This window comes from Fistularia commersonii, chromosome 19, assembly GCF_037954325.1.
Source record: "Fistularia commersonii isolate RoL2024-O1a breed Wild chromosome 19, RoL_Fcom_v1.0, whole genome shotgun sequence".
NCBI lineage: Eukaryota > Metazoa > Chordata > Actinopteri > Syngnathiformes > Fistulariidae > Fistularia > Fistularia commersonii.
The window spans coordinates 5,275,267-5,419,445 of NC_141302.1; the positions used below are offsets into that span (position 1 = coordinate 5,275,267).

At 40.8% G+C, this 144,179-nt stretch overlaps 7 protein-coding genes across 10 annotated transcripts in view; 3 read left to right on the top strand and 4 right to left on the bottom strand.

Moving 5' to 3' along the window:
• Window positions 1–2,937: 2,937 nt before the first annotated feature.
• tbc1d19 (TBC1 domain family, member 19) lies at window positions 2,938–25,262 on the bottom strand. 2 transcript variants are annotated; one of them, XM_086165976.1, is made up of 22 exons: window positions 25,046–25,262; window positions 24,834–24,906; window positions 24,673–24,718; window positions 22,371–22,446; window positions 21,638–21,712; window positions 21,279–21,342; window positions 19,730–19,776; window positions 19,018–19,128; window positions 18,769–18,841; window positions 18,035–18,073; window positions 15,727–15,839; window positions 13,602–13,676; window positions 12,648–12,710; window positions 10,346–10,430; window positions 10,143–10,187; window positions 9,430–9,462; window positions 9,224–9,333; window positions 9,034–9,125; window positions 6,627–6,742; window positions 6,294–6,364; window positions 5,205–5,310; window positions 2,938–3,379 (listed from the first exon to the last, which is right to left on the bottom strand). In XM_086165976.1, exons 1-21 carry the CDS (start codon window positions 25,223–25,225, stop codon window positions 5,236–5,238), a joined length of 1,662 nt encoding a protein of 553 aa, XP_086022102.1. In that variant the 5' UTR covers window positions 25,226–25,262; the 3' UTR covers window positions 2,938–3,379; window positions 5,205–5,235. The 2 variants fall into 2 exon arrangements, with proteins under 2 accessions (XP_086022102.1, XP_086022101.1); XM_086165975.1 differs by lacking the exon at window positions 2,938–3,379 and having other exon boundaries at window positions 3,722–5,310; window positions 25,046–25,257.
• Window positions 25,263–27,599: 2,337 nt separating this feature from the next.
• cckar (cholecystokinin A receptor) lies at window positions 27,600–34,446 on the top strand. Its single transcript, XM_086166444.1, has 5 exons — window positions 27,600–27,735; window positions 28,043–28,294; window positions 32,056–32,317; window positions 32,421–32,548; window positions 33,092–34,446. Exons 1-5 carry the CDS (start codon window positions 27,609–27,611, stop codon window positions 33,670–33,672), a joined length of 1,350 nt encoding a protein of 449 aa, XP_086022570.1. The 5' UTR covers window positions 27,600–27,608; the 3' UTR covers window positions 33,673–34,446.
• Window positions 34,447–38,871: 4,425 nt separating this feature from the next.
• Window positions 38,872–84,006, bottom strand: rbpjb (recombination signal binding protein for immunoglobulin kappa J region b). 2 transcript variants are annotated; one of them, XM_086165189.1, is made up of 11 exons: window positions 83,833–84,006; window positions 56,473–56,511; window positions 50,975–51,070; window positions 48,586–48,751; window positions 47,986–48,160; window positions 46,464–46,601; window positions 46,133–46,245; window positions 45,574–45,714; window positions 45,110–45,265; window positions 44,258–44,361; window positions 38,872–43,879 (listed from the first exon to the last, which is right to left on the bottom strand). In XM_086165189.1, the coding sequence occupies exons 1-11, from the start codon at window positions 83,850–83,852 to the stop codon at window positions 43,555–43,557; spliced, it is 1,473 nt and encodes a 490-aa protein (XP_086021315.1). In that variant the 5' UTR covers window positions 83,853–84,006; the 3' UTR covers window positions 38,872–43,554. The 2 variants fall into 2 exon arrangements, with proteins under 2 accessions (XP_086021315.1, XP_086021316.1); XM_086165190.1 differs by lacking the exon at window positions 50,975–51,070.
• A 38,803-nt stretch (window positions 84,007–122,809) lies between these two features.
• On the bottom strand, window positions 122,810–125,527 carry smim20 (small integral membrane protein 20). The gene is made up of 3 exons (XM_086166265.1): window positions 125,352–125,527; window positions 124,533–124,589; window positions 122,810–123,033 (listed from the first exon to the last, which is right to left on the bottom strand). Exons 1-3 carry the CDS (start codon window positions 125,458–125,460, stop codon window positions 122,990–122,992), a joined length of 210 nt encoding a protein of 69 aa, XP_086022391.1. The 5' UTR covers window positions 125,461–125,527; the 3' UTR covers window positions 122,810–122,989.
• An 80-nt stretch (window positions 125,528–125,607) lies between these two features.
• man2b2 (mannosidase, alpha, class 2B, member 2) lies at window positions 125,608–132,842 on the top strand. The gene is made up of 19 exons (XM_086165839.1): window positions 125,608–125,805; window positions 126,158–126,304; window positions 126,734–126,839; window positions 126,921–127,093; window positions 127,326–127,441; window positions 127,646–127,823; window positions 127,942–128,140; window positions 128,224–128,414; window positions 128,587–128,758; window positions 129,017–129,153; window positions 129,783–130,063; window positions 130,358–130,549; window positions 130,633–130,876; window positions 131,272–131,382; window positions 131,460–131,652; window positions 131,749–131,895; window positions 132,002–132,114; window positions 132,231–132,348; window positions 132,545–132,842. Exons 1-19 carry the CDS (start codon window positions 125,671–125,673, stop codon window positions 132,646–132,648), a joined length of 3,057 nt encoding a protein of 1,018 aa, XP_086021965.1. The 5' UTR covers window positions 125,608–125,670; the 3' UTR covers window positions 132,649–132,842.
• A 1,305-nt stretch (window positions 132,843–134,147) lies between these two features.
• LOC147223493 (uncharacterized) lies at window positions 134,148–143,620 on the top strand. 2 transcript variants are annotated; one of them, XM_086165594.1, is made up of 8 exons: window positions 134,148–134,376; window positions 135,749–135,820; window positions 135,941–136,012; window positions 137,442–137,641; window positions 140,024–140,087; window positions 140,205–140,370; window positions 140,614–140,811; window positions 141,476–143,620. In XM_086165594.1, the coding sequence occupies exons 1-8, from the start codon at window positions 134,368–134,370 to the stop codon at window positions 141,571–141,573; spliced, it is 879 nt and encodes a 292-aa protein (XP_086021720.1). In that variant the 5' UTR covers window positions 134,148–134,367; the 3' UTR covers window positions 141,574–143,620. The 2 variants fall into 2 exon arrangements, with proteins under 2 accessions (XP_086021720.1, XP_086021719.1); XM_086165593.1 differs by having other exon boundaries at window positions 134,238–134,382.
• LOC147223494 (low density lipoprotein receptor adapter protein 1) overlaps window positions 142,380–144,179 on the bottom strand; it is a 4,952-nt gene continuing 3,152 nt past the window's right edge. Inside the window, exon 3 of the mRNA XM_086165595.1 lies at window positions 142,380–144,118. Coding sequence (XP_086021721.1) covers window positions 144,033–144,118 — 86 coding nt within the window. The 3' untranslated portion in view covers window positions 142,380–144,032. The remainder of the gene's footprint in view (window positions 144,119–144,179) is intronic.

Below are 144,179 nucleotides of genomic sequence, written 5' to 3' on the forward strand. Positions count from 1 at the left end.
CCCCATTGTATCACATATGTTGCAAAAAAAAAGATTTAACGATCCCGCAGCAATCAAGACAGGAAGAGACGCACGCAAGCCAAGCAGGAACCCCCCACGCCGTCCAAAATATATAAAAAAAAAAATGAATAAAAAGATTTTTTTGTCTACCGTAGATTTCCGAGGGCATTAAATGAAGTGCGGAGGGGGGTTTAAAATCCTCACGTAGGCCGGCGAGTTGGTGGAAGACAGTCCCTGTACTTCCACGTACGGAACACAAACACCGGGGACAGCCTCAGCATATTGAAGTCGCCGTGTCTCCAAGGTCCGCCTCCTCATGCCAGAGTAGCAAATCCCATTGCATCGAGAAAAAGAGGAAAAAAAAGATAGAAAAAAAACACACACGCGTTCGCTGCTTCTTCTTCCTCTTCTTCTCCCTCCCCCGGTTTCCTTCTGAATGCGTCGCCGACCTACATCGGCCAAGCGCCTACTTTTTTCCGGATGAAGTTTTTGCCCGGGTTCGAGTGTCGGCCGCCGGGGGCCCCTGTCCTCCCGTCATATCTGCTGGTTACCGGCTGATGCGGAGGAGGAGGCGGGGGGGGTGAGGGAGGGAAGAGCCGCGCTGCGCGGGGCGGAAGTCGGTATGCAAAGTGAGTTGGCATCGAGAGAAGCGATGGGGGGGCGGGGGGGATAGTCATTTCCACCCCATCCCCCCCTTCTTATTTGCGGGGGCCACCTTTCCGGCAGACACGAGCAAAGGGGCGGGAGGGGAGTTTGTTTTTTTAGGGGGTGGGGTAGTTGCTAGCGCATCAATTCCATGCTAACGTCTCCCCGGTTTCAGCCTTGGGTTTCCAGAAGCACGCCACGCTGCCCCGGTGGGAGTTCGCCTTTGAGCCGACGGTGTCTGCCAGGATGGGGGAAGCCCGGAATTCTCCCCCCTCACCCCATTTTTCAAGTCTAGTCGGAGGCGGACGGTAAAACCCGCAATATTATCCTCCGCTTCGCCACGCCGGTCTGTCCAAGTTTTCCTCCCGGTGCTGCACTGTCATTGGCTGGAGTCTCCCAACATGGCAAACGCCAATTGGCTGCTTCAGACAGCAGTTTTGTCTATTTCGAAGGTGCTCTCAGCGCGCGAAGTGTTGTCTGTAGCCGCCAGCGCATTGCTGCCACAGCAGGGGAAATCAGTAAAAAGATCACTATCAATTCTAAGTATTTGCTGTTTATTCTTTTTTTTTTTTTCACAGAAATGATATAACTACTTATCTTTACGCTAATATAAAATTCATTGTCAGTTTTATATTGATTCTTCAAGAATTCTCTCAATGTTTTTGATGAAATGAACTGTAATGATCCCATGCTTGGGAAAATGTTTCAGGTTATAAGAAAAACATGGTCTACTTATCCAAGCCAACAACATGCAATTTTTGTTCATAAAACTGATAATTTCTTGCTATAAGGTGGCCAGTCACAGCAAAAAGCCTCACATTTGAATGTGAAGTTGGCTCTGCCCATTTTTACAGACACAAAATTTTAACAGATGTTTCCTGGTTTGACAGCAATGTTAAAACTTGATATTAGGATGATAATCTAGATAATGCTACAATGTAATTTACTTGTAACTTTTAACAAAAAAACTTTTTTCCTGTTTTAATGTGTAATTTTTTTTTATTTTTTTTTGTAGAGCTGCAAAATAGTTTTAACATGTAAATTATGGTGTTAAACCCCTTGTTAATTATATTGAAACATCTGTTACTTTTCAGGGACAACCTATTGAACTAACTCTTCAAACTTTCCTCATACTTTGCTTTTTGTCCAAAGCATTCTGCTCCACAGGTCAGTTATGGCAGATAATGTTTGTAAGAGCCTCAACTCTACTGTGGCCATTTTGATTTATATCCTGTTGTTCATTTAAGTGTATCTCACACTGCACTACGGTGTTTATGATTGATGATACATTGTCAGACAATTCTGATTACTGAATCTTTTAAGCCCCACAGCAATCAGTAATGTGTTTCTCTTTCTTCCTACAGTTGAATATTTGAGCTTCATCATTTAGAATGAAATATGAGCAGTTTTACACCACAACATTGTTTTCCCATTCATTGATCAACCTCAGCATTTCTCCTTGCTCATTGAAAGTTTCATTATGTTGCTCCATTCATTTATAACTCTGAAGTCTGTACTACTGTTTCCAGCTTCTCAGTTCTCTAAATACAACAGGTCGAGATGACATATTTTCATATTACATAAATACCAATGCTGGCCATGATTGTAGTATAAGAAACATTAATACTAGTATGATTTGTAAGGTCACAAGTGTTTCGAAAAAAGTGCAACATTTAGCAACTCACAATTATGTGATGCCAATAGAGGAGGCTGTGAAGTCGGGGGGGCGGGGGGTATGATGTCACACAGGAGGAGGCCCAATGATATGGAATTCAGGAAGAGGGTTAAACTGGAAGTTGTGATGTCAAAAGCAGAAATTGCATGGTTTTACCTAAAACTGAAAATTATATATATATATACACACACAATTGTGTTTGTGTGTGCATTCTTGTTATTTTTTGCTTTTTTACTTTTGCCCCTTTGTCACTTTTTCTGTGTTTTGTGTACCGGTAAATGTTATGTCTGTACAGTGTCCTGAAATGTTGAGTAAGGCACTTTAAATAAAATGTATTACTATTATGAAGTTCTTGAGACAGGTTTGGAGGTCGCAAATTGTGTGTGAGCTCATTGGGTCAGAAAGCCAAGAGACACATTAATGCCCCTAGTGGTGGAGTGGTAAAAGTTACCCCAATGGATACAGCCACTCTGAAACTGAATACATAATTCTACATATCTACGAATTATCAGTCAGTTTATGTGGAAACACCCTTGTCATTATCAAGTGATCACATGGAAGCAAAACTATAATTTCATGTATGAAATCCCTCAAAATGGAATCAAATTGACCCTTCGAAGGTTTTTTAACTTCATTTTATTCCACTTCTTATTAATTGTAACTCCCACTGAAATCGCTCACAATTTCCTTTTTTTTTCTAAACTGCAGATGTTTTAGTTTTCAGTTAGACTGATTTGAAATGTCTATAAAAAGCAAATGGGAAAAATAAGAATCCATCAATAAGGCAATTTACTGTGCAATTTAAGATGTTTGAAAGCCAAACTTCATGATGTTGTGTCGGTAATCCTACATCGTGGGCAGAGAACTACATCCAACAACTTCTGCTGCTGCTTCCCAAACATTGTGTCAGCTCACAGCACTCGGGAGTGTTGATGGACAGGAGGAATATCGTCAACACATCGCCCATCAGAAGGGACCGCTCTCTAAGCAAACTACACAACAAATAAGAGATCTCCCAGAAAAAGGAACACAGGTTTGGGGGCAAGAGGAGGTGCGTGGCTGATTAAAGCGTCAGCCGTGGGAGTCCGAGCAAACAGGTGGCAGATGGAGCAGGAACCAAGAGAGCAGAGGGAGAGAAGAAAGAGAAGAACAGCATAATTCGATATGAGCCCACAGAAGGGGGGGGGGGTTTAGAGGAAGGCAGCCAACGACGAAGGAGGAAAAGAGCAGATGCTAGATGTGGAAGAAAGAGTAGACAGTGACATCCCTCTGTGGTGGTAACTGTCACTTACTCTGTCCTCCCTAGAAATTCCTATGGTGAGCTTCCAGGCTACTAATGCCCTGTCCAAATATTTACTCTTGTTACACAAACCAAAAGAAATATTCAATAAAGAAAGAGGAAAGATTATGTCGATCTTTACTGAGTCAAGACTGGCAGCAAACAGTTGCAATGTATTAGCCTTTCAAGGCTGTACACAATAACATGGATGATGTGATTGAGTTAAACTTTATTTCTTATAAGCAACTGTTCAGTTTGGTTGAAAAATAAATTAAACGTGTTGGATGAATCATACTTTCAAGAGTCATGTTGACACTGAAATAATGAAACTGGCTTGATAACATTTAAATAAAAGGTCATTCACATTTTTTGGTTATTTAAGCAATAGATTAATACATTCACAATGAAAAAAAATGACAACAAACATGATAAATTAGCTTAAATATCCTTGATTACTGAGGTACTTGCTCAGTGCAGTTATTTGCATTTTCTTCTCAAACAATACATTTGGATTTGGAAACTGGTCTCTAATCATTGGAGTTACAGTTTATCTCATTTCTAGGACACCCACTTCCTCATTCATCAACAACAGCATCATCCAATTGTGTTGTAACAACGCGTGGTAGAATAAACTGCAAGGGCTAATTATTGCTTCATTAGCCAAGCATGAAGCCATTATTGGTGTTCTCGTCCCACTATAACAAAACAATTGCTGTGTCGTGCCGCTCGTCTCCAAATGAGCTTCTCAGGCAATATATTAGCCTATCACATTTCCTGCAGAGTATATGGCTTAAGGAGGCTATATTGGTATACAGTATATTTGATAATACAAGGGCATTCGCTATTCATGGCACATTAATGCTAAAGATGGAGTCAGCCTTTTGGTTTAGTCAACAGAGAATTCAGCGATGCATCTGAATGTTTTCCTTCATTATCTCTAGACATAGCAGGCAGACGTTTCTTCATGGAGGATAAGTGGTAGACTGTGATATAAATAAAGCTGAATATTAAGATTTACATAAGGATGAATTGCAGTATCTACTTAAGTAAGGACACATGTCAATGAAGCAAAGGAGAGCTAATATCCTTTAGGATGACTGGTTAAATTCCGTTTCTTGGAATATTTGTAATGAGACTGGAATTCAGACAACAACTTTTCAGTTTTCACTAATTTGATAAACTAGCATTAAAAAAGAAAGTGCTTACTTATTTTCTGATTCCTTCTGTTCTTTTTATGGAAGAATTAAGTTAAAGAACTGTCAAATCATTTTATGCAGATTATTTGATCTTTTGTTGCCCGACACAGGTAATCGCTGTGTAGATTTTTAAGGTGACCTTTAAGGTAAAAGTGCCAATTTTCTTATGGCCCTTTGCTGTATTCCTTAAGCTAAAGAAATAATTCATTGAAGAAAAAGGCTATCTTGATGTAGACCATAGAGGAGATAGTAGTTTTTAAATTGAAACATCTACCACATTATATTTAGATGATTTTTAATTTAAATTTATATTATTGTCAAGCCCAAAGCAGTGCCGTTGGTTTGGTTTAAGAATGAAAAATTGCCATTTTGGTTATGCTACTTTATCCTCCAAGTTGTATGTACGTACCACAACACATACACAGTAGTGTGTGCACTACTCAGATGGCGGTGGCAAACAGGAAGATCTGGATGAGCGGCATGACTCTTAGGGTTGAGAGGTCAGCGAGGACAGCCTGTAACATGGTAGTCAAACAATACGCTAATCAGAAAATTGTTTTGTCGTCAAATTTCCTCTTCAGCAAAGCTATATTACACATCCCCGATCCCACAAAAGTACACCCTCCTGCATCAAAATTATGGATTTAAAAAAAGACCCATATAGACAGACATATACATAATGATGATGCATGATCCCTGAGAAGTGACGATCCATGCTCAAGAGTATACCATTCCCCAGTCTCTCCTTTTGGGATTGGCAGAGAATAAATTTAGGGACCCTATCATGTTTAGAGAAAGGTTCTAATATTTCAACACTGGGCCTGGGGTTCTAAATATAAGATAAGGGCCAGTATGTTATGATATCTTCTCTCTTGTGGGCAGGTGGTAAATGAGCAAGCAAATAGTGCCGACTAGCATCTTTGAGCAGCAGCACCTTATGTGCCACATTGTAGTTTAACCCTGTTGGCCCTAAAGGAAGAGGAGATGGGGGGAGGGGAGCAAATGACACAGGTCAACGCATAACTGACTATTGGTTTCATTTATGTGACGAAGGGTGCGCTATGCACTAAAGCCATGTTCAAGAATTACACTACTGGTGCATGTGATAATGCAACATGAGTGACAGTGCAGAAACTGAGACAGGATGCGGTCTTTGTCAGATTTGCACGGGTGAAATCAAAGCCATCTACCTGCACAAAAATATACAGCCATTATTGAATTACAAGACATTCCTCTTTTTTCGAAGAGGTAGTGTCGGGGTGTGGAGGCTGACGTGACCTGAAGTGCAGGTTGTTGGGAGGCTGTGCTAAAAGGGTAAGGGACCTTAAGTGTCAAGGCAGACGTTTTTTTCTCAAACATGTGCCTACAGAAGAGGGGGGGGTTACTGGTACTGGCTCGTCATCAACAGCTATTTCCAGCCAGCCAGGAGTACGTGGGAGACAGGAGAGGACTAGAATCAGGGTTTCATATACACAGCTTCGGTGCGACACAAACATACCTCAGCTGAGGCCAGTGACGTCACTTCCATCAGGTTCTCCGCTCGGAAAGCGAATACAGCAGCGGCTAGGACTGAATGACACGTGTTTATGTTGGAGTACATTCCATGAGGCGAGGATGTACGGAAAGAGGACAAAGTTCAAATATAAAATTACATATACAGACAAACAGGTATAAACTAAATGATGACGCATTAAAAAGTCATAGTGTGAAAAGTAAAGAAGAAGCACCATTAATGGAGGGATTTCAATTATTGAGGATGGAAAGTGGAACGAGATGAGAGAGGCAAATCAAATTAAAAATGAATGCCAGAAAACTGTGAAAGTGACCATACCTGCAACTATCTCTAGCGAGTCGTATCCCAAGATTCGGTCCCACAGAAGGAGCAGCTGGTCGGTGGAAAGATAGCCGGAAAAGCCCCGCACCATCCACTTAAACGCTATACGCAGCCTGACAATAAAACCATATCTGTTTAAACCATCTATACATTTATTGATTCAAGATTTTCTGCTAACTAAATGTAATCTTTACACTTGACCACATCTAACACAAACATTGTTTACGTTTTTATAGTTGCCCAATAACTGTATATCTTTCATAAGCAAGTAAATACTGTTGAAACCACAGAAGTCTGTTACATGAATTAACATGCCTGGTGTTTTCATTTGAAAAGTGTGACGCTATTAAAGTAACACCAGATGGCAGTATGTAACAAGCAAATGATGAAAATCGTGTGCACGTCTAAGTCCATGCATATGAAGGTGTCTGTGTTTGTTTTTGTATTTGGGTGTGTGTATTGCAAGGTAATATTTAACATATGACATACAATTAAGCTTGTTCTTTATTACCCAAAACAGAATGAGACAACGCCCCGAAACAGGAGTGTCATTATTCATGGCCTGTAATTGTTATTTGGGAATTTATAACAATTGACATAGAATTTCTTGACAAGACACACCAAAATAAAATGCACAGATATTTTCTATCCAATATGAATAGTCTAGATTGATGGACGATTAAGGACAGCTGTACTGACTTTTCGGCAAAAGACTGAAAAATAAAACAGTCATTATGGCATTTTCTAAATTTTTCCTTCTACTTCTAAGGACAAAAGCATTTCATTCATATGCATATGCCTCCGTTTTACCGGGTTAGATACATCTTCCTCTCAGACTATGATCATGTCCTGCTAATTTCAAATGCCTGGATTGCTTCTTTTGCCAATCGGTCTGTTGTTTCCATTTCATGCTACAATGTGCTGGAGCCAATGCAAAGGTAACCTTTTTAATCAAGATTGCTTAATAACTCTTGCTAACAACTGCTTAACAATCCAAAACTTCAACAAATTTAAGACAGTCTGATGTTCCTCTGTTAAATGCCACTCAATTGTGACAGAAAGCAAATCCAGCCCCCATGAATTCTCTTAGACTACAAGTAAATATCCATGTCTTTGCACTCGTACTCGCGCTTGCTATAGTGGCTATTACTCAATACATATGCAGTTTAGGGGTTGAGTTTAAGACTGAATAAAAGAGTCTACAAATACATTTTCTCAAACCAAAACAGGTTTTGGGTTTGTGTCTGTGAAGTTTGTTCATTATCCAAGTCATGCTTGTCATTGTAAAATCTTGTTGTAGCGCCTGGACTTCTTTAGTTTAGTTTTTGTTATTTTGTTTTTGGTATATAAGTGCTAAGAATGGGAATAGGCATTGATTTATGTTGACTGGGTTCTTTCTGCTTAACAGGTACTTACAATATGTTCCCAAAACTTGCAACGATCTGTTTGAACTGAAGCCTTCAGGTGAGAGGAGAAGAAAACTGATGAACTCCAGTTGCTGTGGCAAGTTTTGACGACGGGTTTCGGACACATTGCTAAAATCGTTCACCATTTTGTCTGCCAGAGTGCCACGTTCTGGCACCATGGTTTCAGGCATTTTGTCTCTTCCTCTCATTACATTTTCAGTTAAATCACAGGATCAGTGCACCTTAATTAGAATGCCTGCCATTAACTCAGCCTTTTACTTAGCTGTTAGAGTGTCTCTTTTCCATCAAATAACAGTGAGCATCTCCATTCTCTCCTGTCTCCTCCTATCCTCTTAACTAATACCTCTAGTTCACCTACTGAGTCATACTTCCTTCAAAATCAATCTGCGGCTTTTTGCTCCTCTCTTGTTACCTTCCTTATGACTGGCTAGGTTGGTTAACACTAAATTGTGTGTTGAAAACAAAAGGGTTGTTTTGTACCATTGCATCAATTGTTCCTGTCTTGCTATTGTTTATTTGGATTTACCTTAATTCAGCCCATGCAATCATCACTCAATTTAAAAGCCGATGGCATCTGTCATGGTTTTCCAGAAATATGTCCGAATTTGCACCACGAGAGCTCATTTCCCATCTGTATCCCAAGTAGAAAATAATTCTGAAAAACCTGTCTCATAACAGATAATGATCGCTTCCAATACTTCCTTCCTGGTAAATCTGCACAGACTAATGTCATTGTGTTTGATACCAAGGTTCCCCGATGTTCTTTATACAATCCTGCAAGTTCCAACTTCTCACACTGATTTTCAAGCAACTTTAGTTTCTAGTTACCACATTCCATCTTCCCCAAACTCATCTTAAGAAAAGGAATCTTGTCGTGCTGTATGCATGGCAACTACTGATTTATAGAGCAAGAAATGGTACTGTTAAAAATGACGAATGAAGTGACAGAGGCAAGGTGAAGATCGGGGGCTACTCACGGCTGTGCCCCAATCTGCCGGAGGTGGTAGAAGAGCTGAGGTAGATGGGCCTGAAGCAGTCGCTCAAACTGCAGGCACAAGGACACTATGCCCTGTAGAGACGCAAGTGTGCGCATTTTTTATTACGTGTAGTAGGGTACAGAGGCAAAATCAGGACATATGGCTGTCAGTGGCATGGAACTTTTTTTACCGATGAAGCCGAGGAGATGGAGTGCAGTCTGAAGAAGTACCGAATGTACATCTCCCTGAACACACTGTACAGCTTGGATGGCTCATTGTACAAGAAACACAACGGCGCCACTGCAGAACAAACACATTCACAAGTTCACACACTTGGTGATAGTCTCACAAGCGTCTTACATGTAGCATGACTACCCAGTTTTAAAATATACTCACCATACATTGAAAATCCATGGAAAGGAATCACACCTGTTGATTATGAGAATTTAAAGTTAGAGCACTTAATAAATATAGGTAAATGATAAGTGTAAGGTTGTGAATAAACATCACAGGGTTTTCAGCTACAGTACTCCTTCAAGAGCAAGTCTGTGTTGTTCTTTAAGAAAGAGTCATTAATAATTAATACTAACTGCCTAAAAATAACTAAAAAATAAAAATATCCTCAAGGTGCATAATTTAGAAACAGTCTGTCAAGTTCTGTAGATCCCTGTTTGCACAGAATTTTTTTTTTTTTTACCACTCTATTCTATTTTAAATTCTGGGTGGTCCTCATTTTATTATCTTTTATTTCTGCTTTAACTCAGTTCATCATTTGTAATGTACTATATCTTTTTTTTTTTAATTTTACTTTTAAACACAGTAATTTTACACATGCTTAAATGCACCCTCTGTTTGCTGTGCTCTATTCCTGATTTCTTTTTAATCCTACATATTAGCAAATCAATGAGTCTATCAATTTTGCTCCCAAAGTCCATTTTCAGCTTTTTAAACCTAAATTGCATGGTCTTAGACTATTAAAAAAGACTGATTTACTGATTTGCATTAAATATCCACTTCAGGAGATAACGGTTTTATCATTCATCCACTCATATGTCTCATCAACATCAGCGCAAAGAAAATGAGGTGTGAAAGTCAAGATGCAGGTTCACCGTTGGGAGGGTAAAGAACAGCACATCCTTCATCATCCACTTTGCCTGTTAAGACAAGACACAGAGAAGATGATCAAGGGAATGTAAGGCTTCCCAAGTACCACTGCTCCTTACATGCACAGCCATATTGTGCAAGCTCATCTGAGTGAAGTGGCTCTCCTGCAAGCTCCTGTGTGTCCTTGATGAAGGACTCTTCGTCTCACCCTGGATGTAGGACTTGGGAGGTGTGGCGCTGTTGTATCTGAAGTGCTCCAACACAGCAGTGTCTCGTGAGAAACACAACAGCACCTGGAAAAAAAATACCAGTCTGGCTTAAAACAGGCCCCACAAACTGTTATTTGGATAAATATTAATAATGAAATATCGATGACAGTGCAATGGTGATATGTTGTCAATAAGGTAAAATTTAAAGTTACAGACAGAAATAGGGCTTGACCAATCAATCGGATGGCCAATATTATCCACTGTTATGGCATCATAAATTAAATAAAACCTTTATTCTTAATCACCGATTGATGTAGTTTGTTATTAGGAAGTAGGAAGTTATTAAATATCTCCATGTCTTATCCTCTGGGACATCTAGCTCATTTACTACTTACAAACAAAATCTAGCTTATCAGGTAACTGCTAACATACATGGTTGGCTGAAGGAAAGTTAAAATGTTGACATTTTAATGTAGTTTCAAATCAAAGTTCATGCAAAATCCTTGGGGGTTTCATTTTATTGCAGCATAAAACTGCGTATATCATCAATCATATAAACAATCTGTGATATTTTTTCCCCCATTGGTATTAACTTTAAAAACCCCATACTGGTCCCTGAAATATAAGAACCTGCAGTGACGTAAACAACCTTATCCTTAGGGATTGCGGTGGTTAATGAACTTTTATGTGAAGCCAAAGACGACCTTGAGTGATCTTTGGCTTCCCCCGGGGTAGAGTTCTATTAACGCAAGACACCTGCAGCCACCAGTTCAGGATGTACTAAAGCAGGCGGTAACAGCCTGTAGTCTCAGCCGAGTTCACAAAATGGCTCAATAAGTGGAAGCTCTTTCCATTACAATCCAATTTCTTGCTTTTTTTGGAACCACTCTGATTTCCAGAGGGCACTTAGGATGAATTGCGTCAGTTGAAACCATCTTTTCTCCTAGTAAACTCTACTCTCAAACTAAGTAGGTTTTGTTTAAAAATGGTATGCCGTATAGCGTCAGGCAGTTACTAAGAAATCTGTCGGTAATGTTTGTAAATCCTTACTAAAGACAATGCACGTATGATATCTCACTTGATATCCAGGCACAACCGGATTAAAAACTGACTTTCTCTTCTCTGTTCTTGCATTATATTTAAGAACTTCAAATCATTTCCTCCGGTTGACATCCTCAGCTCCAGATCCCACCCCTGTTAATCCCTGGTCTTTTTTCATTCTTTACTAAGCTCTCCATCAGTCAATACTTACAATGATAACATTGCCTTGTTCAAGTTACACCTATGTAGTCATTGGTTAAGACCCAATGAGCAGCACATGTTATAGAGATACATGTTGAATAAACCGCTTGCGGTACACCCTGTATATAGAAGTGTTTATCAATTGGGCACAGTAGATAAACGGAGTTGTGACAAACAGAGCTGCTAATAATAACAAGTCGTCCAGAGAGACACAGCCTCATCTGGGTTGAATAACTACAGATAAAGGGGGGTACTATCACGCTGCTACATGTCCTTCTCTGACCCTGGATAATCAAATTATTTACGAGAGCAGAATAAGAATTTTACAAGCTCTTATCTAGTGGTATGAAAATAACAAATTGTAAAGTTTTTTTTAAGAGTTTTTCAGGCCAGTTTGAAGCACAGCTTGACCCCTTTTTTACTCTGCTAAATGAGAGACCACACAAACTTATGCAAGGGTGTCCTCACCAGGCTTTGGAAAAATATCAAAGTACAAATAACAGTTAAAGTTGTGATATCATTGTGGGGTATCATTGTGCTTTTTTTCATTTTACATTAAGATGCATGATAAATAACTGAATTATACTGTATAACTGTCTGGGGAAAAACTTGTTTCTTATTTACAGTTGTTTTTTTTGGTGAAGAAATTCACCGATCACATCTAAAAACAGGAAAATAAAAATTTGATATCATTGAGGATCTACCTTATTTATCTTAAAAAACATGGTTGCTTCCAATGTCGCATAGATAAAAAAACACTACTGAAAAACGTGTTTCTTATTTTCAGTTGGGCTTGTTTTGGTAAAGAAATCACAATCATATCTAAAAAAATGAGAATTTTTTTTTTTGAAATGATTGAGAACCAGCCTTATTTATCCTAAAAAATATGGTTACTTCCAATTTAGTACGGATAAAAAACACTGCCCTTTTTAGGATCATCTAAAATGAATCAAAATGAGTGAATGTCTTTCGAAGTTCAGGTTGACAGACTTTGTGTATTTATGGCTAGATGAAGTCATCAGAAATAGACCTGCCGAACTGAGAGAAAACAGATCGCACCTGATAGAGGAAATCTTCGAACACAAAGTAGTAGTCATCATTACTGGCGGTGAGCTTCACATCCTGTTGGGAGGGCATTTGAAATTAAATTTGATTTCATAATGAAGAAAAATGCATTTTAGGTGTAAATTGTGCAAGAAATGCTATTTAACATTTAGAGAGTGTTCATCAAGAAAGAAAATATATTTAAGACCAACAGGAAATAATGTGATATCAATGGCTTATGCAACAGACACGAAATGTTTTGGATGAAGTGGAAAGCTTACACAAACAAGCACTGTATAAAAGAGATGCAATAATTATTGATGTACATTGAATTAAGTTCAACTGAGATATCAAAAGTTGTTTCTGTTTTGTTACTGAAACTTTGATAATAACTATTCATTCCACTTCCAAAAATGAAGCATTATCTAGTAAAAAAAAAAAAAAAACTTTTTACTTTCTTAAAAAGGAATGCAAATGTTGTCAAATGTTACAAGTTTGTTTATCCCACGTTTGTCTTGTTAAAAGTGTTGTAAAAATCACGGGTGAAATGGGCCCAGCAAATTATTAACACTAAAAACCAGACAAGCACCATTACAAGACCATACAAGGCCATTGACAAATATCCCAAAAGCAGCAGGACGAAATCTGAAATCCTTTTTAAAGATTAGCAAGAAATTTCAAAACAGTAGCAAAATAATGAGCATGTTACATATCAGGAAACTAGATTTTTATTTTTTCTTTCAGCTTTAATTGGTGTACCAGTTGTCCTTTCGTGAAACACTTGGAATTCCATTTTAATATGGGTGGAATTTCACCACATTGTACTGTTCTAGAGACATATTGGTTTTATGTGTTATGAGTCTTCTGTATCATTTCTTTTAAAACCAAGACACAGACTTTGAAATTCAACGATATCCATTTTTTCCTGCCAATATCGCTCATCTCCTTTATAGAACAAGATCTGCATACCTTATAGATGAGGTTGTCCACCAGCAAGTCATGTTGTATGACTCCAGCTCTTAGTTGCTCGTAATGCATCACATCCTGACGTGGGAAATATGAAATGTGGTTTAATACGTCTGCAAAAATTTTGATTAAGAACATATCCAGAACCCAGGATACGCATGGTGCTGGTCTGAAACAAAACATGCATTTACAAACTTCAAACTTGCAGACTCCTACATTGCAGGTTGCTTTTTAATACTGATCCAGGTGTAAATCCCTTGCATCTTTTATTATTTAAAAACCTATCACCTCCTTTATAAGCAACCTTAAATCAACATGGTTTATTCTCCTTTACACTGCTGACAGGAGAATTAAAAGCAAAGCCAGAGAAAAGGTATGATGTTTCCTGTGACATGGTTCAACTCAAACGTGTCTCCGGTTTGAGACAGAACTCGAGAAGATGCAGCGCAGTAATAAAAATGTCTTTTGTGACAGTTGTGAAGCTCCCTGGCAATGATCAGTGCTACGGAAGTGAGGAGAACAGAATGACACATTTTGACAAGTGAGGTCACGCACTTTAATGGAAATATGAACAGTATCACTGGAAAAACATGAGGTTTTCAAAGGTCTGCTATAACGATTACTGTTGATCATTTATGTGGCAATGATGGCTCCTGCAGCAGTGCTGCACAAGAGATGTGCAAACTCATTGCAGTTGTTAAAAATGAATAGGATTTTGCAAAGAATACACATGTGGGATGAATCAGTATATATAATTTATGTCTTATGTATTTAGGTGTCTTTGATAAGTAAGTAAACCTGTCAGATGGTTCGGAACATGAACTATGTTTAAGTTTAAATTGTAGGAATACTAGAGAGATGCTAATATGATGACAATGGGAGCTGAGACAAGGATGTGACATGCTGTCATGACACAGAAGACCGAATAGAAACAAAAAGCAATGAAAGACAGATAAATCAGAAGAAATACATCCAGAAATAGGCGATGGATTATTAATATAAATGAAGACAGAAACAAGGTAGAGGAAGACTAGAAATAGAAAACACGAAAGATGAAGTGAGTATGTAAAAGTTGAATAAATACTTGTACTAATGTTAGAAAATAATGATGATATGAAGCAAAAATAAACAATAAAACAGAGGTGGTGGGTGAATAAAAACAAAATGAAATAAAAGGTGACCAGTCCAAAACTGATCCAGTCGGAAAACAAAATAATATGTTTAAATAACTATATAAATTAATTAATAAGCAGACAAAAAATGTAAAGAAGCTAAAAAAAATAAATAATAACAAATAAATAAAATCTGTTGAACATAGGACCAAAGTTATTTGTTCAATTTATTATGTCAAGTATTAACTTTCTCCGATGTCCCTCAGAAAGGCATGAATGGACAAAGACAGTCATCAACAGTCTATTTAAGAGATTAGCTGGGCAACAGATGGAGGAACTCAAAGCCTCTGACAAGATACCCTTAAAACTATTTTGCACTTCTCAAAGTGATGCAGTTATACATCCTGTCAGCTTTGTTTAATGCGTTTGCCCTCATACGGTCCAGGGCCATTCTTACACTCACCAGACCTAAGTCGCGTCCCCCCTAACTCCCTTAGAAATCAATCTTCCCATCACATGCATTGTTTTATCGACTTGGCCTCAGTAGTAGAGTCTGGCTTCCAGTGTTTACATAGCACTTTGCCACAAAGGCACCCAGCCTCTCTGTTTGGGTGAACTGTGCTAAATCGCCGCCATTTGATTATCTTAACGTTATGTACTTGCAGGATAAGCCACTGTGAGTTCAAGTAAACATCCCGGGAACTAATCAACAGATTATCCAGAAATGCAGGATCAGTGGTGCTTGCATTTCAGTTATATTGGTTTTTATGGCAATGTCTAAATGCCAGCTCACATAAAAAAAAAAAAGAGTTATAGAGGAGTTTCCCCAATTAAATTGATGTCCAAAAAAGGTTCTTATCATATATTCTAAAAGCAGCTGCAGAATAAAAAAAACACTTGACTTAGCTCGTGGGTAATGGTAGTTTGGGAAGCACCGCAGCTGTGTGTTCTCGACTATTTTCTAACAAACACTGACAGCTGACGTACATCAACTCAGCCAAGAGAGCATTTACTACCTGTGGCTGGTTAGTAGAGTTCAGGATGAGGCTCCAAAGGTCAGCCCGGAGGCCGGTGGGGCAGCCCTGCCTGCTGTATTGCTGCGCCGCCGCACTGTCCTGCTCCTGAACCACTACATGAGAAGGATCGAATAAAACAAACACTTAGAGAGGTTTCAAAAAAAATCCACTGGGACAGTGAATTCGTTTACCCTTGTTCCTATTGTTTATGCTAATGTTAGCTATTGACTAATCAGCGAGGTCTGGTGATCCAGCCTCAGCTGAGGACAAACTGTATTATAAGCAAAAGACTAGAACACTGAATAACTAAAAGATATCTAACAGACAATGCATCCCAAATATCTACATCTAAATTTGTGGCACGGATTTTCCATCGATTGTGAGCAGGTCATTTTTAGAGAGAATTTCTTTCAGTGGTTTCAAAATGAAAAGGATTACAATTACTATGTTTTTTTTAACTAAATCTTTGCAAGAAAATTGCAGAAAATGTCAAAGAAAACAGTGAGCAATTCTTGGAAAATCACCAAGAAAGTCAAAGTGAATCTCAATCAAAACACATGCTCAAAATGTATAATTTGAAATGAATATATCAAAGGTTGGATGCTGTGTGAAAGCCATTCACAAGTATTTAAATAAATGTGGAAAGAAGCAAGTGAGATACAGACATTTTTTTACAAACAGCTGAATTATTCACAGATGCAAGAGATCCCAATGACTGAGTTGGGAAATGAATACATGGATGCTTATTATTACAGCACCGTGACCAGCAGGGAGTTCAAATATCATGGTCACTCTGCTTGATCTCAACACAGACAACTTCTCATTTCAGACAGACATACTTTTCACTGCAGGCTTGAATACTTCTAAAATGCGGATATCAATCAAAGAAAGCAGAGTAAATTAATAAATAGTCTTCAAGAGAGTAACAGATGACCATCAGTGTAATTCAAAGCCCCCAAAATAAGTGTCTGGAAATCCCTCTTCATATTGTTATGTAGAAAAATAATAATCATAACACATCCCCCCGCACTGATCATCACAGCACAACTTTCTGAAAAGCACCAAATAACCCTCTGCAAACAATCTCTCCCTAACAGCTACACTCTATCCTAAATCTCAGTTGTGACAGGACTCACAAACACACTGCTCTTAAATAAAGATCAGGCTCACCCGTAACATAAACCAACACAATCCTTGCATCTTAAGTATCCTTAATTTTAATATTTGGCTTGGAACACACAGCCAGTCATGGATGACATAGTGGGCTGAGGGTTTTCTTCTGTGTATATTAAAAAAAGCCTGTGTTTTTGTGACTCTTGTCAATTGATGGCTGATTAGTGTCCATAATAACAATGATATTTACACCGGCTACATTGTAAATATCACTGGGAATATTGAGTTAGGAGTTAAGTGGCTGATTACATCTGTTTACAGCACCTAAGAGGGGAAAGAGAGGATTAAATAATGTCAGGAGATGACATCAAGTACTCAGCATATGTGTTGTGTGTTGAAATAATAGTCAATTTGATATTTCTAAGTCAATTACTTCATTTGTGACCTCTACATACACATTGTGCAGCATTAGGAAATGTTTACTTCTTACATCACTATCTTGGGAAGCAGATCCCAAAGTAAGACTGGAAAGACATATCAAAAAGGTCATAGTATGATAATAAGAACTCAAATTATATTGAAATCAGAAAAATAGCCTATTTAATACTTAATTTCTGAAAAACAGATCAAAATGACCCCACAAGTACATTGAGCCACCAACCTCTCTATTATTATTAAGTGAAAAAAAATCGGCGACATTTACAAAAAGAAAAAATTATTGTAACTGTTTAGAAATGACAGAAATGCCAAAGGATCTCTAAAAAGAAACAAGAAAACATCGAATGTGTCTCTGACATTAGTCTCTAATTTGGCAAACCTTTTGTCTCAGTATTTATGTACACATTTCCATATTTAGATTCCTTTAAGACTGACTTGAACCAAAAGAAAATTAAGATTTTTAGGAGTTATCTCCATTCATGTACTTGTGGAAAAAAATGCACCAAAAAAAGAGCATTAATTTCAAGTTAATCAATAAAACAAATCAGAGAAGACTTTTTCTATTCATGATTGTTGATGATGTTGATTCATGATGTTGTTTATACTAAAATGTGAACATTTCAGGTCAATAGGACATTATTAGGTTTTATTCTACATTCAAATAAATGGTTTTGCAAAGAAGCTGTGTAGATGAGAAGGAAAGCCAGTTTAACATAAACACATGTAATCAATGAGCCATGCATTCCTTTAGTCTTACCTTTCTGCCCAGTTTGAATGTACTCGCTTTCAAACAAGTCTGCAGAACGATAAGAAAGAACAGAGTAGATGTTTCAAAAACTGTCTGGCAGTGGCTGACTTATATAAACTAATATTATCAGTCTGATTTACAAACACCAGGCTGGACAATACGATCCAATTCAGAGGCAAAACACAGGACTGTCACACTATCAACATGTGGACTTGCCAGATACTGTTTGACACATCCCAGATTGCCATGTAGCGGAGAGGCATTGCTACCATCTTGATTTACACACCTTTAGAATGCAGGTCAATCACTCTATTTGAGAACATTTCAAAAGCAAGAACATTTGTGTGACGAATACTTTATTTTCTGAACAGTCTAGTGCTGGCCTGTCTTATGCTGTTGTACTATTTTGTTCCTCGGGAGGCGACGGTGAGTCACTGTATAGTGAAGATCGTCCGCATGAAAAATGTTGACTTTGAGTGGCAGTCAACACACGACTTAATTTTGTCAAAAGAGTTGACAAATTCACCCCATAGTGGTCATTGCACAAAACATATACTGACAAAAAATAAATACATTGTAGTGCGCAAATTCATGACAAAATCATTCATGTATTAAGGGGTTACTTTGGTTATTTGTTCTTGATTTGCTTCGATCAGAGATCATTTTTTACAAAACAAATGTATGCCGCCATGAAGCCACAATATAAGATTTTTTTTTTAGGCTAAGAGCAGTCATGTCAATACCTGGGTGGATGTGGGCGTGGTCATCAATGCCTAACTGGCCAGTTGTGAGATTCAGCTCTGAGTAGGCCAGCCTCTAAGAGTTTGGGGAAGGCAAGCACAGGGGTCATAAATCAATTGTGTAATTTCTACTACAACGGAATATAAGCGTCTGCTATGTGCATTAAGCCCAAAACCTATGAAGAAGTTTGATGAAAAAAACAGGTGAAGATGTCCCATCCCTTCCCAGCATATGCACTCAACGGCACCTACCAGCTGTGGGATGTCCCTGACATTTAGTGGAACTTGAATGAGACCCCAGTGGCTCCTGGCACCGATATCCTCACTGCTGTCATAATTGGGGTTCCGCAAGCTGATTAACACCTGAGTCAATAACCAATGCATGCAGTTAAAAGAACTTCATTGCAACTTGAAATACAATAAGTTAGCTTTTCCTTCCACAGCCCAAACCATACAGTAATGTTAGGGTTCATGTAGATGCAAGAGTAAAAGATTGAGATAAATAAAAACAATAAACAATAAATATCTGGTATTGGAACCACACTAAAGGTTGCCGTTGAGATCATTTCCGCTCAGCTGTTCTACATCAAAATGCAAAAGTGGGCTTAAGCCAATGATACATATTAATAACACTGAAGTTAAAACACAGTTAGGGTCCCATTTTGCAAAAAGTACGCATGTACACATGGCAGTACACATGAGTTGGGGTTAAGCAGCAACACATCTTAAATAAAACTGTTGTCTGTTTTCAATACAGAATGGTTCTAATCAGCATCCTGAGACTGATATCACAACATACATTCACCTCAGAAATAATGCCTGAACTATGACTGTGTCAGCATCTGGATGGGCAGTTGAACAAACTCTTGTGATTCTTTTGCAGATAAAATATCCATCTCAAACCTTTCGGATTCACTAAAATATACACAATGAAAGGCCAACAACTGAAGTGAAGTGTGCTTACCTCCAGGAAGTCTTTAGGGGCATAAACAGGCCTGAAGCGACTTAAGTCTGCAAAGATGCAAACAATTTAACGTTTATTTAATGGTATCACTTACGAATAAGCTTGCCAGATGACTAATGGAGACATACGACACAGTGTTTACATTTGCAGCTTCAAAAACAGGGTGAATAACTGTGATGCTCAGCTCATCCACTTCAACCTCAGTGTCCTCCTAAATACATTTGTGACACTCGACTTCAATTCGTGCAGACAGAACTGGCAGCTTCCACCAAAGTCCCAGGGACGGAACAGTAAAGCCGCGGCGCATTCAGCCAGCTTCGAGTGGGACTTTCAACAACTGACTACGTAGCAGGGCAGTAAATTCAAGTGCGGTGTCATTCCCGGAACGAGGGCAAGTTAAGGTTTGGAGGGGGGGGGGGGGCTCGTTATCGCAGTTCCATCCAAGTAGTCTGGACAGCTTCTATATTTACAGTCCAATGTGTTTATAGCCAGAGGAAGGCACACAGTCCTAAATGTTATTATACACCACTGTGCTGTGATAGCATTGGTAAGACACAGGGGTACTGGATGCTTCCTACATGTGCTAGCTTGAGGTACAAGTAAGTTTACCGAAAGGACCGACCGCAGTTTTCACAACACAAAGAAAATGCGTCTGAAGCCTAATGAATACCACATTTGGCCAGATTCGACTCCCCTTCCTCTCTCTCTTCGCCGAACTGATCGAAGCAGATGGCGTACCCCTGGAGTGTACAGGGAGTTTTTCCTTATCACAGTTGCCAAACGCTCACTCAAGGGGAAATGTTGAATCTCACGCGTCTAACCCCACACTCCCAGGTGGTTTTCAAACTATTTCACATATGCTAAAAAACTCCTTAAGCTCTGTAAATGGAATTTACTGTGTAAAATGTATTGGATGTGTTGCCCATGTGAGGAAAACAATTATCAAACACCTCACTTAAGCAGCTTGGTGACTAATTAGCATTGTTGTACTAATAGCTCAAGGTGCTAATTTGTCCAATTACTTAGAACTTAAATTCTCAGCCAAAGGCTGCAATTTAGTTCTGCAAAGCATTAACAAGCCACTTATCTCCTTAAGACAAGCAAGCAGAGAGTAACTTTTGAAGACTGTGATATGACTACCTTCACAGAAGAGCCCAACAATGTTTCTAACAAGTCTGAGCAATATGGGAAAAAAATCATATCATTGTATACAGGACTGGTTATTTTATACATAACATGCTATCTGCATAGACATAAGTAAATCACCTGTTAGATTTATAAGTGCAAACTGTGTAAACTCAACATTATGAGGTGTTTAATACTTAAATGCAAATGCTTGTGAAAGTTTTAGTGTTTTTTGACCAAGTTGGACCAAGTAAATTATTCACTTTGGAAAAATACAACAAACAAACGTAGACGGGATTCAGTATATAAAGGTATATTGGTCAGCTCGACTTCATTAGAAAACATTCCCTGGAGAAGCAAACATCGGCGGTGGATCTAAATCAGATGTGTGAAGTGTCTTAGCCACCGGGGAATGTCTGCAGACCTGGTTCATCTGTTCCCATCTCATTCCATTTATTTGTGAGCTCCTTCTGCTGCTCTGCAGGCCTCTGAGGACAGACAAGACTTCAATAAACAAATGCTGTGCAGTCACAACAGAGCCAGTCTACAAACAGCGGCGCTGAAATGTGCCTCTGCGGTTATTAATTGATAAAACTAGTAAATCAGTTTTGAATAAAAAGCTTAGTCACTTTTTACAGCCACTTAAACATCTGATTCAATTACTGCTGATCCCTATTTTACAGTGCCACTGTTTGTAACTTTTTTTAGTAATTTGATCCATTTAGTACATTTGTTTTTACTCCAACAGCAATTAGCAGGGTTTTCTGTAACAGAATTTTTTACCATGCAAGCCAGAGGGACTCCCAGCTCTGTGCTCATGCTGTTCAAGCTTTTGAAGACACGTTTCTCCCAGCTGGCCTATGAGAGACAACACACAAACCTTTTCATTAAGGCTTTGTTACTTTGGTTTAAATGCATTTGATGCCTATTCTTTCATGGTGCACCTTGTCAGCATCAGAATTTATTTCAACCTAAATGGACAGAACAACAAGACATTGGAACTGGAACATTAGTCATCGCACAGCTAACACCAGACATGAAAATATACATTACGACTAACAGACCGATTTCTACTAATTGAATCAGGCTGATCAATATTGGTTATAATGTTATTTCCATCTCTGACCATGAAAACTAATTTGCACCTTGGTGCACATGTAAGTTATATTCATTATTTTTGGTGTTATTCTTCAAGTCATGAATTACATTTAGTCACTTTTTTACAAAGACACAGGTGGTGGAAATGTCCTTACAGTAAACTGAAATGAAAGAGCCTGTACTTGTTTTGTACTTTTACACAGGCAAAGAATTCAAATTAGTTCTTCTACTTTCAGCTCATTGTTTACACAGGTATGCGTACTCACACTTAAGTCCTGCTTTTGTCTACTAGTGCCAGCCCTGCAGATAATGTGATGATTAAAATGGGGGCTCAGTATTCAGCAAGCAGTGGAGAGAAATCAAAAGGTAGTAAAAAAAGAGCAAGCAAGGGTGATGAGATAAGAGTAGACAGACTGACCTGTGCATTGCGCATGTAGGCCAGTGGCTCTTTGAGATGCTCCGGAGGAGCTGCAGGATGACTGGGGGGCGGCTGTCTAGAATAGGCATAACACAACAGCAGATGCAGGAAGCATTTCAGTACAACAGGGGAGGGAGTGACAGCATGGAAACATCAGAATATGCTGTTATTGTACAATAAAATAAAAAATACAGCGGTACTCCAAGAGAGACAATTACAAGACTTAAAGCTCATTAGAACAGGGACTTTGAGAGGCTGACGCACACAAACGGCATACTAAAGCTTTTTTCCTTACACAGAGGATGTCAGGCAGATTAGTGTCCTGCCTCTGGAGCTCGGATGAGTCAGACAGCATCTCCACCAGAGGCAGCAATTCTCTTTTGTCTTTTTCTGCTAAACATGGCTGGGGGGATAGACGACTCTTGGTTTCAGTGAGTTAAAACATCATTCAACCTAATATGAATGAATGAATGAATGAATGATTTGCACTCATCCTTGCACCTGCACTTTGTAAGTTGCACATCAAGCTGTACTCAAATGTCTTTTTGCACTGCCACTGTTCTATTGCACTGTCCATATTCATATCTATAATCATATTCATAATCTTTACACTCTTCCTATCACAATAAATCTAAATGCATTGCGGACAGCAAAGTAGGAATTTCACTGTACAGGGAAACACATTTCTGCACTTTAAATGAGAAAATAAGCGTTTTGAATTTTGCATTTTGAATTTTGCATCTTGAATAAACAAACAACAAACTATCAAATGACAAAGGCCACACATAACTGTCATTATAAAGAATGAGGCATTAGTCACAATTTTAAATCATTCTTTTAAAGAAAAGCATAGCGTTTCCCATTTTTCAATGATTCAGTTTGGACCGCAGGGGCGCAGGGAGGGTTTGTTCAACCAATGTTAATGTCATCTACATCCCTCATAAGCTAATGCTAAGGGGGCATGTGATGTCATCAGCGCCACAGCTGCTAATCTTCAGATTCAGCCCCCTTATGCATTTATGGTTATCCCGGGGTATTTCAACCAAACTTCACTAGACAAATCACTGCAAACTTTCACAGCCAGACATAATAAAACACTGGGTGTCCTGTATGCAAATACCAGAAATGCATACAATGCAACTGCCCTCCCACCCTCAGGAAATCAGATCACAGGGTGGTCCTGCTTACTCCAAAGTATGTTCACTTTTTCAGGATTCAGTTTGTCTAAACAAGGCCAATGATGAGGTGGACTCAGGAGGCTGCTAAGGCACTTCAGGGGTGCTTTGAGACAACAGACTAGGAAGCGCTGTGTGAGTCACATGGGGAGGACATTAATAGCCTATCTAACTGCATCATAGAATAAATCAGATTCTGTGAACATTCCATCATGCGAAGCCAGAGTGTGCACTGCCTCCCCAATAATAAGCCAGGGAAGACCAGTGACCTGACAGCACTGCTCAACAAAAAGAAGTGGGTTTTCAGGACTGGTGACAGAGGAGCTAAGAAGAGTATTTCAAGTATTTCCATTCTATTCCATCCCCTTCAAAAGGAAAAATGCAACAAAATAAATAATAATCAGTGTCTGAAGGAACTGAAGCGACTACAACAATACCTTGTACAAGTATGATCTGCCATGGGCAAAAACTGAAGTAAAATAAATTTTAGTGAAGATCTGTCAGAAGAAAATGTTATTTGGACTGTGATGGAAAAAATTATATGCAAAACTATTGACATTGAAAAAAAATAAAATAATAAGTGACAGCATGCCACAGTGAGACATATTGAAATTATACTGATAAATTGCTCAACAGAAATATACCTAATACAGAAAGGAGAGGGTAAAAAAAAAAGATTGTGTGCAAACATGATGAAGGCATGTCAGTTGTTAAGAGACCGAACTACAAAAGGCACCATGTAAAAAGCGGTCTGTGAACGGGGTTAAACACTTTTGAAGGTCATTTCTACAGAGTTTTCTGTATACTAACATAAAAGCATTAATGTTTGAAAACAAACAAAATATAAACCAGTGGTATCAGCAATGAACCAGATTGCTATTGTTAAGGTTTATATTACAAACAACAGACACCTCCTTCATAAATATAATGAGGGTCTTTTGATAGCTAAAGTAATTAAAGTCACTTGTTTAGTTAGATAATGTACACAACCTCATTGGTCTTAATATTCAAAGATCACTAACAAAAAATATTTGAATATTCTAACAAAGAACAACATTCATCTCAGGATTTACACCTTTCATGTTTGTGTGTAATACCAAAAACAAAACAAAAAATAAATTACTTACACATGCAATTCCCTGTACACTGCATTCTGAAGCTTTCTTTCCCAGCCTGTGAAAGATTTAAAGAAATAGTTACCGGAAACTATAAACCTTTCTATATAAAAGAATATATTGGCAGTAAATCTGAAGATGTTTTGCTAATGATGTCACATTACTGCGTCTACCTGATGTTTTGAGAAAAGTGCGCACATCCTCTCTGAGAGATTCCAGTTTAATGTCAGGTTGGTGTAAACACTCCTAAATGAAATAAAAAGAGAGAAAACAGTTCGGACAATGAGTTTAGGTGGAGATACTACAGGTGCAATTTGACAAATTCAACCGTGGGTGACACAACCTGCGGCGCCTAGCATCGTTAGCCGCATGCTAACTGACTCACTTTAGCTTGCCTCTCTATCTGGGAATGTAAATGGCTTCCTTTCAGACGCTGAACAATCTGAGCGATTGTTAGAGACAACCCGCCGGCCTCCTCCATCCTGAGTGTCTGAAGTCCTTCACAGTTTTTTTCCCTTTTTTGGGGCGAAACGGAACCGTTCGGCGTATCCTCCGACGGCAGCATCCAGCGATGAGGTAGCGGTCCTCCCCCTCCTCCCCCCCGCAGAGGTTACTTAGCAACAGAGCGCAGTCCGAGCGTGCGCTTGGGAAACATGGACTCCAACATTTGGTTCCGTCCTTCACATTTTTATTTCATATTTTGTAAAAGAAAAAAAATGATAAAACTGCATGAAACATAAAATTCTGGTTTCTATTTCATCACTATTACTTCAAGGATTGTATAAATTATCTTGTCTTGTAGGTAATTTCATAGAATATAAAATGTGTATCATCAATCATAGCATGGACTATACTTGTATTTTCTCTCTCTTAACTAAGTGCATTGGGAATAATATTAACTGTTATATCATAACTTTATTCCTTGCATAATGCAACTTTCCACAGTTGTTTTTCAGAAGAGGTCAAGTCAACTATGATTTAAGTTTGACCGCATGTGGACGTGGACGCAGTATTAATACCCCTCCAACTCAAGTATCTTAATACATTTCCCAGTTTCACATTGCTTTTATTCACGTGGCTCCAGAAAAATGTTTGAGATTTATTGAAAGATGTGGGTGCTGAGTTCAGCATAGTAAGATGGATTACTGTTGTCGCTCACCATGAATCAGATTGCAATCGGCGGGGCTTTCCTACATGATGGGGGTTTATTCTGGTCCATCATCCTGCATCCACAGGTTTGATAAGAAACATGTCAGTTTTGACATGATGGTTTATGCTTATAATTACTATTAAGTACTTCAGAATATTTTCCCAATATATAGGATAATTGCCTGTGAAGGCAAGAGATTTTGTTTTGTTCTCTTGCTGAATTTTTTGTGTGAGTGCATATGCTTTTTTTTGTCTTTTAATATCATAAGGCTATCCAGAAAATACACTATTTTAATATAAGGCATTTTAAAAAGAATTCTGAAAATGTGATCATGGTTTGTTTTTTAGTTGTGTTTTTTTTTTTATTATTACGTGATTTTAATGAAAAAAGTGTGCATGTGGCCGATTTATTCAGCAAATTCTCGCAGTCATTTAAGCGTTATATTAAGTGGTTTACAAACTCCGGTATTTCAAGTTTGACCTTCTCCGACCTGAGGCTTCAGCAGAGCAGTTTGTGTTTCCTTTTGCTCCGACATGAAATAAATCTATTTTGTCACAATAAACATCTAATCCCCGTACATTTGAAGTCTCCGCAATAAATCTCATATGACAGCAGATCTGTACATATCACCATCTTCGACTAGTTTTATTCCAGAGGCTTCCCACGTTATGAGGCAGAGTCGAGAATTTTGGAGTCACTTGTTTTACAGACCTGGGACAATTTTAGCATAGTTTCACCCAAAACACAACCTGTTCTCCTTTCTCCCCTCTAGCAGGAGGTACGGATCAGTGTATGCCAGCACTACCAGACAGGGAACAGCTTTCTCCCCCACAAGCCATCACATTGGTAAATACACATATCCGCCTCTCAGGCCATGTGATGAACTTAATAACATCCTCACCAGATCACCTCTTTTTTTATCTTTTTTTTATCAAATAACCCCATTTTAGCACTCTCACAGACCATACTCAAGTGCATTACTGTCACTTTTTCACCTAAGCATCGCCCTCTGCAATTTTTATTGTTTACAACGTTATCATCCAGCCATCGCGTGATTACAAGGTCAAATTCCTTGGATATGTGAACATACTTGGTCAGTAAAGCCCATTCTGATTCTGATTCGGATTCGGATTCGGAGTCGGAGTCGGATTCGGATTCAGATTCTGATTCGGAGTCGGAGTCGGATTCGGATTCGGATTCGGATTCGGATTCGGATTTGGAGTCGGAGTTGGAGTTGGAGTTGGAGTCGGATTCTGATTCTGATTCGGATTCGGATTCGGATTCGGGTTTAGATTCAAATTCTCACGACTCCATGAGGTCCTTGTTATTTCTACTGTGAAAAAACAAGCCCTGTCACCATCTGAGAGAAAACCTATGTGTATTACGCAACAAAAAGAGGCCAACGGATCATCTGACATTTCAAATTAAGTTGGATTCTTCCACGTTTTCCTTCAGCGGCTACAGAGGACGCGTGCGTCACACCAATGCGCAGCCAACGCGTTGCCACGTTTCATCTGAGCAGCGGTGATGATTGACGACGGGATGTTCCTTAAAAAAAAAAAAAAAGGGGGAGATGCTGACTTGCAGAGACACTGAAGGCGGGCTGAAGCTCCAGCAGGGGAGCCGTCCACATGTTGTCAGTCTCCTCAAGTGCAGAGGACAAGCAGCGCACGCCGGAGCGCTTTCTTTCCAGCCCTTCCAAATAAGAGCATGACGAATATTGTCCGTGGGGTTGCAGACACTTGAGGCCGCGGGGGGTGGGGGTGGAGGGGGTGGGTTTGGTGAGATGAGAGAAGCAATGGAGACGTTCACCATCCACGACGTGCTCATAAACTCCACGGATCTCAATAAGATTCTGTGCAGTTTTGGCATCAAGAACCTCTCGGAGTGCGAGGACGACCAGGAGCCCACGCCGGAACCCAAAGGTACCGTGCACTTCATTCTCGATGGAAAGACGCGCACTCGCGGTTGTAAATATTTAAAAAAAAAAAAAAGAAGAAGAAGCACTTCTTTAAAAAAAAAAAAAAAACATTATAATTTAATTTGGAGTTGATATTCAAAGAGCGGTGCGTCAATGCGCATTACGCGCGGCTCAATGTCCTACGCGGGTAAATGCGTCTCATGTGCACACGGTGTGTGCAAATATTACACAGTTAGGAATAATCCAGGGTTAAAGTGGATAAAAAAAACCGACACCTGATCGTGTGCACGGCGATGGCATTCTCCTCCCAGACCTCAACGAGACGGTGCGGATCGTCCTGTACAGCCTGATCTTCCTTCTGAGCGTCCTGGGAAACAGCCTGATCATCGCCGTGCTGGTCAGGAACCGCCGCATGAGGACCGTCACCAACCTTTTCCTGCTGTCCCTGGCCGCCAGCGACCTGATGGTCAGCCTGGTCTGCATCCCCTTCACCCTCATCCCCAACCTCATGAGGGACTTCATTTTCGGCACAGGCATCTGCAAGCTGGTCATGTACTTCATGGGTGAGTGAAGGGGATGAAATATACACTTGTGGTATTCATTCGCTCATCCGTTCCTGCGTTGAGGTTCAGGGTGGGATCGGGATGCTGGAGGTGGGATTCACCACGGATCCATCACAGGGTCACATATATAGGGACGTGCGACCGCTCACACAACATGCAGAGACACAAAACAATTCACTTATTCATTCACTCATTATATTGTCGCGAGTCACGAATGTTGAGGTTGATGTCGATGCTTGTTTTCTGTGTGATTTGCTGGGAATTTTGTGGGTGTGATTTTTTTTTTTTACCTGGAATTGAGCGGGAACAGTTAGTTGTATTGCAGGCTTGTGTGGCGTGGCTGTGGCTAACACTAATTAAACAGACATTTTACCGTCAACCTGGTGTTTTCCCCAGATTAAGACACTACAATATAGACATAGAACAATTCACATGACATTTAGAGTCATAAAACCATTCACTCTCTCATTCACTTGTCATATGGGGGCGTACGTCGTCTCGTTCACACGACATTTAGAGACGTACAACCATTTATTCTCTCATTCACATGAATATTAGATACCTATAACCATTCACTCACTCATCCACTTGTTATAATGAGATATATAACCGCTCGCGCTCTCATTCATACGATTCAATGAACCTCCTGTATGGTTTAGGACTTTGTGAAGAAACCCAGAGGAAATCCACGCGGACACTGAGAGAACATGCAAACCCCCACATCCCCCGAAATAAGAATCTTCTTTTTGCCAGTTTTGATAAATTGATAAATCAAATGGAAGAGATTGGTCTTTCGGATGATATCGGAACAAGCAGAAACGACTGAAAATTTTTCCCAAACTAAGAATAATGATGATCATGATAATCAAAAGAAGACGGACAACTTCACACTGCAGCTTCGTCCAAATGTAAAGAAGGGAACGTGACATTTTTTAGGCCCACGGCAAGTGGGGCTGATAATTAGAATCACATATTTGGCAAAAAAAAATGAAGTGAATAGCATCAGTGCGAGCGGCGAATAGATTTACAATGTGTCTCCAGGGATGAATTATTTAGTGTGGGTGGGGTGGGCGGGGGTGGGGGGTAATGGAATGATATAAATATTATTTCCATGCACGGTTGAATCCACAAAACCAAGTCAGAGGGTTCATCTGAGGATCAAATATTACAGGCGTGTCCTTGCTGTGATTTTGTAACCCCTCTGGTTATTTCCCATTCTTTACCAAATTATATTTCTGGCCAATAAATGTCCAAATTACGAAGGATCAAGACATAAAATATACTCGTCACCTTGCCTGTAGCATCCAGTTTGTTTTAATCCAAGCCGCTTTGTGAAAATTACATTTTGTATCATCGGAGAAAAAAAATGACTACTTCATATATTTTTTTTCGCAAATGTCAGCGCAGATTAATCCACTAGCGACAAAACTTCATATGTGATGTATCTACGGATTAGAATCCATAAACTGTTTGTGCTTTTTTTTTTTTTTTTTAAATAACTGATGGATATAACTCTTCAGTCGGACTCCGCTGGGACCTTTGCCGTGAACTGCGATTTATAATAGATGCCACATTTTTCGCTAATATTTCAATATGATCTGATTACAGGTCCTCAGGGGAAATGTGATTTTCGTTTTTTTTTTTTTTTCCCAGCATCCTGTTGTTCCTTTTAGCGGTTCAGTGAAATCAAGCGCTGTCAGCCAGGAATATTAGCTCATTTGTCCCTGTTTATCTGTTTACTTGTTGCGCCTCTCCGATCAAAAACAGCGATAATTTGAAGGGATGCGAGTCGGACAGCCGCGTCCCTCCAAGACCGGGTGTATTGATTTCATATTAAGGTTGTGTGTTTTTTCTTCTTTTTCTTTAAATGAACTCTTAATTCAAGTCCTCTGTTAAACTTAGGTGAAAATGTCTCATTAATTTGGTTCTGTCAGATAAGCAGGGGTGTGTTCTTCCCTTTTTCTCTTTAGACTTTTCAGCATAAAGTTGTAATTCTTGTAAAGTGCTCTAAAAAAAACTCCAGTTTCAGTGATATTTCTTTGGTATCGGTGATTTTAAGAAACATTGCGGTTTGATCTCCCTAGTGGTGAATGAGGAGAAGTGCATTCCTGGTGTTTTGAAACTGGTCTGTAAAACTTGGTCGCTTATTGGCTAACGTACCATTACAGTCACTTGGAAATGGACACACAAACTTTTTTTTTTTTAATGATGCACCATCATTCAGTCATTCAGAAAGAATCAAAAATCAGAAAATTATTTTTGTTGCTACTGGAGAGTGAGTAAAGGACAAGTCGCCCAACGTGGGGCTCGATTAAGAGTCTCATGCTCTACCGACTGAGCTAGCCAGGCAATATTTCATATTCAACCGTCACATAGACCGATTCAAAAGTGTGAGCAACTCAGGACTTCCGAATGTTTTGGGATTGTGGGAGGAAACCAAAGAACCCGGAGGAAACCCTTGCAGACGTGGCGAAAACATGTGAAAACCCAATCAGAAAATCGCTACCGCGTCGGAATCCAACCAGGTACCCGCTTGCTGTGAGGTGGAAGCATTAAAAAAACTGCACCCGTGCACTAAAATATGGACAGTTTTTATGCAAAAATATTCACCGTTCACAAAGGTTACCCTAAACACAAAGGATTGTTGGTCAAACGTCATACGTGCACGGATGTGGAATGAAGCGTTCACGTCGACGCCAAACAATCCATCACAAACGCAGGAGCAAAAAGATAATTATAGTATTTTGAATCCTGTCCCGTTCTATCGCAACACTATGTGTGCGTGTTTGTTGATGAAGCAATAGAAGATATGAAGGCTTCAATGAGTATTTAATTCAGCTGTCAAAATAAAGTATGAAGTACGTATAAAGTATAAAGTATGTTTTTATTATAGAAAGAATGAAATGTTGAGGTGTTTTTTTATTCTATTTTTATTCAACCTTTATTTATCCAGGAAAAAAGTCCCGTTGAGATTAAAAACCTCTTTTACAAGGGAGTCCTGGCCAAGAGGCAGCAATAAGTTACAGACAGAACAATATTACAAACAGTTAAAAGAAGCAATTACATTTTGACAAGTTGACCTCTAGTGTTCTCAGTTTGGTTTTAAAAGCATTTAGTGAGATAAAATTAGGATGTAGCTCCCGCAGATTGACCTGGCATTTTCTGACTCCTCACGTCTTTTGGGTTCCTCAGAGCGCAGCTGCAACTCAGAAGTCGCTCTGTTCGCAACACACACACACACACCTCCTCTATCTAAAGAACCCTCAGTTCCTACTTGTTTGTTTTTGTTTATCATCTATAGCAGGGGTGGGCAATTATTTTGCCTGGCGGGCCACATTTCTTATTTAATTTTTTAAATAACAAGGCATCGTGTAAATTGAACAAAATGAAAACGTAAATATTTACATTTTTTGGCATTTTATTTCCACTTTAAAATCATTCATGATCGTATAAATGTACCGACATTACTTTGTATGGAATCATCCATACAAAATTAAACAAAAGGAAAAAAAGAAGGAGTTTCTAAATTGAGTATCGATTGAAAATATTCAAAGAAAATAGTTTGGCTGGCCGGATAAAAAAAAGCGAAACGGGCCGGATGTGGCCGTAAAATGCCCAGGTCCGATCTAAAGAGTTGTTATCACAATTTCTGATGTTTTATCTGTATTTCTCCATCCTGTGCTGTTCTATACAGAATATTGTTTTGGTTGAGGACACGTCGCTCTGCTGATTTTCGCTCCGATTTTCCCGATTTCATCCAGGTGTCTCGGTGAGCGTCTCCACGTTCAACCTGGTTGCCATCTCTCTGGAGCGCTACAGCGCCATCTGTAAACCGCTGACGTCCCGGACGTGGCAGACCAAATCGCACGCCGTCAAGGTCATCACCGCCACCTGGGTGGTCTCTTTCATCCTGATGCTACCGTACCCCATTTCTAGCACCCTGAAGGCCTTCACCCGCATCAATAACAGCACAGGTCACATGTGCCGCCTGGTTTGGCCCAACAACACCATCCAGCAGTCCTGGTGAGTCGGACGGGGGGATCCGTGGGCGCGAGACGGCCGGGATTTAATCCGTTGATCGTAAAATCACTCGAGAGCTTCCACCCGCTGCCTTTGTCTCGGGCAGGTACGTGTCTCTGTTGCTGCTGTTGTTCTTAATCCCCGGGATTGTGATGATGACGGCCTACGGGCTCATCTCCCTGGAGCTCTACAGGGGGATCCGGTTTGAGCTCTCCAACAGGAAATCCAGCAGAGGTAAGAAAGGTTAGGAAAGGATGAGTTAGATTCAGTGGAATGAAGTTTGGGCTCGGCGACGCGCGCGTCTGAGTCTGCGCGAGTCGGGCGTCGCGACCTTAAATGGCAGGATTTTCAACCGAAAAATGGTTTTCGAAGGAGCGCCAGGAGGAAGGGCTCAGGATTTGGCGCTCAGCGAAAAAATAAAGAGGCCGACGACGAGGTGTCGTTGAATTTTTCATGGCTTCCTTGACTGAGAAATGTATTTTACATAGACGGGATGTCTCGTTAATATCACTTGACAGGGCTGCTTTTACTTTGCCGCGCTCCAATCCAAGTCACGGCCAAACCACTGACGTGCACGTCACTGAAAACTTAAAATAACACTAAACACTGACACGGTCGGTGTTCGCTGAGAAGTTAAGGAAATTCAACCCTCCCCCTTTGCTCATGGACTTCGGTCAAATGGGAGACAAATTTTGGAAAGTTCCAACTGTTTTAGGAGACAAATTGTTGTCATTTTGGTTATAAAATTGAAATCTTTTTTTTTTTGCGCCTTAAAAGACAGACAGTCCAGCGGCGGCAGCATCAAACCCGGCGACAGCGACGGCTGCTACCTGCAGCCGTCCAAGAGGAAGAGCGTCACCAAACCGGCGGTGGGCCGTGTTTGCAGCAGCAGCCCCACCGCCAACCTGGTGGCCAAGAAGCGCGTGATCCGCATGCTCCTCGTCATCGTCTTCCTCTTCTTCCTCTGCTGGACGCCGGTCTTCGTGGTCAACGCGTGGCAGGCGTTCGACCAGCGCTCCGCCTACCGCCTGACCGGCGCCCCCATCTCCTTCATCCACCTGCTGTCTTACACCTCAGCCTGCGTCAACCCCATCATTTATTGCTTCATGAACAAGCGCTTCCGCCAGGGCATGCTGGCCACCTTCTCCTGCTGCAGCTGCCTGGCGCCGAGCGCCCCGCAGAGCGCCGGCTCGGGGAGGTCGGCCGGGAGCGGGACGACCAAAGGGGAGGAAGAGGAGAGGGCGAAGGCGGGGGCCAAGCAAAGCGCCGACCTTAACGGCCACACCCCGCCCAGCGGCGCCAGCACGCGCTTCACCTACACCAGCATCCAAGCATCCGCCTGGAATGAAGTGACTTAACGCCGAGCGTGTGTGTTCGTGTGTGTGTGTGTGTGGGCAGGGAAGGGAAGTGTGTGAATGTCCTCGCAGTGCTTACAGTACAACTTCATTAACCGGCTGTGTTGCTTTAACATGAAGTGTGTCACGACATGGAAAGGACGGGAATGAGAGTGCTCTTGTCGCGTGTCAACAAATGTTTGACTTCGCTGTTCTTCAGTCTTTCGTCGAGTTTTACCGATGGAGTATATAAATACACGGAGTACATGTATATACATATGCTTTCTAAATACTTTTTGATCGCTTTGACAGAAGTACCTTGTAGAGGAACCTAATACCGTCGCGGTCCGGTCAAGATAAAAAAAAATTACAATTACGGTAAATTTTTAAGTGTGATGTGAGCTGAAACTATACATTGTATTTCCTTTTTTTTTTTTTAGTGTTTATTTGACAAAACCGTGACATTTGAACAACAAAAAAAAATCTTTTATCGACAACATATTAGAACACAAGCAGTATTCTAGGCGCTTTTTATACGAAATACTGGTTGAAGTGACTTAGTGTTGGGGGGGGTTTTGTTGAAACTCACGAGTTTATTATCTGTCTTAAGGCATTATTATGTGCCTGCAGTGGAGAATCACAGCGTTCCCCGGGGGTCGATGAAATTCACCCCCCTGCTCAGCTTGTATCCTTAGCAACAATCTGCACATCCCAGCAACCGCGCTCATCTTGCACCTCAAAGGCTGATTTTGGACGATGTAAAAAAAAAAAAAAAAAAAAAAAAAAAAAAAAGTACTCATCTGAGTGAGAGTGGAAAAAAAAAGTATAACAATCACACGTGTTATCAAACAATTTGCATTTGAATTTTTACAATTCAATCACTCGAGTTTTTGATCCCATCACTTGATCTCGGAAAAACCCTTAGCATTAAATGATCCAGATTATCCACAACAACAAAAAAAACACACACTTTTGGATTTTAATCCCTGCGTTTTTCAATATCAACGAGGACATTCACTCTGTAATACATTAAGTTTACACATTGAAAAGCAGACGTTTTTTTCTGCTACTCCCATCATATCATTCTCAATCCGACCCGACTCTTGTTTGACTTGTGTAATTACTATTTTATAGATGTGCGGTCAGATTGGACCTGTTAGTTGTCCTGCTAACAGCAGGCAAGACTTCCGTGTAAAAAGGAACCCGCTGACTTTTTGAAGGGAAAGCCAACGGTTTTCCGTGATCCCGATGAGACAAGACGGTAAATACCCTTCTCCTCGCTGTTTGCAGTAGGAGCTACGCTAGTTAGCTTAGCACGATGAATAATAACCTATAGGAGCCTAAATCCATGTAAAGTCCTAAACTGCACATGTAAAAAGTCCAAAAAGGGTGAAAGTATTATTTTTTTGGTTGGAATGTGTATTTAAAGACTTTTGACGATGACACCAATCCTACTGGCAACTGTTATTCATGCTAAGCTTACTAGCTGCTTGTCGCACATCGGTGTCGCAAATAATCCAATTAAAAGAAAAGATGCCTGTTAGCATGGAGTAAACAGGCTGTTAGCTTAGTTCGATCCCCAACCTTTTTGCGCCACAGACGGGTTTAATGTGAGACAATATTTTCATGGACTGAAAATTTCGTGGCAGATAAATACATATTAAGATTAATATATAAAGATTCCTGTTTTTTTCTTTCAAAATACTCCAAAGGGATGCTCGGTCTCCAAGTGACAAAGCAGTTCTGGAGGCTTCATTGACTCATTGGAGAGCCGGTTGCCACATTTTATGTAGTGCAGACTTGGTGCGCGGGAATAAATCCATATTTTAAGCAGGTCTCCTGGTATTGTCTGTTGGCCTTTTGCAAAGAAACTTTCCAAAGACATCTGTTTTTTACTCATTTTGTTAGCTTGTCGGTTTAATATTAGCATTAGAGACAAGCACCTTGACTTGCATCAACAGTGAGTCACGTAGCGTCATGTAAGAGAATTTGGTCTTTTTTTTTTCAAAATAAAACATCGTTCAGACTCGGATATTAAATTAAACTGAAATAATGGAAGTTATTTATTCTTTCTGTGCGGTACCAAACGATCCACGGTCCCTGGGTTCGGGGACCGCCGCTTTAAAAAGACAAAAAACAGTCACTAAGTTTTAAATCACGCCTCCAGTGACCTTTAACCTTGGTCATTGGAGGCGACCCATAATCCCACTTGTTTGTTAAGCCACTGAAATTCATAAAGACAAACTGACTGTTTGTATATCACCGTTCTGTAATGCTAAGCTAACTGTCCCAGCACCGGCGCTGCACTTACAGTACCAAACACAAGTAAATGAGTAGATTTTCAAAATATTGGAACTGGTGCATAAACACAAACCGCAGATGAATACATATCTCAACCGACTCCGCATACGGATATCGTTTTTCACACCAGAGGCTCGCCTGACGTTAGATAAACATTTTTTTCCCCGCACGCAAAATCACGAAAGCATGTTTTTCCTTTTCATCAACTCGATGACAAAGGCCGTGAAATATAATAATAATCTGCAAAACCAATTTGAGGGGTTTTTGGTCGTCTCCGGCAGCGACGTTAGACGTCTGAGCGGATTCAAAACAATCCCCCGCCGCGTACAAATAGTCCTCCATCCTTGACCCGGAGTGTGTTTGCGAGTTCACCTGGGTGGGGTGGTACTGCGTGTACCACAAATACTGGCGAGGTCTAATCGCCCCCGGTGAGACTCCACACACCTGCATCTTCAAAAGGTGGATGCCCGCTACCGCAGGCCCGATTCCCACGGACCCACTGTTTAATGTAGCCGCGTGCATGTCGTCATCTCCTCACCGCTAACACGCTGCGATGTCACTCATATAACCCTGGTAACGTCTATATAAATCTATACTTTTAGGTTTTACGCTTTTATGCAGGGTGTTCCCGTGGCGGGTGGGTCCACAAACAGACTGGGACGCAGAAACAAGGTCTTCAGAAATCAGAAAAAGCTAATTTAATTTAAAATAAACTAATTTATTGTAAAGCCTATTGTTTTGTTTGTCTATCTATCTATCTTTTGGTATAACTTTTTTTTTTTCCCAGAGCAAATTCCTTTGATTTGTTTGCATCATTGCTTAATTGTGATGCATGCAGAAAAAAAAAAAGTTGCTAATTGATCAATATTTAGGGAAAAAAAAGGGCCATAAATAACAAGAAAAGACATTAATTCGTTACATTTTTTTGCTGAAACTGCAAGAAATGACCCGAAGCTCAGTGGCGCATCGGCAAAACAATTTGTCATGAGTCACATAAAAAACAATATGAAAATGAAATCACCTGCATTTGAAGAGAAGTGAAGAATGTATTTAAAAAAAACAACTTTTTACTTCTTTTTTTTTCTTAAATGATTAGGCCGAGGACCGTGGTGTTGTGGAGGGAGTTCTTGGGTTCATTTCGGGGGGAATCAGGGCTTGAAAAGAGAGAACCCCCGCTTTTAGCAGAAAAACCTTCCCCGTTACTGCAGAAGTGTTGAGCTCCAGGAGCAATGAACGCAAGAAGGAAACATATCTAATCCGTCCGCCGGTGTACATATGGAAACGCTTTCGGGAAAAGTCCTACCGCTTTTGTCCAAACCCACAATCCGTCGGAGAGCAAGAAACGTCTGGTTGACCATATTAAGACCTCGAGAACAAGGACCAGGGGGGCAAAGAGTGGCAACGGGGAGCTTTTAACCTCTTAAACCTCTTAACTTTTCTTTTTCTGTTATTTTCTTCATCATTCTATCTGTCACTTCTGTAAGGACGGATATTAATGACACCGTACAGCACATATGTATACACAAAATACAGATTTAACAGAAACAATACAAGTGGCAAAGTTGTAAAAAGTATAAAAAAAAGTTATGACCATTTGATTGTGAACATTCATGTTCTATGACCCACCAAAATGACAAAAATAAAAATAAGGTAATACTTAAAAAAGTTTCTATCTAATAATGATGATGATACAACTACAACTACTATTAATATACTATTAATAATTATAAAAAAATAATAATAATGATAAATAATTCTAAAAAATAGTGGCAGAACATAAGTGCATACATTTAGGGCTGCAATATTATCCAAAATGATCATAAATGATATGCACAATATTCGAGACATCTGCATTTTTGATTTAATGCAGGAAATTAATAATATAATTAAATGCATGAAGCAGGAAAATATGAGAAGCCATTGTTATAGTAAATATGTCTAATAAAGTGTGTGTCGAAATGGTTGGGGGTGTTTTTTCGGTGGAGGAATTCTCCAAAAAGATCCAGGCAGGTCTTTTGGCGATGACCCCGAGGCGGCGGTGCGTTTCAGATGCCGGCGGGAGGTCTATTCTGTGGCTCATGAATGGTCTGGGTGATACTTATTGTAATAAAACAGAAAAAAAAAAGAGGTGACACTCGACTCTCCACCCGGCTCGAGCGCTTTCTGACAAGATCTGTGTTCTTAAAAACCTTTTGTGCTCATTAGCTCCCTTCCTGAGAGTTTATTCTGCTCCTCTTCCGAGGCCCGGGAGGGGGGTTTGGGGTGGGGGGGCGAGCCAGTGCCTTTATCTCGAGTCCCCGCTCGGTGTAAACACCGACTTAGAGGCTTAGTTAAGGCTCTGTCGCACCTGGTTAAGAATAACTGGTTCCTAAAAGAGGTTAAAGGTAAAACAGAACAAGGCTTTACGTAAATGGGATGTGCGTGCATATAAAACTCCACGGCAAGGAAGTCACGCCAGCCTTTCAACTCTGGAGATACGGAAAAAAAGTAACGTCTTGTTGCTCTGAAGGTCAATTCGTTTTTAGCATGTTTCGGAGCAATTTCTGCAAGAAATTTCCCCAATGTTACTTTAGAATTCTGAATTTTAGCAATTCCTGATGGGTTTTCTTAGCAAGTAGGCCATGTAAAAAATCCATTTGGCGACCAAATCTGCAGCATGTCTTACTAATCAAACAATTCTTTATGGACGTGATACATGTGACGATGTAGAGACTTGTGAATCGCAATATTATAAAAGGCCACAGTTGAATTTCATTGAATTTCCTGCCCAGCGTTGACTTGACTATTCTTCTCTGCTGGCCACTTTGACCTCCTCCTGGCCTCCAGTGGCTCTCACCGACCGGGAGGTCGTCCCAAGTCTTTGCAGAAAGCCAGCTTGGCCCGCGGCTGGAAATCCTACCGCCATTAAAAATCATACACAAATTGAGATTTTACATCACTTTTTTTATTTCTCATTTTTATGCCAATATTGCAAGTTTTTTTTTTTCTTGGTTTTTTTTTTTCTTCTTTTAATGACATACAGATTTTGAGCATGATCTGGAGCTGCAATATGTACAAAAAACAAACTATCGTATGCTATCAAAAAACTGTCCCCTTGTTTTGACGTTATTGCTAAATGTTACAAACGGCACAGGTTTCTACCATCAGCAACCCTTTGAGCACTGAGTATACTACCACAATGACCTCTGCTTACCATTACTAGAATAATACACAGATACAGTGAGAGTGAAGGATAGTGGAAGTGATGTGGGGAAAAAAAAAGAGGAGAAAATGACCAACAAAAAAAAAAAAAAGTGATCCAACTGTAGCAAAGCTAGGCATAACAGACTGTGTTAAATTACAAAAAAAAAAGGAAATGGGGGAGAGAGAGCGAGAGTGAGAAATGTAAATATATAAACACGAACTGTAAAGAGTGAGGATGTGTGGGAGAGAAAGAGAGAGAAAGGAAAAAAAAGAGAAAGGTTAGCGCTCTGTAGTGCAAACAGCCAAATAGTCTTAAGGAGAAGTAAGGCTGAGTGCGACAGAGAAGGGCTCCACACTCCTTTTTTGTTTGTTTAAAGCTGCCTCTCACTCTGCCCTGTTTTGTTTAGCAGTGCATGAAAACTACATTATCAAAGACATTTGGCATATTAGAGGATACATACATTGTTCAGAGCTCATTATAATTAAAAACGAAACAAAAAAAAAAAAACAACCCACAAGAACAGCTGCTTTTGGAAGAGTAAAAACAATATATCCAGACACAAAATGGATAAAGAAACCAGGTATTTTGTTAAAAAAAAAAAGAAAAAAAAGAAAAAAAAATGAAAAAAACATTTGCAAATGTTTTCGAGATCTTTCTCAATCGGGTTAATACAGCATGCGCTCATGAAGGCATGTAACATTCTGATCCTCCAACTCTCCTCAAACATCTGCAGGGCTTGGAAAAACGATGACGAACTGTAAACCGGTGCGGATTGTCAAGGCGACACATTTTTTTGTTTTTTGAGAAAGCATGCATCACCCCCCTTAACAGTTTTGAGCGAACGCATCGTACTTGCACGGGCGCAAGCAATGCGGGGGGAGAGAGGGGGGCGAAGACGCGGCTTGACATGTAAACAAACCCAAAAATATCCATGCTGTAGGGAGGGGGGGGGGGGGCCGTTGTGATGCTAACGCAGAGGCTATTAAGGATTAAGAGCGAAAAGTAGAAAACACACAAGTTAAAACTTAGAGCCCGACTGATGTGTCGCTCGGCCGAGAGCATCGAAACCGCATCGGCGTCAACACGTCCGTTTCAACTATTCCCGTTGGCTGATATAAAATGTAAAGTGATCAATCGTTTACACATAAAACAACTGATCGGTTTGTTTTATCCACATTTTCCATCTGGAAAGCAGGGCTATTGATATTTGGTTGTATTTAGGCTGTGACGTCAATGTCGGGCCCTCTGGTGCCGACCTTTTGACGAAGAACAGTATTCACAGCTGACATCGACATTGTGTGTTGTGACATTTAAGTGAAACTCAAATCTGAATGCCTTTTGGTATCGGTTGGTTCAAAGTTTGACGCTACATAAGAAATCCAGCTTGGATTTCACTCCCAAGTAAAACAAACATCTGTCGGACGTCTTCCTGTAATAAAAATGACCCTTCTCTTTTAGAAAAGACGTCCAGTGCAGTTGCTTGTTATTGTTTTTTTTTTATAACTGTAATGTGTCGAAGTATCTGTTGATAAATCAATTTTTTTTTTTTTGTTTTTATTTTTACTCTTAAGTATGGATATTGGCTCAAAAAAAAGGATCCAGAATCAGCCGGGCTCGATTTCTAATCTGCAGTTAAGAATCTGTGACCTCCTTCCTGCAGAGTAAAGGGTTCAGGTCGACCTGCAGTTTGTCACATCGGTGTGAAGAAGCACAATTTTGTTTTTTCGTAGCTACACTTTCCACTGCAGCACCAACTTTGCGACAATTTTAGACAGGAAGTGGCCTCTTTTAAAAAAATACACTCCCAGGCCAACCCAGGCAGCACAGGCAATAATGCACTTTTTTTTTTTTTTTTTTTTAGACATAAGACAAGGGAAAGATTTTGTACCAATAATTTAAAAAATATCAATATTACAATATAAAACATTTAATATTAGTGACAAACAGGTGGGAAAGGGTGGCAAAATTGGGGCATAACTTATTTTTTTTTTCCTTTTTACAATAACGGGGTCCAAGCGAATCCTTTTTTGTTCCTATTTCAAGGGTTTGCGAGAAGAATGTGAATACTTCATTAAGCAGACATTCAAGTTACAGTACTGTTGCTCTTTTTTTTTTCCCGGTGTGTTTACAGTTGCACTGTAATACTAAGATTGCAGGTATTGCCTTTGAATGTTTTTCCGATCAGACATTTGGATCCTGGCGAAGGAGAAGAACCGAGAGCAGTTGGACGCACTTTACAATGGAGTGAGTCTAACTCATAATTCCATTACAGAACCTACATATGGAAAGTTAGCCGCGCGCACACACACACACTTTGACAAACCTGTGCATGCTCGCAGGCATGCACAAGCACACACACACACACACACTGACTGGCTGGTGAACTAGTGCTCAGGCGGACAGAAGCAATAAGAAATGACCTGTACAATATTGCTGTTATGTTCGAGAATGCACATCTTCAATAACATTTAGAAGGCCTTTATGCTCCGACAGGAGCCGCGGTCGCCGTGAACAGAGACGAGTGCAACTACTCAGACAGTGAGTTTACAATGAACAAGCACGCACGCACACACACGCATACACATACTTGATGCCGCAAAGAGAGTGGGGAAGGGAAAAAAAAAAGAAAAGGATTTTTTCGAAGAAGAAGGCTGAAAAAGAGCGTTCAGTGCCCGTGAAACATTGTACCAGATGAGGAACGGTGCTGAGCACCACATGGTAAAAAGAGAAGGGTTATTAAACTTGTGCACCGACATGAAGGCCGAGTTCCTCCAGAAGGCTGCTTCGAATGAGAAGATGGCCCTGGAGCCGCAGTCTTCCCGGAGCTCGAGAAAGACGAGAGCTCCGGTGATGCGAAGCGAGGCGATAGCTTCCTCTAAAAGGTGAATGAAGAGCAGATAAGAAAAAAGTGATTTTTTTTTTTTTTTTTTTTTGTAACTTATCAGTAAGGCCACATCAAATTGAAAAGTGTCCATCTTTTTTTTTTTTTTTTTTTTCTTTTTTCTTTTTTGAAAACCACTGTGGTGTTTAAATGCCACGCAGAACACACTGGAAGACACCTTGCTCGGTGCAGCTTAGAGCATAAAGTTTCACTACGTTGTTTGATACGTTAACAGTGACTAATAGAGCAACAGGATATTAGATATGTGACTGGTTTGACTGTATACACAGTATTATAATACAGTACTAAGGCTATCCTTTGAAGTCAATGACAACACTTATTACATTACTTAGAAAATGACAAACCGACTTAGTTTCGTAACCATGTAAGTGTCGTTTTGATGGATTCAGCAGTTGTTGCAATGGCTCCAGGTGAGATGTACTGATGTGTTTACGTTCCAGAGGAGACATAGCGCACATAGAGTATTGCAGGCAAGGCAGAGGCGTTGCTTAAAGCTTTTCTTTTTAAAGACTTCATAAAAACCAATAAAAAATAGGCCCTCTGAGGTTATTCCCCAATTAAAAAAAAAAACTAACAAAACTTATGTAAAAAAAATTAAAAAAAAAAAAAACAAACAGACTTCTGATTTTTTCCCCCAACAGAAGACGGAAGGAAGAGTAGCCAAAAAAAAGGAAGAAAGAAAAAAAAAAAAACGCATTTGTAGTAAGGTCACAATAACATACAGATTGGGATTTTGGACCTCAAAGGGGAAAACAAAGCCCGAGCTCAGAGGAAGAATAGAAACTATTTGGTAACAAAAGTGTACTATATGTTTAATACAAAAAAGGTATGAAGAAAAATGTACCTTTACTAAAGCTTATACAAGATCCTTGGTCCATAAAAACTATGTTATCGTCAGGTTTTTTTTTTTTTTGTGTGTCCCTCTGCATCCTTGCGCTCCCTCCAACAACAATACATCCAGCCCCCTTCACAAATTAATGCAAAATAAGGAATAATTATAAAAAGAGATGCTGGGAGGGAGTGGAGAAAGGATGGGGAGGAGGAGGAGGAGGAGGAGGAAGAGCAGGGCAGCGCAAAAATATAATTTCCTTTCGAGACTTTTTTTCTTTTTTTGAGTTTTTTTTGCACACGGCGGATGTATTGTTGTTGTGGTTTCCATTCTCACAGCTGTAGAAAGGTGCTGGTGCTCTGAGCATGCAGGAACTTTACTCATTCCAAACACCAGAACTGGACAGGCAGGTCCCTAAAGTAACCGCAGGAGAGGGTGTGCGTGTCAAGGAGCACTTTTTGCTTCTTCCCGCCCGCCGTCTGACAGCTTTGTGATGTCACTCCTCCTTCAGATTCCCCCTGCGTTTGTTCCTTTTGTCCCACCGAATTTTTCCATTTCAGCTTCTTTGTATCCGACTTTAATACGCAGCACTTTAGAGTGAGTCAGTTTTATTATTTCCCATAGTCTTTATATACCATCTGGTATATTTGCTCTCAAGGCATTTTGTGTTTCGGTGCCCCCCCATGTGTGTTAGGAGACCACAGCTGCGGCGGTGGAGGATGAGGACGTGACTCCTGGGTTAGAGGTGCTGTTGGGGCCGTAGACGCTGGCGGCCGCCTCCTGGCTGTTGCTGCTCAGCAGGCTGGAGTTGCTGGCCCGCAGGATGGCCCCCGCGGCGCTGCAGTGTGGCCGTGGCCCCGGCTCCGGCGTGTAAGTGAAGGTCAGTGTGGTGGAGTAAATGATGCCGTCGTTCCTCACCAACGTGACGGGCACCTGGACCGGCTGCCGCACCCAGCGCCAGCCCTCGCGGAAGGCGGAGATGTCGGGCACCACGCACAGCATGCTCTCCGCACACCTGCGTTGTTTGGGGAAAGAAGGAATGCAGAGATGTGAGGACTCCGGGGGTGTCGGAAAAAGATCGCGATGTCGGGCGGGTGTGTCTCCGGGCACGTTTTCGGTATGTAAATATCAGGACACTCACTGGACTCTGGGAAAACACACATCGGACATAAAACAAAGTCGTTAGAAGAGTAAATTTCACATACAAGTGTCTACGGTATCAGGGGTTTAAATTTCAACTTGATTTAACTGAGGTGATATCATACGCTAATGAGGAAGAACACACAGATATAAGCTGCAAAATCCCAGGGAGCAAAATAACACGACGGTAAAAACGCAGCACAAACCGGTTTAAGTACCCAATATGACACCACTGGTCAGAAAAATGCCACACCTGTACATGGTTTCGGCCTCCACGTCTCCGAACCAGACCCGCAGATTTGGAGTGAAGTTCTGCCCTGTGAGCTCCAGCATGGCGACATCTCCACCACCATTTAGCTGTGCACGGGCAAAACCTCGGGATTAGCAGAATACCGAGTACTTCATACGCACCTCAGCATTCAGGGGCCAGAGCTTGAAGACACAGACTATCCATGAAGTGGTAGAAAATCAAACACCGTTAAACTGTATTTATCTGTGAAATAATTGAAAAGTTGGCTGTTCCGAAACTCTTTCATGTGTATTAGTTAATGTTTTACTTATTTTTCCCCCTTTCTTTCAGAATGATCATGTTAATGATGAGATGACATGAGATGAGAACAACTTTATTTATCCCGAAGGATATTGTTGTGCCAGAGTTTCAAGCAAAAACATAACAGCAATAGATAATAGTAGGAAGGAGGGAGAATAAGAAATACAATAAAATATAAATTGTCATGGTTAAGGCTATCAAGTGTTTTAAGGTCTTAAGTACAAAGATTTGAAGATTCCCTGTGGCTGAAGGAAGAGGAATTAAATGTAAGACAATTAAATGTAAATGTAATGTAAGACCTTAAAAGACCATGTAAGACCTTAAAACACTTGATAGCCTTAACTTTAACCTTAACTTTGACACTTTATATTTTAAAGTATTTCCTACTACTATTTCCTTCCTACTATTATCTATCATTGTTATGTTTTGCTTGAAACTCTGGCACAACAATTTCCTTCGGGATAAATAAAGTTCTTCTTATCTTCTTATCTTATCTTAATTTGAAAAAAAAGTCAAAAGGAAAATTAGCCAATCAACAGATTCTGTAGATCTTACCTGTAAGCTCTCTACCACAGGCACGGGGGTGACAGGTGAGTGGACGGGGCCCATGCCCTCATAGAAAGTGTACTCGGCCTTGTCTGTGCTGATGATTGTCCAGGAGGCGCCATCGTTGATCATTTCTTTGTTTGGTTCCTTTGGGCATGGAGTGGCCTGGCAGAGGGACGAGAGAGAGATCCCAGGGTCATGAATACCGAGATAACCCCCGACTGTATCGCCCCGGTCGGGTTCATTCCCCTCTGGGCGGCGGGTAAATGTCCATGAAGGCATCAGTGCCGCAAGACTGAGCTCAAATTCACTCTCGGCGTAGCCCGTTCTGAGATAAAGAGATCACTGTCTATTCGAGAAGATTAACAGAATCCTCTCTGATCGTCTGTAAAGCTTAGACCGAGCTCGGGGGGGGGGGATTGAAAACAAAGAAAAACACAAAGGATGCTGGGGTGTTAGGTGGAGACACTGACTTGAAACTGGATGATCCTTTCTTGTGAAAGGCACAGGTACATGCGCTCTGTGTCCTTCAGGTAGAAGGCACACTTATGCAGCTGGGAAACGGGATCGTCTGCATCCAGCAGCGCCGTCTGCTTATCCACCTTACGGATGATCTGAGGGATTGGGAGAGGAACAGGTTAGCCCGCTGTAAAGGGCTTAAGGGGCAGATGGAAATATAGGGGTAAAATACTGAAAATTATGTTGGTCAGTAAAAACATTTTTCGCTGAACAACAACAACAATGGCGGGTGAAAAAATTCTAAAAAAAAATGTACGTTTGCTCAAATGATTTCATATTAGTATCGCAAGCAGTTTCTGACAGTTTTTATTAAATTAAAAATAAGTCAGTTAATATACGGATCTATTTCCCTTTTCCTGGAAGGAAAACGTTATCGGTAACCTCAGTTTGATGTATGCTGATAATGTCTATTATTTAATTGTGTTAGTCAGGGATGTCATTAGATTAGAATGTCTTAACTGTCAGGTCTTCTTTCAAAAGCATTTTAATATGTTTGTTTTTTTTTCTCCTTACCAGTCTGGGCAGTGCCATGCCAGTGACAGAGCAGACCAGTTTGACTGTCTGGCCATAGTGGATGTAACCATCTCTCACAGTGAACTCCTCTCCTTCTGACTCCTCATCGTCCACTGAAAGCAAACGGGAGAAAAACCCTCAGCGGCACCAAGCTTCAACACTTCGCTCGAACCCACTTTTGGTCAATTCGTTATTTTCTCAGTCTAAAATGATTCATTTACAGCAACACAGAGATGCGTGTGCTGCGTAAGAGAAACTTTTCAAGGGGCGTTTCTGCTTTTGTAGCACGACACATGATGTTTAAGGATGAAGAATAACTGGGCAGACTTACACAGGTGGATAAAAAAGGCGCCCCACTGCTGGGAGCTAGCGTGAAAGTTGCCCCCCTCCACATGTAGATAGCGTGTGCTGACTGTTTGGGACCGGAGCCTGTTGAACAGTGCCACCTTGGTTCCTGATGCAATGCATACTGTGGAGTGGGCAAACAAACACAAGCGTTACACAATGACTCACAAGTGACCTGCAGCTCACACCTCAGCTGTGTTTATCGCGGTGATAAGAGTGGAGAAAATAGACAAGAGGCAAATATTAGTGACAGAATGCTGTGCAGATTACAAGTGCTCCGAATGGGACAGCAGTACTTTGCCGAGCAGACGCTGTGCTGCCCCCCACTGGCTGAATATAACGACAGCAACAATTCATGATTGACACCCTTCAATGCACATTGCAAGGAGTTTCGTGAAAAAACACTATTCCAAGTTGAAACTGAGACTCAAGCGTTTACTTGCTATGATTATTTATACAAGAATTGTGATTTGAAAGAAATAAAGAAAGTTAAGTGTAATGGCAATTTCATGTATTTTTTCTTGTCGTGTTAAGTTCTTCATTGTTGACTTGTTTTGTTTTTTTTGGTTTTTTTTTGTGAAAGACATGGAAAAAAAAGCATTGAAATGGTTAAAAGTGGAAAAAACAAATTAATCTGCTGGTTTGTCGGTTTGTGAGACAGCGGCGAGAATGTTGTTTGGTCAAAGACGACATCCTTCAAATGTTCACCACGTTCCATGAGGAGTCAAGTGAATGCTTGTTGTCATCTGCGGCTATTTGCGCTTTTCTTTAGATTGGTACTTAGACACTTACATTTTTAAGACACTATTGCCAGCTCTGAAGACTGGGGTAAATAATGTGCATTTTTTACAAGTACTAAACCATTAGAAATGAGTCAATGCTAATAGCTAAAAAAATCAATAGCTACAATGGCTAAAAATGCATAGCCTCAAAGTTAAAATGTTATAAGAGTTATTCTTTCCTGGTGATTTTTTCCCCCCATCTCTTTCCCTATATTCTTATTCTTTGGATAGAATATGGTGGATTTCTTGTCCTTTATATCAACATTATGCTGCCTCTTTGAACAGGCTTCCCTAAAAGAAGAGATTAGTTCTCCAGAGGTTGTCATTATTGAATAAAGGCCGAGCCAACATTCTTACAGTAACCTTAGCTTCACCTGAACATAACCACACTTTCAATCACAATTATGCGTTCAAACCAAACTTTCCAGTCTGGTGAGCCAAGAAAAGCACATCCACTGTGATTTCCTCTGGATCTAATCTTTGATGCAGTAAAGAAAAGTGTTTAAGGGAGCAAACCAGCACTGTCATATATTTCCATCTTAAGGTTGCACGGATATATACTGACTTGCTACTGATTTCAAAACGAATAAAGTAACGGAAAAAGCAAAGGAAGGTCAAGTTCACTTAGTGTTCGGACAGAATTTGAATCCTGTTCTATGCAGACGTTGAAACGCGAGCATCAGACGCACATTCGCAGCAAACAGAAGGACCCGCTCACACACTTACAGTCAGCGTTTTTGAGGGACTGTTTCTTTTTTGAGGGCTTAGAGATGACTTTGATCCTCTTGCTGAGGAAGACGCCAATGTCAGCGCTGTTGCCGTAGAACATCTTGACGGATAACATGAAGTGCTTTCTCTTGTCGGAGTCCGATATGTACAAGGTTTTGGCTGTGCAATAATTCTGATGACAGGAAATAAAAGAGGTGGGAGAAAAGCAGAAAGTATGTTAAAAAAAATTGTTACCAGTCGGCCCTCAAGACCGCAAATCTCACAGATTTAGCTTCTGAAAGCTGAAATCATATTTGAAGGATATTCAAATCACCTATGAAATATCTCTCTGAACTTTCAACACAAGAAGAGATTAAAATTTACTTAAAGGCAAGTTAAATGCAAGATTAACAATCCACTAAACAAGATTTAACAAATGAAGTAGATGATAAATTTTATTATCAGTTATAAACAAAAAACAATTCATTTCAAATTATTCCATTTAACAAGATTAAACTAAGAAATTTATGTTGCCAATTAAGGCATTATTTTTAGATTATTAAATTCCCTTGCTTTTACGTAGTGAAAGGTCCATGCGTGTTGTTGTTGGTTTTATACCTTTCCCTCTAAATTAAGCTGTTGCATTTCTTGGTCGCTGTTGCCAATGCCGATGAAGGCACAAGGCTGCGACTCCTGCTCGGAGCAGCCGTCTCGCTCCATCTGCTCCTTCTTTTTCTTCCAGCCACTGCCCATCAGGTACACACAGGGAGGAGGGCAGAAGAACCTGGAAACATGAAGAAAAAAAAAAAAACTCCCTCAATCTGCAGGTCCAAAGTCCAGAGTCACCTCAAAGTCTTAATGACTTCATCATATTAAAAAGTTTTTCAGCAGATGGTTAAGTGAGGATCCACGGAGACCGTTTGAACCTTGAATGAACCCACAAAACACCAAATGTCTGTCATTCAATGTGTGAAAATGCATTTTATAGCCCGTTACTGTTCATGTTTTCAAAGCCACTGCCTGATTAAAATGGGAAAGAAATATTAAGAATAGTCAGTAGCTTTTAGAACAGCTTTAGAAGCATATGTCTGCACACATTGCCGAAAATTATTTTCAAAGATTTTTGATTTTCGCCAGAAGAGGGCAGGACTGTACTAAGTATAAAAAAAGACTGACTAACTTTCATCAAGCATTCTGTTAAGTACTGAAATAAACCCAATATTTCGGCTTTCGAGCTTAATAGTGCATGATATCATGATCGACTCAGAATGAAACTGATCTGATCAAGCCCCTTTCAAAATGAGGAAAATCTCCTTTGTTCAACACTTTGGGATTCAGTACTTCTGGTTATGCCATCTAATACAAAAGAAATAGAGAACAAAAATTCAAAGTTCAAATCAACAGTGGAACAAAAACCTGATAACGTCAAGTATAGCCTGTCATTTTAGAAGGCAACTCATTTCACAACAGCCACCAGCGTCTATGGGTGTTTGTCTACTTTCACCTCCTATAAAAAGCTCAGACAGAAAGAGGAAGACGGCACATTTAAATTCTCCAGGCACCCACTTCCAGGGCTCCCCCTGTTCAAATTCAGACAAAAGTCATCAGAAGTGCCAGACAGCCACAGTCGCTGCACACCAACAGGTTTAGCAGGCCAAAAGGAGCTTGCAACACTGATATGCACCAAGAAGCAGAAAAGCAACTGTGTAAATGTAAAATGCAGAGTGATTGACGCGGCTGGAATAACTGAGACTCTGTGCTGTTGTCTCAGTCAGTTACTTGTCTAGGATATGGTTATGCAGTCAACTTGGGGTTTACACTCTTTGGTCACAATATTTTTCCAGACACTACCAATGACAAACCAGCTGGTTCAAGATAAAGTCATAGATCCTTTCTTGCTGCTAAACCTGCTATTAATATGTTCAAAAAAGCAAATCTAAAATTGCTAATAAATGTCCTTCAATATCTTGATCATTTTTTTAATTCTGATTTCAAGCGTATTAGGAGTGGCGTGCCAGTTACTTGTTGAAAAGAACCTTTATTTATAATGGCAAAAAAGGTTGCTATGAACTTAATATCAAAAAAGGCTTCACATAAATGTGTCAGAATCAACAGCGAGTAAGATCAGCAGCTACTACAACAAAGTAAACACATTTCAACCTTTCTTATTAAAATTTTACTCCACTTTCCAAGTGTTTTTTTAAACAAGGGCTGGATGATAACTGTGTTGCACTTCAGTGACACGAACAGGCAGTGGACGGTGTGTTCGAAAACAGTCAAAAACTGATGAAGAAAGGGAAGTAACAGCTATAAAAGAGTGAAAGGCCAATAGTTGATTGCAGAGTAACAGGAAGGTAGATATAGTTTGACAGAGTTGTGTGTAACACCAGGAGAGAGAATGTGGTCTGTGACAGCCGGCAATTACCCTGCACACACTTCGCAACCACAGAGAATCTGGTACATAAATCATTAAAAAAAAATCACAAGGCAAGAGGGAAATGCTTCTGCTGATGCTGTGAGGCATTTTGCTTGTGCCTTTAAAACACTCCAGTCCTTGAACTGACGCCTGAAATCTTTGGTTTCACCAGGATATTCCCCCCTGGCATGGCACTGAGGGGCAGCATGACTCAGGTGGTATGGAGCCGTCATCTCAGGGCTAAAAGTTTCAAGTCTGTGTTTTAAGCACCACTCTGAACCCCCTAACTGCTCCCCCAGGCAACGCTCCAGTGGCTGCCAACTGCTCATGGTTCATCCATGATGGAGGAAAAAAAAAACTATTTTTTTTTAAATATTTTAAAATTACAATAATAATAAATAGACTTGAAAAAAACATTGGGGCATTCTACATATCAAATTAATATTTCCCCTTTATCACCCTGTAATGCTCTGTGAACTGCTAAAAAAAACCAACTTGATTTCTTTTTTTAAATATTAAATGAACAAAAAGGTGAGGAAACCCAAACACAGCAGAACCATTGAAAAGTTGACCTGTACACATTCCACTCACCTTTTCTCATTGCCGTAAGATTTCTGTGCAACTTTTGCATGCAGGATCATGACAGTTTGGTCGCCTCGCTCTTTCAGGTAATTCCTCATCGCTTCTCTGTGGCAGAAACAGTACGAGAGGAGGCGAGACAGAGAGAGCAGGCAAATGGGAGAAGAGGGGGGGAGAAAGTGGTTCATTAACAGGCTAGATTTTGTTATCTAGTTGGTGAGGTTATGGGATACAGGCTGTGATGAAGCAGAAGGCACCTCTGGGGTTTGGTGGGGGTCGCTTGGGCGGGTTTTAGAATTTATTGCTGTTGTGAAGACAGTCAGGAAAAAAAAAAAACGTGCACAAATGTGTGAAGTATGGAATGAGAACATACAGAGCACATATGTGCATGTTATCATTCGCAATAACCGACTGAACACCCAAGAACCTGCACAGCCGGTTCTCCAAAAGCAACGTTCTCTCCCTCAGCTGGGTCCATTTCAGTGAGCTGGGGGGTGCGAAGGGAAAGTACAACCTCTACCTCCTGGGGGAAGTGAGGTTAAGAGAGAGATGGGGCGCCAGAGCTGAAAAAACAAAATCGAAAGGCCCTGAGGTCAATGGCAAAGATTCCTAATATCATGTCAGATGTTGCAAAGTCTGTGCTCGAATTACATCTGTCAAGCACCTCAAACGCTCCTCACAAGCTGGTCTTAAAAAAAACTTTCATTATTTGCAGGACCAGTGCTCCTTTTATTTTTATTGAATGAAAAAGGACAAAGTCAAAGATCAAAATCATGTATCATGTGTTTACACACCTTGACCCACTGCATACAACTACACAGATGTCAGTGACACCTAACACGTTCACTTGGCTTCCCGTTCTGCCTCGCAACTGCCTGTGCAGTACTCTCGGGTTAGTCGGCGCCCTTGTCATGAAAAGCAAGAGGCCCCTTGCAGCGTTTATGTATGTGTGTTGTTTGTGTGTGTGTGTGTGTGTGTGTGTGTGAGGTCTAGATGAGGGGGTAACGAGGTTGCTGCTGAGGAGGATTTTGGATTATCTATGTTCTACTGGACTAGGAAATGATGTTTTTTTTTGTCTCCTGTCAATGAGACAACTATTTTGTGAAAGCTGATGTTTGAATATTGCAGCGAAACTAAATTGTTCTCTCCTGTTTATTCAACAAAACTAACTGCCAGCAAAAATGGTTGAAAATGACAGCGGAACAATCCTTGAATTCCAAACATTTGATGCAATATGATACAACTGACAAAGCACAGAAAATCATGAGCCGGAAGAATACACAACTCAGCAGTGGTTTGGTTCATACCTACAAAGCTAAAAAAAAAAAATTAACATTTTTAGTTGTGGATGTTTCAACATACAACTTTCTTCTCAAAATGTGACAGGCACCTCCACCCATTTCAACATTTGAAATAAATGTTGCCAATTATTGTCAGTGAGTTGTTTCATTCCGACTAATCGTGGAATCGATCTGTTCTGCTTATTAGTGCAATTCAGTATCTATTTGCTTTTTGATTAAAAACGTGGGTGTTTAGAAACAATTGCTAACTATGCAGAATAACAGGATTACTTGTACTAGACAACAGTGGAGATGGGACATATGATGTCATTTTGTGTGTACCAGCCAACTGTTTTGAAGTCATTAAGCATATTTCTGCAAAGCAATATGGGAAATTATTTAGTAGCTACTATGGGGACAGGAGTGAACAGGAGATGTTTCGCGGCAGGCGATGTATCTGTCTGTTTGCCTGCAGAAGAGTATCATAAAAAACAAAACAAACAAAAAATACCTTCCAGCTTAGTACATATCCCAGTCTGAATTCTTAAAAAACAACTTTAATGGCTCTTTATTAGAATGACTGTAATGGGCAAGAAATAACAAAATATTAATATATCCTTGTAAGAAACTCAAATATTTCTGTCGACCACAAAAATCCAGTATGCCAGACTATACCCCAAATATTATCCTGGCCACTGCTACCACAAAAGTCTTTAAATTGGATCAGCCACATTTCATAGTCATCAAGTAATCAAATAAGCTATCACATAGCTATTTTATGACACAAGGATCTCAAACTGTTATTGGGAGGTTGTGAGAGAAAGCCATGACTGGTGGTCGGCAAGAGCTACAGGCCTCTCCAAACAGTTCCAGACCACTGTTGCTGGATTGGGGGACAAGACCATTCCAGTGAAGACAGGGTGGCTTCGCTTAAGAGCGAGCTATTATATAGCAGTTCTTTTTTTTTACTGAAATTTGCAGTGCAATCTTCAGAATTGATAGCCACATCACAGTTCCCTAAAATAACTTTTTAATAGATAAAATGCCCCACATATGGCAACAATCTGATGAAACAGAATATCCTGTCATCAGATGATGGACACAGTGGTGGGTCCATCTTTACAAAACTATGCTGCTCTGCCAAGCATTGTTCAAAGCCGCAGAATTGTTTATCAGATTTTAGAGGAAAACCCAAGATTTACAATAGATACCAAATATGTCAGTCTGAACTTTTGATACACATTGATAAAAAAGATGCATGTTTTCATTTGATCTGACAGCGCAGTGTAAATGTATTTCATTCAGAGGAAGAATCATAAAACCACAGCTATGTGATCTGTAACCAAATATGGACTATAGAGGAGCCATCAAAAAGGTCATGACATCAGATACTGGTGAGTTTTTGGAAAGCAGAAGCAAGCTTACATAGGTATGAAAATACATGATAATAGCAGGGACTTTAGATACAAAAGTGGTTAACAGAGACATCATCGTTTTAACCTCAATCATGTGCCAGATACTGAAACACAAGCAAACATGCACTTATGCAGAAACATTAGGACTTCCTGAGAGCTGAAAAGGCGAAAGAAGAAGTGAGAAAAATTGTGACCATTGCACACCCAACTCCCTAGGTCATGACGATTCAGCAGACAAACAAAAAGGACAAAGAAAGAAATGTTTATGATAGTACACAGAACAATGCACATAGTAATGTTCTGCACAGGGATTCCCTCTGCCGATTTAGATGGGTTTCCGCATGTGTTTGTCCCTCCGAATAATCACAAGAGTTGAACTGAATAATATAAATGGAGATAATGTGCAACCCAGAGTCTATAGGTCTATTGTTGAGTGTGGTAGTAAAACACCTATCTAGTTAAAAAATATCTCTCTCATATAGACAAATGGGAAAAAAAACAGAAAGAGAGATTTCTTGAACTAGATGGTTTGGGAAAAAAAACAAAGTACAATTTTGATGTTTCTTTAAAGACAGGAAGTGGGATCCGGCATGTGATTAACAGATGAAACGTAAACACACAAAACCACATGTATAGGTGACACTAACAGCAGTTGAGTTTCACATCACAGAATTTGCAGAGTAAAAAAAATCTGCATTTCAATTTGGTGAGTTCAAAGAATTGTTTGGAGTTTTAAAGGAGGATTTAAATTACATTTTTTAAATCTGCTCTAGTGGCTTACTAGTGGTCTAAACGCATGTGTATGCATGTATACAAGTCTATGGGTGGGTGAATGCATGCATACTTGCGTGTTTTCTTGTTGGCTGGCGGGAGCAGCCCGTTTTCCTGTTTGTTTGGGGACGTGTGTTTGAGTGCGCGTGCATGTCACGGCGTGTGGCGCTCTGCAGGGAAAATGAGGGGTTGCATATTGGTTGGAACAGCCAAACATGGTTTTGGAAAGGGGGGCCCCTGAAACTTTTGATGTGTCCCCCTATTCATTTATGTGCTGCCAGTCCACTGTTGCCTCCGTTTGTCTGAAGTACTTGAAAACCACAAATACGACAGAAAAGACACTTTACCCAGTGGCTCAAAGTGTGGGACTCAAGTATTTACCACAACGTGTCATTCTGATCTGACCTTTGGGTTTATCGTTATGAATCTGCCTCACTTTCATTGTGTCTTCACTCACACCCACTTGATCCATCTCCACAGATAGAGACCCATGATTTTCCACCAAGCAGCATCACAGGGAACTAAAATCGCACACTGTCCTCCAGGGGCTTTCAGGGCAACCAGAGCTCCAGGTCCTGTAGGGGCGCCTTGTCAGGAGGGCTACTCGACTGGAAATGCAAAGGATGACAAATCCAGTGGAAATGAATGCGCAAGCACATACGCACATGTTAAGTTCAAGTGCACATGCACGTACACACACGCAATAACCCATGAAAAAACAGGCTATGCTGCCTCCTGTGTTTGGGAAGCTGCCCTTTCAAGAGCTTTTTCTTCTGCACAGAGCATGGGTCAGCTCTGTAGAAACCATTGCAGACAGAAAAAATGAATTCAACATATTTACCTCCACTCAAAATCCTCCAACCAAACTCCTCTGCTGTAGCTGTAGCCTAGTGTGAACCAGCTGCTCAACACTTAAACACAGATCACCAGGAGCCAGCCACAGTATTTATCCATGTTCCACATTAACACAAATGTAGGACTAGATAACTTGGAAAAAAAACACAAGAGAGCTTGAATAATGACAACCTTGCAGTGCTGTGCTAGTACATTGATCACAGTTCACTTTTCAAAGGAAAGAGACTTCACTTCCAGTACAACGTAAATAAGTAACATCACGCAAACTGTAGTGTCGTTTCAGAGTACAGCAGTTGGGTTTGGGGAAAATATAAGCTTTCTGTGTGGGTTGCTCATGGGGGCAATTATCTATTCTTTAGTGTGCTGTAACCACTTATCATTGAGATCCCAAGTCTAAAAAAAATGGACAGCAACACTGGGGAACCACTAGTAGGCCCAGTGGATTAACAAGCAAATGTGGCTCGGACAAAAGACTCCAGCTGAACTGGGACACTCAGATCTCAGATTCCTGTTGGCCAGCCACATCAGAATGTGAGAGAAACCCTAAACACTTGGACACACTTGGGAACAAATCTGATGATGATGCTATTAATCTTGCTAAAAAAACAAAGCAAACAAAAAAATATCTCCAGGGTAGAGGAAAGTCTACAGCTGCTAGGTTTACTGGTATATTCATGTGACATGTTGCTCAAATACTCACGATTAATTTTTGTAAACAAGAAATGTACGAACATATTGTTACACAATGTTGTCATATTGACAAAAGCTCAGTGGGCAGCCAGAATCAATGACCAAATAAATTAACCATGTTGTCAGTTTTTGTCTCATTTTTAGCAGTTTTGCCCAAATCATTCTTAGGTGTACATGGCTATTTGTCATTATTTATCATGGCTATGTGCTTGCAAACGAAAGATCAGTGGAAATTTTGATAGACATTTTTGAACTAGTGGACAGTTCTAGTTCCAGTCTACAATCAACCATAATCAGTGAGAATTCGTGTTAAATAACAGTATCTAATGCCCATCTGTCATGATTAAAGACCAGTAACTAGAGCTTCATAGGACCAAAGAAATCCTGAAAATGGGCTCTTTTGCAGAAAAAGATATAGACACAGTTGGTTAATGTACCTCTAAATCAGTGAACAAAAGTCTTGCTAAAAGAAAATAGTCATATGTCTGTCACTGCTCACCTGGTTAGGCGCTGTGGCTGAGGGCGTTCCCCGAACTTCCTGCAGAGACACAAGTATGACAAGGAATACATAAGTGGCCTTGTTATCAACCACAAAACAAGTAAACATTGTGTTACACAACCCAACACCCATGCAAACGCACATGCTTGACACTAAGTCCTTAATGGTGTATAGTAGGATAGGACTCATCCTGGGCCAAGAGACAGGAGATATATTTTTATGTATTCAACTACCCTCAACATTTATTTACACCAATCTGACCTTCAGGGAAATTGTCTATTAAAAGTAAAAGCACCTCTGGCAAAGAAAACCTAATCATTATGGTTAGGAGTATAAGTTGATTCTTTTTTTTTTTTTTTCCCTTTTTTGGGGGGTGGGGGGACTGCATAGTGGCCGCATTTCTAAACAGCAACATGAAACTCAAGTTGAAGGCACAAATGTCTTGAGATTACACTGATTTAACAGAGCACTTAAGAGATTAAGTGCACGGACTTATCTTGGTTATATAGGTTTTTACAACCTAAAGCTTCTAATAAGCTGCAGGCCCTATTCAAAGTGTAACAAAGACATAGTACGGTAACAGTTTCCTGGCAGAATACGTGTTATTGGTTTAAGTGTACTGGTAAACAAAATTTAAGTAGGTATCCTGATTTCAAGTTATGGCTTGGATTGTTTGTTTAAATAAACCAAATTATTTCTTCCCCTCTAAGTTAAAAAACTGTGCTTGACTGAAAAATACATGACAAAGTCTTTTGTGAATAAAGAATATCTGTTAATAAAACTGTGTTATTTTCATAACAGTTAAATCAATTTGAGATCAAGTAAGTGAATACATTTGCTTGGATGAATTAATAAAACGTATCACGGTAAAACGAGAAACTTCGCATTACCACTTCTTTTAGTTTAATGCCACATTAAAATGACCGAGGGGGTGCAAGGCAATCTCTCTGTTCAGAAATTATGGCAATTTTCACTTCATTTGTCAAAATCAATATTTTCATGGGAGCAGCGTAAGCCCAACTGGGTTTACGTAGAGGTCAACCTGCAGGAAGCCATACTAAATCATCAATGCAAACTATTCACATTTAGAGTTTGCATGCATCAAGGAAACCACTGTCAATACCACATGTGAAGAAATGTTAAGTCATTGCAGCTGAGCAAGACAATTTTCTGATTAACTTTTTTTTTGGGTGTGTGACATGTTAAAAGAAGCAGTAACCACTTAGAATGGTTAACTTATAGATACCTCATTTTTATAATCAACAAATAGAAATGCACCACTAATCTAGATTCTCACGAAAAAATTCTTCGAGAAAGTCTGAAAACCAGAGTCAGCAGCAGTATTTGCATTGCTTGGGAAAGAAAGTATTTTGTTTTTTTTGGTCACTGCTTATCCCGAATTATTTGAGCCAAAATGAGATTTTTTTCCTCCTTCCCTTCGTTCTGAGTTTTTAAACAGATATTTTTTGTTCCATTATGCAACACTTAGGTGCTGACAAATGTCTCCCATACATCTGAGCTACTGGCAGGAACACAAGAGAGTTCTCTTTCACCTGGGGGTGTTAACAGATGCATTTCTCCTGAAATATTTAGTACATCAAGCCCTTTGTTTAGTTAACTAAAACATCACTTAGGGAGGCCAGTCATCTGCATTGGTCAATAACCCATTTTCCAACAATTGCAAATGAAAACCGAAATGATCAAATACTATAAATTCAAAGGAATCCCTAAAAACATGCCTAAATATGATCATAAATGTTCATATCTAATGGTCATATACAGTTTGTTATACTGATAAATAACGGAAAACCCCTCTGAATCTACTCAACGATGCAGATATGCATGAAAAACATAATGGGTTTTTCATTGCCAATGCTCCATCTCGCCACTGACTTAAGAAAATAATCATGTAAAGTGTTATGCAACTCTTCTGACAGATAAACCATTCTTACAAATAACATAGCCTTTTCGAAGGAGATTTCAGCGCCTAGTTACACTAAATTATGGTGATGTGCTAATGCTCAAAGACAGTAGTGCTTGATCATTTTCAAACTCACTTCTAATTCATTACAATGAGGGGGAATTTTCCCCAGGTTTTTGGGAATTTTTTTTTAGTCCTGGCTACTCGCATTACCAAAAGGCTGAACTAAACTCCATCGTTGAGTTTGAGAGTTTTGCTGTTCTGTGGGATGAGCAGGTACGTACTGATTGGAGCTTGGGACATGCGATACAAGTAAACCCGGACTCTTACAGTGGAAAACTTTATATGCTGATCACCAACTGTCAGAAGCATCTTCCTAGAGACGTGCTCCATGCTAATTTTATGGATTCGTTCGAACTTCATTTTGAATTAAAAGTTGAACTATTGCTTTAGATATGAAAAAAACATAAAAATGATCTTTTCTATTGTCCTGTATAAAAATGCATATTGAACTATGACCCTAAATCAGCAGCACTTACTGAATGCTTAATACGCCCTTTCTCAGTAGTCACTTTGATATGTTATTGCAGGGTAAATACAGGCTAAATAATCCTCCAACCTACATGATGGCCCTGTCACATTTAGGTGGGACTGAGGCCATGCATAGTGAACACTGACTCACACAAGGGCTGAGTGACAGGCAAACAGAGAACCAGTGTCAGACCTTTGTTACCCACTATCAAATGCCAAAAAGGCTGCAGTGGTACTGCTTTGTGAAACGTCATCTACAGTTTTCACAACCTTTAAAAGGTTCTTTGACGAACTAATGTGTCGGTTATCAGCTGACAAAAGGTGTAGGTAGGTTTACAAACACAAGAGTGCAGGAGTCTGAGTTTCTGTTTGTGTTGACTGTAAGTGTGTCATGTTGCTGTTAAGTGTGTCAATACTGCAGTAGAAGCTATAAAGAAAACAGCATGCAAATGCAGATGGAACACCGAAACAAGACGAGAAAGTTAAGAGGGTAGGAAAACACAAGAGAAAATGAATGCATGACACAGGAGTTAGGGGGTAGTGGAGGTGGAATAATTATTAAGGAGGGCAATCAATAAGGTTCCCACAGTGAAACACTGATGCTTCAAATTGCTAATGGATTCCAGAGGCTCCCCTCCATCACTCCTCCTCCTTCCCCAAGCCCTCAACCCCTCCACTGTACATGGGTGATAGAAAGAAGGATATTGCAGGAAATGAGTTGGGTGAGATTTAAGGACAAGAATTTGACGGTGTGTTGTGGAGAGAGAATGTGCACAACAAAAAAGATAAAGCACAATGCCGTAATAGTTGAATAAGAGGAGAACACAAGGAGTAAATGTTGTGCAGTGGAACAAATACCTACTCTGATTTTGCCAATATGTTTGTGTGATAATAGAATCCATTAAACAGTAATTTGTACTGTTAATGTTTACCACCCTCAAGCATTTGTGAAAAAAGTACAAATGTGACATTTTATTGTGAAAAATTCAATCTGAAAGAGGGGTGACGGTGGTCAAATGTAATAATGTAATTAGAGGTTAGGTTTTCATTTTCTGTGAAAACACTGTCCTTGACACTAACCAGACTCACATTTTTCCAGCTATAGGCTTGTTCCTCTGAAATTGCCAACTTGTTGCCAAATTCATGAAAGCCGGTGGACAACTATTACTCAAAACATTACATAAATGATGGAATAAAAAAATAAAGTGATTGGGTACACGTAGACATGAAGGGTAAACTGAACTCAATTCAAGGCCTCTCTTTAAATGACCTTCTTTAGGATCTGTGGGAATTAGAAAACACATTGTAAAAGCTGTAAAGAGTCCCCGTAGAAACAATAAATATTTTCTAAAACATACTGTCCTGGACCAATTGGACTAGAAAAAATTGAGGGGTTCGAGTGGGACTTGCTCGGTAATCAGAAAAGGGTGAAAAACAGGATCTAGGTGCACCCATGTTTGAAATCTAATTTCAAATGATAATTGACTCGCTCATTTAGTCTGTGTCCTAAGGTCACACTACATGCACTTTTTCATGTTACTCAGTGTGTGTTACTATAGTAATCCAATACTGCAGGTATTGCAGTATTATCTGACGAGGATAGCTCCATTAGAAAAGCAGCCCCCTCCCCAAAATAAAAAAACATAAGCAAAACATAATAAGCCACAGAGAGGGCAGGAACGATTTTTTGTCATTCCTAAATAAGTACAACATTTCAGTGTTTGTAACTTGAGATTTCAAATCCAACAAATCCCACAATACAAATCTATACGACTTGCAACTTAAGTCCAGGACACATTTGCATTAAGGCTTTAGTTTTTTTTCAAGTTTAACCTAAGATTTAAATGTTATGTAATTGCAAGTAGGTCAAACAATACAATAGATGTTGAAAAAAATAGAATGGTGTGAGATTTATGATGTTAAGTATAAAAGAGAAAAAACAAGATTCATATTTTTGCAAGAGTCTTACTGTCCTTTTCTAACTCCCATTAAGCTGCAGCAAATAAGTGAGACCCTGCTGAATGATGGACACAAAAACCGATATATGTTTCTGCATGTAGAGCAGATATTCTCTCTCACGTGGACGGTTTTCTGCTTGTGGAGAACGTGCTCTGCGCTCATGTCACATATAAGCATGATGCTAGGGGCCTAATCACAAACCACTCTGTTGTTGTGTTTGAGGGAGGAGGAGATCCAGGCTGAGTAAATCAATATGCTGCACGCACGAACAGCTCTGTGCTGAAGTAAGATGTTAAGATGTCAGTAGAAGAGTTCCCATCAGTGTCTGATTTAAAAGTAGTTTTGCTATTGAGAGCGCTGAAGCACCAAAAACTAATCACACTGCTCTGTTCCTCATCTTCCATTTCCATCACCAGTTCGTGTTTGTGAGACATTTAGTTCATTTTAAGAAATTACTCTATAAATGTTACCAGCCAGCTGTGGTTTTATACTTCACTGCTGAGTACAATAATGCAGGTAAAAAAAAGATAAAATGAAAGGGAAAAAAAAACAAGCTACACACTCATTCACGCACACACACATAAAATAAAAGAAATAACCCTTCCCTACTATGTAAACCAAGAATGTATTACAGGTTTCCTGCTTCCACGCAATGCATCTTTAAGTACTCAGCCCCATATCCATAAAATGGTGACACAATCCGAGTGCTTATTTGCTGCGAAATAAATCTAATGTTAAGGACAAGTGATTAAATTCATCCGTGAAAACTTAACAAGACCAAGACTGGAATAAAAAGGCTGCTTTGTATTAACATATGTGGTATTCATACTGTTTGGGAAACATTAAAGATATTTCCATTCCTGTGCAATGTTACAAAACAAGATTGTTATTATCTCTTTTACAGTGATGGATTGCACTCGGCAACCAAATAGTTCTCCATGCTTTCTGGAACAAAAATATTATCCGGAGATTTGTTTGGAAAAACAAAATGGAGACTTGTAGGTATTAAAAGGTTAAGCCTGTCACCAAGGTGATTTACTTGAAACACACAAATGCAGGGGTCCAAAATCTAGTCAGACATATCACCTTTCTCTCTCTCTCTCTCTCACACACACACACAGACACACACACACACACACACACACACACACACAAACACACACACACACACACACATATATAAACTGACAACGAAATAGATTTTCTGTTTAAGTCCCAAATTACTTTTTCTAACATTCTGGCTGCTTTGAACACTTCTCGCGGTGTCCAAAAATGCACTGACCAATTTCTCTGGGTCTGAACACAAGCTCAGCCAGAAGGAGACAAATCGTATTTTCAAAAGAAAACTTTATCAAATCCCAACACTTCAACCAGTGGTAGAAATTGGACTGCTACATCAGGATGCTCTTTGTGGACTACAGCTCCGCATTCAACACAGTCAGACCCGACAAAATAGCCAACAAAATGTCCACCCTTGGCCTGCATCCCACCCTCTGTGACTGGCTTCTGGACGTCCTGACTGGCAGACCCCAAAACAGTCAGGACAGGACCTCAGCCAGCGTCATCATGAACACAGGCACTCCTCAGGGATGTGTCCTCAGCCCCATCCTCTGCACCCTGTTCGCCGACGACTGTGTCGCCTCCCATGAGGACAACGTCATCCTGAAGTTCGCAGATGACAACTCAGTAATAGGACGCATCACCGGCGAAGACTAAAAGGCCTACAGGATGAAGGTGGCCAGTCTGATGAAGTGACGTGAGGGCAACAACCTCACCCTCAACACGGACGAGACCAATGAGACCAATGAGATGATTGTGGACATGAGGAAAGAGAGGAGACCTCATCAGCCTCCAAGGTGTTGAGGTTGAGCGGGTGAGCTGTTTCAAATACCTGGGTGTCCGCAAAAGCGAGGACCTCACCTGGTCCCTCAACACCACGCAGATGATGTTGTGTTGAGGGCTAAACAGTGGCTGTACTTCCTGAGGAGGCTGGGGGGTTTGGCGTGTCGCCTAAGATCCTCAGCAACTCCTACAGCTGCAATGAGAGCATCCTGACCAGCTGCATCACTGTGTGGTACCGCAGCACCACTCCTCTGGACCGCAGACGCCTGCAGCGAGTGGTAAAGACAGCAGAGAGGATAACCAGAACCCCACTGCCTTCTCTGCAGAGCATCTACGACCGCAGAGCTGCCTCCATCGCCAAGGACTACGCCCACCCCCAATATGGACCGTTCACACTCCTACCCTCCGGCCAGAGGTACAGGGGTGTGAAATGTAGAACGACACGATTAAAGAACTCATTGTACCAGACTTCAATCAGACTCAAACAGCTGACACTCGTTCTTCTTGCACATGTAAAGTCTACTGCCCACTTAAACTGCACTCATCCTTGCACCTGCACTTTGTGAGTTGCACACACAAAGTAGCACTGCTACTGTTCCATTGCACTATTCATATTCATATCTATAATCATATTTATAATAATGTTTACACTCAGCACATATCCAAATGCACCACAGACAGCAAAGTAGGAATTTCACTGTACAGGGAAACACATTTCTACACTGCATGTGACAATTAACGCTTTGAATCTTGGGATATGGCTGCAAGAGCCATAATGAAAATCTTCACAAAAAGTCTCCATTGTGGGCATCCCTTAGAAAAACTGACATTAGAGCTTCATATCTCTATGCCAGCGCCAAGCAGATATGGTCCAGGTCCCTCTGAGTGTGTCGATTACTTAAGAAAAAAAAAAACTATCAACTGTTTCTTGGGATGGTAAAGAGCCAAACACTCGTCAATGCAATGAAATGATTTGGCTAATTTTACAGTGGTTTGTGAGTAAAGGAAAAATACCTTATCTCTTAAGGTTCTCTTAGTCAAAAGAAGTCATACTACATACAGGTAGACCATTTCAAAAATCTTAATGTTGAAATGCTGTTGAAAACCACAGTCACTTACAGCATGTTGAGAATTTATCATTAGTATGTTTTATACTATCCTGAGCTAAAAAAGAAGGTGAAGGGGGAGCCTAGGGTGACACCCAAATATATATATATATATATATATATATATATATATATATATATATATATATATATATATATATATATAAAACACATATATGCCAGCTTCAAATATGACATGTAGTTTTTTAGCAAAATGTAAGTAGAATGGCAACTCCTGTTGTTTTCAGTGCCGAATATCTTTAGCCCACCTTTCATAAAATTCATAAACAACGAAGTCCATTTATTGGTGACTATTACTGTGGAGCAGGGAACTGAAATTTTGCAAAAGGCATCATCTTTGACTTCATGTGAAATAATCACCTTAATATAAACCTTGACTAATGGACTCGTTCAAGATATGATGTTTTAGCTGTGATGGCAGCCCTGAAGTTATTTGAAATCATATGGTTTCATCCTAAACAGATTAGAGCTTGTTCCCGTAGGGGTCACAATGAGTCACAGCAGTACAAGGCAGAAATAACTGCCATAATCAGGGTATAAGTTAGGGCAAAGACAGCTCTAAAGTGTGACGGCATGTTAGTTATTTCCCGTTTCACATGGACCATGCCCAACAAAAAAATAATTAAATACTGAACCAATTTAAACAACACATTCTGACACTGAACTGCTTATTCAGGTTCACCAAAGAAAACACAACTTACTTTTTGTGAGCTGCCCCTGTATTGCCAGCATATTGTTGAGATTGGGCAAGATGTGTATGTATTCTATTATTCTTGCAGAACTATCAGTCGTTTGTGCAATGCCAGCAATAAATAAACATCATTATAACCACTACCACTCATAGCGGGACTGAGGAAGCTGTGACTGACATTTATAATAGTACAAAATTAACCCCTTGACTGGAGTATGGAGGTTTTTCTGTCTCATCATTCTTTGACAGGTAGTATGACATATGAGGTATTTGTGTCAGACCGGATGGCAGTTTCTATGAATAGTGCATCGACCACCCACCACCACATGCTAACACACGCTAGCACAAGCACATGTTACAACAACTTGATTGAGTGTGAACCCAGACTGCCATTAGTTCAGAGATGTGTTTGACAAGGATGACTGACAGCCCAAACATTGCTGAGGAAAACTCACCCATAAACACCTGAAGCCTTAGAGGAGACAAAACACACACACATACACGTGTGTGTATGTGGCACATAGGCACATGGAGATATTCCTTCAGCATCTGTGCTAGACTCAACGCATTTAAAAGTGCAAAAGCAAAACTACAAAAAAACACAAATGTTTTTGATCTGGTACTCAGACATGCATTTAAGACTTCCTGAATAAATAGAATGGAGGAAAACAAAATACGCCTAACTCAGAAATAACAGTTCTCAGAATTATCAGTGTTCACAATGGACGCCCTGTCAGATTACATTTAAAAACATGCCAAGCCACACCTCTTTGGGGAATCCATTTAATTACGGAAACAATCATCTTGACACATATTGTGACTTCAAATTCAGTGACCCATTGTGGAGACTAGCATAGTCGATGCTCAGACACAAAAAGTAATACATAAATTCAGGTTCTGTATTAAAAAATAAGCGAGTAAAACAAAGACCTTTCTGTATAAGGAATGTGGTCACAAGGTTTACATGGAGCTTCTGCAGATAGATCACCTTTAATACAGTTTTTGTCACCATTCATTGGGAAAAAAAGGAGTTGTAAGTGACAGTAAGCTTGTAATGCTTCAGTGGTAGATATATTAAAGTGGGTGGTGTATGGTGAATTCTTACACATAGCAATAACTGTTAAATGTTAACTGATAAAGATCAGCAATATTTGTGATGCAATGGAAAGTTTACAATTACAAAGCCGGGAGCCGTGAGAGGTAATGGTTGCGAAAAATGTTTATTTAAGCATAGAAACCATCACATTTTGTAGTAATAGTTGCATGTTGGCTAAAACCAGACTTACTAGACTGGAATTTAGCAATTAAACAAAATCCTACTAAAATATTTTGCATGATTCACATTTTAGTATAGTGCAGGAAAACTGAATGTAGGCAATAGTTTTAGAAGGACAGCTTTTGTGGCAGAAGACCACAATCACAGAGTCATACACAGACACACCTATCTTTTGTAGCGCAAGTGTTCCCAAGGGGACCAAAACACAACACACAGACGCCAGGCGCCATCATTCATATGTTCAAGGTCAGGGGTTAAAGTGTGCCACTGGGTTCTTTTGGCAGCCGATGTGTGTGTGTGTGAGTGTGTGTGTGTGTGTATTTATGTATGTATGTACATACATATAACCATTTGTGTGTGTTTATATATATGTGTGTGTGTGTGTGTGTGTGTGCAGCATTAAAAGGGTTATATGCCATACCAGCAGACAATAAAATTGAGATCATATTCTCATTTATCTTGCTCCGATTAAAAAAGTTAATGTATTCATTTAATTCAATAAGCTGAAAAGACAAACAAATTGAACTAGGATTAATTGTAAAAGTATCTCACACTAATATAGCTCATTTGACATACTGTGTTTATACCATCGGATGTGGAATCAAAAATCTGATGGAAAACATTGTATCATTGCATTGAGTGATGTCACCTTTTGAAATCACAAAAAAGAGATCTTTCTACAGGATCATTGATACAGCAGTGATGTACCCAAACATGAGGAGGTATCATCATGACTGATCATAGTCAGTATACACGCACAAACAGCAAAATGCAGTTTAGAGGTGGGGTGAGGATTTAGATCTAAAAAAGGCAGCTGGATTCATTGTCCAAAAGCAGCTCGCAGATATCACAACTCCTAGGACTGGCTGGTCACAGCATTATCTACACCATGCTCTTACACAACTTCTACTGGCCCCGTAGCAACTGGCTCATTTAGTAGCCAACAACAATCCCTGCTCTAATCAAAGCTGAGAATAAGATGCTTATACTAGCTTGTGGTGAATGCTAAACTGATCTTTTGTCAACATTTGTAGAAAAGATTGATACAAGGTTTTTTCTATGGTGATATTAAGTAAATTTTAACTTCAGCTGTGATGTCATTTGCAGCAGTTGGATTTCCACTCATCATGAAAATGCTGAAAGTTGTGCTGCTCAGAAAGTCAAAGCTCAAAGATGTTTGGCTTAGACAAAGAACCTTTAACAATAAACAATTTAAAACTTTTGAACTGCATTATGTAATATTTCCAAGGAAATGTTAGATATCACATGCTCCAGTGTCTGCATACTGTGATTTTGATCATACCAAAAAATTCTTTCTTATTATTCAAATGTATTATATGTATCACGTTAGTGTAGAAGACCCCACCGATTCAGTGACCACCCTCACTCAAAAAATAATATTTTTACAAATCAAGACATTTTAAGACTTTGAAAAGTAGTTCAGACGTGGCTTGCTCTTGTCAGTTTGAACTGTATAGGGTTTGTTTATGGTTTGTTTTTTTTTTTTTCATTTTAATGCATATGAATGTGAGTAAACGTTGCCTGAATGAAAGCGTCAGTCAGCAGGATGAGGCACAAATAGTGTTCCCCGTTACATATCCTGTACCTGAGTATGACGTGGATTTCCAAAAAAAAGGGTGGAAATAAAATAACATGCCTCATGCCTCACCAAGTAAGTAAGTCTTTGTATAGAGGGCACTTGGGGAATATTGGGAAATTCAAGACCATTCTCAAAATTAGTCCTGGCAGACTTACCAGTGTTTCTCATGCCACCTTGCATGCCAACATTCCCGACACTGGATCATTGGGAACATAAACACACAGACAGATGCCTCTTGTATTACATCAGATCAAGAGGCCCTACTTGGATCTATGTTGTAGTAGTGGCCGTGTTGCTATTGAGTTTGTTTGCCAAATACTGTAACAAAAAATCTTTAAGTCATGCAGAGCATGACTTGCAGTGCTTTAACTGCCCTTATCCTCTTGGGGGTATATTTTTGATCTCCTCTTTCCAAAAAACTAACTTCAAATTCCACCTTTGAATTGTTTATACTTGAGCTGGCATCAAAACACAATAACATCAATTTTTTTAGATAAATGTGGGAAGACCAGAACTTAATTAACTAAAAGTTGGACAACAGTTATGGATTTGGTGATATATCTCTTGGATTTGAAGAATTGCAGACATTTGTCCTCCTGAATGACAAGAACACACAGCAATGACTATCTTTTACTCAAATGACAATTTGACATCAAAACAAAGGCTCCAACCCACAAAAAGGACATCAAAATCCCTCATGTAAAAAAGTAACAGGAGGAAACTTAGCTGACTAAGTTAATAGTGTTGGTGAGCTGTCCAATCCACAAGGCAGACTGACTGCAGATGGCATGGGTCTGGAAGTTGCCCTGAGATGCACCGCTGGCAGCGGATTCAAGGGTAGGACTGGCTGTCTGTGTAAAGTTGGGTGGGTCACATCGGTCTGCACTTGTAAGTGCTTGCAAATGACACATCCATGCACACACTCAGACGCGCGCACACACACAAGCACGCACACACACACACACAAGCTCCATCTGCCTTTGACATGGGAGAGCTTAATGACAGAGGCAGAAAAGCCAAAGAAAAGGCCTTCTCTTTCGCCCTCCCTTCCTTCATTCATTTTCTTTTCCTCATCTCTCCCCCCCTTGACCACACTCTCGAGCTTCCATATGGAGCACTCTGGACAGACGTTTTAAAATTCATCTTGGGCTGGCACACAATCAATACGACATCTAGATGCACACGCTCTCTTGCACACAAACTGTACACATTATCAAGTCTAGTCTGGCACAGATGCTGGAACATATTGAGTAAATACATACTCCATTACAAGTGCACATATAATACGTCTTGAAATTTAGTGAAAACAAAGTAATTCAATTTCCAGTACGTGCCATGGAGCCAAATGGCGCCCCATTTTCCTGAGAGGGACAAAACCCCGGGGGTGTTTTTTCAGAAATCTATGGAAACGCACAATCTATATGTTCTGCCTGCTTGCACCTGTCTGTCCCCATTTGGTCCTAATGTAACTTATGTCAGAATTTGGTCTAGTTTGACACATCTGACCAGCCACTTTGCAACTATGTCGAAAATAATTTCTGTTTTTAAAAAGTAAACCCGGCATTACAAAATAACAAGGTTACCTCAGGTCAGCTCTGGGTTGTGAGTGGAAAAATAAAACAAACCTAGTGAAACTGTAAAGCTTCGGTAGAGGTGTATTTCCCGACAAAAAAAAACATGAGTAGGCTTGCTGTTTTGTGTTCTGGCAGACAGGTCATGGAGGAAACACAAGAGCTTTGCAGCACTGCAATCTCTCACCTCAGGCAGGCCAAAGACACAGAAAAAGAATGTGGAGGAAATTTTCTTCTGAAATCTGCCTTGCCCAACAGAATTTACGATATAAAGGTAACATTATCTTTGCCTCTTCCATGGCCATGTATTTAGTAGTCTTTCATATGACCAATCTCTTCTGTCATCTGATAAGTATGACTTTAAAATACATCCTTTTACAAGGGTATTTGTGAATGCTCAATTTTCAAGACTTCACAAGAGAGCTAATTCTCATTTGTAGCCGCTGGAAAGACAATGGTTTAAAGAACATAAACATTAAACTGACAAAAAGAAAAACACACAAATACAAAAATGAGCCTCCAATACAAGGAGAAATTCATGATAGTGGAAAATGAACTACTAGCTTTGATAATAGCTTTAAATTGATCAGTAGAGATGAATGCGCATTCAGCAAACAATGAGTCTTCTACACCATTCTGCTTTGTAAATTTGAAGTTGATTTTTGTTAAAGAAAAAAAAAATCTAAAAAGTAGAACTGCTAGTGCATATTAAACCAGAGTGTATAAATAATAGGTCATTTCTGATAAAATAACATACTCTAATGAGAAGACAAACACTATTCCAAATGGTTCAATTGCCACACGTCTACTTACACACAATTCCATGTGTAAAAGACTGAATTGAAGAAAAGAGCAAAATCACATGATCTCATTTAAGTAGACACAGCCACAAGACACAGAAAAGGGATTTCATGCCAAATTTACAGACATGCAACAATGTGATCTTACAAAATTAAGACACTGATTATAAAGAAACATTACCCCCAAACGTGTGTATAACAAAAACACCCACATCAAATGGCTGGGGTTTAATGCTGAGGCGGGTCATGTGCTTGGGGGGAAACTGTCAAGACAGCGACGAGAGGGGACACGGCAAAGAAGCCTTGAACCCTGAATGAACCACACTTTATTGCTCCCCTCTCCCCTTCTCACTCTCTGCTGAGCTGATGACTCACTGCTGGAATGAGAGGGAACCCAGGGGGAAGGATTGTGAGGAGTGAAAATCGACCGCAGCAACACTACTGTGGCATATACTCTTCTGCAGAGTAGCCGTCAATGATGAAGCAGGTAACGGCTCTGGTAAATGATACGATAACCTCGCTAGCTTCTGTGAAGATCGAAGGTGGGGTCTTGAGCTTCTGTGCATCAATTTACTTCTGAAAGACAATAAAAGGCCTGGGGGCCAAATCGACTCCCATTTGAAAGAAACAAGCGCTTTGTCTGTGATGTGATGCGCAGATCCTTTGACTTGTACTGCAGCAAGAAATGCAAAATTAATTTGAATTAGTTTTGAATTACCGATGCCTCGAGTGAAACACAGTTTTCAAACAAAACAGTGTCTGTTGAAACTCCGATGCAATGTCTGTTTGAACACTTATTGCAATCCATTTTGCTACCCCAAATGCTTATAATTTTGCGGCGACACAGATTAGGAATGATTTCAACCCTGACTAATTTCTTGAATTAAGACAGTTTTTTACTAACTCAGAAATATTTATACAGACTTGATAATCAGTGAGCATTTGAAATATATAAAGCCTCAGTGTGAGCTTGGTCACCATAGAGCTTGGCTGGGAGAAAGGGATGAAAAAATGATTTCTGAAGAAAATGCAAGAGCATTTAACTTCTATTTGTCCGTGACAAATCTAACAAGTCTTTGTAGGCGTACAATGATGTGTCGCAAAAGAAGTGACGGTTTGCAAGTTTGATAAACATGCTCTTCAATGTGTCTTCATGTACAATTATAGCCAGGGAGCCAGACCAACTACATTAGAGGGTGTTTCAGAAGAACAGATTTTTTCAGTAACTGAAAGCTGGTCTCTCTGCTCGCTATGCCCTCCACGTTGCTCCTTACTGAATTTCATCGTCATTTATCTTCTTCGACCATTGATCACACAACAGAACACAGTTCTTGTAGTTTAGTTTAGATTAACCAAAACTAAAACAACCCTGAAGAGCCACAATTCCTCACTGAAGCCAAAGACAACCGAGCAGCCCAGTGCTTTATAGCATGCAGCCAGTCTTTTGGGGTTTACAAAGGAGGAACATTGGCCTTGCGGTTAAGTTACATTGCAAAAACATCACGGGCTCCATCTGCACAACAGTTCGTACTGTAACTTCAAGGATCTTAATTACAGATACAGAGTAACAATTAATTTTGCCCAGAATATTGCAACAACCAATTAAAATACCATACTTGGGCACAGAATTAGGGTTAATCACCAATGTAGAGCTCTAACAAAGGACTGTTTTAAATTACTGATACATCATCTCAGTCCTCTCCTACTCAGCTCAGCTGTGATGTCACTGAAGCACACAAGACATTAAAAACAGAAGACATTTTTTTCATTCATTGCTGTTTTCTACAGTACCTTTTTTAAGAGACAAGTGAGGCTGATACTTAATGGGATTTTTTGTCCTGCATTCTCTATATCTACAGCAGGTGTTCAAACCTTTGACGTAGCTTGTGGATATCCAGGCCATGTTTTATCAGTATGTCTCGCACTAATCTGATAAAGTATAAAAACGAAAAGCAAATATCAACTATGAAACTACAAGACTGTTTTGCAGCATCGCCTTTTCTTGGCTCAGATGTTTTCAGAAACATATTCAAGTTGGCAGCGTATCGGTAAACTGAGAGACATCCAACTGAGAAGGAACATTGTCAATCATGTTACTTATTTAGAGCTACCAATATTCTGCTTTGCCCAGAAGTAAACTGCTGGTGTTTGTTGTGCCTGCACCACAACCATGTCAGTGACCCAATGCTACTCTCCCCTCAAGACAGATGGACTCGACAGCTTAACCTTGCATACATAAAAAAGTATGCAAGTGAAGCAAGCAATTAAGAGACTGAATTCAACAAGAACTCCATTTATGGATTCGCCACACTACAATTAACAAAGCAGTTTGGAAAATACAGTGGACAGCATGGAATTCTGCTGTACATGCAACATTCGCTTACATCAGTTTTGATAAGCTCTGCAATTGAATGATTCTTAGTCCAATGTTCAAATTTAAGCGCAGTCTGTGTGGGTATATATTGGCTCAAGGCAAACCACACCACCATCTTGCCCTGCCCTTGCTTCAAAACCACCAAAGGGACAGAGGGTGCTGCAACAAGAGAAAAAAATAGAATTCCTGGCAGCAAGACAGAGAAAGAGACATGACCCTTGGCCCACATGCTGTGAGGTGAACAAACCAAATGACTGCACGACACGTGCAAGCGTGTGTACTTTACCATTGACTTAGTCATCTGAGGACTGCTGTCTGGTTAGAGTGTTGTTGTCAATGGCAAAAGTGTTGGTTACCCGAAACGCTTGTTCATTTTCAAGAAGCCATATTGCCAAAATACCCTTCACGGTGACTAAGAAGATGCACAGAAATAGCACTTTTTTCGTGTTCTTTAATTTTGAGAAATCAAATGTGATTGCTCAAAAACAGGTAAAAAATATGTACCAAGTTACATCTCAGATATGTATTTATATAGCAGCAGATACGGATGTGAAACTATGACAAAACATGCATCCCACATTAAAATAATGTAACCACTGTGCAAAAGAGCTGTCACCTACTCACATCTTTAGTTTTGTTCTTAAAATCTATTAGATTTTCTTTATATTCGGCTACAATATAATTAGCATTTTTTTTAATTATAAAGGTCCCTCTTGTAATTGGTGACAGACAGCATTACAGTAGTATTTGCCGAGTGATAAAGAGTATTGTCAATTTTGCTGAGCACATTATTACAATTAATTAATGAGGCAACTGAGAAAGCATGGTAATAGCAATTTAGGAGTGATGGTTATTTTTAAACAGTTCTTCAGAGGCTCCAAAGCAACAAAATCAACGGGGGTGGGGGGGCAACGTTAAATAGCCAGGCAAAGACAGTTGGTTTGATTTTTCATGATAAAATGAAGCTGAAGAAAAAGCCCTGGTGTTTTTCCAGGTGTTAGAATTGCCACTAGTAGGTGGAACTGTCAATATGAGGTCTAAATAAATGTCAGTGGTATCACAACTCAGCTGAAAAAATACATTATCAAGCTTAATATTTTAGTAGAAGCCCAATCAACAAATGTGCAGATTATAAAAAAGCTGGTTAAGTGGACTGAAGCTGATTTTAAAAGGCAATTATTAGTTCAGCAACACTAGACTGCCGGGAAGACCAAATAATTCCTTTCTTGGGGGATAAAAATGTCCTCAAAACATCTAGTTTATGAAGACAATTTCAAAGTGGAAGTTGTGATACCGTTAAATGTCAAGAGATGAGACATCTGCATGCTACCTGAGTTTAAAGATGACACACATTTACATGTATACAAAGATAGGGGTTTTACAACAAGGTGCAAACAACAGGTCACGTCATCTACAGACTTCTAAAATATTGAAAGGAGAAAACTGGTGTTTGGTGAAGACCATAGGTTTAAGATTTCAGGCAATCAGTGGTAACTATTACAGAGAGAAGAAGGTTTGCCTGTTTAATTTCGCTACCAGAGCGCCTCAGTTTAATCTTGAAACTCATCCGTGGCATAAGCTCATGACATCTCCAAATATTATTCATCCTGTCATACTTGAAATCAAAGTGGCATAGATTCATTTATTGCAGCAATGATTCAATGCTAATAAATTCAAGCAAAGCCCAGTTCATATGCCTTCCAGACACTTAGGCGGGTTTGGGTTGAGGTTAGAATATTTGAGGTCCGATACATTTTAGTAGTGTGATGAACAGAGGATCGCTGCTGGTGACTTTTTAGGACAAACCAGTGGATATATCAAAAAAAAGTTAATTTCCTTCCATGAGCTCATGTGAAACCTCACATACATTCTTTAGCAGAACTTCCAAAATAATGGCACAGTAGAGAACATCAGATTTTAGCCACAAGTGCAAGATGATCAACCACAACATGAACACCCGCTCCAACAAAAAAAAAAAAAAGCATTGTTTCTTTAACCACAATCAATAGACTTCTACAAAACGACACACATGTCCATTACTTCATAGTGATTCTAAGCAAAAGCCTACATTTTTTGACGTCAACAGCCACAGGAATGCCACTAGGCGGATTCTTTGGCAAAACTCTCTAATAGCCTTAGTTAAACAATCGGACAATGCAAAGAAACAGTCAGAGATAACAGTGTACCTTTCCTGGAATCTCTCTCACAACCCCCCCTCTCCTCTATTTCTTTCTCTACTTCACTCCATCTGTCATTTTTACACCCTTCTCAGAGGGGGAATCCAGGTTGCCCATGTTGCAGTCACTTTAATGGGCAAATAGTGGTGTTGTCCTGTAGTGATAAGGCATTCGGGCCACAAGCCGTAATCTGGAAGCAAGATTTTATTATATTATGCGATGAACATTTTCTACATGCTCTTTCCACTGTTTTGGGCACGGTGTCCTAACTTGTATACTTGCCATAACTTGCCATTAAGTTTTTGTGAAAGTGGCACAAAACTAAATAATCGGTAGTGTTATATGTATAACAGAGTGTTAAGTGATGCGTTGCAGCACCCATTGATTGAGTAATTGGTATATGTCTTCTTTGGTACAAAAGGTTCGCTTATTGTCGGTCGGGGCTTTTTGGATCCATTCATGGGGCCTCTGAATGAGTGACTTCACCATTGGGTGAAGCTTCACATTACAGGAAAGAGGGCAGTGTCGTGTGCTGATGATGTGATTTGTGGGTAAGTATGTCCAATCTAACATGAACATGCATGCATGCACTTCCTACAGGCAATAATGGCGTTTTCACTGCACTCACCAAAATTAGTGTATCTACCTTAAGGAGTCTTATTCGTGTATTACACCGGTCACAATTTTCTTTGCTCAGGTTAAGTTAATAAGTGATCACTATGAAATGTCATTTCACACAAAGGCAATAGAGGTTTTTCATTATCTTTTCATGATGTGAAACTCTTGAATTCTTTGCGAGAAAGTTGAAGAGGGCAGGGCAAAAGCTAATGAGAATATCCAGTAATTACTGGATTGACATTTTCCCCCGATCATTAATTAGCTCATTAATCTGAAAAAATATATATATTTTTAGTAATACCTCAATGTTTCCTGATAGTCAAGGTGAGATCCTGAAATGCCCAAACCCCAAACCTAGTGAGCTATAGTCAGAACAATAGTAAAATCAGGAAATTGTCAAATTTGATGCATCTTTAATGTGCTTCGAATGATTAATCAACTGGAAAAAAAGGGTGTAATTAATTGAAACATTGACAACTTCTTCCTGCATTTACTCTTATGGCATCTATTATAATAACCTGCAACACACAAATACAGCCTTGGGAGGCGGGTTCATGGGGGGCTTTCCCTACACTCGAGGTCCTTTGTATAGTTGCAGTGTGTTTCCTTCGGTAATTTTTTTCAGCAATGGGGAGGTTATGTTGTACCTGGTAGTCAGCATGTGTCCATGGACTAGAGTGAATATTAGTGGGTGTTTTTGAATGAATTAAAATTTAATTTGACTAAAATTTCCATCCATCACTGATATTACCTATCTCCCCTACTGCTTTAATATCAAACTTCATATTAGCCTCAGTTTAAGGTTTTCACAAATGGAGGTCCAAGTCTTGAATTGTTAGGCTGCTCAAATGTTGTTTGAAATATAGAATATAAAAGTGACCGAAATGTGTATCACTGAGTTTCTGCTTAATACAGAGAGAATATTTGCCGAACAATGGCCAAAACGGCAACATTTCTATACAGAATCAAAATAAATATTCATTATGTATTCTCATTTTGTTATGTAGAGAGGTTGCTGTATGCAGGGACACACAAAGTAGCATCAGCTGCCTGTTGTGTTTCCAGACACATTGGCAAGAATATTGGCAAAATAATCTGCGAACCACAAGAAAATCAATGCCAATGACTGATTAAAGAACAAAGACATTTGGTGAAACAAAGGTCATCCAACATTGTCTGTTTGGAGATCATTTGGATTTACAGTCCAATGAAAAAGGGAGCAGCATGAACTATAAATCTGTACCATTTTAAACTATATAACTCTCTGGGACACACTGTAGAATAGGATAACCAAAGTCCTAAAAGGGTTAGTGGAGCATGGATAATACAGACTGTATGTGGTTATAAACACAGTACTTTTCACAAACAGGTCTGTCTCCATGCCAAAATGTGTGCCTGAAATAGTGGGAGGAGAGCTTCAAGCAAGGCTTACCGCTGTATAATTGTCAACAAAGTCAACATTTCAATTATTTGGGTTTTAAAAAAGGACATAACTGCTGAGTTGAAGGACTAAAAGGCTATCTCTGTGAATTGGCAGCACTGTGTATGCTGTCGTCTAACACTGTTTCAGCAACAATCAATCACATGATAACCGGTGGGGTAAAAAAAAAATGTCTCTTTAATTTGGATATAAAAGAAAGGTCTAACAACCATTCATTCATCTGGAAGCAAATCATTCCACAAGCAAAATAAAGAGTAAATATATTCACCCAAATCATGCTGGAAGATCGGTCAACATATTTCCAAATGTAGCTAGTGATGCATATTTTCTGCTTGAGAGCAGTTGCAATTGGGAGAGAAAGTCTAGCGAGCTCACTGCGAGAAAGCGATACAGGCTTCTCCAATTTGACACAACTTAGGTCAAAACTCCTGCATGGAAACTAACTATTGCTTTGCATAGGCAAACACTCAAATGAGCACAGTTGGTATATGTCAGAAAGTTTTATTGTGTGAGCCTGGGGCTAACATAACATACACACTCGTACCAACTGACCTTATTTAAAGATAATCACTTCATTGATGAAAGTGTGAAGCAACACGGCAATAATTAATTTCATATACTGTATGTGTGATCATTCTCTGTCTCACACACACACACACAACTTTTCTTAAGGTTTGTGAAGTTGCAATAAGAATGTGTCTGACTTTTGAAATAACAGCGGAGAATAAGGCAATTATCTGGGCCAATAGAGTAGGAAACTACATCTTTATTCAGTAAATCATTTTGCACATTCTCTCAAAAGATAAGACTACATTTTCGTCCGGAGACAGACTAGCTCAAATGGCATGAGTCCTACCATACCCTTAAAAGACAACTTTGCAAGAAATATTTCTAATAAGGCTGTGCAAAAAACATAATGCATAATTCAAATTGAAACAAAATTAAAACAAAAATGCAACAGTTTGCAATCAGACATGTATAAAATAATCAACATTTCCATTACTGTGACATAAGTCAAACAGGCATAAGGGCTAATTTTTTGAATGAAAAACACAGAAATTGAGATGTACACTAGGGATGAAATCTGCTGACACTGTCCAAGCCACTTTCCCCTTGGCAAAGCAACTATAAAACAGTAAAAGTACAGGACAGGGAAAAATGAACACTTGGTCGAAGGAAATTGTCTTGAAAGACCAGAGTACATGCGAGAAGGACAATCAGTCGTTCCAAAGCAAGAATTGACAGAGAGGTACATGCATCGACTGTCTATCACGTTTCCTGGAGTGTTTGCCCGCCTTAACTGAACAGCCCAGCCAACAACAACACTGAAGACTTGGGCTGCTATCAAACATGACGCCAGGGCTGTTTTCAAAACCACACTGGCTTTAGATTTACATCAGAATGTTCCATCCCATCCTCTCCAAGCAAACAGCAGCAAGATTTTGAGAGAACCAGTGATAAAACCATGAGCTCAGTCAATGCATTCCAAGCCTTGTACAAGTAAATAAATGCCCCCTTGTCATGGTTTTTGTGTGAGAAATCTAACCCTCTTATCAAACCCTTGGCTTGGAAAAATTAGGTAACCTAACCTTACACCTCAGATCAGATGCACTAAAGGGTGTCATTTACTTTGATAAGCAACAGGGAAGTACAAACGCGTACACATATTCTAATAGGAAATCTGGTTTGTGCACACTTGAGCACGTGGCAGACAACCAAGCAAAAGCAGCACCCAGCTGGCGACAGTCCAAGCCAAATTACAGAAAAATGTGCATTTGTATCCCCCTGGGGTGTCTCCTGTGGTTATTCGCCTGAGACACACACAAACAGACAGAATGGGCAAACAAGAGGAAGAAGAGTCTGAGTCAACTAGGGCGTGCAGTTCTTTGAGGAGGCTCACCATCACTGGGCCAAACAAGTTGAATCTGAACATTGAAAGAAAACACAGGCTTCAGGGAACGTTTCAGTCATGTGAAGTAATGGATATGCATGAACTTCCAAAACAATAGGCTACTGTATGTATAAGAATACACCACCCCCCACCCCAATGTCTGGCAGTGGCACATTTTCTTTGGTGCCTTGCCTGTGACTTCTGTACAGCTCCCCGACATACCACACACTTTGAAGATTTTCACAGCTCCGGGTGAATATGGGGCAGGATTAAAAGCTGCAAGAACCCGAGGTGACACACAGACCGGGGAGCTTCTATCATTCTAGATCAATTGTCATGATTAACGCATCCATTACTAGTATGGCAAAGGTAGCAGACTGTGTACGTGTGTGGACGCGGAACTGCTGCTTTGGTGCTTGGGGGTGGGGCAACTCAGCGCGTCTTTTAACTCTAGTCTGAGCCCCTGCCACCATAAAGGTCAACGCTTCGACATCTGCTGCTCTCTCTGAACCTCTCCTTTCATACAAAGGAAAGCGGGGAAGAAGAGAGGACCCTCGGGAATGGATGCACATGCACACATAAAAAACACACAGATCCACTTGTATGTCATGGTGCTCATGCTTTTCCATAGACTCATCCATTCCTGATCCTGATCAATATCTGAAGTTATACAACGCTAATGCTAACAAATACATGACCACACAGTTTGTGTATCATTACAGCGGCACAAAAGCATTTGGTTTTTGACCTGAAAGACTCCATCACTTTTTTGGCAGTGGGATTTGGGGTGCTAAACAGAATTCTGTCCACCCCTCGGGGCACAGCAAAGGCTGAAGAGTGCTGAAATGGGTGATTCATGATTTTATCATCTTTGACAAACAGCACTATATCTCTAGCAATCAGCTGGAGTGTACAGCGTTTACATACAGTGTTTCAGGTAATAAATTGATAATAGAGAGAAAAAAAAAAACAATATTTTCATTCAATCTATTTTTTGCCAACACTGAGAAGAATAGCACAGAGGTATTTGTAGACGATTCTGGCAAAACTGTTAATTTTTCTGAGGAAAAAAAAAAGATTTGTGTACTGCGGAAAGTGAGAGAATGCTTCGGTTGTTCACAGTTTGACTGAAACCACAGTTGTTTTAAGTCTGGAAAAAATGATACACACTGAAAACCTGTAATAAAAAAAAAAACAAGGATCATCATTTGACAGGGAGACACTGTGTTATTTCGAGTCATCGGATGATGCCATGAGTAATCTTGTAGTCATCTTCAAAACCAGGGATAAGTCAAAAAAGTGACATTAAAATTCAATAGAAAGTTCGATAAAACTTGTTGTGTATCTATTGTGTGCGATTTTCTATATCTAAGCAGAAGTTGTATAACTAATCAATATAGAATAGAAAAAGGAGCTTCTTTGTACTGCAGTATTTTTTTCAGAATCACCAACTGCTGCCGTTTAGAATTTCATCATTAATAAGTCTGAGCATTCATACACTACAGCGTGCAACAAAAATAAGCACTGATAACATAATCATATCCTTTCAAGTGCTCGATTGTGACCAGTTTCACAAGTTCATCCTTTTCACACTACCAAAATGCTAGCAATGTGATGATGAAACCCAAACAGAGATAGGTATGATACACATGTACTATCATATGATGGAAATTTTGAAATGATATAAATCTACATAACTAGACACAGTATCACAGCTGCCATATGCTTTAGTCATCCCTACCAAGCTCTTTTCCCAAAAAGAGGAGTGACAAATGATGTGCTTCTTCGCAAAAGCAAATTCATTAGATTTTTGAGTTAACTACAGTGATAGTCATATTTTGAAAGCATATTTCATCATCTTCTAGTCTCAGATAATGCAAATTAGACATAGACCGATCACTGGATTTGACCAAAATAAGTTTCAGATTTTGTATTTTCAATTTGATAAGTGTTGCCATTTTATCTTGGCTGGCCCATGAAAACATCCACTGTCCAAAATGCACTACACTGATGCAGCCTCCACTCCCAAATGCTAGCCTATTTTAATGACAATAGCTACCTGCAGCAAAGAGGACAAGAACCAACCGTTACAGATAATGTCAGCCTTACAACAATGCTTTTTGAACAGCGGCTGCTACTGTAATCCATTTTTTAACTCATGTTCATCAGAAGGCAATTTTGTAATGGAAGAGATTTAGCCATTTTCTCTCTACAATTACTGCAACTGGAATTTTGAGAAACGAAACAAAAGTAGTTCCAAATGAATGACATTCAAAAGGCAAAAAGGGCCACCCTTTTGTAAAACATAGCCTACAGTTAAACCCTAAAACTTCAAGAGATTTAGATGGCTGTAGCAATCAATTGTCAATACGAGGGGTGGGAGAAAAAAAGAAAAAATGACTTATGAGATTTTGTTGGGCTACATTGGGTGTTGTGGCTATACATTGTGCAACAGGACTTTTGGTAATAGTAAGAAAAAAATGTACAATCTTATGAGTTAAACACTCTTTAGGAGTATTTCCTTTGATGCCAGGGGCAACTTAAAATCTAAAAACACAGTTTGTGTTAGTATTGTGATAAGATTGTGTTGTTAATTAAAGCCCAAATGAGCTACAGTAAACTTGTGCTGATTCTGGTGCCTCATGTGGCCAATAGCATCTTTATTGCTGCCCTTGATCTGTCTAGCAGATGAATAGGCTCGAAATACGAAGTGAATAAATGATGCACACTGCAGCAGTGGGAGACAAAGCTCAACTATGTACTACACAATAATCAAAATGATATTTCAAAAGTACTTTATGTTGCTGCTTACCCTTGTGTCCTAACTAAAAAAAAGATTAATCAAGCCAATCTAAGATTACCTGAGCTGATAATCACACAAAACTTTGCTCCACAAATCCCGGTAACGTAAACACCACATAAAACCAATGATCTGCAAATGAAATGAATAACATGTCTACGAGAAAGACGTCTAATTCAGGGCCAGTTTGTAATCTCATCTGATCCAGCAATTCTGTCCCTCAGCAGGGGGAGTTTTGATTTCACTAAATATTATTTCCTTCATAATTCTTTCCAGTCTTAACCATAGGTGAAGTGGTCCCTAATTTTTACCAGCCCTGCTAGTTTAGCCTGGCTCTGTAACCTGTAACAAGCATTGTTATCATTAACCCCAGTACATTTCAACTCAAATATATTCACCTTGATTCGGGACAACAGCAGAACAACAAACAGATATTGCTTGGTGCCGTAATCCTGACAGAGTAGCTTTTCTGACTCGTAACATACCGACATCACTGAAGCACCAGCAGAAGCTAGAAATAAAACACACAAATATAGAGCAAAGTTCCAGTAAGAACTCAAACTGCTACATTTAGGATTCAATTGAACTAACTAGTCGTCTATTTTTATTACCCCAAACACTTAAAATCACAAGCAAAATATTCTCCACCCACATCCATCAACTGACAAAACATGGAAAGTGTCTCAGAGAGTGCATTAAATAAGATGTAAAACTTCATATTTAGAGATATGGACTCATATATGGGTCAGGTAGAAGGCTTACACAATTTACAATGGCTCAAAATTATTTTGATACTTAATGTTGCTGGTTGAAGCCTCGGGCAATTCACACAGCTGGTCATTATGGGCTACAATGTTAAAATGAAAAGAAGGAACTCAACTGAAACAAGTAATTGTCTTACAGAGGAGTCAGTGCTATTCAGAAGCTTATTATCATTGAGGTTCTGTCAGTGATATCACCAACCATTAGTGTGAACATGAATATAAGCTAAAACTGTTCTGTTAAGCCCTTTTCTGCTCAAGCTTACACCCCCTCCTCTTATAGAATGACCCCCCCACTCCTTCCCTATTCATGAAAAAAGACACATTCAGCTAAACACACGTATAACTACAAATATCATCAGGACAGGTGGTCAGCCACCCAGACCTGACCTTACTGCCCTCTCACATGCTCAGTCCCTCCCTCTGCCTCCCGCCCCCTACACCCCCCTCAACTGAAATCAGTTTGTGTCTGCTGGAAAGCCCCAAGTGAACATACACCGCAAACACCCTCCTGCTCTCTTTCCCCACTTCCCTAACTCCCACTACTATGCACACACCTTCAACAAGCCCCGCAAATGTCTGTCACCCACTGAGCTGTCTGCACGGATTATAGCCTCTGCAGTGCAAATATAGGTTTGAGTCTAACTACTGTGAAGGCAGAATTTTTTAACAGGGTTTGCAGAAACGCTAGCTGTACCTTTACGTATTATAAAATACAATTATAGAATATATACTGACAGCAATAAGCAAAACTATATTTCTAATGTGACGGCAAATAAGTTTGAGAAAGGGAACATAATAGAGCATCCTATCAGAAGCACTGGCTGACAAATGTCATGAACGTGTTATCTGCTCGCTATTACCGAACAAGCCCAGAGAAAATGTAATTTATCTCACAGATTAAAGCATTCACTTTTAGTTGCTGACAACTATTTTAACACTATGTTTCACACAGCTAGTTATTAATATTTAAAGTCAGTGGTGGAGTATTTCAATAATTTTCATGGCAGCAGTTAATACCTGATGAGTCAAAATGATAACCACATGCCTCGGGTAAATTGAAGCTGTGAATAATTCCTATGAGATAATAATGTTATGTTCATGGCTGCGGGTGTTTATCACTGATTTTGTTTTCCTTAAATGCACTTCGCTTCTAGGAATAACAGGGGTCGGGACAGGGTTTTCTTATTCAAACGGCAGATGAATATTAGTGGCAGATCACTGTCAGAGTAGGAAATGCTATTTCAGAGAACTGATGTTAGAAAGCTGTAGTCGCAAAGTACTACGCTATTCACTACATGTGGTGCGCACGGTGACTGGGTAACATTATTTACACTGTGTACGCACTGAAAATCGAAAGGCGTCTCCTCGCCCCCAGAATAAGGAGAGCATTTTAAATCAATGACTGAATAATGTCTACGGAGCAGCAACGTGTTTTCAGTTAGATATCGCTAGCTGACGTCCATTATCGGACAGCTAGCTGAGTTAAGTCGTGAACGTCCTGCCTGGCCAACTGGCGAGCGCGTTTACAAAACAAACGTGGGACCCGAAATTAAAGCTGCCAGCGATACGCTAAACCGGCCACGGAGAGAGAAGAAAAAAAATGAAAATGAAAAACAAATTGCCTTCGGAGACACAGCTCCTTGGACGTATTGGACTTGCTGGTTAGCCTGCTAGCTGATAGCTCGCCGTTGTCTGGGAGAAAGACCACCGAGGGTTAAGTATCACGTAGCTTGGGCTAGCTCACAAAACACTGCAGCAACAGTCAGCCCGGGCAAGTAAGGTTTACTGGTCAAAGAAAGACACTCGCACGGAAACACTCTGAAACAAAGAAATGACTCAAAGCGACTTTAATCACTGGTCACAACACTGTACTGTGCTCACCCAAGAGCACATGGCCAAAATGGAGCAATTTAATGGTAATAACTTGTATTCACTTAAACTCCGCTCCCCACCACAAGCCCCGAATCTCAGACTCACCCTGTCACAACAGGCGCCATCTTCCACAAACTCTCACCAAAACTCCAATACTCGCGATATCCTTTCTCTCCCACAGCCCAACAATTCGCCGAGACAACAGAAGCAGAATGGAGGTATAGGGACGAGGGAGACGGAGAAAGGGGGTGGGGGAGGAAGACAGTGAAAAGGGGAGGCGGCGGGTAGTAACAACAGCGAGGGAGGGAGAGAGAGAGAGAGAGAGAGAGAGAGAGAGAGAGAGAGAGAGAGAGAGAGAGAGAGAGAGAGAGAGGGAGGGAGGGAGGGAGAGAGAGGGAGAGAGCAAAAAGGGCAGACGCCACAACAACAGGCGTGGGAAACTTCCGAAATCGCGCGAGAATTGGAAAACTCTCACAATAGGGAAGTACAGAGGGAGCGCGTTGTCTCGCGAGATACGCGCAGAGTCGAGTAGTTGTTTATCTAGTGGCGCTGAAATACTATTCCCACGTGTTTACCGGGTAATAAATTACAGCACCTATCAGGCTTGAGGGGGAAAAGCACCAGTGGCAAGAAAAACTCCATTTTCCCAGGCTCACACATACTTTGGAGCATACATACTGTCTCTTGATATCATGTCAACAATATTAAACGGAACAGCTGCATATTATTACAGCTAAAACGTCACTACGGTTCATTTCGTAACAGATCTCAGCGGTGCAAGTACAGTTGAAGATTGCCATTTGGGAAAAGCACCAACTAAGCATAAGGGTGAATTTGTGCACCGAAATCTTCCAATTCCCATGGGTAACATAGGAGTTCCTGTTTAGAATGTGGAAACAATGGTGTGAACACATGTGAATGGGCCATACAGAGCAGATTAGTGCATTGCCGTCTCACTGGGGAGTCCCATGACCACCCTCCTCATGGCCCAAACCTCAGTGAAAGTACAAGGAAGGCTATTATTTAAATGATCATGCTTAGAACTGTGGCATAGGCTTTATTAGCTTTCCTCTTTGAGACTCTTTAATTTTCTCCCTGAAACCATAATGCATTTGCAAAGGTCTGTGTGACGGATCAACGTAACAACAAACAGGTCAAGTCATTCTTGTTTATCCGGGAAGGGTCAAAAAGCCATAAACCTTCATGTAGGTCTTCAACCCCAAGAATGTCGTTGCCTTTACAGCCTTCATTTAAATCTGTTTGGGATCTTTGTTCACCTTACAAGTGATTTCTAGCAGGAGTATTTCCAACTTCAAAGGAAAAATTAAGGGTTTTAGACCACACCGGGGGTAAGTCAATGCTCTCGGTTGTTAGGTGTGTGTGTGTGTGTGTGTGTGTGTGTGTGTGTGGTGTTTTGGGGGGGTGATCTGCCTCTGGCTGTGTTGGAAGGGAAAAACCGACTCTTGCCTGAAAGAACCCCTGTCTTCCCCAAAGACGCACACAAATGAGTTCTATAGTGTTCACACCTCGGTTAAATTTCAAGCTATTTTTTTTATCCATTTTAATTCAAAAAGTGATGCAAGCATGACATGCAATTGAGCAAAATATGTTTGTCATGTTTGTCTCACCATTTCTGACTTTTATAGATGCAACATACTATTTGCAAGGGCACCAATCTCATAATGATCTGCCAAACATTTCTTGAAAGCCTTTTACTATATAATCAACAAAATTACGCAGTTGTGAAGCCAAAAACAGTTAATTCATCAATTTATAAGCAAGCTGGCTAAACAATGATCTGCAAATGCAACATATTTAATTGGTCACTGTACAATGTTAAAAGATTACACTATTTCTATTTGTCGTTAGTTTAAAAAAGGAGGATAACAATCTGCAACCATGCATTTGTATAGAAAGTCCTGTCTGCCATATTTGTTACTATATTAATATATTTGTAATTCTGGCAGCTGTTTTAGGGCTTCTCAGTGAGCAGGAAATAATAATCTGTCAGTTTTGATCAGTTCTCGGTGCTGTCCTCAACTTTTGACACTCTGGGACAGCGTTTGATGCGTCTATCTGTTTAATCACATAGAAGAGCGAAATACATATACACATTTTAAGTCAGTCTAGACAAAAACAAATACTTCCTGTGGAAAGATTTTCTAAGTAGGTACAGGTGTTATCAGAATAGTGATGCTTGTGGTTTGTCCAGTGTAACTGTGAAGTCCTTACAAAATAAGACATTGAAGAAACACAGACAACAGACAGCCGTTAATAATTATTTAAAGATGGGTTTTTAGCCCCCCTGAAAAACACTAAGCAGGCTAAGTTCATTTGGCAGTTATTGTGTTCGGTTCAGTCAATAAACCACACGTATAAGATACAACACTAGTATAATTAGCTCTTATGTAACGTTGAACAAGAACGGGAAAATTATATTATTTACTGAAGTACCAAAATATTTCCTTCAAGTTACTGGAAATATCTTGACCTGACTGTCGCCTTTGGCTCCTCCCTCCAAAAAAATCATAGGCTATTCATTCATCTGCATTTCTATCACTGGTACTTTTCATTTATCATTTTATTTTCTATTTATTTAGCGATTGGAGCATCAACCCAACACTCCGCTCCCAACCTAGAACTATGAGGGTCTTCAGAGTCCGCATGGACGAGGGATATCACTGAAACCGTTTGAAACAAATAATTTCAACAGCTGGAAATGCCATTTGTTGTAGCACTCGCTTAATTATAAAAGATGACGTAATAGTGCCAGTCCATAATGAAATCACTCTGATATTATGTATGAAGGAGGATGATTTCCCTCCAGTATAAATTGTATAAATCCACACTTTTTATTATTAGATGCATGATTATTTTTTATGAAGCCTGACTGTTCTGCTATAAGGAAATGAGGCGGGGGGAAGAAAAAGAGAGAAAACAGTTGAGGGGATGGAGGATTTGCAGAAGACTGTGCCTGGCGCTCACTTTGAAGACAAAGATGAAGAGGGCCCTTTTCCTCACCACAGACAGTTTTTTACTTCTCTCTAAGGCATAGCCAAGCTAGAACCTCCAGTTACACTCTTGGTCGAATGTATAAGTCTCTAGCAGCAGCATGAAGGTAAATCCAGGACAAAGCCAGTAAAAATAAGTTTTTTGAAAATTTAAAAAAAAAAAAAAAAAAAGGAGAGGGGAATCAGGGGTGTGGGCTATGGAGAAAAGATTAGGGACTTTTGTTTCTTTTCAAGTATTAAGAATTAACAGCAGCAGATGTATAAAAAAGTTTTATGGGAATGCATGATTAATATGATTCTTTCCTACTTTTTTGAAGGGTGGGGGGCAAGAATAAACAAATGTCAATTTTGAATTAATGAACACCAGTGAGCTTCTACAACCGCTTGAGTCTTATTAGGAGTAAGACCCTTTATTTTGATAGAGAGGGTGCCAATTCAAGCAATCATGACTAAGCCATAAGCTTCAGGTCTATAAATCCACTCACTTGACTGCTTAAGCTCCTGGCTTAGAGGAAGAGAGAGAGAGATAGATTCAAAGAAAGAACCCCCATTGGGAAGTGTCACTCACCAGTGTGTCATCTCTGCTGAGTTCGAGACCGGGCCTATATATTTCGAACGACATTTGAGTCAATTCATAAAATGTATTGTTTGTCATCTCGCACAGTGTTCTGGCCTGATAAGGCCCGAGGGATCGGTGAATGATAGAGCTTTGCGACGGGTGGTGCACAGATCGACGGTTAAATCTCATAAGTCCTTTTTTTTTGAGGGCTGAGCTGACATTGTGTGAAATTAACAAGTTTTGTTTCTGCGGTGCAGGCAGTTTTCACATCCAAGTCATCCTGCTAAGCTGAAGTACCACTTGTTCTTTTAAGTTTATATATATATATATATATATATATATATATATATAGAATTGGATATATATTTTATCTGCTCATCGGAGGAGAGAAAGCTGAACAAGGGAGAGGGGGAACCAATTAAAAAACTTGGTTCTTGCACTGGAAGTCATACATTTCCAGGGGGACAAAACTTCCCAAAAATACTGGACATGGGGATGGACAGAGAAAAATTTGACGAAAGACATTTGGATCAAATATTAAAGGAGATGTGGTCACGAAAGTCCAGCTGAATGTTGTACTTTTGCAGAATGTGGCGTGATATAAATCATCTCATTATCTTGTTCTCTTGACAGCTTTGACATGAATGATTTTGGCTTAACTCAAAACCTGATGGTACTTTCTTGACGAGTCCAAGTTGTTGCGTCGCACCCCTTCAAACCAAGGGACACACTCCGACACTGGTCCAAGTCAAATAAGGAACGCAACCGCACTCTTAAGAGTTATTAACATAAGTAGATCAAGAAAATGGAAATACCCGTCAAACGGCATCCAAAAACTGTTCAATACAAGTGCAGCGCAAGATAAAAAAAAAAACGGTTGGACAATCTGTCGGAGAGTTTCGCATCAGAACATTTTAGCTTTCAACTGCTGCTAATAGCTCGGCCCAGCTCCGTCTCTGCTGGCTGTTCATCTCAGACAGAACTGAGGACGAGCCGCAGAGAGAGGGAAGGAAGTCATTCCGACTGAAAGGAGGCGTGTGTGGCCGTAACAATAAGTGTAAAAATCAGAAATTAATCAAGAGTGGCTCGTGTGAGTCTGAGTTCACAGCGCCGGGAAGGGCGTCCCTGTCTGTCCATTATGTCCATCTGTCTCGCTTTCCGGCCACACGGGACGACTCGGCGGTGGAAGAAGGCCGACAGCTTGATGAATGGAAGGGACAATGAGTCCAAGAGAGGCACGCCTTTATTCCTCTCCCGTCCGCCGTTCAAAGCGCCACGCTTGTTTTTCTAAAACAGACAAATCTTGGGACCCTGAAGACGTGACGGAAAACAGTTTGGGCCAAAGTAGTACTCCATGGCATGACAGCGATGGCAACGAGTGGCTGTTGTGCGAGCGCACTGTTTTCGAAAGAGGTGAATCAGAGGCATGAGGAAAGAGACGTTTCCCCTTTCCTGGATCCGTACGGTTCACGGCGAGTTCAAGCTGCCAAACGTATGTGGTGTGAGAACTGCGCAGGCATGCTCTTTGGCAGCTCTGCCTTGCCTCTGGACGAGATTGGAAAATGAGCAATATGATACGATTGCGTTATATCACATCGAAGTTGTCCAGCTTTGGAAAGAAAATCTGGCGGTTTATGACGGTAGCGAACGTTGCGAAATCGTACTCGTGCCGTTTGATAAAACCTCCCCCCCTAATTTGTAACAAAGTCTCTCCACTCATCTCCTTGACAGAATGTCTCACTGTTTGGACGGATCGCGTTTTCATCAGCGTGATGGATCGTCGGGACTCACAAAATCAATTAGCGGTAGATATCAGCAAAGAACACACGCAGAGATTGTTGTAACAACCCCCCCCCCCAACAAAAAAAAAAAAACAGGTTGTTGGGAGGGGTTTCGGCTTTGCAGTCATACAGATCCTCCAGCAGATGGTCGGTGCGCAGCAGATTTACTTCTCATTTTCACTTGAGGGAAACCTTTTTCATAAAATGAAAATGAGACGCAGTCTGGACTGACTTGGCTCTGTTTCATGTCACCATCTTTTCAAATCAATGTTTACTCCGGGGTATTTGGGTTTTTTTATTCAAAAAACAGAGCTGATCATGAGTTCAGAAAAATATGTCAAATGCATTACATTATTAAGATGGCAAAAGCAGCTTTGTGCCTCTATTTATGTGAAATTCACTGAAAACGTGATGTTGTCCGAGGGGAATTTTTGGAGCCCAAATATGTCAGCGGTTCAAATGAAGTGATATCCCACATTTGTGGCCATCAAATGCTACAGTTTGACTTTCTGAATATGAAACACGTTCTATAATAAATATTTAATGGAAGAGAGTAACGTCTAGAACTGCGGAAGCTCTGGAATATCGAATGAAAACGGGCGTTATTGTAGTTGCAGCACTCAAGTCATTGTCTGAGACATGAGGAATATCTTAAGAAATCGAAAGCTGCGCTCACACAACAGTTTAGTATCGGGGGCCGGGGGGGTTGTTTACTCTCTTCCCTCAGAGTAAGACTGGAAAAACATCGGAGGAAAACATCTGCATTTTTGGGAAATGTGCCCTTGAAGAGTAATAAGATTGATACCACTTCAGTAAGCGGCCTGTTAAGCTGGGCTAAAGACTTATAAAACCACGCAAACCAAGCCAGGCGTCTCTCCACCGCGAACGAAGGCACTTTTCAGCACCTTCGTTTTGCAGTCGTTTCGCCTTCAACCTCACCATTCATTTCTTTATTTATTTCCAACAGAACCAAAATCACTTTTGCAGGCACCTCGTTTTAAATCCAGAACATGCTGGGAAGAACAAACGGCGAGAAGAAGTGGCCGTTGCTTTGTGGCCTCGTCTGTTGCGGTCTATTCTTACTCTTCCTCCGTTCATTTTATTTGTTCTGTTTTGTTGACGTATTGGCAAGCTCAGGATGTATGCCATGACTATAGCTGTCACACGATATTACATTAACTCTTGAGTCGGCTCAATGACGGACGCAACAAAGTCTGGGTGATTTTAGGGTACGGTCACGCCTGCTGGCAAGAGCGGCGAGTTCCTCCCCAGGAAAGCAGACTTCTAAGAAAGAGACAGGATACAGTTACTGATCTTCAGACATTTCACATGGCGTAAATCATGTCACAGCACCATCAGCCGGAGTTTGAGGAAAAGCGAAGCTGTCGTATCCCGTTAATATTGAGATGTCGGTCTCTGTTGCAATCGCGCAATTGCGTTTTATTCTAGGAAGCATGCTTTTAATCTGTCTACAATTTTCTTCTTGTAGCGATGAAACCAATAAATTGGGCTTCTTTGAATGCCGGTAAACCCTTTTTAATCTGAAAATATGGAGTTTTGAAAATAATGACACAAAAAAACACAACGCGATGGTGCTACCCAAATTGGGTTTTCATATGGCTGACACGCGGTAGATGTATCTAAACCATCGGCGATGGATTCAACATGGATAATGAATAACAGGCTTAGGCCACCTTGTTGTCTCCGCGAGCAGAGGTTGTCCAGCGAAGTTTTATATCTGATCTTGCAACTAATGTCAACATGTCAGGATCGGAGATGTTATCCCTGCAGACAATTTTTACTGTCCGGCGATCGAGACAACATCAGGGACAGATGTTGGATGAGACCGGGAGGAACTGCAGAGCGGGAGGATGATTCAACTTCATCCATTTGGTTTTGGGACTTCTTTTCCGACTGCAAAGGTTTCCTCCTAAAGGTTTTCCAATGACTAATGATCTCGCTGCCACCCAATATGTCACTGTATTTGCTTTGTATTGATTCCCGGTCCCCTCGACTGCCCGGATCTCATGTGTTATTTTTAGTAACAGTTTGTCCGAGCAAATAAATCTCTGCTTTTTTTCTATTTTCATTTGCAGCTAAGCAACCGACCGCAGCTAATCTGCTTCCTCTTCCCGATGGCATACACGCACACCCGGCGTACATGCGGGGTCATGTGATATGCCTTTTTGGGGACATTCAACAAGGGCAGAGGTAAATTCGCAAACGGTGCTAAAATTCCTTTTTGAACCAAGACTGTTGTATTTTGGTTAAAAATATTTACATGACATCAAATGGCCTAAAAGACCCAAAGAGTTCCCCCCTGTAGCTTTTTGTTTAAAATTCCATATGCAGCGGGGGAGAAGAAAATGCAAAATGCTCCCAGACGCTCAGAAAGTTTTGAACTTAAGTGCACCAATTTAGCGAGGAGAGGACAAACACATGAACTCATAGAATTTTTAATTCTAATAACATTCACTCATCCAGCTCACCCTGGACCGAGCAGCTTTTTAAATAAAACAACAATCAAAGTTCATCATTTCATTAACCGCGTTGCGAGCGGTTTGTCAAATCGTCTCGAAAAATTATAAGGAATCAAATGCTAATAAGGAAAGATGCGATGAGGAAATGGAAGTTGATGTGTTTTCTGTTTTGGACTGCATCAGCGCTTACTTTGATGACTCAGCTGCGATGCATCCAGTCACTTTCACCCCGGGTGTGCTTCACTGGATGCATGTAACTGTGAGTGACATTTATGTTCCACCTCGGAAAATCTGAGTCGATGCATGCAGCCCGTGAGATCCCCGTGGCCCCAAACAATCCCTATTGTACGTGCACGAATCCTACGCTTGATTTATGGAAGCCATAAGGGGTAGAGGGTGAAAAAAAAATCCTCTAACCTCAATACAAGATATTTTTGTTTGTTGTCAGGATATGGTTGAAACATCATCTTCTAAAGATCCAGTATTGCGGTTGGCTCGGCCGGGGGCCAGTATTTTTGGAGTGTTTTCTCCCAGAAAAGAGCAAAAACTCCTCCAGAATTCAAACCCCTTAAGAGACTAATCAGGAACAGGGTCAAAAATGTCATAACAATTGAACTTCCAACAAAAGTAAAGCTCTTCACTTTGTGAAAACCCTTCTGGTGTATCCACATCCAGTAAACTACGAGGATACTCGTTTAGTTTGGCCCGCCACCCCTGTTAGTTAAAACCTCTCGGCCAAAACTAGTGAGGCCTCGCAACAGAAGTGGCCTGATAGTGTTACAAAACAGACCGTTAATGATTTTTTTAACAAGAGGAAGTGACACTGTAGATAACACCGTGACCGAAAAAAAAAAGAAAAGATCCGATCTATTTTTGTCAGCTTGATGAACAAACTCCGTCCGTAATAAAATATTAATAAGACAGTCGTCTTTTGGTTTATTTGGTCATGTTTGGCACTTAATCTGCCAAGTTGACTTGGCAGATTCTTGCTTAAGTACCACGAATGCGAATTCCTGGTTAAAAACGAGATTATCCGGCGACCGCCGAGTCAGGGACTTCCTATCAGCCAATCAGGCGAGACCATTGCTGTGTTTGGTTACGGTAAGACCTCACGTTCCTGTGCGTCTTGAAAATATTCAATTTTTTTTTGCCGTATCTGCGGGGCATCCCTCATGCGGCTTCGGGACCGTGTTTTGGTTTTAAATCACACCGTGTTTCACGTTCACCCCTTCGCTTCAGGGTCGACGCCAGGCAGGTACGTCGGCGTCTAACAGTTAGCGAGGGAAAAAAAAGCGCATCTCCCTCCCCCTCCGCCATTAAATCAGTAACAGCGGAAAGAATGTCATCACTGAAAATGGAAATGGATTGTACTGGGTGACGAATCAGTTCAGCGCCAGTGAATATTTCATCGTATAATATTTAGTTTATTCTATTTTTTTTTTTCTCCTGGAAGCCATTTCAATTGCTACGCAGATAGTGTTCAGATGGACAGCTTTACTTTGTTTACCGCGGCATATTTGGCTGGTGGGGGTTTGGAGGAAACAAGCCACAGCCAAGTGAACCTCTCAAACCTTGACCTTTGCCTCTTTATTAACGCCCACTCTCCCTTTTTCTTCTCACACACACACACACACACACAAAAATGAACATATCCACACACATACACGCACACACACCGAGAAGCATTTTTGCAGCAGATGCTGAAAACAGAAAAAACAATCTCCGAGACGCACACACACAAAAAAAAAAAAGAGGTGATACAGTGCAAGAAACACACACACACACACACATACGCACGCCCACACATCAAGCGAGCACACTCTTTGGCCGAGTGACTGCACCGCTGAGGCCGTGACCCTCCGTGCCCCCCTCCTCTGCCTCCTCTGTTGCCCAGGCTGTCTGTCTGTCTGGGGGCCGATAGTGGGAAGGGAGGCGACGGGGGCGTAGCGGGTCAGGAAGAGGACTGGTGATTAGGATGGGGGAGGGGGCATACCCCTGACCCTGTGTCCCATTCTTGGCAGCCACCCGGGCGCTGCAGGAGAGAAAGAGGGAGGCCCTGCAAATATTTGCGATGGATCCACACCCAGACTAGATAGTGGACGTTCACAACTTGGACACACGATCGGGTTTGTGTTTAGCAGGAAACTGCGCGCACGGGAATAAACACAGCTATGCGAGGCGGTGCTGTAGCGTCCCGGCCATTTTCTGCATTTAACAAAAATCTCTCAGAGATTACCATCACTTAAACTAGGAGCCGTAATCATTTATGCTGTACTTAATTTACTATCAGGTACAGTAATTGTGAGATGTTTTGACTAATTTTAGAGGGATCGCCGGGAAATTCGGAACAGACTTTTGCAATCCCCATGGGGTGGAAAACTAATTACACTGGTAATTTTTCCTTCTGCCTTATCACGAGGATCACATTTGTCTTTGAATGAAATTTCTCAACAAGTGTTACGTAGATTTCCTGGCAGATGTGTCAGCCTCACGATGAATTGGACAATGCTTTTTTTTTTTTGCTTATCTGTTTTTGAAATAGTGTCAGAGTTAAAGTCTCTGTTGACAAGGAAACACATTGGAAGAAACCGCAAATAAATAGAAGGGATCCTTCTTGTGGGACAGATGGACAAGAGGTGAATGCCACAAATATATGCAAAACACTTCTGACACTGATTTGGTAAATGTAAATCAGTAACAGTATGGGATGGAGACCCACCTTGGGCAGCTTCTGTTGTCATTGTGTGGCCTCAAGTCATAACACCGCTTCCAACCAAAGGGTTAGTGTAGTTTAAATCATATTGATATTCCTGGGGAGAAAAACCTTGTCGCAATATTGATCCGTATTTTATTTAAAATGGAATAGAATATTCTTTTGATCGGCATACAATGGGGAAATTGCATTTCACACAGCAGAAAGCGGATAGTGCAGTAGAGGTAGTTAATGATGTACAAGTAGCAAGATATATAAAAATCAGAAAAAAAATGAAAAATAGAACACAAAGAGCATATTTGAATAAAGAATATAAACAATATATAAAGAGTCTAAACATGGGTGAAAGTGTAGCAGCGTATCACAGTTCTTACAGCAGCAACACCTATGGGTGACTGGGGTGAATGGATGCATGGGTGAGTGAATGAACAAATGAATGAATGAAATTTGAAATCTTTTGCGAACAGACCTGGGTGTTAAACAGCTAAACAGCAGCTGTAAGAAAGGATTTACAAAATCTTTCCTTCACACCAATGGTCCCCAAACTATGGCCCGGGGGCCGGAATCGTCCCGCCTCCACATTTTTAACAATACCATAGATGCATTATGATTTTTTTTTTCATTCTGGTGACGTAATCGTGATTTGTACATGAATAGAACGCACCATTCTATTCCACCCTTCTGCAGTCTGTGCCTCATCTGAAACCCTTCCCTCAAAAAAAAAAAAAAAATCCTGGACATGGATACACCCCCCTGCCAAATAACACGGAAAAATGGCGGAAAGATTAGGTACGAGAAAAATAGATTCAGAATGCAGGGTATTTAACCTGCAGCGGACAAGCGATTATTTTTTTTGTTCAATTCAAAGAAAAGCCTGTTTGTCTCTTCTGTCAAGTGATGAGACAAAGACATTATTTGTCAATAACGTTATTATTCTTTTTTTTTCCTGTCAAGATCGGGTTACATTTTGGTTATGCGTGGCTTTCTGGAAAAGAATAAATGTTTACGTTTAGACACCTCTGCCATTGGCACAATTTTTGTTACAAACTGGCCTGGACCCCCGTCAGAGAAAGGAAAAGTTATTTGGCCCACGCAGGAAAAAATTTTTGGGACCCCTGCTGAAGGAGTCTAATATGATTTTATCTGCATGATGCTGATGAATTAGCATGAAGCTAATAGCCCAAAGGCCAGTAGCCCTACTATTTACATCTTGTAATTGTTGTACTCGGTAATTTACCTTCACTGCGATTCATTCATTCATTCATTCTCCTACTGTATCTTACTCTCAGGGTTTGCGGGGGGCTGTTGGGTGGGGTGGTTGGAGCGTGTTACAGGGCCTATTGCATGTTTTTGTGGGAGAAAACCGGAGATCCCGCAGGAAACCCACGCAGACATGGGGAGAATATCTAAACTCCACACAGAAAGGCCCCCGGTCAGAATTGAACTAGGCAGCCCCTTGCTGTGAACTTGTTTATTTAGCAAGACAGGAGACCTTTGCAAGTGTAAAGCTGTTTGAAAACAACTCTAACACCATCTGTGTATCACATCATTAAAATAGTTCAGACCCAAACAAAATCCCAAACAAAATATTCTCCCTCATTTTCCAGGCCTGAAAAAAAATCGGCTTTCCATCTTTACAACACCACTCAAATTTCCCTCAGTCATTTGGATCAAAGACTTCGACGAAACCTGAGGACCTTCAACTAAATGGCACATATCTGTTGTCCTCATAAAACAGGACAATAAAATCAAAAGTGAGCACCATTTTCCATTTTCTCTCAACAACCAAATCATGTTTTTCTTTAACATGCCATGCAACCTGCCTTTTTTGTTGCAAGTTCTTGTATACAGTTGTTTTTGTGAAGATCTTCGCCTTTGGTTTATGAAAATATTAAAACTTGTGACTGGTGTGTGACTTGTGACACACATTTTTGTGAAATAGCCATTGTTTTAAATAAATGGCAAATCTAACAAGTGAATATTATTGTGTAAAATGAATTTGTGTAAAAGTATATTCATACAATATGTAAGTCATATACTGCCATCATTTAGTTATCCATACAAATAAATACACTTGATCGGATCTTCCTGTCTTTTGTGTTTATTTTATTGGATGATAGAATGCTTTATTTTGGAATAGCATTATGTATAGATTCCCAATATACAGTAGATATGAATACATTATATTTTGTATCGCAATTAAATGTTTAAACAAATCATCACCATCTGCAGGCCATTTTAAGGTGCACCTGTAGTTTTGCATCTCTGCAAAGTGTTTTTTTTTTATTAAATCATTATCATTATTATTGTTATTAAGTTTGAAGAACGATAATCAAGCCAATGCACCCTTAAGCCAGGCGTTAGAGAAAGGATCACATGGAGATAATGATTAATGAAAATCTCCCGCTAAAATGAAAATAAATGTGTGGGGCGAAAGGAGTTTTCCAGGGCCAAGAGCGCCGGTTTAATACAAATGAAAGCCCCAAACTAAGGGGGAAGTTGTTTTACGGATTTATTTGCATAGCTGGAATGAGTGACACCAAGTAACTGGGCTGAGCCTGCAACTCAGCAACGTGAGCGAATGAGCGAGGCCAAATAAAAAGGACAAGTGAGCGAGTGAACGGTAGTAACGGCGTGAACAGACGGGTGAGGAAGTGGGGTGGCAGGCATTCAGCGGGGGAGCTTTAGAAACGCAGGTGCCTTAATTGTCCTCCAATAAAGCCTCGGCGAGTGGGCAAACCTGTGAATGAGTGTCTGATAAAAGGAGAGATGAATGAGGTGCACGTGAATAAATGAATGAGTGAATGAATGAGCAAACGAGTGCCTGGAAGAGTAAGCACACTCTGTAGGGAAGCTTAAGGAGATTGTGGATGTAGTGAAAGACTGGAGGTGGGGGTTGGAAGAGGAAGAGAGGAGTAATGTGATGTATGGGTGGCAAGTAACAGAATTTGGGGAGGAGGACAGATGAGAAAACTGGGAGAGATGATAGGAAGTGATTGAAGATGGGAAGGAGGGAGAGAGAGAGAGAGGGAGTGTAGAAGGGAGGGGTGCAAAAATCAGGATAGAAGTGAGGGGTGAAGGGGGGCGGCTCTATGCAGGGCTGTCGCAGACAATGTGACATGGCACACGCTATTAATTCTGGCTCAGCAGAGAGACCCTGCCTCACCATCTGCTCAGGGTCAGGGGCGTTCGCTAGGGTCGGCGTCACATCCACCCCCCCCAAAAAAACCCACCCGTCTTCCCTTACACACACACACACACATACACACACAATCTTCCCTCCCTTGAATCCTCGCCTGGCAGACACCCGGCCAGGCCCGCGTGCATTTCCATAAAACAATCGCGAGCCAACCTGCTCCCGTGTCGGGTGGGTGGGGTTAAGAGGGGAGTGGAACGGCGGCTAGCCTCACTCAACAATGGCCTGTCAGATGAAAAGGCCCCTGGTGAACTTGATATACATTACAAAAGAGCCACACCAGGGTAGGCCCCGGGCCCAGCCTCGCCGACCTGCGGTTGAATTTGAGCTTGGCGTTCGTTCGTTTGTTTGTATTTCATATCCCCTCCCCCCCCACACAAATCCCGCTAACATGACACACACACACACACACACGCGCACACACACACACACATGCACGTGGCAGGCTGCCGTTACCCGGAGGTGTAGTGTTGGGTATGTGGTTAGAGCAGAGCCTAAAAGGAGCAATGACAGTTTGCCATCACGCGGACAAAAATTTTAACTGATTTTGATCATTAATGAGCAATTTAACTGTTTATCCAATGTGTATCCCAATGTGTTGATAAATTTCATACCATTAGGCAAATAACCAATACCATTAACAACCTATTTTCTTATCATCTAACAGTAGAGAAAAATCAAGTCTCTCTCTCGGTTTAATTAACATGTTAATTTGGAAAGTTGTATTACAATGGTCCACTGGCAGTTGGAGGTAGAAAAACACTTTGTCAAAGCTTCGGGTAAAAAAAGGAACAATAAGCTCATAAGAAAAGCATTGCCTCTTTCTTTAGATTTGTTCATATCAGAAATAGTCAGATTTAAAGTGATCGCAATATTTGACCTGCCATTAATGCCAGAGTGCTGGTACATTACATAGCTGGGTAAATATAACTACACTATTATTGTGCAAGCAGAATTTCAATATTACAATTAATCAAGGTCAAGATAATGTTAAGTACTATTATCAGTAACAAAGCAATGTAGCCTCTAAATGTCACTATGAATAGAGAGAGCACAGTTGCCCCAGAAAGCCCGCGTCTGTGAGCAAACATGACCGGCTACAAGTCACCAAGATGTTCACTTTGCAGCAAAATAAGGTGCGCCAGCCAGAATTTTGATAAGACCCATTTGATGTGTATATATATATATATATACTGCTCAAAAAAATAAAGGGAACACTTAAAAAACACATCCTAGATCTAAATGAATGAAATATTCTTATGAAATACTTTGCTCTTTACACAGTTGAATGTGCTGACAACAAAATCGCACAAAAATGATCAATGGAAATCAATTGTATCAACCCATGGAGGTCTGGATTAGGAATCACACTCAAAATTAAAGTGTAAAAGCAAACTCCAGGCTGATCCAACTTTGATGTAATGTCCTTAAAACAAGTCAAAATGAGTCTGTGTTGCTTCCTGAGTGGACACTATGATTTCACAGAAGTGTGATTGACTTGGAGTTACATTGTGTTGTTCAAGTGTTCCCTTTATTTTTTTGAGCAGTATATATATACATATATATATATGGTTTTACTTGTTACTGAAGGAAAATGATGATATTTACATCTATGTGTTTTTATAAGAGTGCTCTTCATCCATGGTTCATGGTATACTGCCACATATATGATTAAAATCTCCATTGCAGTGAGGCAGTTCAGAAATAAGAGGAAGGGAGAACAAGTCTGAAGCTGTTTGCGTGCCAGAGCTAACAACACTACAAGGCTGGGGGTCCCTAATTCTATTGGTACTTAAGTTTGAGGATTAGTACTAAAACAAGAGGAGATCAGACAGTTGAAGAGGCATCACTTTGTCAACACACGACTTCCTGTCTCTCCAACTCCGCCCCCATTATTCTGTTGTCTGTCAAACCTGTGTATTCGATCACCCGATTCTTCCCTGCACAGAGCTTTTTATCTCATACAAGAAAAAAAAACTGTCTTTCTTTTAGAGGACCCCCCCTTGTTTTTGTGTGTGATCATCAACCAGGCATGTCGATCCGTGAGGGGTTCAAGTCCCTCCTGTGCAACCCCCCCACCCCTGCCCCCACCCGGCAAGCTAAATCCCTTAATCTGCTCTCGGACACGTCTGGAGGGCAAAACAAACAAATAGGATCCCCCTCGTCCCCCTCCTCTCTTCTACCACTGACACACACACACACACACACACACACACACTGCGTCCCATGAAGGCCCCCTCCCGATAGGCCCATCACTGAACATGACATCACTGGAAGGAGAGGATGACATTAACCCTCTCAAGGTTAATGAAGTGAGGTTTTAACCACAGGGTGCCGATTCAGATCACGATACCGGACATCCTCCTCCTCCTCCTCCAAGCTTCACCAGAGGTAGAAGTGTATTATCATGGCAATATCTTTAAACCAACAGATCAAAATGTTTTACGAATGCTTTACGAAAGATGTATCTCTCGACAATTCCCTACGTGTGTTTGTTTTTATCAGTTTGCTCCTTGGTTAGCAAATATTCAGTCATATCCATCAGAAGCGAGGCAGCTGACAAACCTATTGACTTCGAATTAATGGATCGTCATTTCCTAGGGGTCTGAAGGCGTTTTGAGCCAAATCATGTTGCATCAGTCCACATTCACGGCAAATATTTCTCATTATTCATTAGATATCCAATTCTAAGAAGGGTGAGATTTGTGACATCACAGATATTTGGCCGGATGTGGATGCATCTCGTGCCTTCGGTTCACCTGCAGTTCAACTTGTGTGATGAAAGTATTTGCATCTGCACATATTCAGACATTCTTATATGGTACATATAGATATCGTGCTATCATTGCAGACAATCGTGTTAGCACCTGTTCATGCGCGAGACATCTTTTCTTAAGCACATGTGCTCTGGTGTCCTTGAAAATGTGTTACAGGTTATCTGAACGGGACTTACGAGCCATTAAGTGTGTCTATGTGTGTGTGTGTGTGTGTGTGTGCGTGTAAGGACGAGGCATCTGTAGCAGTCAACGTTTAAAAGTCAGAAGATCAGTGTGGGGCAGTTTCATTACTGGCAGCTGGTACATCAGCGAATGACCCGGAGGGTGGAAAACCCAAAGCCAGAAGTTCTGTAAAAAGGAAAATCTAGGAGAAAAATCCACTTCAATTAAAGTAAAATATCGGTTGACAGACAACGAGTGAGTCAAAACATTATTTGAGGCCAACAGAAATATCTATTTATACATGTGTATATGTCTCCGTTGTCTGTACGCCATCCGGCCTCACCCGCTCCCTTCCCTTCTCCAGTCTATAAACCAACCTTATTACCTTTAAATAAGAACCATCTTCCCGTCTTTCCCCTCTCTCTTTTTCTTTCCATTAATTTCCAGTTCCTTCCTCCCCTTCGCTGTGGGTTGCCTCCGACTACTGACTGGGTGGGAGCTGCGATGGGCCAAAACAGTGATGTCACTACTGTTATTTTCAAGAGGGGTGAGCTCACTGGTTGAAACCACAAAGTAGCTGGCATCCAAGTGTCAGAGAGCGAGCGTCCGGGGTTTGCTGTTGACCTGGCGCTGGCCTTCGTTCGGATAACATCTGGGAAAAGGATCGGAGACAAGTAGTACTCGCTCGCAGACGGTCTCCCCCTTCTTTTTATCAGTATCAATAAGTAGGGTGGCAGCAGGGAGAGACGACGGAGTCCCTGCGAGTCCGGGAGAAAAAAGGGACGAGATCGACGCTCGGCTCACGGCGGGGAGCGAGAAGGGAGACGGCGTTTCGGATTTTAGATCAGATACGGGGGTGTGAAGGCCAACAGGCTCCTGCTAGATGATCATGTCACGGAAAAAGTGATACAAAGTTGAAAGTTGTGATACTGACGGCGGTAAAATTGAAATACCTCTCAGATGCCTCTAGTTTTCACTCATACCAAGTCTTGATGTTTTTTCAATGGCCATTAGAATTATTTTTCTTTAGCATATAAAGGTCAAGGGAGGGGTTAGTTGTCCTGAAGCGAAATGGGCAGAACAGACTTGTATAGACAAAGTTCATGTGACAAATTAACCCGTTGTTGACTGAAGCTGTCTCATAGGATCGCTGTCTTCCCCACGAGTAACTTGATTTCCAGCGTTTCATCGCTGAAATCTTTGCACTAAAATACTGATAATGGCTTTCAGCTGTGGAAACAAAAAGGTTGACCCCGAAATGCTGAAACAACAATGACCCACTGCCACTTACGCACCTGTCATATTATATGAAACAAAAATTACTGCATGTGAAACGGATTCAGGACTCTGGCCTCATTCCACAACCCACTCTGGTACCGGTTGTCACGACACCAGATTTGAGTTTTAAAACCTGTCAAAACGTACTTTGCACACACGCACACGCACACACACACACACACACAGACACAGACTACATAATGGCACAAAATATGTGAAAGAAAACAAATTCTCATTAGTTTTCTGTTAGTGTTTCTATGAAAATGCGGATCTTTTTGATTAATTCGACAAACGCTCAGGGCAGGGTTTTTCAGCTATGTCGTGACCCAGTTAAAGCAGTCTTTAATCCAACACAATAACGTGCACTTCGAGATCAATGCATGACAAAATCCCAGCCAGAAAAAATCCTGACTGCCTGAACCGCTCGCTTTTGTTAATTTTGTTCGAACCATCGCCGAGCGTGCGATACGTAAGCATGATATGGCAAAATCATCCTCGATGAACTTGACGTCTTTTTTTGAGAATAATGGCTTGAATGTGAGTCAAATCATGTCTGTCTTCCATTAATGTCAGGACAACAAGCGTGTGTATAAATAATTTATTGGTCGGTTTCAAGATTCTGTTTGCAGGAGTTGACGTTCTCCAGTCTGGCGCTTTACAGAATGCGGTCGTACAGATGCTGCAGATATCTTTCTGCTCGGACATTTTGCAGAGGGGTGCACTGTTTAACAATCAGCATTAATATTATTGATGGTTTTCAGAGATGTCTCGGCCCTTTGTAGAACGGCCACAGTGTATTTTACTTCAGGATGCCGCTGAAGGGCTGTTGTTTGGGTTCTCGGCAAGGCTCGGTAAATCAAATCACTCGTGATGTGAGCCAGACATAAAAGTGTATTTTTCTTTTGTTTTTGTTGTGTGACCCCAAACCTAAATGAAAATACAATTATGAAAAATTACTTAATACACTGAACATCTCCTCTCTGGAGAGCGAGTGGTTTGTTCGCACTCATTTAGATGTAGCATGCATTTGTCATATCCATTTACGATGTGGGCGACTTTCATTCCTGAACTATTTGGTTATGAGCGAGCGGGATCGTCCACTGGAAATGAAACAAGCTACCGAACATCTCAATATGAGACCGTGCACATCTGTAAATGTCAGTCAGGATCGCTCTGCTGAAAGGGTGTGACGGACCGATGTCACCACTAATGTCCCGTTGTATGTTTCCAATGGCAAAGTGTCTGAAGTTTTTCATTTCTAGCAATACGGTGCGGGTCGGGAGATGCGAGTGCATCATTGACCACGAACCTTATCCCTCTATGATCTAATCGGTAATGTTTCAGTCTTGTTATGAAGTACAAAGAAGGTATTTCTCCTCTTTGACTTTCCATGTTGTGCCGGTCTTCATGCAAACGGTATTTCACCTCACAAGCTCCCTTAATGGTTACGTTCTGGGAATAACTCTTTTTTTTTTTTTCACCGCAGACTATTCTTAAATGCAAGGGGGGAAATTGTTAGACGTCATATTTCAAAAAGTCCATCGTTTTGTACTTGGAATCTTTTTGAATGCATTTCCAGCAATCTCAAACACCCTTTGCTGGAGGCAAAATAAAATTATATAAATATATATTCCCGCTATTCTGTGCTGGAACTGATGCCACTGGCTGTGAGTGATACTTGTGACCCGACGTCTCTCTCCGAAGGGTTATTCAAAGCATTCCGGGAAACTTGTTCGTTCACAAAGCAGAAGCTAAATGTAAAAATTTCTAAGGCCAAGGACGAACTTTTAGCCTTGGGTTTTAAACAGATGTGAGCGGAACGTCTCACTCAGAGGAGGAAAGAAAATAGTTTTTCCATCATCAAGATGGATGATAGAATCTATTACGTGAACCTCGTGGTGAGTTTTCTGTTTCGGAAAGTGACCTCTAAATATCGGTGAAGTTGATAAGGAATGTTGGTGAAAGTCAGAAGGTAAAATATGGATTCTTTTGAGTAGCAGAAGATGATTATTTAAGTAATGGAGAACAGGTTTTCCGCAATAAAGTGTAACGCAAACCACATGAATTGAATGAAGTTCCATATTGCAGTATTTTTTTGTCTATCTTCATGTAGTCTATCCCTTGAAATGAGTGCAATGCAATGATAAAAACACTATCAAAACCATCATCATAAAGATGTTTCATTTCAAGTAATGAAATATCGAATAAAAACATTTTGAAAGTGGAATTTTTCTGTTGGCAAATTCATAAGCTTTGTTGGAAAATCACATTTTAGTTTCTGAATTTTCTATCAATGTATTAAAAACTTTTGAAAGGGTAAATTTTGTCAATTCTTTCCCTTTTTTTGCCATCAAGTTCAGTCTTTGTGGCAGAATTTAACCTATAATTTAACCACTACATCGGTTTAAAATGACCCCGAGTAAGTATGAAGAATATTAATGCGTGTGATGTGCAATGGCTGCGTTACACAGCAATTACACCACCAAAATTCCGGGTGGCGATGGAAAGGATTGTACAAGAGTTGAAGGTGATAAATATTGAATTAAGAAGTACTGAGTGAAATTACTGAAATGTTGCGATGAAGTAAGACCGGAGGATTTGCTGTGGAAATGAATGTCGTAATGCATGGGAGGAAATTCAATGCTTTGTGGGTCTTCGTAGGTTGTGCTTCGCTGCATATCCAGAGAAGAACGCAGAAGCGTAAATCTGCTTTTAAAGACGCTACATCTGTTAGTCCACACTGAGCTGTCGTCCTGATCGACACGTGTCTTACTTCTGGCCACATTTATCAGCAACGATTTTTATTTTTGGTGGTGTGGATAGTGTGAGCGCACGGCCAGCGTTTGAAATGGTAATTTTGCGCAATAAAGATACAGATATAAATCCAATTTTTTTTCTTTTCTGTTTAGTTTGAGGGGTGTGAGTCAGACCTCAAGTATGTGACATGTATTGGCTGCCAAGACAACTCATGAGTACACACATATGTGGATACACTGCTGAGTCAAGCCAGTGTAAAAACAAATTTATGGTGACCATGGACGTATATGAGGGGCTAAGCAAGACATAACGTAAAAGTCCAACACATACAAAACCAAAGTCATCTGGGTTACAAAGGTAAACTTTAAGTCTTCTTAATCCAGTTTCTTTACACTACATTTATAGCTGTGGGAATATGTCCGTCTAAAGATGCAGTAAAGTCTTGGCTGCCAGATGTGTTTCAGAGCTAAAAAAAAAAAGATGTTGGAGCATATTGAACTATGACGACAATGTCCAAACGCTTTATTCTTCTGGGGTTTTATATTTTCTACCCACAGATCCCACTAGAGGTACAGGTCTGACTGCCATGGTCCCTTTCAGCCCAAAAACACGACAGCCTATGGGCAATGAAGAAGACGAGGGTAACCCAAAGAAAGACCGCGTGTCTTGTGGAGTCCAAATACCTGTATAGCTGTCAGTGGTTGACAAAATGTCTGTAAGACAGAGCCCATGTTTGGCGGCCGGCTCAGAGGATGAAGAAGTTGAGTTATCCTTCTTTGACCTACAGGCAGCATCGATTGAGAGTGAAGTTTAAACACTGCAATCTCCATTCTAAAGCTGCTCTGAAGAGAAAGAATAAAAAATGTCCTTACCGTTCTACTGTCTTGTTTTCTCCCATCCACCATTTTATGAAGGGGTGTAATAGTTTTATGCGCTTTATGAATGTGTTGAATACAAAGAAAACCACTGAGACAAAGTCATGGATTCAATTCAATGAACAAACAGAATAGCAGTTACTTTTGTAATCAAGTATTCTGATTACATGATTACTGATTCTTTAGTCTCGCATCAATTAATCCTTCTAACTGGAAAAAAAATGTATTTGCTTTATTAAGTAGTGATTGCAAGTGCACAAAAAAAATAATGAAGATACTCTTGAAAATTCTAACTTCCTACATTCAACTTCTTTATTTAAAAAGCTACATATTTATTACACTACTCAAAACACCTTTGTCTACAAAAATCATATCATGCCAAAGTTTTTTCATGGGGCGTCCCGACAGGCCGTTTAAACCTGTTTTCCAGGTATTCCTGGTGTTATTAAAGATACAGTATGTATGAAGAAATAACAATAGTGGCTGTCCATTCAGCCATCCTATACCTTAAGCCAGTCGCCGCAATTCACAGGCTTTGGTGTAAGAATTCTCACTCAAACGGTTCATGGTTTTTGAGTTGGGTTGCTGACATGTCAATCAGGAGGTTCAACAAACCAAAATGCATCATAATGAAACACCAGTTCGTATTTTTTTTCCTCCCGTTCATGTGTTAGTGTAGTTCTCCCATGCAACCGCTTCTAGATCTAGTCGATTGCTCATGAGTGTTGTTTGACGTGTCCCTTGGGCGATCCTCTCTGTGAAATATTCTGCAACAGTTGGCCCTCTAACATGGTTCCCCTTCCGCAAAGTCGAATCTGTCACCCCCCTCTCGGTAATGAAACTCCAGGGCCCGTGCTATGCAATCTTGCTGCTTCTCGAGTTTTGGATGAATGTGAAAATGTTCGCAAGGGTATTAATTTGCAGTCCTCTGATGACGTTTTGGAAGATGGATTGGCGTTGTCATGGTTGGCAAAACCATCAGGTGGAGATAAAAAAAAAATATCTGAAGCAAAGATTAGCGAAGCGGAGTACTGTTTGGAAGAAGCTAAAGCTGCTTTCGTGTCAAGGGTTGATGGGGTTCAGCTCACCACTGCGGAGAGTGTGTAATTCAGATCTGGAATAACATTATCAGGAAATCAATAACTATTTCTGGAACGTAATGAATTGCGGTGCGCGTGTTTATACTGACGCTGCATATCAAATACCATTTGCTGAAGTCGCCTGTGGTTTGGTCTTCATTATCCACCTGGCACCCATGAGTCCGAACATCGCTCATCATTAATTTCATGCCATTTATTCACCCACTGTTGAAAAAAAAAAAAGATTTTATGCCACATATTGTTTTTTGAGGTTTAAACCATTCTTATTTTTTCTTGGTGCATGAACAGACGGGAGGCACAACTGACAGGTTAAGTTGGGGTCATGGAGTTTATGATATGGCAAACGTACAAAATTATTTAACCGGCTCCCAGGAGTGATAGCTCTTAACCAGCAAAACTGGATCTCAATGATTTAAGTTATCCACAATGCAGCCTCATAAAACTCATAAAAACAATTAAAATGACTGTACAGAACTTAACAGTTTTATATTCACCTGTCAACTAACAATACAGCTTGGGAAGCCACAGATGACACATAGCAATCTTTGTTTTGGTGGATGTTCTATAGATAGCTGAGTGACTGAAAGGTCACATATTTTTCTTTATTTTCAAGCTATCAAACTGAGGCGAAAAACAGAATTTCACACGTTTAATCACATTTTCCAGCAATGATCCGACTATAAGTTCCCCTTTGTTTTCTGTTTTACTGCCTGACCTGAAACCATCATAACTTGCCCCTTAGCTGTAGCATTTCCACAGTTGTTAGCAGGAATTTTGTCTCGGCTCAAGTCCATCATTATGAATGTCACTGTATTATAGTGCATTATCAACTTTATAATATCATCACCTGTATTACTTTAAAGTGAAGACCATTCTCAATGCACATTAAAAACACAAACCTTATATTGGGGACAAAATACAGAGACATTCAATACATTCTATAGATAGGTTTGCATTCAATTGCTAATGGTGCCCTGGAGCTAATGTGGAAATGTATAACGATAGTCTGGCTAGCGTAGCTCGCTAGTTAGCGTTACTAACATTACTGAGTAATAGCTGAAATACAAACTATAAATCCAATGTAAGTTGTTTCCCGAGTCCGTCATTTGGCGTTGTCGTGCACTTCCTGGCAGCTATCTCAACATAATTGATGTTTAAGTTTTGAAATTCTTAGTAAATTAAAGTAAATTGTGACATTTTCACCATTTTGCCTTTACCTTGCTAACTAGAAGTAGCCTTAATAGTTCTGGGGTCACAAAAGGGGGGAATAAAAGCCACGGTCAATATATGAATACATCGAAAAAAATCTTTTTCTCTTTCATTATTATTATATTATTATAAAGTGGTATAATATGTGTCAATTATTTTCATAGTTCGTTTATTTAGTTACTGGTGTGAGTCTTAGGGCAGGTTTTCTACAAATCTTGCATCAGCTATTTCTTTTAAAGAGAAAACCCATTGTTTAGACAACCTTTCAAAATGATCTCTTTGGATGTTGACCCAAGGCAGCCAAATTTCTTGTTGCCTTTCCAGTTAGATATTTTTGTTTGCTTCCTTGTGTTTTGTTAGTGTTTCTTGAATAAATAAAATCTATCCAGCAGCTGGTCAGTTAAAACAGTTTATGTCCACTCCAATTTTCCTCCATTCATAGAGCCTGGGCGCTTAAAATCTTGTTACTTTCAGATTCATCATGAAAGTCCCCTATGAAAAAGTCTTTTATTTCACAAGTGCTTTTAATAAGAGCTCTTCAGTAGCATGAGTAATATATCGTTTTGGGTTGTTTGTGCGGAAGTGTTATAGTTCTTTCTAGTTTTCAGAGTGCTTTTTGAACGAGTTGCGAACGGTTCCACATGTGTGTGTTTGTGTGTGTGTGTGTGTGTGTGTGTGTGTGTGTGTGTGTGTGTGTGTGTAGACCCCACTTCTGCATAATGTCCCTCTCGGCTTCTGATACACCCGGATGTGAAACTGGTGACAACAGACTTTTTTTGAAGATTAACAAGAATGGTTCAGATCTGTGTTCAAGTCAGCCTATCTATGAATGTGATTGCCTCTCACTCTCTCTCTGCACGAGTGTGTGTGTGTGTGTGTGTGTGAGAAAGAAAGGAAAGGGGGGGAGAGGGTGTTGTGAGGGTCAGTCTGGGCACGAGTCCAGACTGCTAAGAAGAAAAGTAGTGAGTTTCACCACAGGAGGTGGGTCTGGGCCCTTTGCCAATCAGTCGAACACACACACACACACACACACACACACGGCCTAAGGCAGTGGCCCTTTGCTGTTGATGCCTGCAGGCAAGCCTGACCACTTGCTGCCCTCACAGACACACTGAGGACAGACAGGGCTGTAATGGGAAGGACAGAGCACAAAGAGAGGAGAAGAGAGGGGAACAAGAGGGGAGAACAAGGGGAGAGTGGAGAGAGGACGAGCTGATAAGCCGGAGACAGAGTAAGACACGGAAACGCAGGCCGATAGTGATAGATGGAGGAAAACAGACAAAGAAAAAGAGAATGAGGTGCCGGGAGAGAAAACAGATTTTGGTAAGAAAAGAAAAGAAAAAAACATGGCAGCAAACAAATGGAAAAAAAAAAAAGGAGGGGGGGAGATGATCGGGACAGGTTTTTAGGTAGGTGTGTTTGTTGCGCAAGGTGTAGCGAGGGGGTCCAGAGATATGGAAAAAAAAAATGGGAGGAGGGGGTTAGAAAAACAGTGGAAAAGGTTGAGCGGAGTGTTTTTGAGAAAGGAAAGGGGGTGTGACAGAGACAGACAAGGGCTTTAGGGAGACTGGAAAATGGATAAGATTAAGGAGGGCATGCGAAAGGAGATGTGCATATCAGTGTGTGTGTGTGTGTGTGTGTGTGTGTGTGAGCGCATATTTTGCGCATGCTTAAGAGGACAAGAGAGGGTGACAGAGGGAAAGACAGATAATTAAGGTGATAAAATGTGATGTAAATTATTGGGCAAAGCCCCACAAAGCATTTTTTAATTGATCTGATAGAGAGAGGGGGTAGAGAAAAAGAAAAGTCAAGGAATTAGAGAAAAAGAAATGGGATGTGCCAATCGGGATACAGAGTAATCATCGTATTGCCCGACTGACGGAGATATTAAATTCCGGTTTATAAGCCGATCGCCCTTATAATTAAAGCAAAGCGCATAAATCTGAAGCTGAAAATGGATCTGAGACCGAAATAGAAATTTGATTCGAAACACCAGACGTCTTTGGAAAACATCTGATTCAAATGTTCTGTTTTTATACTTGCCACTTATATATATTCCTCTTTATATTCGTTCAACGTCGAGGCCGAATTTGTCAGATGACACCTCGTGCCACATTGTTTATCCGAAAAAAACCAACAAGGAATCCAGCTGCATCATTTTATCATCAAAATAGCAGACACATCCAGTAATATCTTATTGTACTTCAAGCATAATCCGCCTTTAGGATTTGATTAGTCAGTTTACAGGTAATCTGGTTCCTCTTAGTGAGCGTTCAGACAGAAAACAGCCCCTGCATTAAAATGTGCTGGTGAGAGCATGCTGTTTTCACTTAAGCTGCAAGATGACGAAAGAGAATCCAGGACATCCAGTTTGTTTAGATCTGCGAGTCAGAAGTGCTTCGGAAATGCAAAACCTATTGCGAGACGGCGCCGATTTTTCACCCCGTACGCGGCCTTGAATTTTTAATATTCACCCAACAGCCTTTGTGACCTTCAATTAATTCCGTCTCTCCTATAAAACCCTCGGACACCGAGAGTTTTGGTCTCCGGACCATTCATCATCCGTGGGCGAGGGGCAGTATCTCGGAGATACCCTCCAAGATTGCCGTTCACGTCTGATTTTTTTAATATCCACGACGGTACTTCGAGTAACCCAACGCAGGAATGAAGCCTCGGTCCCTTTTTTCGGAGTCTGAAAACAATTCTTTTCCGAAGACGTGTCCTCGCCACGCGATACACAAACACTGTTCCTTTTTGTTGACGTTTTAGGTCCACATGCCACTTTAGCAAATGCATTCCACCTGTTGTGTTCCCGGCACGGACGTCTTATCTTTTCGGGTCCTCCAACATGATGGTCAACACTGCTGAGAAAACAAACAGAACGCACGGGAGCGCTTTTGATACCGTGTATCCCGCATCCTCGCAGATAAAGTTAGCGCCCTACCTCGAACCGGTGGCTGATAACTTACGCGGTCACTTCTGCAAAAGATGAGCTGAGTAAATGCGCTTGATACCGAGCGACTAGAAGGTCAGGCGAAGGCAAGCGACTCGCCCTTGAGTTAAGAAACCGGCTTTCGCATCACGTGGATGAGGAGCTTTCTGGTAACGGCGCAAGGTGCTTTATAGGAACCTACAAATAAATTTAAAAGGATCTTTTTGGCAAACGCTTGGAAATATTGTGTCTGACATGTCATTCTCATTGCATTTGTAACATAGTGTTACTGCCCTTTCTTGTCGTTACATGTGTTTTCCCCTCTTCAGATAGGAGCGCGATTGTATCGCATGACTCCTGATCCTCAGCTGTGCGCCGACTGGCCTCTGTTTCAATATAGAGTTTGTCTTTCATAACAGCCATCAAATAGATCCTATTTCCTGAATTAAAAGTCTGCACATGGTGTCCAAATGTATGAAACCGCTCAATTTTCAGCACATGATTCTGCAAATATTTTTACAATACAATGAATGGACTCTTTGCACAGAAAAGCTTGTTTTTTTGGGGTCCGGAGAGCCAAAATAGCAGAAGTACCGCGCGTATTTGTCATTGTGTTGATTTAACGTCGACAGATAATTAAAGGTTTTGTACTGAGACAGGGGTCATTTCAACTCTATAGAAAATGTGCAACTGCTGCTGGCGAGTGAGTCAGCTGAGATGCGTGTCTGAAGCAAGCCGTCTGGGCGCTTTAACTGCTTTATCACGGGCCCCTGAAATGAAAACCAAGAATTGCAGTCGCAGTCGCGGGATTCGTGATCCCGGGTAGCCTCGGATTTGAGTCGTGCGTGCTCGATGTTGTACTTACTCTGTTACCGCTAGATCTGAGTCATGTATGTGCGAGCATCGACACCAGCGCTTCCATAAAACCCGACCACAATTTAAACCAAAGTGCTTTTGTGCAGAAAGTAACCAGCCTTGCTGACACACCAGGAAAGGGGAGTTATTTTCCACGTTTATGGAGTGTAAATCCTTGTTGTCAAAGGTGGGATAAACATTGTTGTGATCTTTCCAAAGTCAAAGTTGACGATGAAGCAGAAATAAACCAAGAGCGACTCGGTCGTCAGCTCTTCTCCTCCGGACAGCGTGTTTAAAAGACCGATCGTGGGCTCATCGATTCAACCCGACGCGGATATTTCTCTTAAATCCGAAAATGCCTCAGAAAAATGCAGAGGAAATCGACGGAGCGCGAGATGCTAGAAATTACAAGGTCTGAATTTCCGACAACGTCATCCGCTGTTTTCTTAACAAGCACATCGTGTCAGGCGAGGCTTTTGTCCCGTTGTTGCTTTCACTCCGCTCCTCTTCGGTGCGGACGGAATAAGGGGGAAAGAGCGATACGGCCAGACCGAGAGAGAATGAGACAGAGAAAGAATGAGTGAGGCCGAGGAAGAGAAAGAAAGAACGTCTGTGTTGGTGCCAGAGTGAGGTATAGGGTTTCCTGAGACTTGTTTTCCTGACTTAGCCGTTCTGTAAGCTCCATCCACTTCCTCTGTTTCACACACACTTGTACTTCTGTCCTTGTGAGGACATGAACTGTCACGATGCATTCTCTCATCCCTTCCCCTTGAAAAATTTTAACCTAAACACCAGCGTCACTTTAACCCCTAAAAAAAAAAAAAAAAAAAAAAAAACATTCTCGACGCCCGCAAACTGCTTCGCGAAGGTCCGTCGGAGAGGACGGCGTCGAGCTTTAGCTCCTCTCTCAAAATCTTTTTTAACTTCGGTTTCTTCTCAGAGAGACAGGCACGAACACAACACACACACACACACTCCTTCCCTCTCCCTCTCTCTCTCTCTCTCTCGCTCTCTCTCTTTCCCCTCAGATCAAACTACATATCACAGGAGATAGAGGCTTTTGGAAAACTGAGCCCAGATCCCTCAAGCTATTCCCAAACCAGTGCTCCGGTTACACCACCACGTTCCAGGGCCCAATTCCTCAGTGTTCGCCTGAGTTTACTTAGGCAGATGCCTCTCTCCTCAAAAACGCTACACAATCACCCTCAGAGCACTTAATCTCTGTTATTGGAACTCTGCTCCTATCAATCCACTTCCATCTAAATATTATTGGAGGCAGAAATAATAGAAGTTGCAATAAATATGTGAAATAATATTGTTAGTGCGCAGTTACTCCGCTTTCTGAGCAGTTTACATCTGGATCAAATGTGTTAATATGCGAAGTGCTCCTGCGCAATCGCTGGGATTGTCATGAATAATAGCAATGCAAAAATGCATGACTAAGAAAGGGATTTTGCAGCAAGCAGGTGCCTGGATATGCTCCATGCAGATATATTGTCGAGCGTCGGTCGCCATGTTGAGGGGTCTTTCGCCAACCTTTCGGTTTCTAAGAACGCACAAAGTAGACGTCTGTATTTAGACGGTGTTCGGTTCTGTTGTTAACAAACCAAAACCTCCTTCAAATGTCCGAATAATGGGGCAATTTGGGGACTTTTGCCTTCAAAACAGCGTGTCGGAGGTTCAAGTTCTTGGCGGAGGTCCCGCGGGCTCAGACCCGTAATGATACTCCCTAAACAAAACATTATAAGTTGAATATAACAGTGTTCTAACATAACACACGGTCCTATTGTTTTCTGTCGGTAATATATAAGGGCTAACGGTTTTCCGGATTAAATCTATATTAGGTTATTGCATCCTCGGAGATGGCCGTTTCAGGAACCTATTCACGGGACTGGTGTTCTGACAACTTCTGAAACCTTTCCATATGTGCTACTTAGTGGTTCTGCACAACAAAATTACTTAGGTTACTCTCAAGCTCAGACGACCAACAAACAGACCTCTGGAGGAATGCGTTTCACCAAAAAACAGAGCCTGGAAGTTTCACTTGTGGACTGAAACGGTTGTTTGCCGGCCTGCGCCGACGTATTAATATGAATTAATACCGCTACTAACTGGAAACTCTGTTAATAATTTTCTAGAAACAGCTTTACAGACGGTACATTTCCTCAGTGATTCCTTTTTTTTTTTTCTTTTTCAGATTGTCAAATAAAAATGATGTGCGCTATAAAAAAAGTTCACTTGTGAGTGTGACCGAAGACAAAATGTTCGGACAGAAGACGGTGACAAACACCACCCGGGTCTATTAAAGTGATATCGGATTTCTTCGACGGTTTCCGCTGGCACATATTGAAATGCTCCCTCTGTGAAAAATATGCAATCCATTCCACGCTGCACACAGTAGGTAGCGGAAGAGAGGCAGACATCACCCTGCAGAAGTGATGCATTAAGTATCCAGAAGCCACAAGTACAAGTTGGTTTTCATTCTCTCTTGTATTCCCCCCTTTGCCCCGGAGCCAAACCACTCTTTGTGATACCTCAGCCTCTGTCCAAATGATTCATTCAACCATCCACCCACTAAAGAAACACTAAAACAAAGAGCGAACGCAACATGAAACAGCCTATACTTTTCCGACCGCATGCCTTTGCACGCAGACTAGCAGACACACACACACACACACACAGAGTCGAATTTGTGCACCCCTGTGCATACCCGCAGTACAAAACAACAACAACAAAAAAAAAAAGAAGTTATTTATACACCAAGGTATGCACACATATCAAATGACACACAGCCTCTATCAACACATTCCACATCGTCCACGCGTTCGCATGCACCGGCCGGCGTTCCCCGCGGCGGCAAAGGCAACACCTTTTTCTGCCGCCGCAGGTCGCGGCCCACTTCCAGCACTGACCTGAGATGACATCATTGCAATATATCCCCCCCCCCCCCCCCCGAGCCAATCCTAATCTAACAAAGGGCCGCGTTCCAACACAAATCATCCAACCCCGTCCTTAATGACAGGGTAGAGCTAAGTGATGCCAGGGGGCAGGAGAGCAGGAGGTACTCTGGTCTGGGATGTTGCCCATTCAGGATTCCTCCCTGAAACATGTGGTTTGTTCTTTTTCGCTCTCTCTGAATGGAGCAAGAGAGGGATGGCTGGGTGCAGAGAGTAGTGGGGAGCAGGGAAGACCACAAAGGAAGCTCGTAGCCCAAAGGGAGAGATCATTTGTAGCTCAGGTGGGATATGATTCTGCTTTTATCCGGGGGTGGCTTTCTTTTGAGGGAAAGCATTAAATAGCGGAGGTATACCCTTTGGACAGAATCCGAGGATGAGGTTCACGCATGCAACTCAATCGTTTTTGCGAGTTTCCTACTGACATCAGTCCATATGGGTGCTATTTAATCCTGCGGTTGGGTTTAAGGTTATGCACGTGACGAGATGAAGGTTTATTTTTGACCCTCCGTTGCACGTACAGATGAAGCAAGCAAATGTTGGAAATAATGAACTTCTTGAAAGTTCCAAGATTTGAAACCTTGTCAAATGGACACGATAATACAATTTCCACACTCTTAGCTTCAAATTTGTCCCCAGCATCCCGAACTTAACACGGTTTAAAGCTTTTTCAGACGGGTCCGACTCCACAGACCGGTTAGACAGGAATCGTCCGAAGTCTCGGAAGAAACCTTCAATTCCACGTGATTCTAACTTCACTCGTCTGGAGACAAAATGTCAAGAAGAATCAGAAAATCAGAAGTCCTCAATACTCGTAAGTCGAGACGGTGTCAGCCTCGTGATAGAAAAGCTGAACTTAAATCTTCCGTCTTTACAGAGTTTCACATCAAGTCTCGAGTCTTCATAAACCAAATCTCACTCTAAAGCCAGAATCTTGTATGAGAAGCCATTTCACCTCAGTCCAAGTCTCAAGTGCTCAAAAATAGATGTTTGAAATTAAAAATGACAACTTTGTCTCCTTCCTCAACAGACAGGTACAAGTCAAGTTCAAATTAAAGTAGGATACTGGGTCGGGTTAAGGCGAGGGCAAGGGTCGGTAACCTGTAATAACCAAAGAGCCGTTTGGACCCGGTTTCCACGGAAAAGAAAAGACTTGGAGCCGCAGTTACTTTTTGACGTCTAAAATAAGGGTTCCACCGTATATATCGCTTTTTCATATTTTGCCTACCTGTGGTTGAAAGTCTCGACATATTGACGGCGTCTCGGCGGGTATACCGGCTTCCCCGAGTGCGACGTATATTTTGAGCGCCGAAAAATAACAAATTTCATTTGAATATTTCAAGATCACAACAATCTTCCAATTTAGAACTAAAATTAAAAAAAAAGAGGATAAAACACACTTCAATTAAATACTCATAATCTATTTTCCCAAGCCATTCGGAGCCGCAGTATGAGGATGAGAGAGACGTATAAGGGTTGCCGACCCCTGCGCCAGGGAAACCCCATCCATTTCCAAATGTCCTAATAATTTGACTCTGTCTCGCTCTATTTTAAGGTAAAACACGTATCTTCCGACCGTAGATCTCAACGTAAATCACGGGTTCTCACTCGGCTGTCCGAGCGGGAACATTAAATCATATCTAAAGTCTGGAGCATCGGAGGAGAGGATGTAGAACGAAAGCGACTCCGGACGAGGGTAAAGCATGAACTGCTTTCGCAAAAATGCGAAAAACATTCCCGAGGAAAGCGAGTGCCAATTTTTGGGGGAGAAATTGGCTCGTTAGAGAGAATCCTTTACACCTTTTCGCCATCCTGTCCACAACTTGTTTCCGTTTTCGCATCTCAAGTCAATTTTGGGGAGTTGAGATGTTATTTTCCAAGTTAGATCTTAATGCTGTCAAGTCAGAAGTCCTCTTCCTTGAGATTTAACTCCCCGGAGATGACAGGTCTGCATGCTACAATGCCACATATCAAGAAGTTTTCCGTGACAAGCACTGAAGGAGTGAGTGATATTTTGACTACTAGAGAGTAAATGTGATGAACAGATACGGCCCTCGCTCAGGCAGAAATACGTCGCTGGCGTTTCTGCTCGCGAGGACAATCGGGTTTTGATAAATCTGCTCTTGCGCTCAGAGCGATTCTGGTCTCTGTTTGACATTAGCCACATGTGAGCCCGCCTGCCTGGTGCTGTGCTGTAAACCTGTCATTGTTCTGGGTCAGCTCCCTCAGGATGTCCTTAAGGCCCACCGCATACCCACACACAAACACACTCTGCAGCAGGATTCCTCCTCCTCCCTCCCTCCTTTCTCGCCGAGGAACGAGCCAAGAACGGACAGCCTGTGTTCCGTCAAGGCATCCAAAATTCCATGACTTTCCCAGAATTCCCGGTCGGAGCCAAGTCATATATTCTGTTGTCATCTGCGAGGCCCTAATGAAAACCCACGAGGAAAAGAGGCTGATTGTGTCTGCTCGCCCACACGCCATTTGCACTCAAATGAAAATATACACCAAATATAACTCATCACGCACCGCAGAGGGTGCTAAATATCCATTAGAGCGCTCTCATTCCATACAGCTGCTGGTGTGCTATAGGATACATGTTTGACTTACTGAATTAATTTGCTCGGTGCATAAGCCACTAATAACGGGATACAGTTCGACGAGCTCCATGAAAATAGCAGGGTATTGTGTGTATTTTCAACACGGTGAATCATACAGTCCACTTGCAGCAGAGTGCGCCCCGCCGTCCAACTAAAATAAGCCTCGCGATGTGATATAAGATCATAATTTTATACGTTTTACATTAAACGTACATTTTATCAACGTCACGCGCTGTCAAACTGCGATGCAAGACCGCATACCTTCCGCATCGGTCGCAACAGTGTAATTTCTAAAACGCCGCTCGGGGTCGAGCTGTTTGTTTTTCACATGGTCGCAAAGACCGAGGGGATGTTCAGCGTCACGCCAGGAAACACGCTAGCCTACCGTGAATTAAAAAAAAAAAAAAAAAAATTCTTCAAAATGCTTTTGGTGGTTTTTAAAACGCGAAACGCTTCGATAGCACTCATTCTCGGGAATTAATGTGTCGAGTATTAAGGTGGCTTATAAATCACTCTCCCGGTCTGCGCTCGCTCCAGGTTTGGAAGAGCAGCATGATTGCTTGCAGCTCTGGCCCTTTTTGTCAGTAATGTTGCCTAAATCAGCAGCCGTCCTACTGTTTTAGTGCATAAGAAAATTTTAAGATTATAATAGGTCCGTAAAACGGAAACCTGCTATATAACGTGATTGACGGCCGGGCCTTCCGCGGGCGCAGACGTCGCTGCTGTAATGGTGTGTGTTTAGGACAGCTGACAATAATGTTTCAATCAGTATGCATGCGTGTGTGCGTCTGTGTGTGTGTGTGTGTGGTTTTGTAACACTGTTAATCAAACAATTCAGAGTTAAATTTAATTGTGGTTTTGAAAACGTTGGTTCCATAGAATCAGTGGAACAGGGCACAATACGTTAACAGTGGAAAGACGGTCAGCATGATGAGGTCTATCCATAACAAAGATTTTCCTCTTCATTGAAAAAAGAAAAGATGGAGGAAATAATAACTCTTTTCCATCCTTAAGCTCAAGCTAATTGCTTAAACATTTCCTCCACGGATCCAAAAGTGGACAGGAGCCAAGCGACAGGCTTTTTGGCACTCTTTAAAAACCGCATTTGACAATTTCCTCTTCACCTCATTCGGAGGTGTTTGCTTCATCACATTTGCTGGCCGCCTGAAGAAGGACGCCGACCCCGTTCGACTTCGGCGTGCGACACCCCAGAAACGACTTCTGCTTTTTACTTCGATTTGATCAAGATCTGAGACAAATGTGGAGTCAGTAAATGTGTGTTTCTACTCATCGCTTTTTTTTTTTTTTTTCCATTCGTGTCCAAAAAGAGTGTCGCAAGAGTTGATAACATTAGGTTTTTCCATCACGTGGTGATTGAACATTTCAGCCCGCGTCCCTCGCAAAAAGGACATATTATAAATACATTGTGATTCGCCATATGCTATGATACTTTGTATTCCATCGCGGGTCTTTTGTAGGCTCGACTTTTCGAGAAAAGGATCTCGTACTGACGCAAGTGATCGGTATTAATTTGTTCAATGGTCAAGTCTGGACTGGCTTCTTTCATTTGTTTGTTTCATTCGATTTCTAATTTAAAACCGCCTGCAGCAATAGAGATAATGAATGAATGAATGGATGAATGAATGAATGTTTATTTGGAGCATTTCTGTTCAGTTAGAGATTCTCAATCAATAACATTAGGAATGGCAGTTCAAAAGTAAACCAAACTAATGGTCACAGGCTATTGGGAGGTAAAGATCCACTCTGTGAGATTATTATTTTCACAGTTATTTATGAGTAAGATAATAGTGCTAGTCAGCAGCTCAAAATAAGCAGCTCTGCATGAAAAGTGCGTGATATATTCTGCAAACAGCTGCTTTCCGCAGGCCTCCAGACTACAGCTTTAAAACTGCATTTCCTAGATGCCACTCTCTTCAAGGAGTTCTTTAGTGTTTGTGAGTTTATGCTAGTTTGTTGACAAAAATTCAGCTGGGCTGAGCATAACACAATTCTTCTTTCCCAAACACAATGGTTGTTGCAATTTGGGTGAAATCCCGAGCCTTTTTTTTTTTTTCTGCACGGCACTACAAGATAACAAGCACAGAAAGGCAGGGTAACCGGTCACAGCGCTAGTCGGGGGGATAAAAAGTCTTAGAAAGTGCTGTCTCTGGGTGTTCCATGCCCAAATAAAGAATTTTATGTCAATGAATCAGCTATTAATCAACATATGCCTCAACCTGTCAGTTGCACTGGAGCTCAAGTCAAATGATTTAATCCTCTTAGGATCCTCAGAGTTTAAGAGTTAACAACGAGATTCGCATCTGGAGGAAAATGTTAAGACCGAGAAAACCATCGGTGCCATCCTGAAAAAGCCACAACGCTGGCACAGGCCAACACAAGGAACGCCGCTGATTACAAGGTTGAATATTGTGAAATTCGCTACATTAAAGGTGATAATTTGAAATGACTCAGTCGATGTTAAAGACAAGCCAAAAGCAGATTTTAAGAGGCAAATACGACTGCTTTTTTTTTTAATGTGCCTTTTGCCGGGTGGCCAAACGGTAATAAATATTTTTCCCTGAAAGAGTCTAAATTTCTCCAGCCGGCGAGGAGATGAGGAGAGACAAACCATCATTGCGTCATCAGACCTTCACCGTTGGCTGTCTACTGACGCAGCATCAACTCAGAACTGACACACCACAGCGACGAACTGCAATGCCTTCACGACCGGGGAAACAAAGATGCAACCTAAATAAACCATAATAATCTATTTGTGGTCCCACTTCAGGCAAATGTGAACTTAGTACAAAAGCGCGCGCGCACAATGTTTGGAGTTCCAGAAGTTCCACAACCACAGTTTAGTCTTCAGGGGATACTCGGTTCCTCTTTGCCGCGCTTCTTCACTTTCAATCCTGAGTGACAAAAGCACTCACTCACACACTGACAGAAACACACACACACACACACACACACACACACTCCAGACCACACCGTCACTGGGGCAGTTTGCCTGGCCTGCCTGCTGTGAGCCTGGCCGGTACCTTTTTATTTTCCCCAGATATTGCCTTGGAATTATACGATCTGTTTCTGCAGCCATTCTTCATGGTACATTGATTTACACAGCTAAGCAGTGTATTGAGATGTGAAATGCAGATTCTTGTTTTCTGGGAGAAAACCAACACTGTGTGAGCAATTTTGGAGAATTGTAATCAAGTGATCATGTGAAGGCCGACTTGTCACTCTGCACTGCAATCTTAAGTGTTTTTTTTTTTTTTTTTTTTTGCCTTGTTTCCCTTTAATGCGTTCTGTATTTTTTTCTCATTATAAACCAAAACCAAAAGTCTGAAACCAACCTCTCTCCAGTGTCAGCTGAGCCTGGCTCCTGCTCCGGCTCCATGTAACTCCATACAGCAGAGTTTCCAAACTTTTCAGCCTCAGAACCCTAAAATAAAGGCACCAGAGACGCGCAGCCCCGCTGAACGTGGCGTGCACGTAAATTGTTAGGCATCCGAAACAAAAATGCATTTTGATTAAAAAAAATACTGCGTTTTGATCCGCGTACCTGTGACGGCTTCAGTCCACATCAGTCCAAAATCACATAGCGAAGACCTCGCAGGAACTTAATAATGCGGAAAGAGGTATTTTTGCAGCATTTAACTTCTAAGAATTTTATTCGCAGGATCCAAAGTGATTTTCGCTTCTGACGCACTGTTTTATAAATTTTGCCTTTTTATACCGTCTGAATTGGCAATATAAAAATGAATGAATTTATGTTATGAACTGACTCATATGAGAATTCTTCTTTCCAACAAATCACTGCCTTTATTTTCACTCGCTTAAAGGCTGAATAAAAAGGAACAATGTTAAGAATTTAATCTTTTCTTCACTGATGTTTAAAAGCAAGGAAGTGGAGTCGCCCTCGACAAAGCCTTGACACTTGAAATAAATATATCTTAATGACACCTTTTGTTTAAACAAATGCCAGTTTTTTCGTCTGCGGTCGCCGGGAGGCAATTACTCCTCTTCAATGTTTTTGTTTTTGCTCACTTGTTAGTTTGTGTTTCTCTTCTCCGCACTCGACATGGCAGGAGGCCGTTGCTCGTATTTTAAGCTTCTTCCCCCGATGCAGCCGACTCTTTGACCGGCCTGTCAACCCCCTGTTCCCATGACAATTAGTAAGAAATGATCTGACGCACTTGAACTCATCCCTGACAAACTGTTGAGAGCGAGTGTGTGCCACCACGCTCCAGAATAGACGGGGGAGATTTGTGTGATGGGTTAATAGTTGGATAGTTAAAGAGCTGCCGAGGTGCATTGTTGAGTTCATGTTGGTTTATAGTGTTCTGTGACCCTATTCACTCTTTTATAGCGATGGATGTCTGTCTACATAGTCAGATGAATGGGACGTTGCACACATAAAGGGGACCAGATGACCAAAAACCATAAAAACCCGGTCTGGACTCGAGGACCGCTTCGACAGCGGGGCTGCGTTTGAAATGAAATGCCACGGCATCGCGGTGATTCCACACTCTTAATTTATGGCAGGGAGCAGCGAAGAGCCGAGGGCCGCGCTGCACAACCTGTTACATACTTGCCAGGCGTTTAACTAAGAGATTGAGTGTCTTTCTATTCTGTGTGTAGGTGACGCGTCCCCTCAAGAATGCAGTTCTCTTCCTCTCGCCATTCGCTTGAATTTCCCCTCTGGTTGCTTACTTCACTCGCACAGCCGAAAAGCTGTCGCTTGAGGAATCTGGAAAACACCAGCGGGGAATGAGAGGAATTTCTGCTTTTCGTTTTTCCTTAACCACCCCCTCACCCCTTGCTCTCTTTACTTTGGACGCCTCTGCACAGCCGGGCTCTTGAGTTTTCTCTTGTTTCTGAATGCAGCCCAACAATAACAACCTCTCATAAACAATGGGGCTTGTTGATTGGGGGGTTGAGAAGGAGAGTGGCCGTTTCTGGCCTGTGCATTTAGTTTCGCTGGCAGCGGGCCTCTCGAACGGTCCTGAAGGTCTCAAAGTACAGGCCACATCGAGGACTGAAAGATTTAAGGGTAACGTTAAAATTGCACCATCTCTGAAGGCCCATAAACACATGCTTTAGTTCTTTCATAATCTCTTTCTGGATCCATCTTTCCTCTGAAAGGACTTTGATGGACCAAACTGAACAGGGATGCTGGTCAATGTCAGGAAACCACAAGAGTAGAGGGAAAAATAGTAAGTTTTGGAATTCTCCGTTTTTACGGCATCCATGGACTCGTAAAGGGAGTCTGGATCGCATCGGCTAGCATTTTAAACAAGACGACGGTGGAACTGTGCCCCGGCCTTTCAGCCTATGGGCAAAACACAAACAATCACATGCCATTTCAACAACAGAGCAACAGTTCAACCCTGAGTCAAGGACCAAGAAAATGATAATGCAGAGTGATGTGTCCTCAAATAACTCTCTTCTGTTTCCATTTTGGAAGATGATTACTGGACATTGTCCCTCATCTGCTGTACCTATTTTATGACTCTCAAATCATCTGAATCAAAATAAAATGTCAAAAGAGATTCCTTTGAGAGGGATGAATAAACAAATCAGTGGATTTTTTTTTAATAATTGCATACCAGAGCAAGGATGTTGGACATTTGAGAGATTTTCCAAAATACCCACGGTGCACTAACAAATCCTTCAACAATGCATTGCCATGAAGTAGCACAAATAGGAGCGTAGTGACCCCTGGTGGACAAATAAAGCCCAGCAACTTATCATAACAATCTGAAATAAATAAAAGAACTTCATCCCATTGAATGCACATCTACTGTCTCCCGCTATCATGTTGTACGAAATTATACCGACAAGGCATTTGAAGAATATGAGGAATTTTATTCATGGTGTCCAACACAGCACACGAAATAAACACATTCTTGACATCATTTCTCTCCTACATCTGTCTCTCACACTCTCTCACACACACACAAGCACACACACACAGCATCCATAGTGCCTGGAATTAGTGAAGGGTCAGCTGTCACCAGCAATCATTTGCCCGCAGACTTGAATGGATCCGACCATATTTTCACACCTGAGGCCAGAAGAGGAAGTCATGTCAGTTGTGTAATTTGCACCACTTTTAAGGGGATAGTTCACACCCGTTAACGCTGTTAAAAAAAGAAACCCTTTCCTGTCTTGTCTACACTTCTATTTATCCATCTACTTTTTTTTTTTTGGCTCATGTCACTATGTTATCCATCTCCAAAACACCTGCCTTCTCTTGAGGAGCCGAGAGAACTGGATGGTATTTGTCTGGTTGCGCCCAAGTGAGCAAGAGAGAGGGACACACACACACACACACACACACACACACACACTGACACACACACACACACACACACACACACACACACACACTGACACACACACACACACACACACACACACACACTGACACACACACACACCCCTGTGTGCACCCCTGCAACACACAACCCACATTCACCTCTCAAAATAAAACATTATCTTGCAGCATCTATTTCACTTTATCGGATCAAGAAAAAAAAACACAAAGTTGAGCGCAATCTTATGTAAAAGGTAAAAAGTATGTAAAATAGTGACTATTTATTTAGAGCAGTTACTCATAGTCTTCAGGAATCCCAACTATTGAATGTAATATGAGGATCCTTGCACATTACTACCATCTCACTGTAATGGTTTCTAGAGCTCAAAATAAAAGCTTTATCCCACCCTCCCCTTGTTTTTTTCACCTGACAAGAATTTCTGGTGCCAACCAGCATGGGAACAGGTATTTAAATGTTTAGACTTCTTGTCACGCACATCCCTATTGAGCTCAACAGGACAAATGCCATCCAGTCTCGCTGTATTAGGGAGAAGGCGGGCATTCCAACAGCCAAAAAAAGCCAATATTCAGTAAGACGAAAACATCATTTGTTGACTGCTTTCCACCCTTATCGATAAATTGATTAATCATTCAACATGAAGAGAAAACATGAAAAAACAAAGATACTCAATTTACTGCAATGGACTGATAAAGAATCCAGAAAATGAGGTGGAATTTGACTATTCAGATACATTTTCCCGTTAAATCTGGGATTCAACCTGTCAAATGATTAATAACTAGCTGTCAATTAAAAAAAGACAGATGATCCACTTGTTTTTTTACTTCTGGGATACATACCCACAGAAGTGTGCATGTTTGTGTGTGTGTGTGTGTGTGTGTGTGTGTGTGTGTGTGTGTGTGTGGTGGGGGAGGGGAGGGATTAGAGGCCTTTTGGACTTGTTCTGATAGTGAACCCCTAACATCTGGGGTAGCTGTTTGTCTGGCAAGCGCTGCCCCAGACAAATACAGCCAGCCAGTGCATCTGTGTTGGATAAATGCACCCCTGGAAGGCCTTGCTATTTAAACTTGAATACCCCCTCAAAAAGAGATAAAAGAGAATCTACTTGATGTTGATAGCAATGATACTGAAAACTTGAATGCATTTCTACAAATAAATACAAACATTTCACAGATGATTTTATTTTTCATATCATAAAATGAGGCTGTTGTATTTTTCTGTTTCTCACCCACAGGCTGCACATCTGCCTGATTGATTCCTGCCCTGTTCATCTTCTGGACTTCTCCTGACACAGAAAAAGAAGAGAAATATTCAGGGATGGCTTACGTGCAGTTAATGCTGCTATCATTAGCAAAATTAACTGCCTTAACAGCATTAGCTGTCTTTTGTTTCTAATCTACATTCCCTGTTATATATTCAAAATAAAACTTGCAAAGAAACAGTGCCAAATCCAACAGCACTTCTTCTTGTAACAGTTCTTAAGAATGTAGCACTTTGAGAATTCCACTATTGCACCCCGTTTTTTCTGCGCTGTCAACAAAGTCCAGCCAGGAAAATCGAGAAAAAAGAAAAGAAAAAAAAAAGTTTCCACTTCTGAACAATAAGTGTTGAGTTTGTAACGTTGCAAGAAACTCCAACTCTTTAACTGAATTTTCCTGGCACGTCCTGTCTTGTTTAACTGCATGTTTATTGTTTCGGAATAGTGGAAAAGAAACATTTGGGGCCACTCTATGTGAACAAAAAAGCATTTTTCTAATTCGACCACATTTAGCAAAACAACTTTGAATGGCGTGGTTTTTGTGCCCTCAGCTGTCTTGAAAACCAATCACTGAATGCTTTGGAAACATTAAACCACCCAGCTCACCTAGAGCAATGACATAAGAGAGAACAGATGGTGGTAAACTAAGAAAATGTGTTAGCATTACACTTTCTTTTGCCGAATTAAAACAGAAAATTGCTCTCATCCCAATCTTACTTGAGCACAGACACTTTTAGTCACAGCTAAGTATTGCAAGCACTGCATGAAGGTTAGCCGTTAGCTACTTACTATACTCGTCTTTATGCGTCAGCGGGTAGAAATATATGGGGTAAAAGGCAGCAGCAATCGCCGTCACGAAACCTCCAAATATCAAAACTATTTTCCTATTCTTTGACATGTCTCTGTTGCATCGGAGGGCAAAGCCTGACCTCACGTTTGTAAATGCTTCCGGTTTCAAACGCGTTTGAAACTGTTTTGAGCCGCTTCGCTTTCCGTAGGGACGCACATCCGCTGACGTCATAGTCACGTGTCTACGCCTGACAATAATAAGGAAGTAGTTTAGAGAAGTTATCCAATGTTGCCGTACAAAAACCCAGAGGATTAAAAAATGAGGTTTTTACCTCTTTTTTTGTGTATTCTTTTGTGCTCCTGTACAATTGCGGTGAAATGCGAGACAAGTCCGATTCAGACGTTTGTCATCCCTCACAGTCACATGGATGTTGGATGGGTTTATAGTATTCAGGTGGGTGTGTGATCACATTTTCAGATCAAAAGTCAAAGTCAGAGTCAACTTTATTGTCAGTACTACCATTTTCACACATACAGAGCACTGAAATAGCGTCATTGTAAGACCCACGGTGCAAAAGTACAAACAATTATAAATAATTTGTCACAGATAACAACGAACAACAAGTTATGGTGATGTAGATATTGTAGCATTTGACTGTTAAAGTGACAGGAGTGCTAAGGTGGAGTTGCAAAAAAAAGTGATCACAGTATGTAAGGGAAATGTCTCCTGTGCAGTATGCTTTACCAAGAAGTACAATGGGGATAAAATGTGAGCACATTTCTCATATAGTGAGTGTTTTCCACAGGAGAGTATGCATGCCTATGCAGCCAATGTGTACAGCAGTGTGACGAGGGAGCTGTCAAAGGCAGAACACCGCAGGTTTATCGCTGTGGAGCAGGAGTTCTTTCGACTGTGGTGGGAAACCGTTGCCTCCGGCTCAGAGAAGACACAGGTAAGGCTGAATGACGGCATAGGAGAGCCCTGAACTGATGTGCTCAACAGATTTCCAGTCCAGATTGAGCTTACAGATGTGTATCTCTCTCTACAATGAGACTTACTTGGGACTTTCAACACAACAACATCATATAGAGTGATGTATTTAAATTGTGTGAGGCAAGAAGTCTGGTTCCACATTATTTGATCAAAGTGCACTTTTCTCATGAGGGACAAGTTTTTATCAATTAAACAAGAATCTGGCTATTAAGAAGAAAATGTGCTGTAGAATAGAATGGGGGGTTAATTTTAGTTGGCATTTCTATCACCTCTGGGGGGCAAATTTAAATGTAGATTGGTGGTTGGAGTTTGAGAGTTGTTTTGGGATTTTGTTCAATACTTTAACTTATATTCATTACAATAATCATTATTGTGTTCTGACGTTTAGGTACAACAACTTGTGAAAGAGGGTCGACTCGAGTTCATCATTGGTGGCCAAGTGATGCACGATGAAGCCGTAACAGATTTAGATGATGAAATACTGCAAATGACAGGTGATGTTGGACAATTCCTGACCCTTAATCTTTGGTTGTGATGAGTTTTGCGAGTGACCGGATGCCTCTCCCCTCTTTTAGAAGGCCATGGTTTCCTTTATGAGACGTTTGGGGTTCGTCCACAGTTCTCCTGGCATGTGGATCCATTCGGAGCCTCTGCCACCACACCGGTCCTCTTCTCTCTTGCGGGGTTCAATGCTCACCTTATATCCCGTATTGACTATGACCTCAAGGAATTCATGCAGAAAAACAAGGTTCCAATACTACTTGTATGACCAGATGGTGCCTTATGTACATCAAAATTTTCTGTGGACTTTAGACTATGTAGAAGAAATTTTATTATACAACACAGTTAGACTGGCTTTTTAATTCCACATAGAAGTGCTATCATATAATATTTATGCAATAAGATGTGTGATTTAATCTTTTGCAGTTCACAGTGAAAAAGATCTGCATTTCTAACCTTGAATTATTTTCTTCAAACAGCAATTACAGTTTGTGTGGAGAGGTTCTCCTTCCCTGAGAGAGCAGCAGCAGATCTTCACACACACCATGGACCAGTTCAGCTACTGTACTCCCTCTCACCTGCCATTCTCCAACAGGTATCTCTGCTAATCGAGCTGTTTGTTTGGCCCCTGTCTTGTTTTTGTCTTGGTTGTACAAAGGCAATGCTTCTGTTAATCTACCTGAGTTGTCATGCCTCCTTTGGATGTACTTTCCATTATTCCGTATTCATGTTTATGTTTTTTGTGCAACAAAAACAATCTTTAATTTTGTAATAAGAAAGATGTGTCGTTACGTTTCAGCTCTGGTTTCTATTGGAATGGTGTTGCCTTGTTTCCTGACCCTCCTCAAGATGGAGTGTACCCCAACATGAGCCTGCCGGTCACCAAGGAGACAGTCCATGCCTATGCCAAGACCATGGTAGAGAACATCAAGCAGAGGGCTTCATGGTTTAGGACCAACCATGTGCTATGGCCATGGGTGAGTTTAGGCAAAAGGGCTGAGCACTGTCATTACAAATCACATATCACCTTATGTGAGGTTATGTGAAAAATCAACAAGGGAGTCTCTAAAAATATTTGTGTAATGTTTGTTTCAGGGCTGTGACAAACAGTTCTACAACTCCTCGGTACAGTTCAACAACATGGACCCATTAATGAACTACATCAATCAGAACAGTCAAGATTTTGGTGTGACAGTTCAATATGCAACTCTCAGCGAATACTTCCAAGCCATCTACAAGTCAGATCTGGTTTGGGAGATCCGTGGAAGTGAAGATTTTCTACCATATTCCACCGGTAATTAAAATCAGGCGGCACAAATATATCAGAGAATATCACAAGCTGATACTCGCAACACTGTCTCATGCTGTTTTTGCTAGAATCCCAGCAGGCATGGACAGGTTTTTATGCCTCCAGAAATGTCCTGAAAGGGGTGGCAAGACAAGCCAGTTCACAGCTCCACGCAGCAGAGGTTCTTTTCACTAAGTACAGAATCACCTTCCCCGAAGGGCCGCTAGCAAAAGACTGGGCGCTGAGCAAACTAAGAGCTCTACGCTGGGCTGTCTCTGAGGTATCTTCTTTAAACAAAGACGTGCTGAAATAAAATATATTACAAATAGTTACTGGTCATACTTGAAATGCATGCTTTAAATAATGTTTATTTACTCGGAGCGTAATTTGGCATGATCCTTGTCTCGGTTCTAAATCAAAATGCTATTTTAGGCTTGTTTGTTTATCTTAAGGTCCAGCATCATGACGGCATCACAGGGACTGAGTCTCCCAAAGTGGCAGAAATGTACCTCCAGCACCTTACTCAGGCCATGATGGGGGTGCAGGAGCTTCTAGCCGCCATCTTCTTGCTGCCCCACAGACTTGATCCAACCAGCATCCTCAACACACACTTCCACAGTCGAGGTGACCATCAGTAGAATTGCAGACGACAGTGGCTTGTTATTACCATTTTTTAATCTTTGTTACACGTTGTAAATGAATTTCAAACTGTATATATACAGTATTTTCTTGGTTTTGATGGGCCAGTTGAATTTCCCCGATTCCAGTCTTGAACTAAGACTTTAGGAAATTAGGTTTAATAAGTAGAAGGATTATATTTATCCAATTCATGTGTATTAATGCTTGGAGAAAACAGTAAATAATTCTCTCCTCTTATACCAGTGGTCCATCAGGCTTTGGAACAACACATGATTATTTTCAACCCCTTAGCGTGGAACATCTCCACAATCATCAACATCACCATAATCTTTCCACACGCGGCCGTTTTTGATGACTACGGTCAGCCGGTACCTGTACAGGTGATTTTTTTTTTTTTTTTTTTTTTTTTTTACTTTAATGACTGAAAAATCGTTTGTTTGAGACTGTGATGATTATTTAAGTAAACATTATAAATTCTAAACTCATCTCAGAGAAAAGACTTCTGTTGTTAAGTCTCCATCTCAATGATTTGATTATATTTGATCAATATGAATTATTTTTGTCATCTTTACAGAAGTTATTGCCCAGATTATTGCTAAAATACCTTTTTACTCCGTTTGGATGTAATCATTGATATTAATATCAATTCATATATCAATTATGTGTTCAACAATCAACTGTCAGCAAAACATTGTTGAACACTGTTATCTGGTGTTTCTGCTTTTATTCTAAAAGTTGTATATATAATAAATAATAAATAAAATGATAATAAAAAAAAGTTATACTTTAACTCTCACTGAATTAGTAAGAAATTATCATAACAATTGGATTTATATTAACCAGACAAATATGTTTGTTTTGGATCTAGACCATAAAATTCTGTCAAAATTCTTAAAGCACAAAAAAAACAATTCATAATGAAGTATCTTGGTCAGATGTTAAGTGGTTATTTTGAACAAACTAGCATGCTGCATTAAAACCTAATAACAAGCTGCCTGTTGTTTTGCAGATCCAGAGTTCAATTTTGTCCAATGTGACCTACGATCTTTTCATCCCAGTGGATCTGGGAGGTCTCCAGCACAGGAAATTCTCTCTGAAGTTCTCAGAGGAGCCATGCAGAGAGGATTCCTGGTGTGGTTGGACATACGGTGCCAGAGCCATTACATTTGGGAGACGCGGTGTCCAGGATCAGACAAAAACAGAAGGGAGGAGGCTGCTGCCCGTTCGGAGTGAATGTTACACGCTCATGTTTGACCAGGAGACCAACTTACTGCACAGCATCACCTATTTGTAAGATTTCAGTCGCTTACAATTTCAACAACCCATATAGATAGTGACAATAAAAACTTCATTTATGTGGCAACTTTAAATTAAAAAAAAAAAAAAAACAGTGCTTTGACCGACAAGAAATGGAGGCTAGTGAGAATTAAAGACAAAAGCCCAGCCTGTATAATTTACGTCACATATTTCCATACGTTTAAGTAACATACTGTATTACTTTGACGAAGAATCTATATCATGCGGTAGTTTCATCCAGCAGCTAAACTTACAATCCTTACTCTGTACTCCCGTCACTCACGGCAGAAGAGATAAAAGAAGAGTAAGAGTGACCCAAGATTTCTGGGAGTACCAGGCCAATGGAGATTTGAAAGCAGGGCCCATCTCGGACAACTACATCTTCAGTGCTAATGGCTCAGCGGTTCGGGCTTACAAAGCCGTGGAGATGGAGATCATCCCTGGGAAGATCGTGTCTGAGATCAGGCAGTACTTCTACAGGTGGGGACAAGTTTATTGTCCTATTTACTTTGTGTATGAAGATATCCCAACACCATGCTTGCGTGAATCCTCCAACCTTTTAGAGAGGAGAGCGACGAAGAGTATGCCTTCTTTATCGTCACCCGTGTTCCAGAATACACCGGGGGTAAAGGGAAGTGTCACAGACTGGAGCAGAGCTACTCGCTGGGCCCGCTCGCCATCAACACAGAGGTCGTCCTGCGGACCAGCTCGTCCCTAAAGAGCAACAGAACCTTGTACACCGATGACAATGGCTACCAAATGATGAAGAGGGTGTACAAGGAGTTCCCGATCAATATTATTGCAAGAGTGAGTTTGTGGACTATTGAAAAAAAAAAGTATTTGCCATGATTTTAATTTGATCTGATGGGAAATATATATAGATATGTGTATATATACATCAAACAGCGATGCTATGTGGTTGATTTATTTTTTTTCCCTCCAGTGTCAAAAGAAAAAAAGACATTGATCATCTTAATAGAAATACTTAAAGGTTATTATTTAGTTGTCTAAAATAATCAACAAGAAATTAGATTAGTGGTCATCTAGAAATCAGCTGTAAATAACCCTCATAAAATTAAAGAATATTTACTTCCAGTCATCACATAGTGAGATTAAAATCAACAAAGAAAAATGGCTGCTGAACACCTCGATATTATTTTTCCTTCTTATTGTCCTGCCCTAATCAGACCTTCATTTTGTAGAACTATTATCCCATGGTTCGCACCGCCTTCATCGAGGACGACCTGAGCCGATTGGTGCTTGTAAGTGACCGAGCCCACGGCGTGTCCAGCCAAGCCAGTGGACAGATAGAGGTACCTGCGTTGGGAGAAGCGGGTGCTATTTTTCCATTTTCTTGGAGGTATTCTTACATCCGGTATGCTTCTTTCAGGTCATGCTGCATCGACGACTTTGGAACAACTTAGCCTGGAACCTCGGCTACAACCTGACGCTTAACGACAGCTCGGTGGTGCGTCCCACCCTGTGGATGATGCTGGGCTCCAAAAGTGCCACCTCCAAGCTCTACCAGAGGGAGGCAGTGGAGCTGCAGCATAGGCCTGTCATCATGCCGATAGACCAACCTAGTAAGTGTTTATCCCTTGTTTTGTTTTGTTTTTTTAGCGCGTAAAAAAAAGGGCTGCCTCGCTGACCTAAAAAACAACCCACCTCTGCATGTTTAGAGAAACCCTGGCTGATGGAGAAGCCTGGAGGAAGATCTCCCGTAGTTCATGTGGTTCTTCCCCCAAACCTCCACCTGCAGAGCTTCAGCATCCCTGGCTGGAACTACAGCTCCAGTCATGACGTTCACCTCAGTAACGTGCGCTCAGGTCAGCCAAGCCAATGGCCACCCAGCTCAATCACACATAATGCGCAAGTTGACCAGGTTATAATCTCTTTTCTGAATTTTTTTGTATTTTAATCCATGACATTCAGGTGAGGGTCTGCAGCCAGAGCCAGACTATGACCGGGTCCTGATGAGGATCACACATCTCTTTGAGGAGGGTGAAGACCCTGAGCTTTCAAAACCCGTCACCATTAACATAAAGGTGACAATACAACAAGACCTGCTCACTGCATGTGTAACATGAGGCAGACTTAAATTTAAAAATGATGCAAGTCATAGACTTTACATCATATTTTTTTTGGTTTCCTGTGAGTACAGGAAGTGCTGCAGGGCATAGGGGAAGTGAAAGTTCTGCAGGAGCGTTCCCTCACAGGAACCTGGGACATTGACAGTCTGAAGAGATGGAGGTGGAAAACTAAAGATGAATTCAAGAAAAGTGAGAATTTCATTTAGTTATTCATTGTCAATTTTAGGTAATTAATTGGTCATTCTCTGCAGGGGTTAATACTGAAGGGAAAAAAACAACGAATGACTCGATTAGTAATTTTTTACAGGAGATTAAGAAACTTCTTTGAATTCCAAATAACATACATTAATATTTCTTCATTTCTGTTGTTTTTTTTGTATCTCAGAGAATAAACGCCATCAGGTGTTCGGGGATGAAGTTTTCAACGTGACCATCCATCCTAAAGAGATCAGGACTTTTTTTGTTCACTTCAGCCAGAGGAAGCTTTAGGCTCCACTGTCTTTTGTCTTCCGTGAAGATCTTTTAAACTGAATAAAAAAAAAAAATCCATCCTGAATATCCTTTGTTTTTCTACAAATTTTACAAATGATGCAGATTCATTTGTAAGCACCGTACTGTCATTGTAACTGAGTGTAAGAGCTCACACCTGCTAAAGAAATAAACTGATTCCTTGTGTTTCATCATTTCTAAATGTTCTTATTACAGTGGAAAAAGCTTATGGTTCATCTCTGGACAAATGGCAGCAGTACAACAAATTAGTTTCCAGGTGCCTTAAGAACATTTTCTCAATCAATCAGAGAATATCCATATCTGTACTTGAGCTGATCCGGCTTTGGCACGTCAGGACTCGGCAGGAGTTGGAGACCATCCACTGACAGCCAGTGTTTTGTCACATGCAGTTGTTTTATGGTAATGTAAGTGTACGCATTTCACGGAGTCAGGTTATTCACAATTCTTCGAAAAAAAAACGAGCAGGGTTTTCAACGAACGCCAAATGCATTTCAAACCCAATAATAGCCCGAGGCAGACTGATGGACCCCCGGGACCGAAACACCCATGCATAAGAGCAAGAATATGGTGTGCGCTGTCACTTGCAATGAGGATTCTGATGACGTCTAAAAGGGGGAGACAAAACAACCTCTGCACAAATGGATGGCCCGACACTCTGCAGTTCACCAACACCTGAAGGAAAAGGGCCGCTCCCCTGAAGCCAGCAATGTGCACCAATGGTTTTTGAAGAGCCAAAGAAGCCATCTTTGTCAAAACGGAAAAAACATTTCTGAATAGAGGAGGGGGATTAAGGCTCAACCTTTTGTCCACATATAACGCTGCACTGGGATCCATCCCGTGAAAGATCAACACACACACACTCACACACACACACCAGGTCTACCTGCAGCCTCCAAACAACCCAGATACACCACCAAAACCAGGCCCCGATGATCTAGCCCATGGGATCTATCAGGTTCTTCTCATTTGCTTCACACAATCTGAATTTTAGTTGTTTCTATTCAAACTTCAACTCCGGTAAGTCCCCAGGAGTCGCACGTTGGTTCCTCCTAACGACGCCGCCATCAACATAGCAACCAGCTTCGGCCTTGTTTCCGCAAAGCTAATCTTCCCATTAACATAAAAAGCCATCGCAACTTAGACCAGCCCTAAAATCCCGGAAGTTATATAAGGAAAACTCCTCAAAGTCCATTCGAACCGAAGAAGCCTCTCGGATGAGAGGTGAAACGTCTTAAAGGGAAGAATTCGACAAGAATTAACCATGACCTGGATGACTGAGAAGCTCCATAGACATGTTCATAATTCTTGTTGTGTTTTTTTTTTTAGATCAAAAGTGGTTATATTCATAAGAAAAAAAAAACATTTTCATGTTGATGATTACTCATGTTTCTGCACTGAAACTCAAAAATGCTGTTTTGACAGGAAGTGAATGCACTTTGTCTGCAGATTGTAGGGTGCAGTTCTCCAATGTGGCCACTAGGGGCGCAATAAACACAAACCCTCGCCATCATCTACTCCAACGCTGCGAGCAACAATGAACATAAAGACCCACCCGAGGAGGACAAAACCCCGCTGTAGCAGCTAAATAGAAGGATTGTAGCATTACATGTAAAGCCTGAAGGGCATCAGTAGCATTTTCCTCCGTATTTATCGCCATGAGCGCTTTGGAAACACAGGTTGTCTGCAGTTTGAGACAAGATGAGCAGTGTGAGTGTAAGACCTCTTCCTTTCAGCATGTCTTCTCTGCGACTGCGGCTTTAGGATCTCCAGACCATAATATTTAGTGCACATCGATGCATGTAATTTTTTTTGTTATCAGTCCTAGTGCAAAATGCATGACAGTTGTATTACGGATGTGGCTGCCTGGGTGCAGCAAGGAGGTGTTGAAGCTGTTGCTAGGATACTAGACATCCCGGAGGTTGAGGGCATTGCGTCACCTGTGGGACTCTGTGGGTGATGACTGAGTACATTTCAACGTGTGTGGTCTTTTAAACTAAAACTTCCTTTCACAGATTTATAAAGATTCATTAAAATAAATTAGCAAATAATTTAATTTGTGATATGAACTTGGCATCTATTTTCGTCCCTCAAATGTTCAAATCATCTTATTATTCTTCATTATTATTATTCTATTATTCTTCATCTTATCATTCTATTATTCTTCCTCTTATCTTCTTTTTATCTTTTTCTTTATTAGAAATAACAATGTGCTGTATTGTTTTATGTATTATTATTTTTTATGTATTATTTTCAGCAGTGTATTATTCTTTGTCTCATTATTCTATTATTCTTCACCTTATCTTCTTTTTCTTCTTCTTCATTACAAATAACAACACGATGATACTTTCATTTCAATTTCAACCAGTGATGGACAATGTTTTTTTTTTGTTTGTTTGTTTTTTCAGCAAATGTAGAAATAATGTTCTCTTAAATTCAATCAGAACTGAATTAGGACAAGTAAACATGGAATATAAATAAAGAATGAAAAGTGAAGCCCCACCCTCGTATGAACATAATAACGTGATTTTATTGTGTTTTATTTTGTTATCACTATCACTGGATGTTGTGATGTACTAACGAAGAGCAAATTTTAAATTCTTTAGGTAAGTAAATAGTAATACTACTGCATCTTCTCTCTGTATACTGTCAACATTTATTTTATATATTCTCTCATGCAATGGTTTTATTTTGTTTTTTGAGGAAAATATAGCATGCAGATGATACTGAGGTACTCCAAGTCAATTTAATCTGTACTTTTTATTGAAGTAAAACCTACATCTCACTTCTCATTGGGTTTAATCAGAATGTTTCTGACCCGGAGCTGACCAGGTCTGGCTTACAAACATTTGTAACTCTCCAAGTCCTTATTGTAAGTCTCACCCCTGAAGATACGACCGTCCCAGAGGACAGAGAGTTACACTTTCATTAAGCTTCGTGAAAGGAGCCTTTGTGTGAAACGGCACAGAAATCACAACAGTGAAACTCGAGTGGTCAGGAACGAGACAGAGACTTTAATGTGCTCTCTCTCTCTCTTGCTCTGTGTGTGTGTGTGTGTGTGTGTGTGTGTGTGTGTGAACAGAAAAAAGAGAAGGAGCAGAGGAGGAAACTGCAGCACTTTCTGAATGACCTGGCTTTACTCGGATCCTTACAGGTGCAACTTGGACTCGTATAATAAATAAAAATGTATCTTATTTAATCAGACAGGCAAACTTTAAAAAGCTCTCTTTCAGTCTTTCTCTCATTAACTTTTTTTTCTCTGTCTGTCTGACAGGGGTTTAAGTACTTCCAGCCTTGGCTCAGAGGGAAGGAGGAGCTGCTGCTGACTGTAGTTAATGAAGATCTGGTCAGTTTAAAGGAAAATTAAACGCAAACGCACTTGCAGTGACCCCCTCATACACACACACACACACACACGCACACACACACACACACACACACACACACACACACACACACACACACACACAGACACTCACACACACCCCTCATACACCCAAACCTTCCTGAAGTAAATATACTAATAAGAAAAGTTGTCTTAGAAAGGTTTGTTTCCTTTATGCCTTTCAAATATGTACCTATATAACAAACACACACACATATACATATACAAGACTGTCTCAGAAAATTTAAATATTGTGATAAAGTTCGTTATCTTCTGTAATGCAATAACAAAAAAAATGTAATACATTCTGGTTTTATTGCAAATCAACTTAAATATTGCAAGCTTTTCATTATTTTAACCATTTGATGCATGACCCATGATATACTGAGTTACAAAAATGTTAATAACTGTCCACTGTAGTGGCTGTCATGCATGAAAGGGTTACTATTGCTGATTATGGCTTACATCTTAAGAAAACTCAAAAATCCTATCTCAAAATATTAGAATATCATGAATTTTTTTTTTTTTCGTGTGTATGCATATATACATATACATATATATGCTCAGGTATGCATATTTATACAATGTATATGTCATAATGATAAAGACAATGCCTTTCTTGACACTGAAGGACAGTGTGCAGACATATACAAAAAAATACAGATTTAAAAGATACATATATATGTGGTGGCTGAGGGATGCAGTGATTAGCGCTTTTGGGCCTCAAAGCAAGAATGTCTTCGGTTCAATTCCGTCAGGAGGGCTTTTTATGTGGCGTTTGCATGTCCTGCATGTCTCTGTGTGGGCTTCCTCCGCTTCCCCCCTGCAGCCCAGAAACATGTAATCGATAATCAGTATCGATTAGCAGGGTGTAACGTGCCTCTCATCACAGCTGGGATCGGCTCTTGTGCAAGATAAGCGGTACAGATAAGGAATGACTACTGCTATGCATTCTGAATTTACTGATAGTTTTTTTTTATTTCCTGTCTCTGGTGTGGTTCTTCAGTGACTGTACTGGGTAATTGGCGGGCCCTTTTCTGTTTATTTTGCACCCGTTTTCCAGCAATACCTTTTATCTCTGTAATTTAGGTGATTTTCAGCGTTCATTTAATGTTTTTAATAATGAATGTACAGTGACCTGTAATTCTAATGTATCTATATACTAAAAGAAATGGCCAAAAGGGTGTAGTTATTTTTCGGTCAGCCCTCCTTTGCGATGTGCGATCACCAAAAGCCATGAAAAGGATCACCTGCGACAGCTTGCACGTCTCGTAACCTCGCCAAAGAGAGGGACCGGTGTAAATGTTCCAGGTCCTCTCTGCTCTTTGGCTCGATTCTGGGTTTATTTTACTCTCTTCCTGTTGTAATCAGGATTATTCTCGCCGTGCAGGGTTGGCGCTCCCCAGGCTTCGCCGTGTCCAGAGCCTCCTCCTACTCCTCCACCAGCAGCTGCAACAGCAGTGATGCCTCCCCCAGCAGCAGCTCCCCCAGCCTGGGCAGCCGGAGCAGCTCTCCCCTGCCTGGGGATCCTGTGGGCCCACAAGCCCCGCAGCCGCAAACACACACCAAGACGCCATCGCACACTGTCAGGTGATGGATGCTACTTTGGGTAGGAAGATTATTTCCAGACACGACTGGACTGACAAACAAAAGGCCCTTCAGTTCGCTTAAACGCTGGGATTTGAAAAACACAAAAGAGCTCTAACAAACCAATATATTTTGTTTGGCAAACAAAGAAATGTTCCTTTCAAACACAGGAACGAGGTATTTGTCATGCATCGTGTGTCAGGAATTAACAAATCTTATCTTTCTTGTTCAAATAAAAGTACATTGTTCTTTTCCAAAATACACTGAGATATCACATGACTTTTCTCTTAGGGAATTTTCTCACAGTGAATAAAAAAAAAAAAGCGTGCTCTCCTGCACGGCAGATGGCGCTAAAAGTCAATCTGCAAGCACCGGAAGGAGGAGCAGAGCAGGCTGAGGAGATGGCAGCGGTCCGAGACTAAACTGAAATGGTTTGATTAAAAAAAAAAAGGCGCTTGAACAAGTTCGAGCACGGTTTAATCCAGTTCACGATACAGACCCTGTTTGGTCTTGTCGAGATATTTAGAATACTTTTGACCATCTAACAGTATCAATTTGACAGTCCCACCTAATACTAACAGTCTTTCAGCTAAGCTTGACAATCAGGAGGAAGAGAAATAACCTCTGCTGACTGATACCTGGGAAAACAATGCGGATTGTAAATGATAAAACTGTACCGTAGACTACAATGTGTTTTGTCATACACACAAGAGTCATCTCTGTGAGCATCCGCAAACATGTATCGGGATAACATCGGGTATTTTACGGTTCTAACGGTCCGTTATCTCTCAAGCGTCTGATCACGGGTCACCGATACAAAAACACCTCAGATTTGGGGAAAACATTTTCATTGCAGTGCCGTTAACAAAGCAGAATATTCCCTTCCGCGGGTGTTTGCTTTGGCGGCGGAGCATTTCCTCTCTCCTGTCAAAGGCCCGGCAGCCCGATCTTGTTTGGGTGACCTATTTTTATCAGATGATTCACAGGATCCGCTAGACAGTGGGAATGGTCGGCGTCAGCGGGGAGAGGGTTAACGGTTCTTTGTATTCGCGAAACCACATTGGTGAATCATAAAACATGTTTTGACAGGAAATGAGTACCATATTTACGTGTCTGCGTTTAACGTGGATGCGCTCGAGCAAATTTCGTGAGAAAACAATACTACTGTGATGTTTGCAAATGTGAACCGGGGATATATTTTGGAAAGTATTGACCGTCGTTCGTCTTGCCGTCTTGCAAACGCATTCAGACGCAAAAACGGCCAAGCGCAGACGGCCAGACGGTCGCGGGGTGCCGCATAAGTGTGTCTAAAACTTCTTGAGAAGCATCCAGCTCACACGAGCCCTTTTTCGGAGTTTAAACTGTTCATAAAGTGAAGAGTTGGATGTGACTGTAATTACATTCCAGTCTTAAATGTGATATATGTGCCCTGTCACATCCACCAGCACCGGCCCCTCTGGCCTCATAAAACCCTAAAGAGGTGTTCGTGAGTCATTGCGGAGCAGAAGCAGCAGCCGAGGCCCGATGCCAATTCGTATGAACCGATCGCTTCCGTGTCTCGATGTGTTTTTAGTCAGAAGACAGAGCGAAGAGCGTCGCTGGATCTCGGAACCGAATTTCAATCTCACCTTCGGCTCACACCGAGGGAAGTTAGCGTATCTTTATCTCTAGCGGTACAGCCGGAAATGTCACATTTGTGCCAGCCTGTTGCCCTCCTGTTGTTCGGGATGTGAACTAGGCAGGTTTTCAAAGTTACGTTGTGTGCCTTTAAAAGAGAGGAGGATTTTAAGGGCGCCTGACCGACTTAGTATTTGGTTTATTTGACAAATTTCGATGCAAAAAACAAGCTATTTCTATCACTGGATGGAGTAGAATCTCCCATCTTTCTTGATATTAGTATCTAGATTGTAGCACTTATGTTAAGTCAAAGCCCAAAATTTAGGGCACTGAGGATCGCCATCAAAACTTCAGATATGCCATTGCATTATTTATCCATCCATTTTCTTACTATATGGGTTTATGTTGAGTTTTAAATAATCTAAATAAAAATGTGATCATTTCTAAAATAATTGGAATTCCTCGTTTTGTTGAACCGGTTTAGTTTGGTCTCGTCAAAATCAATTTCTATTTCGATAATGTGAACTAATGAGGACATGTTTTTCTTTTTGCCTAACAAATAGTTTAAATAGTAATGGCATCCAAAATCTACATCTCCTGCCAGGGAGCGAAATGATATTGAACTTTTGCGACATGTTTACAGCACCGATTCTCTGATTCACCATTAGTGAAATTGCCAGCACACATTTCAGACACACACACACACACACACACACACTCAAACACGCATGCACGCACACGTGCTGACCTATTTCTGTGGCCCCGTAGGGACCCCAGCAGTGAGGAGCATCTTCTCCCTGCATCTCCCAGTGAAAGAGAGATAGCAGTTCCTGTAAGTTCTTCAGCCAACATCGTCTTTACAAGAGAGGAAAATTGCAACAGCACGTGTTCTTTGCTCCTGACCTATAATTTGCGGGTTACCTGTCACTTCTTTACTATATTTCTGCAGGAGGTCAACTGCACTCTGTTTTTACTGGCCGGTTATGTCAAATACGGGCGTCCCTACGCTTGGATACGCTCCAACCACGAGCGCCTGGTCAACATCGGAGGCGCCGATTCGATGGTCAAGGACACGCCCATGAAACTGAAGTCCATCGCCGACTGGCAGACACGAGGTATGGAAACAATGTGTGGAATCCGAAGAGGAGAAAGTTATTGTTTCACTGCACAGTTTCAGTAATTACACATTTTTCCATGAGCTAATCAGATGCAGATGTCCTTTTGCTTCAGTTTCCCCTGCTGAGTGTAGATCTGTTTTTTTGGAGAAATAAAAAGATTCAAAAAAAACATGTGTTTTTGTAGCACTAAAAAAAGGCCTTCGCCTTTATTTTTGTTTTGGTTTTGGTTTTTTAAATAAGGTATTCGAGTGTGGGATATCGTCAGTGAGCTGGTGGGCCTGTGCACGATACCCTGTCCCTCCAACCCCTTCGCCCTGGACATGCGTTACATCAAAAGTCTTCCCCTCCCTGAGCGCTTCCTGGTGACAGGAGCGCTCCTCAATTTCCTGGAGATGTACGTGGTTTATGGGAACCGGGACGAGTTGCACTATGACAAAGGTAGGGTTTGGATCGAAGAAAACGCGGACGATCATCTATCACTCAACAAGAAAATTGTAACAAAAATCACGGAGAATGTGAGGTACAGGTGCTGAATAACAACAACAGGCATCAGGTTATTACTTGAGTTGTTTAAGTGCAGTAATTCATGAACGCAGTGCAGAATTAGGTGTAATAATTCAATTTTGTAGGTTAAACCAGCAGGTGGTGGTGTTTGGCCACAAAAGCCATTAGACCTTCTTTCTGCTTGTCTGACCTTGGCTGCAGTTTTTTTTCAACCATCAGTGGCGAAGAGGATGAAATGGAAAATATTCAGATGACAATGCTCAGGAACCTGATTTTTTTTTTTAGATTAATATATTAAGAATGATACATGAAGTGTGTCTTAAGCATGATACATTCTGGGGGTTTTCATGCTCTATCCCCCTGAAGGTGACTAATTGCCAATCAACTCATTTCTGTCCCATGAGTCAGGATATCATATAAAAGGGTAAAAATGGGAATTTCCACGTAATCATTTTGGACTTTTTCAAACACATAAATGCATTTCCATATTTTTTTTTCTTTTTAATAATCTATAGTTCAAGTTTGCAGTTAAGATAATATTTAGATTCTACTAAACGTCCCTACATGATTGAATATAATGAGGCTGTTGTCCTTGCAGTGGTGGAGGAGGTGAAGCCTCTGAGACGCCTCCATGTCCAGTCCCTGCTGGAGCTCCAACGTTACAGAGAGCCGCGGGCTGAAGACCAGTCCAACTGACCACGGCACTTTTGGAGCGCAGCAGTGAAAGATAACCTTGTGTTTCCTTCTACAGTAATAAATCATTTCACAGATGTGTTGTAGAAACAAAAACAGAGGAAATAGTTTTAGGTACAATCACACCGGATTTTTTTTTTTCACCTCACAAGGCTTTACAAGATCACATGCTGCAAAAAGATTGGAATTAACCTGCAAGTAATCACACTGTGTTTGTTACACTGAAGGAGCTTGTATGCTAGAAACCGCACTGATGAGTTTTTTTAAAACGCATATTTAACTTGAAAACCGTCATTACCTAAATCAAGCGGTTGGCATTAGATGTCATTGAAGTCATAACCTCTATTCAACATGTCGCCAATGTTGATGTGAATGTTGTTGCATTTAACATATTGAGTCCAGACCCAAATGATTTCATTATTGGTCATCTGTTAAAACCAGTGTAAGACTACACTGCCCCAAAAATCAGCTGTCTGTTATCAGTCAAGCTCTTGTCAAACCTGCTTCAAATTAAAAAAGTATTCTTAGATGTTAGACCACGCTATAGATACAACCATGGGAAATTAGTCACATGACTTTCAATGTTCTGCCCTGCCACCCTAAACCCTTCAATCTGTCTCTCTCACACTCCCACACATGAGTATGCTTTCTTCTGGCCAAATATAACAGATTTTCAGTCTTGTAAACAGCCTCATTCATCATGTATCTCGTTTACCGTCCGGGTCAAAGCTGCGGAAGTTAAAAGCTAGTTAAATATTTGTCTTGCTGTATGAGAACATGTAGACACACTAGACAAACCAAAAACAACGTAGTATAAAAGGTTTTAATATTTCAGGAAATACATATTTAATTAAATATGTACATGATGACAACAGTACACTGATAAAATACTCATTAAAGCAGGCACTTGAACCTCTTTGGGAGTGTGCCTTTTGTAGAGATACGTTGAGTACATTTAAAAAAAAAAAACACAACAAAAAAAAACATAAGGCTAGAGGTGCATCAGTCAAAAACACAGCCACCTTTCACTGGAAAAAAAAAAAGCTTAATTTTGGTCATGAAACACAAAGAAATCAGTGTTCACCTATGGGTGTACCACTTCTGAAAACTCTGTGAAACACTTGTAAACCTTGAGACACTGACCGCCATCATGGGAACAAGTTATGCAATCCTGCACAGATCATTGCCTATAACTGTCACTTTAAATGGACTTAACGAAGTTGGAGCAGCATTTATAGCCTTGGGAAATGTGAACAAGTCGAGGCCTCAGAGTAGAAAGCACGTTGTAGCGTCGCCTGGTTCGGCTACTCAACATGCAATGTCATGATTAGAAGATATCTGGGCTTTAAGGAAGATACTCGATCTTAAATTCCCCCAATTGGAATGCAGGTGCACGGCCACACATTCCACACAGAGGCTCCACAAGGGAACACAGCGTTCCCAGTGTTCGGACAAACAAACCCGCAAGTCATGGCTGACTGTTTTTTTCCAAATAAATGCAAATGATTTATCGCTGTGGACAGAGGAGGGGGATCTGTTTTGTTTGTTTTTTTTTTTTGTTTGCAGGACACATACGGAGGGAGAGGATTTTGTTGACCCTGCTATTTTGGCAAGAGTTTACTCGTAATTTTTAGACTGACGGCTGAAGGGCTTGCCCTGCCATCCACTGCACACAACTAATGGCCGCTTTAAATTTAATAAGGCACGATAGAGCATTTGATATAAGTAGCTATCAGAGTAACTGATGTGTTCAAATGTCATTTTAAAGCTGGAAATTTGGAAAGTGCTCACAAGTTACAAACTGTTTAGTAGCTGCATTTAGGAGTAATACAGACAACTGAATCACCTTCTCTACGTAACGCCTGCTTTGTGACCTAAGAAAACTAAAACAACACCGGTCACAGGTGTGGTTTTCTCTATAATATTCAAAAATAGAGAAGATTCACGGTTAGTCCCACAGGGTTAAAATTTTTTTTGATAAAATCATTATGGCCTGTCGGTCACAAATGTCAGTTAAGTTAAAAACATTAAAAAAGCCTTTTAAAAAAAAGACTCTTGTTGTCCTTTTCCAGTTTTAGTGATATTTCAACCAAGAGCTGGTATCACGGTCAGTCACCGACTGACCAAACTCAAATAACTGCTTGAACAAACAAAACAAAGACTGATGATGTGAACCAGTCAGGTCCTTGAATGACTCACAGCCACAAGTCATCACACAGCTGCTGACCGGTGAACAAAAAGGCAGCGTCTCCTGCCGCAGTGGACCTTACGCTTGCTACAAAACAATTTTGCCGTGTCAAAAGTCCAAACACACACCGATGATGGCAACATTATCACACGCCCAAATATGGGGTTTCCCCACGTCGCTCTTTCATCCACTCAGTCCTCCCCTCTATCAGTGTGGTCATCGTTGAAGTCGTAAGGGTCAACCTGCCCTGTGATTGAAGGGTTAAAGAGGGAGCTCAGTTCCAGCTATCAGAAGCAGACCCTCTTCTGGTGATGGCCCTGAGGGGGCTCCGTGACACAGATCCCCTCTTCTTCCAGCGTACTGAAAAGGAACAAGGACACAAAGGTCAGTGGTTTTAGCATAGCAGCTGCAAGTGAGGAGC

Coding starts and splice junctions, on each gene's coding strand:
- tbc1d19 (XM_086165976.1), bottom strand. CDS start 25,225: ATGCTGCCGTCGGAGGATACGCCGAACGGTTCCGTTTCGCCCCAAAAA. Junction 9,126..9,223: donor CCATCTCCTCGGCTTCATCG/GTAAAAAAAGTT, acceptor GCGTCTCTACAG/GGCATAGTGTCCTTGTGCCT. Junction 6,743..9,033: donor CGGCAGATTGGGGCACAGCC/GTGAGTAGCCCC, acceptor TTTTATTGTCAG/GCTGCGTATAGCGTTTAAGT.
- cckar (XM_086166444.1), top strand. CDS start 27,609: ATGGAGACGTTCACCATCCACGACGTGCTCATAAACTCCACGGATCTC. Junction 32,318..32,420: donor AACACCATCCAGCAGTCCTG/GTGAGTCGGACG, acceptor TGTCTCGGGCAG/GTACGTGTCTCTGTTGCTGC. Junction 32,549..33,091: donor CAACAGGAAATCCAGCAGAG/GTAAGAAAGGTT, acceptor GCGCCTTAAAAG/ACAGACAGTCCAGCGGCGGC.
- rbpjb (XM_086165189.1), bottom strand. CDS start 83,852: ATGGCGCCTGTTGTGACAGG. Junction 44,362..45,109: donor CTGTGGTAGAGAGCTTACAG/GTAAGATCTACA, acceptor GCCCGTGCACAG/CTAAATGGTGGTGGAGATGT. Junction 43,880..44,257: donor GAGGCCGAAACCATGTACAG/GTGTGGCATTTT, acceptor CAAACAACGCAG/GTGTGCGGAGAGCATGCTGT.
- smim20 (XM_086166265.1), bottom strand. CDS start 125,460: ATGTCAAAGAATAGGAAAATAGTTTTGATATTTGGAGGTTTCGTGACG. Junction 124,590..125,351: donor GACGCATAAAGACGAGTATA/GTAAGTAGCTAA, acceptor TTTCTGTGTCAG/GAGAAGTCCAGAAGATGAAC. Junction 123,034..124,532: donor GGCAGATGTGCAGCCTGTGG/GTGAGAAACAGA, acceptor TTCTGGCCTCAG/GTGTGAAAATATGGTCGGAT.
- man2b2 (XM_086165839.1), top strand. CDS start 125,671: ATGAGGTTTTTACCTCTTTTTTTGTGTATTCTTTTGTGCTCCTGTACA. Junction 125,806..126,157: donor GATGGGTTTATAGTATTCAG/GTGGGTGTGTGA, acceptor TGTTTTCCACAG/GAGAGTATGCATGCCTATGC. Junction 130,877..131,271: donor CGATCAATATTATTGCAAGA/GTGAGTTTGTGG, acceptor TTCATTTTGTAG/AACTATTATCCCATGGTTCG.
- LOC147223493 (XM_086165593.1), top strand. Junction 140,371..140,613: donor CGCCGACTGGCAGACACGAG/GTATGGAAACAA, acceptor TTTTTAAATAAG/GTATTCGAGTGTGGGATATC. Junction 140,812..141,475: donor CGAGTTGCACTATGACAAAG/GTAGGGTTTGGA, acceptor TTGTCCTTGCAG/TGGTGGAGGAGGTGAAGCCT.